Below are 125,206 nucleotides of genomic sequence, written 5' to 3'. Positions count from 1 at the left end.
TAAAAAAGACTCAAAACTCCTTATTCAGCTTACATGCAAGTTGAAAGATATTAACAATACAAAAGGTGGAAAGGATGAATCCACACGAAGGGAAACAGATTGATGGGATCTCTTTAAGGATAAGATCTGTGTCTTGACTCTTGTCAGTTTGAAGACATCAAGTATTCATTTCATGCAAACTCACAAATGTCCAAAGTGTTGGAATGACAGACTGAGAGCGATCTGACACAATCCCCCTGGCTTCAGAGCCTCCAGCGCTCTGAAGCCTCGGGCAGTTTCTCTTTTGATACATAACCAGCCAGAGGGTTTTTGATTTTGCTGCCGGAGTAGTAAGTAGTAAGTAGTAAGTAGTAGTTTCACGTACAAATCTGAGAGGGTTTATCTGGATGTTACTCTGGGTCTTCATCGGAATCTATGATCGCTGCTGAGCTCCAGCAAACAGGCGACAAAGACACCTTTCAAATCCACTCAAAGACATATTTCCACTGAAGTATTTCTTTACACACACACACACAGACAGACACACACAGACAGACACAGATGAATTGTTTCCTGATCCTCATGTTTTCTTTTTTTTTCTGAGAAGAGAAGAACTTTAATCAATATCACACTGTGGAGCAGAATCCCCTGAAATCAAGACTGACGCCACGATAGCCACAGAGCTCCTCTCCTCTCCGCTCCCCCCCCCCAACCCAACCCAACCCAATCACTCCCAGCCTCCCTCCTCTCCTCCTTCAGATGTGGTCCGGGTAAGAAACAGAAGGAGGAAAACATCCTTGTCGTTTGTTCTCCTTTCCACTCGTCATCACACAGCCCTGTTGTGTCTTGTTCTTTTCACAGGGATAACCACATTCACGCAGGAGTTGATCTTCAATTAATCTAACGGGGGGGAGGGGGGGGGGGGAAGCAAGTGACTTTAAAAATCAAGAATGTTGCTGTTTTTTTTTTCACAAGCAGTTTGCAGAGTGAGAGGAAACCGGGGGAAAAGTCCCGACTCGAGACGTGGAAAACTGTGACCTTGCACTTTGGGATCCTGCAACATATTGACGAGATTAAACAAGACGAGAAACTGAGGAGAGAGGGGAAACAGAAAGAGGGAGATGGTAGATGGTAGGAGTCGAAATACCAAAACAGGCTGATTAAGCCGGGGGGGGGGGGGGCAGAATGGATTTCTGCAGATGAAAGAAAGAAGGAGAGGGAGGAACAGTTTGAAGCTTGTTTCTGTTTCACATATCAAACACAAAGAGAAGTGAGTCAGTCTCAGCTGTCAGACTTTTCAATTAAATAGAATTAAACTCAGATGAGAACTATGCACGTCCCGTTCAATAACGTGAGTTAGAGAGACACTGATTGCTTTCGCTTCTGGGGAGCTGTCATGTCGTCAATCTTCAGAAAAAGTCCACGGTTGTTCCTCTGACTTTTACTCTTAGCGCCACCATGAGGTAGACATTTGTGTATTTGTGTGAAATATCAAGCAACGATCAGAGGGAGAACAACAAAATATTTCTACAGACATGTTGTGTTCTTTTCTGGATGCATTGTTTGTCGTCATGTTGAACATGTTTTAAAAGTAAACAGTTTACTTTACAAGTTTCTGCATGTAAGTGTAATTGTCTTTATGTCACGGCATTAGCATTCACGTCAAACTGCTTTACTGCTGTAAACCATTTGTCTGTTTGTTTTGTTCGTACATAACTTTTCAACCAGAGTTCGTGGTTTTCGAAAGTTTATTTCACATCTGACGTTTTGCCTCGCACCGACTCAGCAGGAGTGGCTCTGTGTTCGGAGATAAAACCGACGAATGGAAAGCAGCACATCTTCCCACCAGGGTGAAGAAAAGGTCTGAAGGGAAAACACTCACTTTCTGATTTCCATAAAAAACCTACATGCAAGTGCGTTAAAGCGTTTCCATGAATCATACCTGAAACCAACAAATGATGATTTAACTCTGTGAGTGTGACTTTCCCTTCATTTTATCAAGATATGAGGATACCTACGAATAAACATTGTCTAGTAACTAAGAAAAGTGTCAAAGATCTTTTCTCACATCGGCAGTGGCTGAGTTTCTGTGTTAAGTAGAAAAAAAAACTTTCTGGAAACTTTCTTTTCCTCTTTTCTTTTCTACAGATTCCTCAGCTTCATCCTGCTGATCTCCTGCTCGACCACATCCCAAAGAAGTTCAACTGGGTTCAGACCTGCTGCCTGGGGAAGCCTCTGAACTTCCTCATGAAACCAGTTTGAAAACACCATTAGACCATGGTTAACTGTGGTTGTAAACACACAATCAAATGGTGGTTTATTGATATTAAGGTCCTGATATGGGCCAGAAGAAACATTTCCAACACCATCACACCACCAGCAGCACCAGCATCAAAGCAGGTTGGTTCCACAGATTGATTATAAAGTCGACTGTGAAGGCTCCCAAAGAAGAAGCCAAAACCATCTGTATTGCCCCCTGGTGGCTGGCTGCGGTATATTTCATACACCCTGCATGTTAGCAGATGGGACATGGACCAGAACACATCAAATATTTTTTTCTCAAAGATGATTTCTATCGTTGTAGGTAGTTCTTATCACACTGATGTATGTTCCACTGTGCATGTGTAAGTTTGGTTTTAATTCGTTTTTTGATGCTGTTAAACACGGTGGAATGTCATGATTGACGGCTGGGACTGACTCGTGATTGGTCAAGAGCATGTTTCTGCAAGTCAACTGGTTCTGACTCAAAATAACTTCTAAACCACAGTGCAGTTCCATGGATCTGAACTCTCTGAGCCATACATCTGAAGCCTGAGCAGAAAATCTGACTCATCAAACAATTCTCTGATTCCCAGTAGTTTAGCTTCCAGTTTTCTCTTTCTGTTGTGACCCATCCACCTGAACCCTTGACGTGTGCTTCATTCCGAGCTGTTTTACTGCTCAGCACACTTGTACAGAGTTGTTATCTGAGTTTCTGTCGCCTTCTGCCGACTCCCACAGGTTCCCCTCCAACCTCTCTCATCACGAAGCTGCTGCTCACTGGAGGTTCTTCTGAGTGAAAACTCCAGAGGCTGATCAGCAGTTTCAGAAACACTCACAACACAGTGATTGCACTTGATGTGAATCTGAGTTTCTGAAGTGTGTCTGCATGATTCTGTACGTCGCACTGCTGCCGCATGATTGGCTACGACTGCTGATAGACATCGTGAGATTTGAGATCTCTTGAAAAAGCTGGTCTGGAAACTTGTGTCAGTGAATTGAAAGTTTTCTCGGTGCGTTTTTCTCAACTTGTGCTGCTCTATAGTCTTTAACATCTTTGTTAAACTTAATGACTCTTCCATTGGCCTGAATTAAATCATAGTCTAGTTGAGGTATTTGTGTATTTCCTCAAATGTAATACTAGACCGACTTTTGCTTGAGGGATGGACGCAGACATGCAGCACAGACAAACTGCTCCTTATTAGAGAGGAGACATTCCTCAGATGGTTGATGGATCTGGCAACCTGGCCACTTGGCAAGACTGCCTCCTGTGTGTGTGTGTGTGTGTGTGTGTGTGTGTGTGTGTGTGTGTGTGTGTGTGTAGCTGGCAGCACTACACTCACTCTGATGTTACGCTCTTATTCAACATCTGCCCACTTGGAGAAGGACCCAACATGTCTCCACACAGAGGAACTCAGAGCCTGCTGCTTTCCAGGAAGGAGAATCTACTGCTCCACTCGTTAACTCAAAACATATCCAATGAGACCTATTATTCTGACACAGGAAAATCCTTGTGCAGATAAAGGAAATAAAGGATTAATTACAGGATACTGGACACAAGACAACACTGTGCAGACGCTTCCGAGAGAGTTTTACTGTCATTTTCTATAGCAACAAACCTGCAGCTATATCATAATTCATGGATAATAATTAAAGTTCTCAGACCACTTTATTTTTCACAAAACAATGTTGTGTAGGTTTTTTCGGCCTTGGTGGAGATAAAGATAAAAAAGATAAAGATAAAGTAGCTTTATTGTCAATTTCTTAACATGTTCAAGACATATAAGGAATCGATGCGACGTTTCCCACTCTCCCACAGTGAAACATACAAAGTGCACAGGCAGATAACACAAGACATTTCCTAATACTAAGTAAACATACAGATTTTTTAGTACAGCAGCATAAGGTTTTCTAAAGTGTAAACGTAGTGATTAAAGTGATAAAAGTGCAAAAGTACAAAAGTTTGTTGCAGAGTGCTTAGTGTTTATTGTTTTCACCTGCAAGTAAATTATAAAAGAAGTTTAAAAAGATCAAAACTATTTCTCCAAACACCCACAAAATTCATTTTCTTTAAAATATTAATTCAAAGTTGAAGGAAAAAGTCAGATTCTGTATAAAGTGTGTTACACAACCACGTGGAGATTCCTCCTGTTTGACCCCGCCCACAATGAGCGCTCAAACCGGCTATTGGTTGACCCGCCGGGAGGTCCCGCCCACTGGAGGAGTTTAAAGAAAAGAAAGTCACCGACTCGGACACAGAGAGTTTACCCGGAGGAGGAGAGAGGAGAGCCGGCCACGACCTGCGACTGCACCGGGGTCATGTTGTGAGCTGGAGGAACTGCTTCCTGGAGCTTTGAACTCTTCCTCACCGTCTCCACAATGCGGACTCACACCGGCTCATCCAACCCGCTCACCGGCCCCTCGGCCCCGGGTCCCCGCGCTACTGCCGCCGCGGTCACCTGTCTGCTGGCGGCCGGGATGCTCGTCGTCGCCGTCGGGAACGTGAGCAGCGGAGAGCCGGGGGGTCCTCCGGCTGCTGCTGCTACTGCTGGAGCGGGGAACGGGAGGGCTTTCTCGGCGTATTTCAGTAAACTCACCCGGGAGAGGAGAGCGATAAGCGGGCCCCGGAAAAGGAGCGTGACCCCCGGGCCCGTGGAGCCTCTGACCCCCGCTGACCTCTTCATAGCGGTGAAGACAACCGGGAGGTATCACCGGCAGAGACTGGACCTGCTGCTGGAGACCTGGATCTCCACACACATGCACCAGGTGGGTCTGCACACCTGAAGCTCCATGCTTCTATTCCCACAAGAAAAACAAAGAAAGTTAGTTTAAATAAGAGGAAAAACAATCTCAACTTCATAATAAATAAACAAAAACAAGATAAAACTTGACTTTTGTTGCTGCATGATTTATTTAATGCTACAAACCAAATCTGCTTTAATCTTTATTCATGTTATAATGTGCAGAAATAAGGAAAATCAACAGGCTCTCAGATCATTTCCATGAGATGTTGTGTTAATGTGATTTATCAGCATCACATGAAGGTAAATGTGTCACTAATCATCATTTATTAGACAATTTCCCCTCAGATCTCAGCAGCACATCATCCAGCCTGATGCAGAGTGTTATTCTGTGTCACCGGCTCCTCTGCACAGGGGAAGTAGCATCTTCTAAATGTTGTAAACCCCCCAGTGAGGTGGCCGGCTCCTCGGGCTCTTTGATCAGCCGGTGAGTCGTAAAACAAGAGGCGGAGGACTTTGTAATGCATGAGAAGGAGATCTGAGATCTGAGGGTTGACAGGCCGACCACACTAATGCTGCCTCATGCGTAGATGCAATGCACGACATGGGGCGTGAGGGGGAAAGACTCAGAGGGATGAATGGACCCTGGATCTCCGGTGGATTGATTTGCTTCCAGACCACAAGTCATTCGTAGTTTGGCATCACGGTGCAGACTCGCTCGAAGCTTTGAACTCAGAGGAAGTTGGATTTCAAAGTGTTTTTGTGGTCTGTGCAAGAGGTGAAAGTGGAGCTGTGTGTCTTTCCATTTGCTGCAACTTTTCTCCATTTTATCTTTGACACCACTGGAGTTATTTAAAAAACGTGAGTTTCTTTGCAGATGATGTCATATTTCATACATCAGTCTTATCAAGGTGTCACAAGTCTTCAGAAAAGAGGGTGATGTCTTTAAATATCGATTTTCATCTGGGTAACAACCAAAAACACAAATATGAATGGTCGATCACAGATGAGGAAGAAAACAAAAGGATGATCACATTCAAAAGATAAAAACTATGATTTTTGCTTTGGAAAATTAATGCTGCTGGTTCATTTCAGCCTGAATTATTCTTCCCCAACTGATCATGTCAGTAATTCCCCAGGTCAGGGATTGAAACCTGCGTCATGGGATGCTGGATGAGTTATTACATGACTGCTGCAGTGGAAAGGGAGACGCTGGTGGAGTCACAGATTAATATTTGAGATCAAACGAGATGAAGAGACGGCTTGTTGGTCTGGGAATCCATTGCCGTGGAACACATGGCACTGTGGTGCACTGTGGTGAGCTGTGGTGAACTGCACCCAGTGACGGGATTCCCACTTCGCCCTCAGAGGCACGAGTCTTAGTCGCATCTCACACAGTGTGCATGCATGTGTGTGTGCGTATGGAAAATCAGCTGGTGTGAGTTTGTGTGACACATTCCTGAATCGGCTCTCACGGTCAGGTGTCTGTAACTCTACCTGTTTCCCAGACACACCTCTATACTATAAGACTGCTGAGTAATGGGAATACAACAGACACACACACAAACACACACTTTCTCACAGTGCCACCTTCACAGACACTGGTGCCCTGGGAACTCAGCAGATTTCTCATGGGAAGTGGAAATGTGTCTGATCACAAGAGTAAAGACACACACACACACACTTACATCTAAGTACACACACCACTTTCTCCTGCCTCAGTGGTCGTGGTTGTTGTTGCCGCCATTTCCTGTGTTGTAAAGCTTGAATCCTGCCCCCCCCCCTTCTCAAAACCACATTTTCCCTCCTTGTCCTCCCCCCCACCCCCAGCTCAGCACACACCACTATCACAGACACACACAGTCAAACACTCGTACAGACGCAGGAGCCGAGAGTCTCGAGGGGCTTAAGAGGCTCAGCGTGAAAAAAAAAAAGACTGACAAAAACACACAGCTGGCTGGACTCTCTCTCTCTCTCTCTCTCTCTCTCGTTCTCCCCCTCGCTCTCTCTCTCTATCTCTCTCAACCACAGGCAGCGATCTCTGTTTGCACCAAATATTTATTGTTGAGTTTGTGTTGCATGGAAAGCGAGGTGAAGAGTGGAATCTGTCTCATACTGGTCTGTTCGGTCAGTGCAGTTCATACTGGGAAGTCTGAGAGTGTTTGTTGTGTCTGGTTTGCTGGATTTGAAATGGAACAAAGACTTGTGGTGTTTTTAAATTGGATGAAGTCAGTAGTACATCGTTATAGAAGTAGTCCCCTTATGAAACCATCTTGGATCCACTAGATTCTCATATTTATTTGGATGTGCACCGAATGATCAGCCCCCCTGTTGAAGAAATGAAACTGGGTCTTTCCTGGCCCAGGTCCCAACCTTCCACCAAGTTCCCTGGAAGTTCATTCATAAGATCTTGAGTCATCCTGTTGAAAAACAAATGAAGTTTTAACAGGTCCCGAAACTGGTTTATGACTAAATACTTGCATTGACACGACATCTCCATCAGCCTCGGGTTTGGTTAGAGTTCCAAATCAAGAATATTTTATGCTAAACATCAGCATGTTGTGGTTTTTATGCCAAAGTTTAGGATTTAGCTCAAAGCACCACTGAGCACCCTGTGTTTTTGCATAGTTGTTCTGTAAAATAAAAGTTTTCATATCTGCAAACTCACAGATTTGTCTACAACAGGCTCATTTTCCAGCCAACCAGTAAATCTGTTGAGCTGTGCAGGCCATGTGCACCCAGTGTGTGTGTGTGTGTGTTTACATCCTGTGGAAAGCTACGGGGGCTACATGGCTTCCTGAGTGCGCAGCGACCCTCGACCTCCTCACTCATCACATTAGTACTGTGCACACGCAGCCACAGGCCTGTGACCAGCTGCTGTGCTGCAGATACACCAGCGTGTTACCTTTTTGTCCTGGCCTTCACCCAAAACCATCACGGCCTGCCGCTGCCGTGTGTCGTGCACCCCCGAGGGAACGGGTGGAGTCTCACCTGAGATCATAAACACAGTCACCCATAAACAATGATGTCGGAGCAGCGGGAGCGTCTGTGTGATGGTGTTTTTGTTTCTCTGCTGCTTTCGTGAAACGTGCCCAGAATAACATGAACCCTGCGTGTGTTGTTTTTCCACAGACGTACGTGTTCACTGACGGAGAGGACGAGGAGCTGAGGAAGAGACTGGGTCAGTACACACACACACACACACACACACACACACACACAGACACAGCAGTTCTGCTGAGTATCAGCAACAGTGTTATCTGCAGTGCGAGAGGCAGGAAAGCAGAAACCAGAACGCTGACTGAGCAACATTATGTTTCCATGAGGTGCAGGAAGTCACTTCGGTTTGATCAACAGGGCTTTTCCTCATCTTACTTATAGAGAAGCTTCACTTTCAATAAAGTATTCTCCTCATTATCAGACACGTTGTATAGAAGAGGATTAGTGTCGTGCAGAGGAAACTCAACAAGGGGAGGAATTTGTTTTTCTCTTTACGTCGAGAATAAAGTCAAACTTTATCAGAGGAGATAATTCGTTTTTTGCTTCTGAAGAAGTCGACGTCTGTGTGAGCAGCCAGTGTTTCATCTTTTCAGGCTTCAATCATGTTTTTGTGATTTATCTTCAAGTTCAAAGATCTTTTGAAGACATTTACAGATTTATCTACACATTTGCAAATCTCAATACACACATATAACACATTTACTGATTTCTGACTTCCTTTTCTAAAATCAAAATCAGAGAAATATACATTTTTATCTATTACCATCATAATGTTTCTATAATTAGTTTATGAATTAATACTTGTCAATACATAACTAATGACATTCCCATCGACCCTAGCTGCACCTTCTGTTTAGTTCAAATTAGAACCAACCATTTTCTCAAAGTGCTTCTTTTCTTGTGTACTTCTCACACTCGCTGTGTCATGACTGTTTTTTCCTCTTGTTGTTGATCAACAGGTTCTCACCTGATCAACACCAACTGCTCAGCCGCCCACAGTCGTCAGGCTCTCTCCTGTAAAATGGCTCAGGAGTACGACACTTTCATTCACTCTGGAAAAAAGTAAGACACAATCCACACAGAAACCCACGTGCTGTATTACCCAATGAGGGTTTTATTAACTCAGAGCCTCGCGTGTTGCAGGTGGTTCTGTCACGTCGATGACGACAACTACGTGAACGTCGGCTCCCTCCTGAGACTCTTGTCGCAGTTCGGTCACACGGAGGACGTGTACATCGGCCGGCCGAGCCTGGAACGACCCATAGAGGCCACAGAGAAGCTGGGCACGGCTGAGATGGTAATTCAACGTGATTCTCCCTTTAGCCACCCAGGCTGCTTCGTGCTGTACATTCAGAGAGAGCAGGGATCACATTCACAGCCTCTCGTCTTCTTGCATAATGGAAAATAAGCTACGTGTGTAGAAAACCTAAGTCGTGATTAAAGGAACATCAGCGAGCTCTTGAACCGTCCTTCACCGAGAGCACTGGTGCCAAAGCTAATGCCAAGATACACTTTAATTGATGGTGTGTATGTGTGTGTTTGCAGAAGCAGGTGAGTTTCTGGTTCGCCACAGGGGGAGCCGGGTTCTGTCTGAGTCGCGGCCTCGCTCTCAAGATGAAACCCTGGGCAAGGTAAATACTTGGCTTTTCAAATGCATAATCAAACTTCCTCTTTCTTCTCCCTGTCTCTCTCGGCAAGGATTTACTATAACTTATCAACATCAGTGCTGCAAATGAAGCTGATTTATTGTTATCATTATATTTTTGTAGTGATGGCACTTTCATGTCGACTGCCGAGCACATTCGCCTCCCAGACGACTGCACTGTTGGTTACATCGTGGAAGCGCTGCTCGGCGTGAGCCTCGTCCGCTCAGCGCTGTTCCACTCCCACCTGGAGAACCTGGGAATGGTGTCAGACATACACAAACAGGTACACACACACGCGCACACACACACACACACACACACACAGACAGCCCTTCCCCGCATTTATAATCTCTGCCTCTACAAACCATTTGAGTCATGCTGATTGTTGTTCTCTCATCAGGTGACTCTCAGCTACGGCACAGTGGAAAACAACAGAAACACTGTGAATGTGAAAGGAGCTTTTTCAGTTAGGGAAGACCCGACAAGGTAAATTGAGTGTGGGTGTGGGTGAGTGTGTGTATGTGCATGTGCGTTCCTGTACTTCTATCTTTGTGAGGACCAGTTTAGGTATAGGAGGACATTTTTGGAAAGTGAGGACATTTTGACTGGTCCTCACTTTTTCCATGGGCTGTTTGAGGGTTAAGATTTGGTTTTAGGTTTACTGATGATTCATTTTAGAGACCCTGTTGTGGTTTCATTCAACCACCAGCTGTGTAGTTTTGTTGCAAAGATTTAAAAAGTTGTATTTTATTCGACATATTCATTTCAGTTTCACAGTGACAGATTTCTGTTTGTCCTCCTGTATGGTCTTCAGTTTTCATTTTTGACTCTTTCTAATGTTTGATGTTGATGCTCGCAGACCCAGAGGCCTCGGTTCTCTTAGAAAAGAGTCCGTCTGTGACGCTGTGACGCTGAGTCAAACACAAAAGGTCAACTTCATGTGAACAGTAGAACGACCATGAAACATCTCTGAGAGCGAATACGTTCCCGCTGACATTACAGGAAAACAAAACAATACAGGGGATAAAACACAAACCAATCTTATCCGAGGTCTTCCTGACATTAAGCAGACTTTTTTTTTTATTTGTCCCCCTTCTCTTCCCTTCTTTCTTCCTCGTGTCATTGTGTATTGAATTGTGATAATTGAGCTGATGGCAGCGTCCCCCCGAGGGTGGAAGGTTGGCAGAGGATAATGAAATGAGCTTCAGAGCTGTGGTGGATTGTTTCATGAAGAAAAAAATACATAAAATAACAAAGAGTTTGTTGTATTGTTTAATGTTTACAGTCGTACGGCTGCTCAGCATAATGTGTGTCAGGAAGAGCTTTAGATTTAAAGCGTGTACGACAGTTCGCCTTTATGTAAGCACTTCTGATTGTGTATGTTTTTACTACTATGACATGCTTCCTGGCTTTGTTCATTGTGTGCATGTGTGTCAGTGTGTGCGTGTACATGTGACTGTGTGCACGTCTAATTGTACTCCCCAGTTTTATTTTGAAATTCCCAGTATGCGGCTTCCAGGCATTGTGACCCTCATTTCCCTCTCTCTCTCAGATTCAGGTCTGTCCATTGTCTGTTGTACCCAGACACTCCTTGGTGCCCCGGCCCCTGGCGACTCCCACAGCCGCCGTCCAGAGATGGAGGGATGGACTGACGGGGGGGGGGAGAAGAAGTAAAGTCTGGGAACAAAAAGATAAAAGAGAAGAGAGGTCCCTGTGCTCCTCTGACTCAGAAGAATCTCATGTCCCGCAGAGTGCTGAAGTAGTTTGACCCGTGGACTTCGACCCTGTGAATTGCGACCTGGTGTTTCCTGACTCTAAAGTGTTTATCGTCTGAACGATGCTCAACTCGGCTCCAGACGTGGATCTGAACCTGCCACCTCCTCTTTCTCTTTAATGGCCACATTCAGCTTCAGTTCTTTTCAGGCTCAGCTCTCGTTTGTCACCTTCAGCTGAACTCGTCTCAGTTGTGCATTGAGCGTAAAGCGGAAGTGATCAGGTGATAGTGAGGCCAAAGCCTCGTTCTCAGCGTTGGATACGCTAACGGACGGGTACCACAGGAAATCAAGAAATATCAACAATACTGGAACTTTTTAGGAGACACTTTAAGAGCTGTTAAGAGACGACAGGCATCAGGGGTTATGATGTTACTTCGATTGTGCAAATGGACAAACTGCTGCTTTTTGCCACTTTCAAATTTTAACAACCACAACCAATGTAAAGTACATGGGCAGTGACAGTTGCGTTGCTTAAAACTTACGTGAAGTTCTTTTATCAGGTATGATCAAAGGATCACGGCTACAACACAATCCGATGGGGCAAACGACACGAGCACAAATATTTTTCTTTTTTAATAGAAACTAAACAACTAAGATGTAATTGGATGTGTGATTCTGGAGCCACAGACATCATCCTCTCTGGAGTCGAGAGGAAAGATCTCGTACCTTCTGGCCTCAATTTCATTCTCCACCATGGCTCCTCTCAAAGATCTGTTTAGCCTCACACCCCCGAACATTCCCAGCGTCCCCTCTCCACCTCCTCCGCCATAACAGATCGTTTTTTTGTCTTGATAAGACGGAGTCACTACATGTGATTAGATGCACTGGAGCGATCGAACACAGAAGAACGGATGAATCTTTCATCACTTCAGCACAATGAGGCAAAGGAAAACTCATTTTGATGATTTTTCTAGGATCCAGACTCCTTCATGTGAAGTTTTATCTCCTCAGTATTATCTCTGTATGAATAATGTTATCACGACTGAGCACTTTGCTTTTTTAAATCTGCTGCTTGCAATTCGTCATTTGATAAAAGGAACATTCCAAGGAACGGTTTGACATTTTCAGAAATGATGCTCATCTGCTTTCTTGCAAGACAATGAAGGTTAATGAAGATGGATGAGGTGTCTCCATCTCATCGCACTCTACATAAGTACAAAGACTTTGAATTAATTTCCCCTTTCAGTGGAAATTAATTCTGCTTCATGTAAGGAAGATATAAGATGTTTATTAGTCAGATTCTTCTTATCTCACAGCATGAAAGACCATTTGCACACTTTTCAAAAAAAGTCAAACTATTCCTTTAACAACTGTGTATTATTAAGGCCTCTCTTGTGAACTATTCTTCAAAAAAAGATGGATACCACCGTTCTTTATCCATTTGAACAGATGGAGTGTGATAGTTAATGTTGTTAAACTGCTTTTAAAGCTCGCAGCAGTGTGACGGATATTTCCCCTCTGAGCTCCTTCAGAGAAATGACTCATGTTGGGTCGTCGTCTGTATTTTTGTGCAGTGAAAGCAACTGAATGAAGTTGATCAAAAATTGAAATTCTGTCCCCAGTGAAATGAATGTATACGATGAACTGTTGCTTGTGAAGCGTACGCGCTCTCTCCAGTATCTGGACTGTCTGTGGACGTCACGACACAAGTTAATAAAAACTGTCGATGGTCAAATACTTGAATGTTTAGTGTTTATGTTCTTGTTTTTGTTACCTTTTTAAGACCCTTTCTAGTATATCACTTATGAGGACCCGTGTACATAATGGGGACCGGGTAAGAATTTGGCGATTTGTCATTTCTGAGTTCCTGGTTAAGGTTAGTTGTTATAGATAAAGTTTTGGTTAGGCAATGTTCTAACAAGGGTAGACATGCAAACTGTGTGTGCGCTGCCTGAACACTGGAGGATTGTAAACTGGGGTCATAAGGGACACAGCTTCGACCTTTCATCTCTAACCTTGTTTATGAGCTGCTGTGTGGGGACCCCCGTCCGTCCCTCCCTCCCTCCCATTCCCCTTTGAACCCATTCCCCCACTAAATTCCACCAACAATCACACCCAACCACACACACACTGAAACAACAGCAGCCCTTTTATCTGATGGAGCCATACACACGGTCCTGCCTAGATAAAGGCACAATCAAAAGATTAGCAGACCGCATGCCACCGTCTGAGTGTGAGTGTGTGTCTATGAGTGTGTCTGACATTTATTCTGAGGTCGTACCTTCTGCTGCTCAGTGGACAGTGACACCTGCTGGCTGCATGTTTACATGCGACAAGTGAAAGCTATAATCAAAGATACTGTGCACTCGGTTCTCTGCTAGTGGAGCTGCTTGTTTACTGTGTGTGTCACAGATTAATGCTTTAAATAGAGAGAAAGTAGCTCCACAAACAGCCATCTCAGGAATATTTGATGTTTGTGAATTATGCTGCAACGCCTTCCCACAGACGAGGACATTTGAATGGGTTCCTATCCTGCTTTTGTTTTTATAAAACGTAATGAAACACATGTGAAACACCAAGATGATATGACTGGAACTAGGACAAAATAAAACCTGAAGTTGTTACCTTATTATAAAATATATACTTTAGTTTGCTTTTCACATCCATCATCTGCGTTAAAACAAATGGTCTATAACGAGGTTAAAATATCGCATCAGGAGTCATGATTGATGGATGCATTTACTTACTTTCATCATCATCAATCTTCAGTTCCTTTGACCCTTCTCTTGTTATAATTTAATGCACTTTATTGATTGGCATTAGGAAGGAGGCGATGATGGAAGCTGAAACTGTGAGGGAGGAAACTGGGTCACGACGAGGCCGGGAAATAATAGAAGCCATGACAGCTTCACTCCACAGCGTTACAGAGAACGTTTCAGGGATTGTGTTCAAACTCTCAGAAGAAAAAACACTTAAATTAACAGTTTCTGAGTAAAGACACAATTTATCAATTATCATCCGACCAGTTCTGTGTCCCGTCCCAAAACATGATCCACAGTCTTCATCAATACGTTAAATTTGCTTTAATTTCATTTTTTTAAACATTTATTCCAGGCTGAATGATATCATTACCACAGTTTTGACATGTACATCATTAATATCTTAGTTAAACCATCAGAAAATAAAAACAGCCATAGAAAACATTGTCCGTCACATCTGGACAGAGGTGTGTTTGAAGTCCGGTAAACTCCACACATACACACGTTTTGTCCCCCCCCTCGATTCGAGCTGTACCAGGTTAATCCCACAAATCATCGCACAGGAATTCAAACACAACTGTGATCCAGGTGTGCAGGGAACACTGGAATAGTTTTATTAAAACATTGCAAGACAGAGTCATTCACCATTAATAAGAGAGGAAAAACGCTGCTCTTGCCTTTATTCTCCTACAAAACAGCTAGCTATTGTTTTATCTTTAAACTTCGAGTTTTTTTTACAGTACAGAGAGAAATAAAAAACATGTCGTGATATGAAGTGTTGTAAGAGTTTAAAAACATTATGAAAGGCCATTAATCAGTGACTAGTCCCACAGATCTTAACATCGTTTGCATCGATGGTGCAACAAAACAAAAAAGAAAAAGAAAAACACACTGTAAAATACTAGACCATAGGTAGCATTGTTACCATAACATGGACATTTTCTTTCTAGTAAAATCACACTTGTAAGATTGTCTCGCTAATACGAGAAGTGGTCATTGATTAATCGTAAAATATTAAAATGCTGTACAGGAATGGTGGTTGAGAGGGGGTGGGGCTCCGCTCGCTCGGCTAACTATGGGGGTTTCTCGGAAATGCAGCTACTACCTACTACATCACCCATAATGCAAATGGTCATCGGTGTGATGTCACAGCGGTGGGAGGGTGTGCGGTTACTAAACTGGGCAAAAGCAGGGAAAGATGGGTCTTTATACGATACTGCAGTGTGTGTAATGTGTGTGTGTGTGTCTGCACGGCATGTTTATATGTGTGTGTGTGAGTGTGAGTGTGTGTGTGTGTGTGTGTAGGGGCATGTGCAGCGTCCCTATAGAAATGACTCAGGCTAAGATAGACTGACCCTCACGCTTGCGGCCAGTCACATACACTGATCACTGTATTTACACAAGGTAACACTGAGATAGAGCAACAGCCAATCACGCTGCAGTGATGTCACACACACATGGTTTCACGATTACAGTTTTGTTTTCGTACACAGAGTTTCAAAGTCGGAGGAAAAACCACTGGCAGTGTTTTTACTTCTCCCTCTCATGATGTCACCTTGAAGAGAATTTGTGCTTGTGGGTAAAAAATTTTTTAAAACAAACAAAATAAAATCTCACTTCTGGTGGCTGAATATCACAAGTCACCGCTTAACAAAATAAAAGCACAGGAATTAAGAAACATAGAATACTACAGTTGGTCACAGTATTACAACCCAAATGTCAGATTATGAATGAACATAAAAAAAAAACACCCACTGTCTTTAATTCTGAAACACTTAGGTAATGTTATAAATCAGGGACGTGTTTTATCAGGGTTCAGGGCACAACTTCCTATTGGTGATGATGTAAAGTTTTTTTGTTTTTTTTCATCTTTGATGTGTTTTCCTGATCACATCCCTGATTGGAAAGAAAAAAAACACTGTAGTAAGAAAAACTTTTCCATCCCTTCCTCAGTGCTGATCGTCCTCTGGCTTATTTAGCACCTGGCAAACGTGTGGTAACAATCATCTGTCCATCGCTTCCCATTTCAAGTGTCTCTCTTCTTCCCTTTTATTTACAGTCACAGAGGAAACGTTCCAGATAGAGTCTGTTTCATCTGGAGGCAGCAGGAGAAGTGGACAGCATCAGGCGTCCCTCATATTTATGATATAGTTTTTGGCACAGGTTGAGCCTCCTTCATGTCCTATTTGTCTCTCCCTCCATTTCCCAAGAGCTTCAAAGCGTTTAGTCCTCGACAGGATTCCTGGCTCGTGTTCAAAAGATGCATTAACTGACGTGCACGCAAACACGGGAGAGAGACACACACTTCAGAAGCTCAAAATTCAAGTCTTCGTTATTAGACACCAATGTTAAGTTAAAGAGAGAACGTGGATGTGGTGCGGGTTTCTACCTAAACATGGCTTTCTGATTCACTGGAATCCTATTTATACAATGTGTGTGTGTGCGTGTGTGTGTGTGTATGTGTGTGTGTGTTGTGTGTATAGGAGAGATACAGAGAAACTTTTCCATGATAAACACACAGCACACCACATTACCAGTTATGATTCATCAGTCTACGTTTCATGGAATCAGGATAAAGCACATGTTTACTATTTACAGCTCTGTACAGTGCGAGTATGTGTTGAAGTGGTGTAGCTTTTCTCCACTAGAGGGCAGTGTACAGATCCTAGTGGAGGAGGGGATATCTGGAGAGGCAGAAGAAGAAACAGAGAGAAAGGAGAAGGAGCCAGAGCTTTCGCTGCAGTGGATGTGGGTATTGCAGGCTGACCAGCAGTGGTGGACTGAGCAACGTGAGATACACATTCACGAAGAAGAAGAAGAGTAGCAGAGATATTGATCTTGTAGGAAGAAGAAGATTGATTGGTTTAGATTTTTTTTTAATACTTGTTGACCTCGTGCGGTCCTTTCCTGGGACGTGTGGTTGGTGAGTTCTGACTCGCTGTGTTGTTTCTGGTGAACCGGTGATGAAGTGAGATTCAGTGGACATTTACAAACTGGGGTCCTGTTGGTGCTTGAGGCGCTCGGCTCTGGTTGAACTCTGCGGTGTTGGGTTCTTGTTGGCGGTGAGAACTGGATTCAGGCAGTACTGATGTGGACTGGGATCTAGTGGACTGACGACTGGGGTCGGGCGGCGGGGTGAGGCCGGGTAGCCGGGTCCAGTTGGTCGTTGGGAACGGAGCGTCGGTTCTGGTCCGGTCGGTTGGTGGCCAGGTACTTCGCTCTCATACTAGAGGTGTACTGAAGAGATTGGAAGACGGTGAGGAGAAAAATAACAAAATAGGGGAGAGAGAGAAAGAAAGAGAGAGAGAGAGAGAGAGGGAGGATGTGAAAGGTGGTGTCGGGGAAAGCGTGGAGAGACGTGGTGACAGAAACAGGAAAGAGAGACGAACGTGTTGGGAAAGGAAACGACCAGAGGGAGAAATCGAGATAAGAGCAATGAGAAACAATGAGAAGCGAGAGAGGAAGAGAGGGACAAGGTGGAGGAGGACAAAAAAAGACAAGAGAAGGAAAAAATTTGTGGATTACGATCAAGTCGTATTTACACTGAAGAATAAAAAGAAATACTATAGAAAACTTTTTTTAAATAACAGACAGATAGATAGATAGATAGATAGATATTTGATGTAAACACACACAGGTAGAGCAGAAGTTCTTTGACCAGTCATTTGGACAGCCAGGGATGTTTGATTACAACAGTCATTCTTCATTTCAGAGCTGATTAATTTTGGATGGTGTTAATGTAAAAATTAGCAGATGTCATTTATTTTTGGTCAGTGGGTTGTAGTTAGTGCTCTAGTTCTGATGTAGTAGGTTAGCCTGGTATGAGTTAGTGGTCTCTAGTGGGCGGCTGGCTAGTTCCAGCTGGACGTCTCTGGTTTCCAGGTCGCTGCAGGAGAGCGGGAGCGACGGCACCCGGTCGACAAGGCGCTGGTGAATCGCTGCCGCCGCTACAGTTTTTGACAGTGGAGGTGGGAAACATGTGCTCCTGTGGCTGTTCAATGGTGAAGGGTGAGGAGGGGGGGGCACAGAAACAGAGGACACACACACCTCGACCAGAGAATGCACACATAATAGACACAGTGTGGGAACAGGGGAAGGGGGGGGAGGAGGATCTTTTAGAGGTTTGGGCTCGACTTTACTCTGGGGGGGGGGGGGGTGATCTGTCAAGAAGACTTTCAGATTCATTGCAGATCGTGAGGAGGTGGCAGGAGATAAATCCTACGAGCCGTGCAGAAGTTGTAAATAATGGTAAGACTGGTTAATTACGGTGATTGGTCGGTCCACAGTATTTTACAGCCTCAGTTGATGCACAACATCTTCCACTACAGGCCCAGCAGCACCTTGTCCCGACCAGAATAATCAACGTGTTTAAAGTTAAAAAACAAGGTGCAGTTTGAATATTTTTCGAAGTGTGTGTTGAGGTTCTCTCAACCCCCCGACCGACAATCTGTTGTTTGCGTGATCTGCAAGCCCTCTCACACTTCACTGACGGCCACAGTGAAACCAACCAGACTTTGTACATCAGAAGTAGAGAACAACTTTGTATTGACCCCGACAAATGACACTTATCAAAAGAGTCAAGCTTCTCTTTTGATGCAAGTGCACATCCAACTATCAACAGTAGTCTTTTTGTTTTAAATGCTCCAGATAATCCCAGGCTGCCAAAATGACCTTCATGACGGCGGTCCATGATCCCGCTCTAGTTTGAGCACAGAGGACACTTGCTGTGGTGTAGGGATGGGGGGGGGACTACCTTCCAATATCCACACTTCGCTACACATCACAAATATTTATCATCACTCAGGTTCCTTCATCGTCTTAAAGAATGATATATTACCCTCTCTGTGGGTTGATTGTTTTGTTTTCCAGCAGCAATGTGGGTATTGGAAGATAGTGGAGGGAGAGTGTGTTCTAGAAAGTGTGCACTTACAGAGGGTGGAGGGGACTCCCTGCCAATCAGGGGGGTGTTCTCACACCGAGGGTTCTGAAAGTTTGCGTTCTGGCTCCTGCATTATAGAATAAGAGGTTACTGCATGTGGTCACCCTGCCACTGGTGCTCAGTTCTTTCTATGATCTGCTCTTCAGAAAAACTTCATGACCCTCTGACTAATAACTCTCTGACTAATGTCCTCGGTCATAATTACAAGACCGAGGCTAAAGCTTGGTCCCAGACGGCCAGAGGGTAAGTAGACAGGGTTAAACTCCTCGGCCACAGTCCAGCATAGTTAACATTCTTTCTTAATGCACAGGAGAAAAAGCATTTAGTCTTCGTGGGACACACGCTCACTAAGATCCTACTTTTACTTTGTGGGGCATAAAATAGATAAAATATATGAATATATTCAGCTTCAAATGTCCCTTGTAAGCACAATTTAAAATAAAACTGAATAACTGCCACATCCCTGATTGATTGATTGATGTTTGGTGTCATCACACTGTCACATTAACAGTAAGATTTTTAGGTGATGCTTTGAATGTCTGAGATAATATAGTTTGTAAATACAAACTTCTAATACAAAAATTAGTAGCTCAGATAGTCCAGTTCTTTCTAAGCTATCAGTGTATTCTTACTATTCTAACTTCATGTAAACAAACACAAGTCAACACACATTCATTACTGTTCGAGCTGTTTTTGCATAGCAATCATCTTTACTTAGGGACAAATACGTGTTTTTGTATTATTTGGTTCATTAAGAGTGTTTTTATAGCTATTTTCCATGGAATATGATTTCCTAAGATTACTGAATTTGGACCACTGACAGCTACTGACAGCAGAGTCTGACTGAAGCTACATGGAAAAGAATAAATCCCTCGACAACCCTTCAGTTGTATGCTTTAGAACAAAGTCAGTTCTGTTATACATATATCTATCTGCCTAACACATGAAAAACATCATCCTTTGATGGTCTCAAAAGCTTAAAATCTGATCTGAATACAGATCTAAACTGTCAGTTCAAACACCACGGTGTGCTTGTATAGCACACAGCTGGAACAGAAGCAAGCAGTGGCAGACTATCCTAACTATGTGTATGCTTATTTCTCTTCTGTGTGGTTGTGTCGACTCAGAGCAGGCACTTGCAGTCCTGTGGTAACACGTAGCAAGCAAAGTGAAATGATTAACTTGTGCAAATCTGAATTTACTTCTTTAAAATCAGCGTTTTGCCAACATGGTGGACTGACACAGTTCAGCTGGCAGACACAGCAAGCATCTAATGTTCTATTAGCATCAAAGGGAGATCTAGTGAAGGGTTGTGACGCACTGAGTGTCGGGAACATGAATTGCTGACAGTGTGTGACAAAGGACATGCGACCCATACAGTACAGAAACACTAGCTATCCTAACTTGTCTTATCTCAGGCAGTGGGCGTTGCTTTGCTGCTACTCTGGGTCACAGGGGGGGGCAAGCATCAGCTACCTACTGCAGGCAGTGTATTGATCCTGCTAGCCTCTAGCTAGCGGTGGGTGCTAACTCACATGTATTCAGTGACGGGGGCATTGCTGACAGTGTGGGCTGTAGCGGGCAGGCTAGCTTCGCTACCGTAGCTGGAGCCACAGCTGTAGAGACTGGGCATGTGAACGCGGTACAGGTTATCGTGCACGCCGCCACGTGAGGCGGCCGACTCGTCCTCTCCATCTTCCTCATCCGTCCTTCAATTGGTCGGGGTAAGGGCAGGGCACAAGAGGGCACGATGAACAGGAGGGGGAGGGGGGGGGGGGGGGAGATAGAGGGGAGGGAGATCCGAGAGAGACAACAGAGTGTAAACAAGTGGTTGAAGAGGAGGTTAGGAGAGGGGGAGGTGTTCTTGTACAATGAAGGAGTCTCCTGATGTAAAAGACTGGTTAGGACCATGCCTTCAGCCCCAAAGCAACTGAACAAGAAGAGAAGGGACATGGGCAGCATTCATCTACAACACAGGTCCACAACAAGTACACAAGTGTCTCTAATGTCACGACACAGCTCAGAGCAGCGTTGTTTTTATTGCTTTGTTCGGTCACATTGCATTAAACTGTAAGAGGACAATAGACTCTTAGATATTCTCAAAGTTCTCTCAGGAACATGCAGTCATTTTCTTCATGCAGTCATCGATAACGCTCCTGGCATTAACTGTCCATTTCAAATGGTCCAGACAGAGTCAAATTTCAAGAATCCATTATTTTATAACTCATGCATCTCTGAGTGCTCCATGGAAGTCAAAGCAACAAAAAAGAAAAGAAAAAAACGCCAGGAAAAAAATAGGAGATAATGTGGCTGGTTTGGGAAAAACCATTTCAGACATAAAATGGTCAAAAATGTAAAACGGCCAGCGATGTAACAGAATGAGGCATCAAATAAGGTATGTGCTGATTTGGAAGTTTGATCTCTGGCTACAGAAATGCACCGGCTTAGACAATCTCTGATCAACCACAGAACTCATGAGCACACGTGGATCTTTACCTCCACCGAGGATTTTAGATTTCTGTCTGTATTTGTCTGTTTATCAGAAGGAATACGCAAAAACTACTTAACCAATTTCTAGTACATTTAGTGGAGGAGCGGAGCCAAGGAAGAACTAATTAAATTTGGTGCAGATCCAGGAATTGTTTTGTGGATTTCGCAGAGAATAATAATCCATGCAAATCAAATACAAATCTCTAGTGAATTTAAATGTGGTTTCCTGAGGGGACTGTTGGGCCGTGACGGAGGTTTGTGCTCTACTGCTGACATTTCAGTTAGGACTGTAATTTCTATGACAGTTTATTCCAACTGTTCAAGTTATAAGATGGAAATGATTCAAACAAGTGACGTGAGCTCTATGAATTATAGTTTAGCAGGGCCCTCCCTGTGTTAACAGAGACACAAAGGCGGAGGTGTTACTACCCTGAGTGGCCACCAGATGGGGGGGGTGTTTCACTCTTTCAAAATGGAGTTACACCGCAAAGCCCATCACAAAGACTCAGCAGCTGCAGCACACTCAGACTCAGCTGAAATATGTCTTAACTCAGGGAAATGTGGATTAATGTTTGATACCTGCCGAACGGGAGCATTGCTGGTAACTCACACCCACCAACACACAACCAAACAGCACTATTATGGCACAGCTGTGTTTCATAATTCATCCGTCATGTATCGTGTGATGAACAATCTAGAGCTCTTTGCGCTGTTTTTAACCGCAGGGTTATTTGGTTATTATTTGGCTCTTTGAGAGGTCCATTTATTTAACTATGTGGGTCAATCGGTTTCCTCAAATTCCAAACATCATTCGCTGAAGCCCAAAAGATTTCCAAATCAGGACAGGGAGAGAGGAGGCAGGGAGGGAACAGAAGGAGGAAGTGGGGGGCATAGAAAGAAAAAAATAGGTAGTGATACACAATCTAACGAAAGAGTGGCGCTCCAAGAAAACGAGAGAGATGTACAAACATAGAGACAGGTGATGAGCTGGTCTGGCGGCGCTAACGGCAAACAATAAAATAAACAAAACTTGCAGACAAGAGTGGATGGATGCAAAGACAGGCAGGAAGAGGGACGCACTAGCTCAGGAGGCAACACACACTTAGAGGACATGCATGGGCACCAAGTCGATTCTTTGTGGGCCATCAGTTGAGTTCGGTAAGACAATTAGAACATTACACGTTAGCTGTTAGTGCGCAGGTTATCTAGAGGGGCTAATTTAGGGGTGTAAATGTGTGCGAGAGAGAGAGAGAGAGAGAGGGAGAGAGACATTGTGTGTGTGTGTTACCTCTTGCCGGGCCAGGTATGTGGCACACTGCACACGATGGAGGAGAACATCAGAGCGGTGACGAAGGAGAAGAGAACCAGGTAGATGACACCCTCCACTCCGTCATAACACAGGCCTGTTAATGCCTGAACGTAGTCCTGGAGGAGGGGGGAGGAGTCGGCTGTTATCGAGGATCTGAGGGTTGAGTTCTCTCTTTTAGTAACACAACAAACAGGGTGACTCACCATGTGGAGGCTGCGACAGTCGACCAGAGCCGTCAGCTGGTGAAGGCCGACCTCCGTGGAATTCAGAACAGACTGGATTTGCTCGAGATTCCCCTGCACACACACACACACAAACACACACAAAAAGACAACAAAATTTACAAATGCACGATGCCTTCGTGTTTCTCAGCACACGTCAGATAAACACGCGTGTGCTGGCACTTTTGTAAATGCCAGTTTCATCACGCTACCACTAATGCGACGCCACTCATGCGTGGAAATAAAGACCCACAGATCATTGCACACACAAGCACACGCACCTTAGTGTTGGCATAATCACGTGTTGCTGATCTCAGTAGCTCTGCCACATCATCCTGCATCTCCACCAATGCTTTGTGACTCCCTGACAGCCTCTACAAAACACACAGAGACACACACAGACACACAAGTTTATTTTTGGCTCATTATGAAACAACAACGACACCAATATATTCTGTATTCTTACAACAACACTTACCTGCTGGAAGGGATTAATTTGGCCAGGACTGCACCTCAGGTAATACTGCAGGATATCTGGGAATACACCAATAAATACACATCAACTGACAAATAAAACATAACAGTTTTTATATAGCGGTAAGACACACAGGCATAATTGGGTGTGTTCTGATGTGTGCTACAGAGGCAACATCTGTGCTGTACAGCCGGCAGATAGAGCGGAAACAACCGACAGACAATAGCACTCATTAGGTGAGTGCAGAGAGGGAATTGAAGGAGGGAGAGGAAGAAAGGAAGCAATTGAGAAGCAAAGAGGGATATAAAAGGATGAAGATGGAGGACAAATCAGATAATGAGCTAAAGTGAAAAAGCAAGACTGTGCTCTGATTCTTTTTTTTTGCATTTGGGACGAGCAGGAGGAAGAGCGAGTGGAGGAAGAGGAGTGTGCAGGGCTGCAGATGCACTGCAGTCAGCAGAGAGAGAGAGAGAGAGAGATAGAGGGAGAGAGAGAGCTTCTATATTCCAGGATGTCAATCAAACACAATCCCCTCGGACACACTCATACACACAAACACACTTGTTTCTTAAAATAGAAACATCTCCGGGTGAGATTCGACTGTCAGTGTGGAAGCTGTGGAGTCTATTCTGTATATATCTGCTTATTTGTCAGCAACTGTACATGAGCAGTCCATTGACCAGTCTCACCAGTATCACTTGAATTCCAAGTACTATTCATGTTTTCAAGATAAAAAGGAAATAAACACACATCGTTTTTTACGCATTAAATAATGATCGTTTTATATCTACAGACAATTCAAATAAAAAATTGAAGGGGAGAAAATTCAAATTTGGCTGCTGCGCACAACAAAAACAGAGATTTATTGTTTATTTTTGTGTTTTATATTATTTTATTACTGCATACCTTGGTTGATGACAGCGTTTTCCTTGGTGACCCTGGTGATGTAGGTATCCGGGGAGGCGCAGAAGTCGCTGGCTGACTGTTGGGAGGTTAAGCACACATGACACATCAGGCTACAGTAACGTCCTCCTGGAACAACACACTCACTCGAGCCGTGGGCAGAGAGATTACATCACTGCAGAGAGGCAGCGAGCTCAGCCATGTTGCCATCGTTACACTTACAGCAGCAACAGCCAGTTCCATGCCGAGAGACGCCCAGCTGATGATCAGAGTCAGAACCCCCAGCAGACACACGCTGAAGGTAAACACAAATACGGATTTTTAAGGTCAAGATTTGGCTTTACAATGTGTCGTCATCACGCAACAGGATTCACCTCCATTTGAGGTAAGACGTGAGGTGAACGTACCCGATGAGAGTTCCTCTGGAGTTACGGATCAAGCCGAAGAGCACCAGGAGACAGATGAGTACATCGAACAGCAGCAGGCCCAGGTATCCCATCCACCTGGACATAACAACACAAAGACCACAGTGTCTCAACAGGTCAGGTCAGGCTGATCGTTGTGGTAATGGCGGATCCTGTGTCACGTTGGCATCATATAATCGTGGTGGACCATGACCAAGGCGGCGGCTGATGATGGATCCTAATAAGCAGCGGTGGACAATGACTCTGGACTATAGTGGATCCGATCTGGATGGTTGATCATGATCCTGCTGGCTGCTGACCATAGACTATGATTGCAGCAGGACTTCTTGAAATACCGTGTTGAAGTTATCCTTCAATATGTTTACCCTCATCAATAATGCTAAAAACTTTAATCTTGATGATGTTTTCCTGCACGTGGCATCTATGACACTTCTGTCTGTCCTGGGAGAGGGATCCTAACATGTGGCTCTCTCTGAGGTTTCTAAAGGGTTTTTAGTAGTTTTTCCTTACTCTTGCTGAGGGTTAAGGACAGAGGATGTCACACCATGTTAAAGCCCCATGAGACGAATTGTGATTTGTGAATATGGGCTATACAAATCAAATTTGATTGATTGATTGATGTTCCAGGGTCACAGTCGGGTCACTAGTTTCATCGCTGTTAAATGTTTTGGTCTCCAAATCACAAGATTATAAAGCCAACGTTTTTTCCATTAGTTAAATTCCCTGGGACTTCTACTGTTTCAGCTTTTAAAACCAGGGTTGTTGACAGCTTAAAAGTTGTGTGGTTCTTTTTAATGGTTTAAACATGCACTCTGAAGCCAAGCTGAAAGAATCTCTCAAGGCTGCTGAGATCCTTCGAAACACGAACCATTACTTGTAAGTACTAACCTGTAAAAGTCAAAAGCCTCAGTCTTGCGGGCCAAGTCCTCCAGTGACACGTCGGTATTGGACCAGAAGGGAACGTCCACCATCAGCCTCACCAGCTCATCCAGCTGGCCCTGCAGCTTCTGGACGATGGACACGTAGTCTGTCTGGTCCTGGAAGGCCGTCTCCAACTGGACCAGGTTCTCCTCCACGGTCTGGTTTAAGGCTAGGGCGCTGTCAGACACCTGGACTCAGACAAACACCAACAGAAGATGCCATCAGTCCTGTTGTTTTATTCCATTTTTGTTATCTGTATGTGAGGATTTTTTAGAAGTGAAACAACACAGTGGATAACTCACCAGTTTCTCCACCCCAGAGACGGTGCGGTTGGCATGACGGAGGGAGTACGCCAAACGATTGGCTCCATCGCTCGACTCTCCATTCCCGTAGAAGCCCACGGCGATGCCAGCGCTGGGAGGCAGAGAACAGGGAGGGTTAGCACAATGACTTATTAAAGCATCCGATGGCCTAAAAAAAAAAAAATCACCACTATGGGAGAATAATGTCTCAGAAACACGTAATAAACTGCAGCAAAGACAGTTTGGTAATCGAGTGCAGTCCTTATGCTAACCAGCAACAGGCAGCACTGAGCTCGTCATATGTTGATTTGGTGTCACCACTGGGCCTCAGGCAAGCATGGGACTCCCAGGGATGATTTTGTTCTCTCCCTCGCTCTCTCCAATGACCCCCCCCCTCCCACCACACACACACACAGTCAACACCATAATTGGGTCACCAGACCGAACATAATATGGTCCTTCTGTGGCTCTGCCCCGACGTACACACGGCACATGCTACAGTATGTTAGTTAGGTGGCCCCAATTTCCTTTCTTCCTTGTTCTCCTTCACCATGTTCTTCCTGCGTGTTACCCCTCCACCGACCCGACACCACCAACTCCACCGCTGCAGAAATCTTTTTTTTTACACTCTTTTGTCTCATCTCAGCCTTTATTTCCCTGCATTCCCCTCCCCACTGTGTTTTTATTTTCTCACTCACCCTGTAAAGCTCCCTGTAGCCCCCTCCCTTCCCTTTGTGTACTGTATGTGTGTGTGTGGGGTTGTGTGTGTGTGTGTGTGTGTGTGTGTGTGTCCACTTTGCATTTATGATGTCCGTCCACAGACAAACACAAGACAGTAGTGCAGCGGGACGTTTATGGCCATTGTTAGAGCAATTCATTGTAGCCCATTAGATCTTGAGTAGCCCTGCTTTGAGTGGGCCCATGTTACACACAATAGCCTGTGTGGGTGTGTGTAAACATACATTGTTTAGTGTGTTTGAGTGCAGTTTGATGGACTATGTGCATACATCTTACATAAGACAACAACAAGAGAGAAAACGGCTTGACGAGAGAAAGAGAATACATTGGAATATAATCGTAAAGACGCAGCTTTGTACGTTGATCTAAACATATTTTCCAACCATCCCTGTCTCCAACCATTTTCCAGTTTACTCATCATCGTCTTCTCTTCAACCACCTCCTCCCTCTTCCACCACTGTCACCTCCTCTTCCCTGTATCCCTCCTCTCTCCACGAGTTTTATCTCACTGATTTAATGCTGCTCCAATCCAGGGATTTCATGACTTTGATCACCAACAGCTTAGAGTGTGAGGAATAAACCAGGGAGTGCAGAGCAAGGCAAAGGTTCAGAAGTCAATAGATAATGACCAGCTTGAGACTGATAGGACAAATCCCCCCCCCCCCCCCCCAGGGAAAATATGACATTATTTTGCTTTTTGAGAGACAGTGACCTTTTCAGATTGATGTTAACTCTGATAGAGAGCCTCTGCTTCAGTCCATCTTTAACTCAAACGGACAAACAACATGAACCTTAATGGTCAAACCAAAACGCACTCAGCTAGAGCTCAATTGATGGGATGGTGAAATGTTCTATTCAGTCAAAATTGGGTTCATGATGAGTTCAAATCCAACAGATTCACCTGTATTTGAGGGACTAGGAGAGAGGACACACATCATGTCTAACCATGTTTAAGAAAATCCAATGAAAATCCGTTCATAAGCTTTTTGAGTAATCCTGCTGACAGAGGCAGACAACGATGAAAACATCACCTCCTTGGCAGAGGTGCAGCCAACTGACATTCCTTATGCAATATCAATAGTGCCAACCTGCTCATCCATGTAAACATGAGACAGCGCACAGACACTTGATCCTACTTGACTGTTAATTAACTGACTATTAGGGTCCCCAGAGAGTGCTAACCTCGATCCAAGGCCAACTCCCAATCTCGTCACCCACAATCTTCCTTAAATCAGTATTTGGTTGATGAATTGTTGGCTTTTATTTTGAGTAATGTTACAATCTGTTTTGATTGTCAGAAAGAGTTCCTTCTGCTTATCAAATGTTTAGAAAATAGAGAAGAAATGACTCAAACAAACAAGTGATTATTCCTTTCAGCACAAAACTACTACAGCAGTAAACAATCCTCAATACAGAGAAACAGCTTCTATCCAGACACACTGCACCTGCAACCTAATGGAGGAAGGCCACATGTAGCTGGTGCTGTGCCAAAAATAAAACATGATGTCATATTAAATTGTGGACAAAGAGCACGCAGGCAGGCACACACAGATGGATGGGCCTGCATACTCAGATCCATATCAAATATTCAAAAAGAAATATTATAGCTCACCATGAAATATTAAAACCTACAAAAAACCCTCTTTGGCACAGAGTCACGCGAACACACATACACACACACACACAGACAGACACGCACACACCAGCAGACACAGCTCCCCCTGACTGTATAATTCATTTCTCGTCTCTGCATCAAATCTGCTTCTGTCTCCATGGCAACCTTTCTAGGCCAGGAAGACGGCCGGAGACAGAGAGAAATAATATGGTAAAAAAAATGGAGGTGAAGAAAAGGGGAAGCTAGCGAGGGGAAAAGACAGAGGAAGAGAGGAAGCGGGAAAAAGAGGTGAGAGAGTAAGTGAAAGAGGAATGTGTAGTTTGTTTGCGTGTGCAGTTTTGAGTGAAGAGGAGCAGAGTCCACAACAGCTCACAGCCTGTGGTCAGAATACACTCCACTCGACTGGGTCAGCGGGGGTCACAGACCTCAAACTGTACACACACACACACACACACACACACAACCTCCAGAGTCGGATAAACACTAACAGTTCAACCACCTGGCTGGATCCCAGTTACACCACGTGGGTTTTTCAGGCTGTAACAACAGAGTGGACGGGATTGGTGCAATCTACACATGGCTGCTGGGGAGAGTGGGAAACTTTTTTTCCATTATCTATACCACTTGTCCTCTGAGGGTTGCAGGGGGGGAGGGCCAGAGCCAATCACAGCTGACATTTGGCCAGAGGCGGGGTTCACCCTGGACAGGCCGCAGGGACAAATGTGCATCTGCAAAATGTCAAACTTTGCATGAGGAGAGAATTGTTTCGTGTTCGATTGGAAACACGGTTTTTGTTTTGCAATAAAAGGGTTTATGGATTTTAAAATATTTAATATATCATAACCCTGCCCTCTGCCTAGCTCTCTTTGTTCTCGAGGTTCAATTTCTGCAAAATGAAAATGTGAGTGTGTGACAAGATATATCAAGATAAATATATTATGTATCATAAAATCTTCATGAATCAATCTTTTAATCAGTGGTGACATGGGGGGGGGGGGGGGCTGACACACTGACAGTGGCTCCTTTCTTTAGCCTGTCTGTTTACCTGGGACATATTGAGCTACATGTAGATCCCTGAACTCTCTGCTGTTTTTGATTTCTCTGGTTTGCTGGTGGAGTGGAAACATTGAATCGTGGTACAGTAAAACGAATGCTTTATATGCGGTAGAGGAAGCAGACGCAGGCACTGTAGCGTGACATCAAAGCTGCTTCCATCAGCCTTTATCTCTGTCTCTCTCTTTTTGACATGACATCCTTTCAACCTCAGCCAGCTGTAAAAAGTTATTGCTTTCATACCAACATTTATTTTGCATTTCTGGCCTTTCCTCAATTTTTTTTTCATGTGTGCAAATTAAAAATGTCCATAAAACCAGTGGAATGAAACGTAACTTTGCATTCAAGGCCAGTTAGAGCAGCATGAGTGCACGTTGTGTTAGTCTGGGTAACTTGTGACTCAGACTTAGTGAGATGTACAGCTGTTCACCAACAGGCTGTGGTATGCAGAGCTTTAGCACCTGGCACTAACATGCGTCCTGTGTGATCTGATCCCAAGTGGACGGCACCAAGTAAGGCGTTTCACTCATGGCATTAGGATGCTTCAGGGGGGACCACTTGTCATCTGATCTCAGGTTACATCCACAATGTGTGTTAGTTGTAAAACAAATGACTTTCAAGCTCCGAAAACAAAGAGTTTAGCAAATGCTGCCAGGTCTGTTTTCGTTTGTATCTCCAGGGTTGTGTTTTAGCTACGTTCACAATTATATGTTTTCATTATTAAATGGCATTTAAAAAAAATACTGTTTAAGCTCTGTATCAGAAGTAATCTCTGTCCATACTAACCCAACTAAAAGCACATATCACATAAACATTCACACACATTGTTAACAGGAAGTAGATTGACTATTTGCAGTTAGCTGCTTAGTAGCAGAAAATACTAAGAACCAGCAATAAAGAAAATGCAGGGATGTATTTTCTTGGACCTACAACAAGGTGGAAGTGTGACTGACAGTAAGTGTTAGCCATCCTTAGTATTTTCCACTAGTCTAGTTGAGATTCTGCGTCATCATTTAAAAAAATTTCATTTCATTTTAGGGGCTCATAACCTCCTGAGATATGTGGATTCCATGTTTAAACTTAGCCAACATGAAGTATAATAAAACTAAAACCTATTAGTTGTGGATGAAGGCTGTGGTTGGACATGCTGCGACTTTTGGAAATGATGATGCAGACTTGTAAGATGCACTGATAAGCCTGGGACATTCAGGAAGTGAACGTGGGTGTCCAGGTCTTATCAGTCATGATTCATCCTTTCCCCCGGATCATCAGGCACTTATCACATGACCAATTTTTAAACTGTAAAAGTGTTTTTCTCGTGGGACCTCTCACCTGCAGACAAGTGTGGCGATGATGACGCACCAGGCCGTGCAGCAGCAGTCAGCGCTCGGCTGCTGCGAGTGGGAATGGGAGTGAGAGGAGTCGTCACTCTTGCGTCTCCGGCAGCAGAGCCAGAAAGAGTAGAAAAGGAGAAAGAGGAGGTCCAGGCCCAAACACAGCAAGGCCACAGAACCGAGCAGCAAGACAGACTAAGGAGAAGAGGAAGGAAGAGAAGATCAATTAGTGGCCATAAAAAATTCATGATTTCATACAAATATGTCAACATCGGTGCTGTATCATGTTGGTTAGCTGCTCGTATCACGCGAGAAGGGAGCAATTTCGGGGGGAAATGGGTTAGAGACACAGGAAGCAAATTAACTGATATGAGCAGAAACCAGATCCATTCGAGACTCCACATGATCTGGTTTGTCCTGTGAAGACAGACGCACCCTGATAAACAAACTGCGCCGCTCACTGCAGCTATTTGAGGATAAAAACCAGTGGCTCTTAAAGGGGCGTTTGATGGATACCATGAAACAGACATTTGCATACCATCAAGCGCACACACACCTCCACAGAGTGAGCGGAAGCGATGTTGACGGGGAGCTGTGTGCGCGAGAGACCCGCCACACAGATCACATACCCCTCGGAAGGCTTTGAAGTGCAATAGGAGGAAGGGGTGGTGGAAACAGATAGATGGAGCAGGGAGGGGGGGGGGGTGTAAATTTGGAACAAAAACAGAGATTGAATAGAGAGACAGAAAAGAAAGAAGATGACTGGAGCCGGGGAGGAAATGGATAAAGACAGAGATGAGGGATGTTACAGAGATTTTCTCAGGAACTGATGAGATCTTTTTTCTTTTTAATCACATAAACTGCGATGTTGGTTTTTCCTTTCCCCTCTGGAGTTGTCTGGAGAAGTCATTGTGCTGCAGGACCATGCAGAGACAAAGGAGCACTGAGTCTCTGCCCGCTCGACCACTTCAGACAAAAGAATCCCGCTGTAGTTCTGCTTGTTCAGAAACAACAACATTGTGATTCTTCTGTGGATTGATCACACGGTCTGAATCCACCGCAGATCCAACAAGATCCTCACACACACACTTCCTGGATTCCCAGACTTTCTAAACTGCTGATGTTTCTGCTGACCTCATTCTTTCCTCACTGCCAGCCAGAAATGTCTTCACCCTACAGCCATGTATGCACCTCTACTGTATATATAGACATGTATTGTAGGAGTATATAAACACTCATATTGTTTAATATGTGTGCCAAAGCTTCAACTGTTGCCAAAGACGGACTCTTGTACAGAAAGCACAAAAACATGAGTCCAGTCACGGCATTAACCAGCCCCGAGGCATAAAGAACTGAGCTGGACTGGTCCTAACCTGCAGCCCAAGCTCTGTTAAGTAGACATTTATTACAGTTTGATTGGTTTACAAGCCAGAGCAGTTGGAAACCCCTGGCTGGGGATTTAGAGTATTTCCCTGCGTCCCTGTTTTCTCTCCAGGTTCCTCCCACAGTCCACAGACATGCAGATTAGAGAGAGATTGATTAGAGACGTGAAATTGACCACAGGTGTGAGTGTCTCTGCATGTCAGCCCTGTCATACGCTGGCCTCTCGCCCTATATCAGCTGGGACTGGTGCCAGATCCCCCCCCCCCCCCCCCCCCACACACACAACCATCAAAGGACAAGCGGTATAGATAAAGTACTGACCATCTTTATTTAGGCTGTTAACATTCTAACTGTGGCAAATTACACCAGGGTCTCACCACAACAGCCAGAGACAAACCATTCACTCCTCAGCATTTAAACTGGTTTTATTTTCCAACTCAACAAACATTAATCTTAATGCCTTAAGTTCCAGCAGTTTTCTCTACTAAACTCCTTCATCTCAACACCATACAAATTTCAATTTTACATCAAACTCATTATTTGCTGACATGTGACTACGTGGAAACTGCCTGTCTTGCAATGTTGAGGAAGGTGATTAAAAAGCGATTTGCTCCTGAATCCACATTAAGTTTGATGGGTTCTTCCTCCCCTGGCCCTTGTCCAGCACTTGTTTGTGTAATCCTGGTGATAAAACAAACAAAACAACAGAGCCGGCTGAAAAGATAATCTGCCTGGCCGAGGTAACAATGCCGCCTAATAAGGTCAACATTAAGTGTGTCAGATGAATAACCAGGCCAACAAAGGCTAATGTATCAAAGCTGGAGGGCTTCATCCAATCCAGTAAAGCCAGTGGGTTAGTAAACTAGACCAGTACAGCAGATATGATACAAAAATAGGATGTGAACTGCAGTGGTGTAAAATTACAACTGAAGGGTGAGAATAGCGTTAATTTAAGACTCCAAAGCACAAGCCTCAGACCAAACTCAAACCATCAAAACCATATCTACCGAGGTTTCTACGAGCCTACAGCTGGGAGATATGAATTATTATATTCTACTTAAAATAATTACAATGTTAGTTTGATTATTACAAACTTAATTATGGCCCTGGACCACGACAACTAAGTCAAGTGATTCTGTTATTTACACATGATTACTTTCTTGTGGGAGAGCAGTTGGTATAAGCTCGGGCTGAGCCAGAGGAAATCACTTGATTGCTTTTTCCCCTGACTGCTTTTTCTTCAACAGGTTAAAGAAGACGAGTTAAGGAGTGGAGGATGGGAGGAGTGGAGGAGTGGAGGAGTGGAGGAGTGGATCCTGGTGGCAGAGGAGGGGGAGATAAGTCCTGCAGATTCCTCCCCTCTGGTATTATCCTCCTCTATTATTATCTATAAAGCTTAGCGTGTGACAGGGACGTTATTCTGAGGTAGCGTACCACTGTGCTCCTCTAATGCATTGTCTGATCCCTGGTGACTTTACACCATATAGAACAAAATGCATTAGGCTTTGCAGAATGAGAAAGAAAAGCTCATGGTACTGGATATAAGGATGAATGTTCTCATGGCATCCATTAAAAAGCACGCGACAGGAATGACAATGGGATCAAACCCACATAGTGAGATATAGAGGAAGTAGAGGAGTAAAACAAAGTGTTGTGTTTTTATTTTGAATTTAAACTATAGAGCTGATAAAATAATCAATCACCAAAACATAAATTGGCAATTATTTAAAAACTGATTAAGCCACTCAACCGTGTGGATTTGTTATTTTCTTTTTGTGATAATCACTTTACAAAAATAAACAATCTGAATACATAATCTAGGGATGTAATAAAATCGGTTATTTCCCGAAATCAGAAACAATTACAATTATTTTTAGTTGTAAACCTAATGAAAATGTTTGAGTCAATTAAACGAAAACCTTTTGCTTTTAATCACTTGTTTAACAAAATGTAAATTTCAAAATGTCAAAAATCCCCAAGTGAAGCCTTAAAATTGCTTGTTTTTTAAAAATCTGATTTCTAGTGCAAAACCCAGAAGTACTCAGTTTGTAATCATCTAAATCAAAGAGAAGCAGTGAAAAGCAGAACTTTTTAATGAAGAAGTCATGAGCACTAAAAAGAAAAAGAGTTCCCATGGGGCATGTTTAATTGACTGAAAGGCCATCCAGCCAATCACAGCCAAGGTCACTCACATGATAACTGATATGAAACAGCTCACTAACTATTTGTAAAAATGCCATAATGTAATAAAATGAAAATAATAATAGTACATGTTTCCTATAGCTTCTCATGCTTACTGTGTTCTGCTTGTTTCTGCTATGAAGAGGAAAATGTTAAATATTTACATTATAGAACAACAATATACTGTAAATACCCTCTTGCCATTTATCATGGATGAAATTTCAAAACAAGAGAATTTAAGGTTCTTAAAGGTCTGTTGCTTATACTATGGTATGCAAGTGCTGGTATGTTTACAATGTAAATATTTAACTCTATCATTTGAACACAGTGGTGAAGATCATTCAGTCTCAGTGTGTTTAGGAGACTGAAATGAGGCCGAGCACAGGGGGCTGCTCATGTTCCACCTCAGATCCCCCACACGCTTCAACCCGCGGCTCTGACCCTGACGATGGCCGCAAGATTAACTGTCAGGCCGACAAACCATCAGAGCAGATTAAGTGTGGATCAATTAGCTACTAATAAGCATGGTGAGCTTGCCTGTGCACGTGTGTGTGTGTGTGTGTGTGTGTCTGTACTTAGCTGTAAGTCTGTGTGTGTGTGTTGCGTGCGCACACATCTACGCTACTAGAGATCAGCTTGCAGGCAGGAGGAAGGGCTAAACATTAAACACCCAGGCACAGTGATCTACTTTCCATTTGTCCGTGTTAGTGTGTGTATGTGAACGCCTGTGACTGTGTGTGTGTGTGTGTGTGTGTGTGTGTGTGTGTTTGTGTATGACTGAGCTGACAGGATCAATCACTTCCACTTCACTAAGTTGTCCTTGCACTCTCCCTGCCTGTGTGTTACACTCTGGTTGAGCCTCGTATACGATCATCTCCACATCTCTCCAGAGGCGCCGCCTGACCCCGAGTTCATTCTGCCTCATATCCATCTCACCTGTACCACCGGTGCAACCAGAGTGAAGCCAAAACACCACCGGCAAAATCTGTGTTCAGACAAAGACCTGATGGTATGTCTTTAAGAGTCTAACCATAAAAAAAGGATTTGAGTGTCTCTTTAATCTGTTTGTCATTGAGTCTCACTGATCTTTTTCAATATGCGATGACATAATGTCTTCCAGTGTGCAAAATGTAGTTCACTGTTTAAAAAATACCAATTATACTTACTTACTTTCCACAGCTGTGGATATATGCGTGTGTGTGTGTTATTACAGGTCACATGACTCCTCTGTAATGTTCTGCAGCTGTTTAACTGTGGTAGCTGACTGTGCGATTCTACCATAATACAAACAGATGAACGCACACACACATGCACACACACACACACACGCTCATGGTTCGGCACACATGCTATTTCAATGCCTTGCGGAACCTCAGGATATGAGCTCCTATTTCAGCTCTTCAGGAAAAGAAAGAAGAAAAACGTTTTCTTGCAAAAAAGCCACAGAGTCAGCAGCGTCCCCAATAAAGACATCAGAGACGTCCAACTGTTCCACTGTAGGAACAATGAGTGAGAGAGTGACTGAGTGAGAGAGTGAGCAAGCGAGTGAGTGAGCGAGTGAACATCCATCTGATTTTGTTTTAGTTTGAAACCGTATCTAAAAGAAAATTATCTCTCTCCACAAGAGCGTTTTGACTTCACATCAGCTTTAATCGCCTTCCATACTAACGAGTCTTAAGATGCTCATCATGTGACCACTCACGGACACTGGGAATGGGCGTGCCGGTGTAAACAGGAAGTATTTTGGTTGTTAATTGCAGACAGAGCTTCTCTGTAATTGAGGAGCAGCAGTTGCAAAAAAGTAAAAAATGCTAAATTTAAATGTAGCTGTTTTCAGAGATGAACTCTTGAATAGTGGGTGTGGACCTTTTCCAGAGTTTGTTTTTCAGATGAAAGGAACAAAGAAGGAGATTATGTGGAACAAACTGGCGAGGGGCGGAGCCTGGGTGAAGACTGCAGGGGGGAGAGACATTGTGTATAGATTCTGGAAATCACGTTTTTTATTTACAGCACATCAACGACGGCACCCGCCATTAAGGACAAAAGGTCTCGAAGCTATTTCGGTTTCTTTACTTCTTTAATCTGAGTTATTTTAATCCCTCTGGTTTTAAGAATGCTGCATTTTAAAGCCGTCATAAAGATGCCGACTCACTGCTGAGAATTTCCAGAGAGATTTTCCTTCTGTATTCTCACATGGACTCACTCGGACACTTCAGTGGGGGGGCAGGCAGGAAAAGTTCCAGAAAATGTCCAGGGCAACGGACACGGCCCCTCCGGATAATTTCAGGAAAGTGTCCGAAGTTGAGTCTGTGAGCAGCTTGTGTGAGAAGAAACTTCTGAGGAGCTTCGGAGCTGAATACAAATGAACCTGAGCCAAATCACATCAGAAAGAACACAACCATACACACACACACACACACAGAAGAATCTCTCTCTATTGTGTGAGTGTGTGTGTGTGTGTGTGTGTGTTGTGGCATGGTGACGGACTCTGTGCACTGAAGGACACTGTGTGGGACCTTGTTTATGTGTGTGTGTGTGTGTGTGTGTGTGTGTGTGTGTGTGTGTGTGTGTGTGTGTGTGTGTGTTTCTCAGCTGGATGAGTGGATGCATAAAAGCCTCTGAGACAGATATAGTGAGCCAATCTAAAGACGGGCTTCAGTGAAAGAGTGAAAGAAAGAAAGAAAGCTCTCTTTCTTTCTTTCTCAACGGACTACAGCCCTCCCCTTCCCACTCTTTCCCCCCTTCCCTCCTTCCCTCCCCTCCCTCTCACTCCCTCCCTCCCCCAGCCAACTCAATTCAACCTCCTTCTTCTTCCTCGTCTTCTTCTTCTTCTCACCCTCTACCTCTCCCTCCCCCCGTCCAGCCAGAATTAATGATTTCACCCTGAATAGAAGCCCTATATTCACACACTCTCACACACACACACACACACACACACACACAGAGCCCCTTAGGGAGATCTGTGACCTCACCTCGACGTACGACACTGAGCGCTGAATACGCTCTGACACAGAAGAAGAAGATACAGTTTTGGACACAGTGTAATCACAGGGTATAAACCACAGTACATATGAATAACGTGCAAACAAACATACAGAATGATCAGCAACATAGAAACTAGCTCCCTCTGCTAAATTATGCCAGGATGTAATTAGCCTAAAAAGGGGGTCCTTAAAATTCCAGTGGTCACACACATTGACACACACACTGACACAAACACACACACACACACACACACACAAAGACCTTCAGTTAAACATTGAATAGCCTGCAGGAAGTGTTTTTTTGGAAATTTAGAAGCACCTCCCGTGGCTCATGGAGCCTTTTCTCTCTCCTCTCGCCTCCAATCAGTCTCTTTTTATCTTTGTCACTCCTCCTCCTCATCCTCCTCTCCCTGTCTCACTCCCTCTCTCCACTTCTCCTCTCCCTGTCTCACTCCCTCTCTCCACTTCTCCTCTCCCTTCCTGGTCCATGGCCGGGGATGCCTTCCCACGCTCGGCTCTTGAACTTGAACACCTTCCCTCTACACTCCCCCCCCCTCCATACATGTCAGCGAACTATACTGGGGGTTGACTGCGGTGCGTGAAATGAGCGACCCCAAACAACGTGCCTGGGCTTCACGTGAGCTGCTGAGACTGTGCTTCCTGCTGCAGGGACCTGGAAGTCACCTTGTTTGAGGATTCAAATGAAATGCAGCAAAAACTGGGCCAAAGCCCCTCTAGGATGGAGCTGCTCTGGAAGGCAGCACCGCGACTCAGACTGTATTTTATCACAGACAGACTCAAATTAGTTTTATGCTTTTCAGCTTGTGCCAATGAATGTATTTCCTTTACCATTATTGTTTCAGTTAAGTACAATAATTGCTTATCTAATCAAATGTTATAGATGTTTAAAAGAATAGTGATTAATGCAAATTACAAGTGTCCAAAGGCCAAGATGATGTCCTCAAATTGAACAAGGGTAGATTTTCCATAGATTTTCAATTAACAATACTATTAAATCAGAATATGCTCCCAGGCAAGAAACTGGAACTGGACAATGTTATACATATTCATAGATAATTTCAATTGTTAATCGATCATCGGAAACTTAATATCAAACATGTAAGATAAATATTGCAACCTCTAACAGCCCTGATCCGCAGATTGGAAATCACCTGACTAATCGATAAATAACAATGATGGAGCAGGTAGAGGGGGGGGGGGGGGGGGGGGGGGGTCAGTGGGTCGACCAAGGACATTCCTCTGCTTTGTGTCTGTCTCTCTCTCTCTCACACACACAGACACACACACACACACACACACACACATCATTGATCGATGCAGGGAGGGATCCCACAACTCAGTGGACAGCCTCAGCCACCTCTTGCCCCTCTGCTGTAAATTTGCCGTGTTGGTAAGAGGCAGGAGGCTGGATGATTAAGTGATGCTACACGATTTGAAGGGGATGATGAATTCCAAGTGGGAGGTAATTATTCCCCCCCCCCCCCCCCCTGTAACCCTCTTACCTTTTGATACTCGGAGTCTTCGGGCCTGAAGTCACTGCTCACCGTCTGGAACTCGATGTTGAAATGTGGCAGCCGGTGAAGCAGATTCACCCACCACGGTGGAGAGTAGTTCACCACCGCCGCCATCCTGACGCAGCTACCTGCAGGCTGTCACTTCACTGTATTACACGATGCCTCACGCAGCCACTGTGAAAGAAGAAGAAGAGATTCACGGACATTGTGAGTTAACAGAGGAAGGAAATGACTTCATGTGCAGCTGGCACGACTGCGGCAGAGAGATGAGAAACGTCTGTTCCACTGAAGCAGGATGAAGGTGCAGCAGCCACAGACACACAACTCACACTGTTTATCACCACAGCATCAAAACCCTGCTTCCATCCACGACAACAACAATAATCACCGTAATGATATCTGATGCGTTATGACTAATCAAATCAAAACAGGGGATCGGAACAAGCGTGACAGTCAATACGAAGAAAAAAACAAAAACATTACACTACCACCCCCCCCCCCCCTCTTGTCATTAGTTATTAAACATTACTGTTTTATAAATATCCACTGTCCTGTAAATTTTACATGATGACTCGCTTTTTATTTTAGGTGTGCAGCAACTGAAACACATGAGGGCATCCCTCCTCCGCTGTGTGCATGTCCTTACCTATCCTACCTGTGTGTGTGTGAGTGTGTGTGTGTGTATGTGAGTGTGTGTGTGTGTGTGTGTGTGTGTGTGTGTGTGTGTGTGTGTGTGTGTTTAAAGGGGCTATAACACTGCAATATGACAAATTACATCATTTCAGTTGCATCTGTTTCTTTTCATGATAAATTGAAAGTGGACGTGATCATATCGACATTTATTAAGAGGTGGTTTTCCCCTTCACGTCCCCTGGTGCATTGTGGGTTGTTGCATGTTATGAGCATGTATTTTCAATGTGGGCTACATGTTAGTATCATGTGTGCCATCCCCCCTCTGTGATCTTCACGAGACCTTTAAAATGACAGAAAACAAACAGAGGGTGTTTTTTAAAACAGGTATTAACGCCTCTGGGAGGGGGGGGGGGTACATTCGGTCCACGGGGGTCCCGCCGTGTGGAGACTCTCCCCCCCCCCCCCCCCCCCTGCACATGATGAATGACAGGACAGCAGATACCTCCACTCACCCAGGCATCGAACGCCCATGCTGCAGAGCACAGGCTGGGGGGAGACACACGCGCTGTGGGCGGTGAAATGGCGGAGGATGTTATAACAAAACAAAACAAAAAATCTAAATTACACGACCGCTGTTCTCGTCTATTCACTGTGAATTCAACTGTACCCGAGAACACCCCCCCCCAGTGTGGCTCACCCGCTGCGCCTGGTACATCGCTAGCTCTCTAACCCCCGGGATTAGCGGTAGCTTCATCCCGCTTTGTCCGTTAGAAGTGCCGCAGTCTCACCGAGTCGGTCGGAGGACACAAGGGGGGGGGGGGGGGGACAAGGAAAGAAAAGAACAGCCTACCTGGTGGTCGCAAGCCGCTGGTTCTCGGTCCGGGCCCCCGGTTGGTTTTTACACCTTTTGTCCTCCCAGATCCAAGCGGTGGCGGATTCGAACCCCGCAGATGCTGCATCAACGCGGCCGCGCCGAGTTCGCTGCAAGCCCGGAGTCCGCCGCGGCCACAACCGCATGGAACACGACGGAACGAGGGTCACACGCCGGCTCCGCTCGCATCTCACACCGGGGAACTGTCACCGTGGCGTCACCCGTCAGCGGCAGCAGCGCTCCGGGGGGTTGAGGGGTTAATTGACCCGCAGCTCCTAACTGGACTCTCTCTCTCTCTTTATCTCTCTCTACCTCTTTTTAAACACAATTAAAAATGTCCTCGTTGTCTGTCTCCGGAGCTGAGGCGGGTCGTTGTCCCCGCGGTGTCCGTTGGTTCGACGCGTCCGGCGCTGCGGTGCCTCGGCTGGACGATGTTGTTGTTGGAGCGTGAAGCGAGCACGGTTTAAAAAGCCCCGAGGACGAGGCTCTGCTGCAGATCTGAGTGTGTGTGTGCGTGTGCGTGAGTGTGTATAAGAAAAAGAGAGAGACAGAGAGAGAGAGAGAGAGAGAGACCAAATACGTAAAGTACGCCCCCTGATGTTGAGATTGTGGAAGCACATGTTGCAGAAGTTACAATAATAAACAAAAAAAGTCAGAAATGACACAAAGCACAAACAAATGAAAAGACACAACGTTTTCCCACTCCCAAAGCACAACATTTAAGAAGATGTCAAATTCAAATCCAAGACAGAAAATATAAATAAATCAAAATCACAGTATTACAACCATAGAGAAAGATAAAAGGTGAAATCTTTCAGTGAAACAACTCATAAACAAGACAAAAAGATGTGCAGGAAACCCCAAGTACAACTTTTTAAGAAACTGTTCATACCGTTTAAATCTAAAGATCTAAAAGTACCTCAAACTGTATAACACTGGAGCAAACATCCTTAAATATCCAACAAGAACCACATGAGACCACAGAATTTCCTGTTGTTTTTAAAAAGCATTTTATTGAATGTGTCAGAAAATGAGGTTACATACATCATGTAGAAACTGCCCCCCCCCCACCCCCTCCTGCTCTCTCTCTCTGCTGACATGTTATCAGAGCATTATACAAACTCCCTGTGTATCCTCCCTCCACTGTGTGTTTAGTATTGCAGCAGGCTGATCTATAATTTATTCACAGTTTTGCTCAATAGTGCATCAGTTGGTCGATCATCCCTCGATCATACCTCAGAATCAGCCACAGTTTCATTAGCATGTGAGACAGATTAGTGTGAGGACATTGGTTTGGTGACACGTGGGATCCGTTAGTTATTGAACGTGTGAGTTACCGGCGATGTGGTTCACCCGGACCGGTCGGTCAGGATCACAGACATGAATCCAGGTACCACTCAGATCTGAATTTGAACGTTCATGCAGTAGGCACTTTGGCAAAAACAAACTACCACTAAGAATATCTGGCCCTAATGAGAGCCTGTGACCCAAACACCTCATTGCCAGCGACTTTGTTGAGCACAATAAAGTCTTGGATCTTAAATCTTGATAAATCACAACAATGACAGATCTAAACTGGAACGGTGTTCAGCAGTGAGTGTACCTCCGCCCAGGAGAAGACTGCCCTGACTCCCCCGTCTCCTGCTCATCTGCAGGTTCAGAATATTTAGGCTCTGAGAAGTGCCAACACACACTCGCTCTCTCTCTCTCTTTCTCACACACACACACAGACTCTCTCGCTCTCTCTCACACACACACACACACACAGATTCTCTCGCTCTCTCACACACACACACACACACACACACACACACATACTTTATAACATTAAGACTTCTCTGCTTCTCAGAGGTCGTGACGGAGACACTATGATGTCATCAGAATCGTCCGAGTCGACTGCGGCGGCTCCTCCAGACTCGGCTGTGAAATGGAGCTCTGTTTGGAGACACAGCCGATAAACAGGTAAACTTGTGATTTACCACCTTAAAAAGAAATACATTCAACCTAATTAGCCTTAAAAAACTGAATACAGAAGTATTGTGCGATTTAAAAAAAAGGATATTTCTACATGACCACGTATCTCATTCCAGCATTTTTCCCTCCAGCAAACATTTAATTACAGTGTTAGAAAATCCAATAAGCTTTAAATATTCACGCAGACACATCAGCCCATACAAAGCAGGAGGTGACCTAAAGTCTTTATGTGCTTTCAACAGACACAACACAGTGAAACATGAACTGCCTCTGACCTGTGGTGGGCGTCGTCCCGGAGGCGTGAATGTAAGAGACGAGCGGCGAGTCCTCTTCATCACCCGGCTTCGCTTCATCGTCGTGGCGGGACGCGGCACCTTAACATATCAAAACAACACATGCAGCCATTACGGCTCAATTCAAACACGTACTGAAAATATCTGAGTGGATGACGCACTTGGTGATCTATTTTTACATGAAGCTTCTTTCAGATCTGCACTGAAGTCCAACAACATTAATCCTGAATATTTATTTGAAGAGCTGTCAGTGAGATTTCAAATGTCAGAGTCAACTGCTCCAGACATTTTCAGGAACATAAGCCCGTGTGAGAATACAGCAGGAACATTTCCAGGAAGTTCACAGTCAGTGAGTGGGCATGTGGATAACTTTATTAAACACACAATGGACAAGAAACTGGGCGAATACAAATGTCTCAGTATAACAAAAATGTGCCAGAAGACACAAACGAAGATGTCAAGACAGAAAGACAACGATATTTGAGAGCTTTTAACGATAAGAAACTGAAAACTCCTGTTGTTGTGAATGTGTGTGAAAAAGATACTCTCCTGATGGGTTCTTCATATGTGAAAGGTACAGTCCAGGAAATGTCTGAACTCGATTTTCAGAACATTTTCCAGAGTTCATATATGAAAACCGGGGATGCTGAAGTCTCACAGTGGAGCCCAGAGCACATCAAGTGGAGAGCCAGTATGTAAACATGCAGAGAAACTGCTGACATTGCTGCTCTGCTCTCTGCACTCATCTGCCATGTGAGAGGTTCAGGGGCATTGAAGCCTAGCAGGGTAAATTAAACCAGACTGAAGCCCTGGCATAGCCCTTGAGCAGCGGAGGCTTTAGATTTTGCAGGGGTCATGTGAGGAAGCGACAGAGCAGCTGAGCGCCCTCATCCCTCTTTGACAGGAAGCTTTCAGAGCAACCGGCTGGTGAACAGGAGACAGACACCCTGGAATTAGATCAGTGTGCCAGCAAAGTCTGAAACCACTCATAAATACATCTGGGAAGAACTGATGAGCAACGCTGGGGAGGAGAGGAGGAGAGGAGGAGAGGAGGAGAGGAGGGCGATGCTATGTTGTTCCTGATCGACACTCCGGACTGATTTGTGGTTTCTATACTTTCAATGTTAAATAAATGGGGAGCAGAAACGTTTTTGTGGGCAAAGCTGTGTAATGTGTACGTTTGTTTTTGATTTGTTCATAAAATATAAAATGAATACGTGATCACAGACTTAAACGACCACCTTGTGCTTGTAAACATCCGCTTACCAGTCAAATTGAACAAAATATCACATCCTCCCTTTCTGTTGCAGAGTTATGTCATTAATTACTGACCAGAAAACATAATTATGTGAAAGTGAAGTTGACCTTTAACCTGTAAGACTTTCGTGTTAAATCTAGTGATAACTAGCATATGAACGTTTTTTGTGAGGTCTCAGTGACTTTGTAACCTTTGACTAACAAGTTACAGTTTAATCAGGTCATCATTGAGTCTAAGGTCAAGTTTGTGCCAGATATAATTCCCTCCTCTCCTCTCCTCTCAAAATCGAATTAGTTCATTCTTTAAACCAAATGAATGAGAAAAAAACAATCCAAAACAATGCTTTATGAAATATTTCTGACCTTTGACCACCAAAATCGAATCGGCTCATTCTTGAGTACAAGTGAACGTTTCCGCCATATTTGAAGGGAATTTCTCATGGTGTTCCCACCAGAGAACCTTTGAGGAGGTTCCCTCACAGTATTCCTGAGATGTCTCGCTCATAAGAGGGTACCAGACATCCTGAGAACACGATGCCTCAGTCTTAAGCTGCTGCCGACTCAGAGACATAGAAAGTACTTTATGTCTGAACCTTACCTGTTCTGCCAGGTATTGATCGAGGTCTTCTCGGGACAAGTGTGGGCAACCGGTTTCCCACTGGAGAAGGCACAGAGAACCCTGAGCTAAGAGATAAACACACGTACACAACACTGCATTATGTTCTGCTTGTGTGGATTGATTTACTTTCTTCATTTCTTGGATGTAAATGAGTCACCTCTCTGCTGCGAGACTACAGCGAGTCAGGTGACCCCTGAACGCAGACTGCAGCACCGTCAAGGCAACCACGTCCATGTCTCCACCCACAGGGGAAGCTGCATCGCTGCGGCTCGCTGCATCCACAGTCTGAAAAAGACGAGATGAGTAAAAGATAAAGGAGAAGAGCGAAACACAAGAGAGAAGAGAGGTTGAGTGGGTGAGATAGAGAGGGAAAATCATGCGAGTAGATTTCAGCAGGCTCACAGGGAATGGTTTCAAGAGCCCTCTGCTGGCTAGAAACAATGTTTTATTGCACTGCTTTATTGCTGTACAGTGAGTGTGTGTGTGTGTGTGTGTGTGTCTGTGTGTCTGTATAACCTTGTCCTGTATTTCTTTCAGCAGGTTCTTGAGCTGTGACTCTCTGACAAGATGAGCTCTTAATGCAGACTGCAGCATCACAGTGTCCTGCAGACAGAATGTGGACAGATGGAGACAGAAAGAAGAATCTGAGACAAAGTGCCTGGACTTTTCTTAAATAGTCTTTCTCTAACACATCGATCATTTTATTTTTACATAACCCTGGTGTGTTTCATACCCTATTACTGTGCTCCCTCAAGTTTGTCGGGGTGATGCTTGCTGCCGTTTCTCTTTCTTCCCTTTTCGTCTCTTCACCTCCACCACCGTCCATCTCTCTAACTCGGGCGTCCATCTCTTCTCCCTCCTCCAGACCTGATCTGCCCGTATCGTCATCATGGTCGACTGCCGTTGTGGCGCAGGGAGAGGAAAGCTCGGCTAGGGCAGACTCCAGAGTTTGGATCCTCACCAACAACTCCTCCAGCTCCTGTCTGAGAGACACACACATAAACAATAAACACACATATAACACAACTAGCAGCCACAGTAGTTGTCCTCTAACAGTTAATAGGTTTTCAAAATGTATGACACTGGTTTGGAACTAAATATACAGGTTTTGGACAGGGAACCTATAATGGGATGAGATGCAGTTGCATATCAACATAATGTGGATCTGGTTATTTTTCCAGTTGACTTGAGTTGAGTTGTCTTTTGAGCCTGTATGTAAAACTCTTCTTTATGATCTAATGTATCTATGGCACTGATTATGACATCACTCACACTGCCAGGTCTCCTTCAGTCACATCAGTTTATGGCCTGGATGTTATATAATGAACCATAATTTACATAACTCTCAGGTGGACAACAGCAACTGTGTATCTGGGACATTTATGATGTGACTACAAAGTCTCTAAAGGACTGAAGCATCAGCTGTGATCTCTACAATCGGAACAAGAACAATTCTCTATTTAAGCTACTGTTTCAAATGCAAATCATTTGAATATCAATATTTTGAGAAAGGTTTTGATGAAAACAGCAACATAACAGCAGAATATTAAGAATATAAAGATGTCGCACGGAGCCTCCCTGAGGAGGAGAGATATAAAAGTCAAACGTACTGATGCTGCTGTCTCTCTTTGTCACGTTCATGTGTTTGTTCCTCCTTCCATCGCTCTGTTTCTTTCTCCAGTTCTTCTCTTTCTGTCTTCAGCTGTGTCAGTTCATCACTGAAATAACACAGAAACACAAATACAGTTTACAGTCCAAACTTAAGTCAGTAGCTTTAATAATCATAACCTCAGTGACTCATGTTAAACCTGTTCTTTCACTAGTATGTTCTGTGAATCTGGATTCTTCAGTGTTTTGACTGGAGGTTAACGTTCACTCACTCTTTACTTGTCAGACTCTCATGAAGCTCAAACTTCTCCTTCTCCAATTGGCCGAGGTTTTCTCTCAGATCTGAAAACTCCTCCTCCTCCTCTTCAGTCATCGTTCCCACGGAGACCACTGCCTCTGTTGCCATGGTAAACCCCGGAATATCAGCAGGCGTGGCCTGGACCTCCTGATCCAATCGGATGCTGCTGTTGGCTGGCTGGGTGTGGCCTCTGGTGTCCTGCAGCCTCTGATAGGAGGAGAGAGGAGTTTGTACGTGATGATGCTGGAAACTTTAAAGCTTCAGTCAGAAACAAATGAGGTCGAGTGTTTACATGAGAACAACAGTTTCAAATCACCTTCTCCAGCTCCAGCAGCCTCCGCAGCAGCCTCTGCTTACTCCACTCACTGTAACCTGGGAAACACAACCACACAAACACACACATTCAACACAATACACATTGTTCTATTGTTGTCTGTAATTAATGATATATTCTTGTTCTAAAGTAAAAAAAGAAGTAGATGTGTTTCAGTACAACAAATTAAAGATGAGATGAAACCATTGCACAAATTGCACTATTGTTGTTTTATTTTCTCTTCAGCTGTTTATATATATATATACTTTATTTTCTATCTTAAATCTTGATATTCTATTTTATACTATTTCTATTTTATTTTTTAGGTCGTAATTACTTGAGCATTGCTAGAAGAGAGCCTGTGACCCAAGCATTTCACTGCCAGCGACTGCTTAATGTTATTGTTGTGCATTTGATAATAAAAAAATCTTGAATCTTGAAAGCTTAAACTATTAACTAAAGTATCAATGTGTGAAATTCATTTGATTATATTCCTCTGAATAAAATAATGCATATATAAATAAAATAATGCATATATAAATCTCAAAATATTAAAATGTCCTTTTCCTGTTTGTGAAATGCATTTTTCTAAACTTTATAAATTGACTCCAGCTTTCAGAACAGTTTTCACATAACAACTTGTACAGCTATAACACATTTAAGTTAACACAACGTTATCCAGACTTTACTCTTTTGGATCAATGCATCTCACATTCTGCCACACAGCAGAACATGGAAGCGGAGGTGAATTAAGTAAAGAGGTGTCACATTCAGAGGAGGTCCTGTGAGGGTCAAACTAGAAACTGACGAAGGGAGTGGATGTAAAGTAAAACTCTTCTTGGTCAGTTTGGTTTTGTGTGTGAGAAACAGACCTTTGACTCCTCCAGCAGGACTGTCAGTGTTGAGCTCCTCCCTGAGAGTCGAGTTCTCCTGTTGGAGCTGCTTCAGGTTCTCGGACAGACGATGAACCGTGGAGGTTAAAGTCTTCTGCTGCCTCTGGGAACATTTACTCTCCGCCCGACTGCTGCAGATGGAGAGAGACAGAGAGAGATGAAGATGTCCTGAGAGACACAATTAATAAATCAGCAGATTACAGTATTTTTAAACGTGTCACAAATCCTGAGATCAATTGCCTCTTATAAACAAAATATCAAGTGTGCATTGTTTTTGTTGCAGATTGTATAAAGTGCTGAGGTGTTATTTTATATCACCTTTTCTTATTAGATAGCCTTGAATAATTTAACGTACATTCACTCAAAACAATAACAAAGTCACAACCAGAGCAACTGACTCAGTTATTTGCATCCGGCTCACCTCCAGATAATTTCAGGAAAATGTCAGGATTTAAGAGTTCCTGTCTCAGGCTGAGAGTGGCACCACTTTTATAACTTCTTGTGATTCCAAAAAGTCCACTCAGAAAGAACTGAAATGATACTTAAGCATGTTGCTGGTGTCTTTGTTGACGTATACCTTTTCTCTGCAGCTCCTAAAAGCGTCCGGAGTCTCTGGATCTGAAAGACGAGGCCAACATTAAGCACATTAGGTGAGAAATCCATTTCCACAGCTTAGCTCACACACTGTAACCAAAGTAAATTAAGGATAACATAGAGCAGTGGCTGAGTCACTCTTTGAACATTAAAATCTATTTTCAACATGGTTTTCTTTCTCTGGTGGTTGTTTCAGGTGTTCTGCTTTTTGAAGTCTATACACGGTAACATTCCAGAAGATCTTTTTACTTTTATATTCAGATGGGAGAAATAATGAAAAAGTTGAAATGTGCCTAGATGCATTGATGTTACCTCTTCAAAGTAGGTTTCTACTGTGATCTTCAGCTCCTCCAGGTTGGTGGTCCTCAGGTCACTTTGCAGTTTACTGCGGAATAAGAGAGAATAAAATAAATGTGCTGCTTCACACATCCACCGAATGGACTGATGAAAAGATTGGAAGACATTTTTACCTCAGGGCATTTTCCTTCTCTCTGCACTGCTGCTCCAGCTTCAGAATTCTCTGCTTCAGACCGTTCAGAACCTTTACAGACAGAATCACTTTCATTAACCTGTTTAAGTTAAATCCTATAAGTAATCTCTGGTTCTTTCAGTCTGGACCCACTCACCACACTGCCCTCTCTTTTCTTATCCACCAAACTGCGAGTATACTCTGATCCCTGTGGAGAGAGATCGTTTGTTAATGTGTTTATGAATTTTAAAGTTTTTGTGACAAAAATGAGAAGCAGTTTAAATATCATACTTTAGTGGGATCCAGCAGTTCTTCTATCTGCTTCTCTCTTTTGGCGTTATCTTCCTCCAGGCGGCGTAGTTTTGCTTTCATTTGCTGATTGTCAGACTTCTGGGCCTGGAGACTCTGCAGACGTTACAAGGGATTAAAGAAGAAGCAAAAAGGTTAAAGTCAACATTTAGAAAGTGGGATTATGGGTAAGATCCACCATTCAGTTGTGTTTCAGTTCAGTGAGTGGGGCACAGGTTGATGGGATTTTTTGTTTTCTACATGAAACAGCAGAATCATTCATTATGAGTGGCTGCAGAGGGCGCTGTTGCTTCTAACCCCCTTTCCCTTTTGCAGAGTAACAAAGGTCAGAGTCAGGTACAGAATCTCACACTGGACCTGGCCGGTAGTCAGTGACCTGCTTATCAATCATACCTTCTTGAGACGGATAATCTCATCGTACATGTCCTCCTTCTCTCTGTGTTCACCTGGGCTGACGGTAAAGCCTGCAACACATACGGGCAAAAAACGAGGAGACAGTTAAACACGGATCGCACTTCAGTTACATTTTCACTCTGCAGTGAATGAAACAGCTGATGAGGATGAGGCTGCGTCAATTTCTGCTTCTGTCTCCCGCCCCTCAGCTAGCTGCACTTTCACCCTGGCCACTGTTACTCCTACACATTCTCTCACCGACGGATGCGGAGTGGAGATGTTTGTGTTTCCTGGAGCTCAAGGTCTGTTTGAGCAGCTCTGGTGTGACGTCGCACACGGATCTTAGCGTAGGAGACAGATCTAAAAAAGAGCGAGATGGAGGGATTCAATGGTTTAACGGGTCTGTGCAGTTTCATTACTGTGTGTAGCAGAGACTGTAGATAAAACTAGAGATTAAAGAAACTCTCCACTTCCATCCGTATAGGAGTCTTTCCATGTCCATCTACTATCAACTATCAATCATGATGTTTAATCCCATTTTACAGCATCAAATGACTAATTAAAACCAAATTTACTGAAAAATTAGCACCTGTATTATTCATCAGTGGGATAAGAAACTACCTAACATGACAGAAACCTGCCACCAGGGTGCAGTCAAGATGTTTAGTTTTCCTTTGAGGTAGCTGTCATGTCCTCCATGCATTCTTCGATCAGTCCTAACCACTTTATAAGAAGATAATATGTTAGGGTCAATGTCCAGAGGGATCAATCCAAAAGGGATATTTCTTATTAAACCTGCGGAGCTGCTTATCATCAGTCCTGAGCAGGACACCAGTTATCAGCTGAACAAACACTCAGTTCTATCAATCTCTCCTCCAGCCATCCCTCCTGAGGACAGACAGGGTTTAAGCTGCCCTTTTTTTTACGGTGCTTACCGTGACCGTTGCTGAGGGACGTGAGAAGAGCCGAGCCACTATCCCCAGCAGCCTCCCCTCTGGTGTCTCCCAGGGACGCCCTGGGTAGTCTCCAGGCTGCCACGGCCGCTCTCCTGGGGTTCACATTCAGGCTGGAGAGGTATGGTGACCCTACACGTATATTAACAATCATGAAGTTTAGAAAGTGTAAAAGTCAAAGTGTCTGTTTATAGTCTCAGGCTCAGCAGGTCTTACTCGGGGAAGGAGGCTTCCTAGAAGATCTTTTCTTGCTTGTTATCTGGAAGAGGAGAAAACCGAGGGATTGAAGCAGAGGGAAAGGTGCAATAAACTAAATCTCTATGAACATAGATATCAACAGAGAAACAAAACATACAGAGACATCATCAACAATCGGAGTGGATCAGGTTACCTTTTCCAAAATATCAGCCGAGAATGAAAAGCCATCCTGGAGAGAGGAGAGAGGAGAGAGGAGGAGGAGAGAGAGAGAGAGAGAGAGGAGAGAGGAGAGAGGAGAGAGGAGGGAGGAGAGAGGAGGAGGGAGAGAGGAGAGAAGAGAGAGGACAGATGACAGAGGAGAGAGGAGAGAGGAGAGTCAGGTTTATTATCCTATCAGAGGGAAATGGGATCACAGCAGCGTGTTAAACGATCATATAAACAATCATAAATGCAACATTAAAGTGTCATTAAAACCACAGCCTTGACTCTGGAGGAGAAAATCATTTTTTAAAGTTAAAAATAAATAATAACCTGATAGTTATCGTGATAATTAGCAATTATCAATATTTAAAAAAAGAAGGATTTGACTGAACTGTTCTCGTGACCACTTCAAGCTCATCAATGTTTAAACTCAATCTTCAACTTAAGAAGGAAACAGTCAGGGAACAACAAGATACAGAGTCAGCTGACAGCTACCATCAGTTACCATCAATAACCATAAGTTCCCATCACTTAACATCTGTAACTATCAGTTAGCATCACTTTCCATTAGTCACCATTCGTTATCGGCCGCTTCCATCAATAATCGTTAGTTAATATCAGGAATCATTAGTTACCATCAGTTAGTACTAGTTACCATCAGTTACTATTAGTACCCACAAGTTCCCATTAGTTACCACCAGTATCCATTAGATAATATCAGTCTCCATTAGTTACCATCAGTAAACACCAGTATCCACCAGTCACCACCAGTACCCACCAGTAGCTGAAGACTCACCAGCTCGTCGCAGTCCTCATCAGTCTGGACATCACTCGCCTCCACAGACATTTTACCAGCTTCACTAAACATCGTCACGTTAAGTCTGAAAACTTGTGTTTCTCTGCGTGTGATCCTCTCATCGTCTCTTCCGGAGACACACACACAAACAAACACACACACACTCACACAGACACACACACTCACTCACACCTCTCGCTAACAGCAGTAGTAAAAACACGGGGCAACAAAAGAGACGCTACGACAGCCACACTTCGCATCCACAGCTCTGCGCAGTCTCCGCGTAGCGAGGCGGGGACACGGAGGACAGACACCGGTAACCATCGCGTCCGGGACCCGGTGGAACCTCCGTGTTTTCACCTCGGCGCTGGAGACGAGTCTGTAGCAACCATGAAGGCGAGCAGCTGCTGAAGAGACGCGGCAAGCTGGCGAGAGCACAGCGAGCGGAACAGGAAACGGACCGACGCTTCTTTCATCGTAAAGCAGCAAACACTCAAGAAGATGGCTAACTCGTATCAAATTACGTTAAGTTTAATAAATGTGTTTTTTATACATTATTGTAGATGATTATATTCAAGAAAATTTGAATATATATATAGTGTTATGTCCACTCGTTTTACACTAGAAGTTTTATTTTGAAATGTCTAACCAGTGGCTTCGTTTAGCTTGACTGTGTTGTTAACCGAACCGCAGCCCAGGGGTGAGTCTTAATACTCCTTCCGCCCTCTCTTCAATTCAGACTTGCTTTTTCACGTCGCTCATTGGTGGAGAGCTACAAGTAGGCGGGGTCGTGTCTCGTCTTCTCCAATAGCGTGAGAGGAGGAGACGAGGAACAGGGAAAGTGAAGGAGACACCTGAGACCAATCCTGTGCTTTGTGTACAGCGCTTATTAGTTAAAAAACTAAACATGTAAAGATTACTGCACACAAAAACACACACACACACACATATATATATATATATATATATATATATATATACACAATTAAATATGATACAATGTTTCAAATGTCTTTACTTTGGAACTTAAATCGTCCTGCTCCTATTTTCCTTATTTGGTTTTCCATACTTTTTTGCATGAACAATACATTTGCATAAACATATATTACATCTGACTTGTAACATATTGTAATTGTATTTATAGTTTATATTAAAACGTAGGTGTGCAACTACATTTGCAGCAGCATCCTGTCTCTTATTCTTCTTGCTTGAGGTTCCTATACCTCTCATGTCTTGCTCCTCATTATCCACTACTTCCTGTAGTAATCATTTGTTCTCCTCTTTGATTAAACCTCTGCCATCATCCTTTCCATTCCCACTCTTCTTTTGGGCCCCTGGAAAGATACGAGGCAGCAGCTGATGAGAGAGGTTCAATGAATACTTGGTTAATATATGGTTAATGCCCATAAACTGTCTTTATCAGCAGATATATCAACATATAACTCAGGTCTGATCTGCCTTGCTTATGGGCATGAGCAGAATATACAGATGATGAGGAAACACTCTCTGCCCATCTCTCCATCTACATTGTTCCTCACATTATCCTCCACCCTGCAAACTGTGGGGAGAACGCAGTGACCTCCGCTTACTGGATCGTATTCTGTTTATTCAGGTGGTGGACCCCCTCAGCCGCGCCGCCAGGCAGACCAGCATACTTTGGTTCAGGCCAAATAAACTCATTGCAGATCTCATCTCGTGCAGTTGTCAGTTTTCATACAGATGAGATAAAATCCAGTAAAACAGATCAGATCACATTTTTTATCTTGGGCCAAAGTGCTACAGCAGCTGCAGGACATTACATTGCACAAAACCCCCCCAAAAAAGTACACAAAGACATGTCGTGTAAGATCCAGAATAATAATGCAGAATAAAAGTGAGATATCCCCCCCCCCCCCCCCCACACACACACACACACACACTTAGATCACATAGCATTTCAAATTAAAATAACTTTTTTTTATTATGCCTCCCATAGTTGTTTTCTCACATATTGTCTCAAAAGTAGAACTCAAACAACACATTTATTATTGATGTTTTAACAGGATCTGAAAGACAGTAACGTTTTGCTTGGATCAGAACAAACATCAAGAATGATGAAATGATTCAAGCAGGGCTATTTTTCTAAGGTTGGACTTAAACTTAATACATTTTTCTGTTTGTGTTCAGTGGATTATGTTTAGAATGAGGCTGATTTAAAGTTCCTGATTCGGTCAGACAGCATCTGGAGCAGGAGCAGGGTCCCTGCTGTTGTTCTCTGAATATCCAGATGGGGGCGATGAGGTCTGATCTGAGTTGCATGGTTGCATCCTGCATCAGTCCAGGTTTTATAAAGTGTCTATGGTCCAGGCCCTGGCCTCCAGATTGTCTGTTGAATCCCAGAACAAGCAGAGGTCAAGTCCCACTCCCAGTCCCAGCACTGGTTCACAGCCCTGACAGTTTCACTTGTGTCCACACTCACTGTTCCCCTGTATGTTTGACTCACACAATTCTCTTTTTCATTTAATTCTCTATTTTCAGTTTTCATCACTTACAAATTACAAGATGTTTCATATCATATCTCGTCTATACAGTTATCCACCAATACAGCTTCACATTTCACACAACCACTGAATTCAGGGTTTAACACAACTGTTCTGATCTGTTACTTACAGAGGGTCCGGCCAACCTATGTAATACACTTAGATTTCACTTTACACTACAGTTTTACTGACAGCAATAAGAGAAATGTCTTTAAGATATTGTAGAAAATAAGACAAATGAGAAGTTAAAGAGGCAAGAGAATGAACAAAAGTTTAATTTCCTCCGGACACAGAAATTCAGCAGGTTATCGATTCATAACTTTATCAATTAAACAGAAAAAAACAAAAAAATACTCACTCAAGCTCAAACCAAAGCGAAAAGTTAGTATTGCTTTGCCGATAGCTGACATTAAAATAAAAACAAACAAACAGAAAACCTCAGTATTCAGGAAGCTATCACCAGACATTTTTTATTTGTTACATTACAACTAATAAGTAATCCCAACTGTCCCACCTGTAACTTCCCTTGGATTGACACAAAACATGCATATCAGCACACAAAGCCTCACACAACCTACAGGATATGAAGGTCAGTTGTTCCCATGACTATTGACACAATGTTGATGCACATGCAAACTTATGCAAATTCACCAGCAGTGACCTTTCCCGTCTTTCTGGATTCAGTAAAGTTTTTCCTCTCACAAAAAAAAACAGGGAGAAGACAGTTTGTGTGTTTTCAAGTTACAACCAACCGTCCTCGTTTTTTTAACGGTTTTTACAAAATCAAGGAATGTTTGGAGGGAACAGAACTCAACAGTTTGTCTGAAGCAGATAAAGCTTGTTGGACAAAACACTAAAAACACAAAAACTCACATAAAATTTAAAAAATACTTAATTTGTATCGCACTTTTCAATTCAAGTAACAAAGTGCTCTACAACAAATAATATGAAACTCACAACCATCTGAATAAAATTACTAATAATAAAGATACAGATAATAAAAGCAATAAACATCACATGAAAAAAGATCTTTCATAAAGATGTGTCTTAAGAAGATAAGCTCTCACAGCCTCTATATCATATATCATTTACACAATTCCTGTTTAGACGGCTGCAGGAGGAGAAACAAAGCAGCTGAAATATGGACGTGAACGGATAAAGTGGCTTCTCACAGGGTTTTCATTGCCCTGCTGGTGTTATGATATTACAGGCGTGAGGAAAAGATAAGCACACACGCCCGTCAACGTTCTCTCCAGGATAAATAAAGGTGGAGGAGGCCTGACGGAGCCCGGGGGGAGGAGGACGGAAGAGGGCAGACCAGAGCAGCAGAGTGGAAAAGGAAGAGAGGGAGGTCAGCAGGAAACAAGTGAGGCTGAAAACAGAAATCCACACTTTGAGTTCGGACAGTTTGATTTCCATTTTCAAACACAGCAGCACCTCCAGCAGAGTTTGATCACTTGGTGTCGTGCACGTGTTGCATCACACTGTGAGGAGGTCATGTGTGAGAGAAAGAGAGACAACACAGGGTCGGGGGGGGGGGGGGGGGGGGACATCATCAGCAGACATGACCTCTCACCCTACAGCACTCATGACAAGATGTCACCAGGGGCAAGTGAAGGCAGCGGGGGGGAGAGAGGAGCAGTCAAGAGGCTTGCTGTCTGCAGCAGGGAGGGTGACATACAGTTGTATTTCTGTATTTTCCCATTCATCCAGGCCTTTCGAGTTCCTCTGCACCAAACTGGGTCTTTGTGGACGAAGACGTTGTCGTCTTGAAACTGAAAAGGACCGAAACTGTTTGTACAAAAGGTTAAAGCAACAACTTTTACTGTGTCCATGTAATATGGTTTTTTGTGTGTTGAGCTCTTGAAGCTTGAAGGGATCATGGATATTACCCATGATCCCCGGCTTCCTGAGCCAGAAGAGAACCCGCTGTAACAAATCCACCAAACTAACTAAGTTTTCTTATCGAATATTGGAGGTAAACACTGGTTTTTAATGACTTCCAGATCTTTTTAACTGATCTGGTCAGCATTACTTTTAAACTATGCCTCCCAAAGGAGATCTAAAGATACATAAGCTTCTTCTGGACATGAACTCTAAAAAATGTGCAGAAAGCCATGCAGCTGAAGGTCAGATGAGTTCACGACAACAGGAAAATGTCCAGAGCATCCAGACGAGGCTTGGGTATAGGAAGCAGGACATGACATATAAATACCGCTGCGGAAATCATCTGTTTTTGTTTACAGCACATCAACACCTGTGTCAGCCCTTGTCACCGCTCTTGAATCTCTTTGTCTTTCCAAGTTGACGTCTTTAGCTGTTTTTCAAGACATGTCCTGTGGAGAATCTCCGGAGAATTGGGTCCGGACTTTCTCCCCCTGCTAGCTCACGGTGAGGATCTCCTGCTCTGTTCTCAAATCGACTTCTGGACTTTTCTCCGGAGTCTCTCACTCGGACATTTGCGTTCATACACCTCCTCCAGAGGAACTTCCGGAGAATCTCCAGAGTTGAATCCATGTCTGAAAGCAGCTTTTACATCTTCTCTTCTCTTTTTGATTCTGTTATAATTACATTCTTACACTTCCTCGTCCGACTTGTTTTAGAAGCGTAATCAAAGCAGCCACAATATCCGGAGCAACTGACTCGGCCATTTGCTCTCTCACATATGAAACTATTCTGGAAAATATCTGGAGTTGTGTGCATGTCTGAAAGCATGGACCGATATATTCTACCTTGGACCAGATAGATGTACCTTCCCATCTGTGTTTCATAAGCAGCTCCAGCACACGCAGGGCCCTGCAGACAAGCAGTGGTCTGTCAGATGGTGAATGGCTCTATCCATGTGGAAGTGAGGCTGAGCACAATTAGGGGGACGGAAAGTTTTGGGGGAAATTAGTGACGAATCATAGTTTGGATCAGTGTGGTTTAGATGAGTGTGGGTTTATGATGGGGTTTGCAGGGTAATTTGAGCAAATTGCAGTAATCTCCCTGCAGCTCCTCTCCCTGCTGGTATATGGGGTGTGTGTGCTGGGAGGCAGTGTGTGTTTCAGTCAGGGGACACACTCATCATCAGTCAGCACAGCCCTCTGTCTCCCCCCCCCCCCCCCCCCCCCTTCTCTCTCTGTCCCTCCCACAGACGCCCCCCTCGTCCATCCACTCTCTCCGTCCTCCTCCTCCAGCGCAGCATCTTCTCCTCTTTCCTCCTGCTCGCACCATCATGTCGGACGGGGACGTGCTGCGGATCCCTCTGGGGCTCGTCAACTGCGGCGGCAAGTACCTGACGGCGGAGACCTTCGGCTTCAAGATCAACGCGTCGGCCGGCAGCCTGAAGAAGAAGCAGACGTGGACCCTGGAGCAGACCGGGGAGGACGGCAGCGCGGTGTTCCTCCTCTCCCACCTGGGCCGCTACCTCGCCACGGACAAAGACGGCAACGTCACCGCGGACAGCGAGACGCGCGGCCGGGACTGCCGCTTCGTGGTGACCGCGCACGAGGACGGGCGCTGGTCGCTGCAGTCCGAGCCGCACGGCCGCTTCCTCGGCGGCAGCGAGGACCGCATCTCGTGCTTCGCGCAGACGGCGTCGCCGGCGGAGAGATGGAGCGTGCACCTGGCCGTGCACCCGCAGGTCAACCTGTACAGCCTGGCGCGCAAGCGCTTCGCCCACCTGAGCGCACAGGGGCAGGAGGTGTCCATCAACCGGGACGTGCCTTGGGGGGTGGACTCCCTGGTGACCCTGGTGTACCGGGACCAGCGCTACCACCTGGAGACCTCCGACAACCGCTTCCTGCGCAATGACGGCACCCTGGCCACCAAGACGGACAAGGACACCGGCTACGTGCTGGAGTTCCGCTCCGGGAAAGTGGCGTTCCGCGACTGCAACGGCCGCTACCTGGCCCCCGGGGGCCCCACCGGCACGATGAAGTCCGGGAAGAGCGGCCGCGTCGGGAAGGATGAGCTGTTCGGCCTGGAGCGCAGCCACGCGCAGGTCGTGCTCACTGCAGGCAACGAGAGGAACGTGTCCACGAGGCAAGGTGAGGCCGTGCGCGCGAACACACACACACACAGACACACACACACACACTTACACACACTAACACAACCAAATGTCTTAAATGAGGCCAAAATGTCCCCATACAAACTACATGTCCTCACAATGATGGTGTTCAATATACAATATTGGCCCTCATAGCTATAGAGAGATACACAAACACACACAGACACGTACACTGTCTCTCTCTCACACAGACACACACACATACACATGAGGACAGAAATCATATTTCACCATTTAACCATGCTGATGAAGTCACTGCATAACTGGGCCCACACCACAAGCAGCTGTTGCATGGCTTTTGGTGTGTGTGCATGTGTGTGTGTGTATGTGTGTGTGTGTGGAATCAGAGGCTTCTTCATTTCCCCCCACACACCATGTGTTTTTCATTACCATGCTCTCACTCGCTCCCTCCCTCCTCTCGGCCCATGCAGCCTGTGCCTTGCCTCACATTTTTTCTTCTCCTGCAGTAATTCTACCCCTGCATTGTGGCTGCTGGTTCAGGGTCAGCTCCCAGTCTGCAGTTATCCATCATTCTTTACCTCAGAATAGACTTGGGAAGGACAGGGAACGAGGAGGGATTTGTTGAGGAACAGAACAGAACGGGGACACAGTGGAGGAGAGGAAAAGAAGAGAAAGCAGGCCACAGAGAGGGAGGTGTGACTCAGGCAGTCCTGCGGAATGTGGGTCCTTTCGTGCCACATGCAACCTCTTTGTCTTAACGCTGCTCGCTCTCATTCGGTGCTGCCACTGATCATTGGCAGTATTTTGTTCATGCAATCAAAATGCTTTCATTTGTGTGCGCTCAAAGTATTACTCACATTGTGGGGACCTAACAAAGTCACATTATGGGGACTTGTCCTCCTCATAGGGACGAAAAAGCAAGTCCCAATGTCGTGGAAGTGGATCATTACATTTTAAGGTGAAGACGTGCTTTTAGGATTAAGTTAACTTTAGGTTTAGGTTGAGGGAGTGAGTCTCCAGAAAAAAGATCGAAAGTAATGTCCTGTGAAGTGTGTGTGTTTGCGTGGTGTGTGCGTGTGTGTGTGTGTGTGTGTGTGTGTGCATTCCACGAGGGATGGACTGTGGAAGAAGGGAGATAGTCTGTCAGTGTCCGGGGGCAGTGACCCCATGACCTGCTCCTTTATTGAACTTATACCCGTGATGGTAATAAACGTGTTACAGGCTGTAGAGAGAGAGTAAAACCATCACAATTTTTCTCTCCTTCCAAAAGACAAACTGTGGTTTCCATGATTTTCATCCTGCAAAAAACAAACAGGACAGAAAGATCCCTCTGGTCATGCACAAGCATTTTCATGGCAAAATTGGATTTTGGTGTCAAACGTGGCCAACGCCCATTCTCTATTAAAGAGCAAGATCATTATTTCTAAAGTCTGTGGTGACGGAATTCACAGATTTACGACTAATTGTTATGAACAGAAAACAAAAATTGGGGACACAAATCTTCTGGTTTCCATTTCTAGTTTGACCAATCACGTTCGAGCAGGCTTTGGTTACCTGCAGGTAAACACAAAGAGCAAACGAGGCAGAGCACATTGAACGAAATGTGGAGAAACGTTCGAATTGTGTGATAAAAGAAAATATTCGGAAAGTGGATGGTGAAGAGAGGACATACACTTGGCTAGGTTGTCTGCTTTCTATGCCAAAATAATGGCCGTTATTTGTGTGAGATTCCAGGTCCAGATGTGAGAGTTCCAGAGTTTACTTTCAATTCACATATTAATATAACTATCATCATCTTTAACAATAATTCAAGCTCATGGTGAATTATCCCCTCAGCTCCACTGCAGACTTTTGGGTCTTTTAGCTCTTTTGGGGTTTTGTAGTCAACAAAGCCATCTTTCGTTTCACTGCTCTCATCAACTTATTGTCCTGCATCAGCATCAGCTGCTGTCAGCAAAAATAAATGCTTCATAATAAACCCACTTTACAGTAGCAGCTTCCTGGTGAGGAGAGATTTGGAGATAGAGTCATTACAGGGACAGAATGAATGCTAATGTTCACTGGATGAGTAAATTATTATATCTTTATTTAAGAATATGTCAGTGAAGTGTTTCCAGCTTACTGCTCACATCATTGATACCAGGTGGCTGATTGTAGGCAGCTCAGGTGGTAAAGTGGGTCGTTTATTAACCCGATGGTCGGTGGTTCGATCCCCGCTCCTCCAGTCCGCAAGACACACAATCCTTCACACTCCTCACACGCTGTTAGTGGTGCGTGTATGTTTAGTATAAAGACGCTGTATGAATATGAATGTGAATCCATGAATGTGGCTTGTGGTGTAAAGTTCTTTGAGTGGTCGACCTGATAGTTGTATAAAGTCCATTAAACATTTATAAGGTGTAATGATTCAGTATTTAAGATGCAGAACTATCCTGTAATTCGTTATTTATGTTCTACATTTCTACCTATAAATCAAGATTTAAGACTTTAAAGTCCTTAATTTGGAATTTACAGTCTGTTGAAATGCAATCCAATGAAAAGTCTCAAGTGTGACGCTTTGGGAATTCAGCACAGAAGAAGCAGAAATATGAAATTCTCCACCGTGTCCTCATTAGACCAGAATGCACTGCAGCGTTCTGCTCAGCGTTTTGGACTAATCAATGCAACACACATGTTTTCACACTCAGACTCAGTATCGACACTTCCCCTGTGTGGGCGCCATCATACAACATATCAGTGAACCCGACTTTAACAGCTGGTCAGAAGCCCTGTCCCTTTAAGAGTCCACCAGAGGGACTCCAGGAGTTAAAGGGTTGGAGCGTTTCAGACAAGGACGACGACCTCCAGAGACAAATGAGAGCTGACAGCAGATTGTCCCACTTTCCTAGGCATGGACCTGTCAGCCAATCAGGACGAGGAAGGGGACCAGGAAGTCTTCCAGCTGGAGATGAGCCGTGAGGACAGGAAGTGCGCCTTCAGATCCGCTTCTGGGAAATACTGGACACTGACGGCTGCAGGAGGACTGCAGTGCACCGCCTCCACCAAGTAAACACACAAACACGTGTTGTACAGTGCATCACACACTCTAGTTCACACAGAGCCATCCCTCATTGAGGCCGTTTATGTTTGTGTCATAGATCAGCCAACAGCTTCTTTGAACTGGAGTGGCGTGATGGTCGCGTGTGTGTGCGTGCGGCTAACGGGAAATACGTGATCGCCAAGAGGAACGGGCAGCTGTCTGCTACCATCGACCACGCAGGTCAGTGACACTTCCTCAGAGGAAAGAAACTAATCACAAATGTCTTGCTTGTCTTCGGCCTTTTGTGGAAACGTGAAGTTTAACACGTCTCAGTCTGTCTCTTCAGGTGAAGCCGAACAGTTCCTGATGAAACTGATCAACCGGCCAATCATCGTCCTCCGTGGGGAGCACGGTTTCATCGGGGCCCGTAAAGCCGGAATGGCGACGCTGGACTCCAACCGAGCCTCTTATGATGTTTTCCAGCTGGAGTTCCACAACGGAGCGTACTCCCTCAAAGGTGGGTGGAGCTGACGTGGTATTCACATGTCTGCATGAGTTAACAAAATAATTTTTCATTTCGAAGAGCAGATTGTTTCTCTCAAGTGACTGCAATACGCTTCCATACCTCAGTGTTGTCTCAGATCCTTTAAATTGGGCCAAATAGAGGAATCTTCTTCTGATCCTACACATTCGGAAATAATCGAAAGTGTATTGAAACCAACATTTATAACCTCTCACCATCTTAATCTTGCTTATGTCAGTTATTTCAGGTAAATAGTTCAACCAGCACTTGAACAGTGAATCACTATAATCTAAAAAGGGGCTGTAGGTAAGTTTTTGCAATATTTGCATTATCAACCGTTTAGGTTAAATCCTGAGGGAACGTTACGAGTCCTGCATCTTTCCTTTAATCACAGAGACTGAATGAAGAGTTGCTTTCATTTCTATCACTTAATTGCTTCTACTTAAATGTTTTGATAATGAGACACTAGCATCCTTGCATTAAAGATGTAGCTCAGGTTTTTCCATCACCAACAACCCACTCCTGGGTTGAAACCACATTCAGCAGCACAGCAAACGGTCGTTCATACAGCAAATATATTTAAATGAAAATTCCATCTGAGTTTTAACGGCTGATTATGCAGACATCACGCAACACTGTGTGAGTCAGGCTTCTCTAAGTGTGTGTTGTTTCTCCAGACTCTCAGGGGAAGTACTGGTGCGTTGGAGACGACACGGCGGTGGCCTGCAGCAGCTCCACACCCGTCCAGTTCCTGTTTGAGTTCTGTGACCTCAACAAGATGGCCATCCGCGTGCTGGGGGGGAAGTACCTGAAAGGAGACCACGCTGGGGGGCTGAAGGCCAGCGTGGACTCCCTGGACAGCGCCACCCTCTGGGAGTACTGAGAAAGCACAGCCCAGACTTCCACCATCTCACACGACAATGCTTCAAATTGATCGATACTGTAGGTAGCTGTTTTTTTTTGTGTTTTTTTTGTATGGGTGTAATTGTGAATTGGTCTGGATGAACGTGTGGTTGAAACTGGAGCTGATAAACTGGAAGTCGTTGCCTATTTTTGATTTTTTCTCTTTCCTAAACGATTGGTCTCTTCTTACCGGGCTTTTCACCAGAGATTTGGATTGAATATTTCTCGATGTTCTGACGTGTTTGATAAACGATTCACGGTGCGGTCGCACATTAATTGTCTCAATTCCAGTCAAATAGACACAACAACTGTAACCTGATGAATTTCACTACGATAACTGTCATTATTTGTGCCTATCTGTGGTAACTACTGGTGGAGAATGCTATAACTCATATTTCACAATATCTAAGCTTCTGGTGTTAAATGTGCTGCTGGCTGTTTTACGCTGCTTCCATCTCCTGTTCTCTTTTAAACTGCAATGCATAACGCACATCAGATAGAAGGAGGTCACTGGTGACAGTGCTGCTGCTGTATATAATGCTTTCTTTGTCGCTAGATGCTTCAAAAACATAGTAACCATGAAAAGTGTCTTGAGTCTGTGAGAAGAGAAATGGCAGGTGGATCTAAAATGGTTTCCGCATGTGCACGATCCAGCTTTCCTCCCTCCGTTTTCAAAGCACATGTGTTTAAAAAGCTTCAGGTCAGAGGTTTTTCCTTTGAGACCAGATCTAATCAGGTCTTCCTGGTTCCTCATATGACTCTTTGCTTTTTACTTATGTGTCTGGAGGAAAGAAATGAAATGAGAGGACGAGTTAGAGGATCTTTGAAACATATTTAGCTACGATGGGAGGAACAAAATGAAAAGGAGGTGTTGGATAGGCCCTCGTTACTGCACACTTCAAAAGCACCAAAATACAGTCGCCTGACTCAAGGTCTGCACAATACTGTCCTGTCCGTTTGAAAGAAGTTAAAAGCACATGTCTGGTGTGGTTGTCTGCCTTAGATTGGATGCTGCTGCTGGTCTGTAAACACAATGGCACTCAGTGGTGTCTCTGGCTGTGATTGTGTCCGTGCCTTCCATTGAGCATTTCAGTCTTTTCTTTTCCATGTTCTTACAAAACCCCAATAAAGTTTTACCTCTTAACAGTGGAGCCTTCTCTTTTTTGTCAACATATATGTACATATATATAAATATGGATATTAACTCGCTGGATACACAACATTCTGAAATCTTACAGTTTTCTGTAACAGCAGCTTCTGTTTCTAGTTATGTCATATTTCAAAGCTGTGGGCAACACAAACACAAGTTCATTAACCTCTGTGTACTGGAGCGCACAAAACTATTATCTTTAAACTTTCCTCAGTGAAAGAAACCAAATATCTCAACAACGGAAAGACTGAAAAACTAAAATGGTCCCTTTCAGTAAAGGACAAGGCAAAGTGACCGTGCTGATCCCATGACCTGTAGTAGCTTGGTTGATCCCTTAACGTTTCATCTAGCGCCATCATCAGGTCAAAGTGTTTAATGGTCCAAAAATTGACCTGCAAAGCTTATGATATTTCTATCAGTCTCTGTAGTAATAGCCCACATAATTATAGTTGTTTAAAGGCTCAAACTTATAGGTTCTTTTTTTAAATTCTCTTTTTATTGAATTATATCAAGGACCATTTAAACAATCTCATAGAACTTAAAGTAGCGGTATTTTGTTGTTGGATAAAATGGTGATACTGAATTAAATAGTGCAAATAACAGATACAATAACAAAATTAATAGAAATGCAATAAATGAAAATAATATTTAAGACAGTAAATGGAGGTATAAAAGTATATATTTATTATTGCCAGTTAACCCCGTGAAAGTGCCACAGTCAACAAGGAAGTTATCCTTATCATTCAGTCAGTGTATCCAAAGTCTGATATACAATCATTCCAATGTGGCAACCATCTTGTGCTGATGATAAAAAAGGAAAAATCCATTGTGACTATTTCTGCTGCTGTGTGTGGGAGAAGGACGAGAGCGCCTGAACCGCGTCCCCTTGAGATTCCGAGGGAAAGGAAGGCGATGGAAGAGGGAGGGAACCTACATCCTGCTGCGGAGGGAACTCAACCCTCAGTCACTCTCATGATCAACCTAACATACGTTGTTCTGATACCAGCACAGACATGAACAGAGCAACTGACATCCTCCGCTGTGAGAGCTCTGCACGTTGCCATGGTAACAGGTGATGGGAGGGATGGGAGGATGAGACTTTGGAGATGAAACAGACCAGAGACTGATTATAAAGATGAACGACTTGATTTCTCTAGAAAATGTGAAGCCAGAGCGTCTCGACCACCTCCTGGTGGCTGGCTGGAGTATAGGTCATAAACCCCACCTCCTCCATGTTAGTAGTTGGGACATCTAGTTGGGCGGTGTGGCCTAGGGGATAGAGTAGTCGTTCTTCAACAAGAAGGTTGCCGGTTTAAACCCCACTCTTCCCCATCTGCATGCCGAAGTGTCCTTGGCAAGATACTTAACCCCAAAATGGCCCCTCATAAATGTTGAGTGTACTAATTGTAAGTCGCTTTGGACAAAAGCGTCTGCTAAATGACATGTAATGTAATGTAATGTAATCTACCAAAGTAAAAAGATGCTTTTCTGCTTTTTCTAGTAAATTTGGTTTTAATTAGTTCGGTGCTATATATACCGACTGAAAGTCTTGATTGATAACTAAGACTGACTCATGATTGGTCGAGCACATGTATTGGATGTCACTACCACGGCTCCACCCCCGATCACTACGGCCCAGACTCTAGCTTCATATACGCAATGATGGTGTTTCTATCTGGGATATTGCATTGGAAAGTGGAGACGTGTGGTCTACTTGATATTCAGTCTAAGCACCAGACACACATGGATCGATAATATAGATAAATATTAAATAATGTAATACTCAAAGTCAGAACAGCCACATGACTGAAGATGCTACAAAGTGAGAGAAGGAAGGTTTAATAGATAAAAAGCTCAGGATAACACAGACATGTGATACTCCCTAATCAGATTGAAGCTTCTACTGTGCTCACGCTAATACAATAATACTTCAACTCACATTATTTTTGTTATCCTGTTTGTGCAACATCATCCATAAGAGAAAACACATGACGGACTCTTTGCCTGCCAGAAACAAGCTAATATTGCATCTGAGAAAGATGAGAAGAGAAGTTGTGTAGTAGAAAATTAAGGTTTTTTGTTGACCTGGAGAAAAAAGAGTAGGGTGTCTTTTGTGTTGATGCATCTGAGAGGAGAGATATGGGTTATGATTCAGTGAGGAGAACGTCCAGTTTCAAGGAAGAAATAAGAAGGGAACATGAGATCTAAAATCAAGAATAGTAACACAAACTTTAAGAGAAGCAAGAATCCAAAAAAAAAAGAGATTACAATGAGACAACGATCAAATATGAAGAAAGCAAACACAAACTGTTGCATGATAAGTCGTTACTCTGATAAAATGCTGCTATTGGAGGGTATTTGCATCTAAAGAAAGTGCTGGTGCAGCAGTGGTGAGTTTATCGGTGGGGTCGTGGTACTGACCTTCTTCAAGGGTAGAGATACGAGTCAGAACCAACGAATGAAAGCACACAAAGGCACAAACACATTGACAAATTATCACGTTATCTGTTTGTCCACCGATAGCCACGTCCAGCCAGACAGTGTGAGTCAGCAACAAGGGGAGAATGGCTTATTATGTTATGTAAATGTGACTGGGATTATTTATGTGTATGCACCACGTGTCACCCATCGGTAATCCCCTATCCCCCCCATCCTATCCCCTTACCAGAAGTAAGGGGATAGGATTTCCTGTGACGAGCGTGGAACCGACTTATTCATAACTTCAGGTTTCAGAATCAGGCCCTAGGAGTTCAAATGCTGAACTATAGATAAGTGGAATAGACTTAGGAGTCGTTAAAAAACTGTGTTTATCTCCAATATTCAGCAGGAACCTTTTAAAATATTAAGAATTCTAAACAGAGCTTAGTGGATTTGTGACAGCGGCCGCTCTTCTGATTCAGGAAGCCGGGGATCATGGGTAATATCCACCGTTCTTTTTCAGTGTTTTTATTATTTTGTCCAGCGCCATTTTTTTGTTGTTGACATTAACCATGTTTGGCAGAACAGGGGTGGAGCCTCACTGAGAGCTGGAATACATGCACATCTAACCTTTACCCATTGTACGGTACTAACTGTCAATCACTTGGTATCCACATCTTCTTACATTGTTAAACAGTTTATGAATGTACAGTTTGCACTTGGTTTATAATTTTTGAGATAAAAGAGTCATTTGAAGGCTGGAAGGACACTGGTCCCTTTTGCCTGAGGCCTCCAGGTCCCTTGAAAAGCTCACGAGTGCTATCAGCCCGTTTGACTTTGCCACTGCACTAAGTTCAGAAACCCCCTGTGGGTGTGGTCCACTCAAATAAGTATTAACCCTGTTCACATTATACAAACCATTAAATCCACTCATGCATGATTAGAAAACAAGCTGACCAAAACCAAAACTGCCCCGATCCTCCAAACACCATTCCAGTGTTTTTAATAACAGGATGTGTGCGACACATGTTCATGCAGGCAACACAATGTGTGTGTGTGTGTTTGTGGCAAACAGCATGTGGAGGATGAGAGAGAGAGACCTTCCATGACTCATACCTGGAGTAAATATGAGTGCACTGGTCTGGGTATTGGCTGTGTGTGCATGCGTGTGTGTGTCTGTGTGCGTGCATGTGTGTGTGCATGAATGACCATAGCTTAATGACTGGCAGACTTCCGGCTAGGAGTTCCTTGGAAGGAACACAATAATAAAACCACGTGGGGATCGTGTAAAATATCTTCCACGGTTTAATTTCAGCGGTGGTGAACTGTCACCAAGTATTTTTTACTAAAGTACTATATCTAAGTATAACTGTGAGGGTAAGAGTACTTTTTAATCCATTACAGTATTTTATCGTGTCGTGAATTAAGTTTTCATCTGTTGATTTTAATGTGGCTTTCCATCGCAATGATATCTTTAATGTAGAGCACTTTTATTTGCCTTATTAAACGTGCAACACTGATAAACTCACCTGGCTGGTCAGATAATTAAAATAAGTACTAATATAAAACAGGAGCTGTACTGCTATCTATACTAAGTGTTACTTAATTCAATAATGTTGCTGATAATAATTCTATAGCCTTTCAATTTGAATCTAAGTAGCTTCATTCCCTGTTGTTCACGGAGTAGGTTAAATCCTGTGTTGACCCAGTGGCCTGTTGAATATGCACTTACTAATAGTTCATTTGTGGAATATGACTGTTTGCTTGTTCCTCTAATTTCCCAGTTTCTATAGAGGCTGCAGTTCCATGGCTCGTTTGTGGCTGAGGACAGAGTGACTCCCTCGGTTATATGACTATATGACTATATGGCTGTTGACATACCAGTGAAAAGGCGTGAGATTCATGCATGTTTCCACGCTGCAGTGTCAGTGCGCCCTGCAGGTGTTTGTTGACTGGCTGTTGTCGACCTGTCCGGGTGTGTGTCTTGAATCATGCTTCCCCCCAGTACGAAAGATAAGGATGTTATTGGTGGAGGGCGTGCGCGCTCCGCCTATAAATACGCACGGATAATCTGAGCAGAGCAGGAGTCTGCAGTGGCTGCAGCGGAGAGCACAGGGTCCAGTTCGCCGCCAGCAGGTATTTTATTCTCGGGGGAGTCAGCTGTTCGCTCTGGGACACTCGGACTGGCATGTCTACGTCAGGACGTCCCAACAAGGTGCGGCTGGTGCTCCTCGGAGCAGCGGGGGTCGGCAAGAGCGCGCTCATCCGCCGCTTCCTCCACAACCGCTTCGAGCACGAGTACCTGCGCACGGTGGAGGAGCTGCACGTGCTGGAGTACGACACCGCGGACTCCGCTACGACGCGGCTGGAGATCCTGGACACCAGCGGCAGCTACTCCTTCCCGGCCATGCGGGAGCTCTGCATCCGACACAGCGACGCCTTCGCCCTGGTTTACGCGGTGGACGACCCGGGCTCCTTCCAGGAGGTGCGCCGGCTCCGCGACGAGATCCTGGAGCTGCGGGGCGGCAAAAGCGCGCCCATCACCGTGGTGGGCAACAAGTCCGACCTCACCGAGGCCGAGGGGCGAGCGCTGCTGGCGGCCGACGTCATGTCCACAGTGGAGGGCGAGTGGGACGCGAACTTCGTGGAGGCGTCCGCGCGCACAGGTGGGAACGCGATGGGGGTGTTCCGCGCGCTGTTGCAGCAGGTGGATGTTCCGCACCGGCTGAGCCCCGCGCTGAACCGGCGAAGAGACTTGCTGCCCCGGCCCGTGGTGAAGAAGAGGCCCCCGCTGAGGAAGAGCAACAGCTGCGTGCTGTCGTAGAACCGATGGAGGACTCTGCAGCTGGTCTGCTCGTGTCCAGATGTTGCTGCTGCTCATCACCTCCACGCTGGAGTCAACGTGAACTCATGAGACTCTCCAGAGTCTGGACAGTTATGGTCGCGTGCGCACTTGTCATGCACTTTACGTGTTTTGTGTATATAATTACATTACGTTATGTCAATAAAAACTGCTTTTGTGATTTCTGTCTGCTGTCTCCAACACTTTCAGTTGAAAGAGTAAAAGTCTCTAAATGCCACAAAGAAGAAATTAAACTAATCTATAGCAAATAGCAGCAAAATATAGGCTACTTATATAAAGTAAATATATGAGACCTCTGCATGTGCAGTATTTGAAATGAAGTCAGCTTTCACCACAGTTATAATGTTTATATTTAGGTCAATCAGTAGCTTATACACTTATACACCTTACGACATACATACATAATCACATATACATAGGGAGAACATATAACAGATACAGGAATGGGTCTGACCCTATCGTACAGAATGCAAAGATTGTGTCAGTGTCCAGTAGGAAAGTGTTATTGTGCTGCTGGAGTGGATAGTACAATATATATATATATATATAAAAGCAAAGAAAAACAAAAACAGAAACAGAAACAGAAAAAATATATATTTCTAAGTATATGTATATAAGAATATGTAATTGGTAAAGTCTGTGCATTGGGCTATAGCCAGTGAAGGGATGGACAGCGGGTTGGTATATAATGAAAACTGAAGAGTAGAGAAGGGGAGGGCAGACTGAGGTAGAATCATCCCCCCCTCTCCCCTTCTGCGTGGCATTATGAAGCTGATACAGATATAAATTTAGTCAAGTGGAAGTATGAAGTAACACAACTTCTCCAGTCTTTTAAAGGCCTGGTGTGAAATGCTTCACAGTTCTGCCACTCAACCAATAATGCAGTATAAGTACCTTCTGTATCATACACACATACACTCACTGTCCACACAGCATCTAGAGGCAGCTTGGGTTTCAGTAACTTTCTCAAGGACATTGAATAGTGGAGACTAGGATTGAACCGCTGACCTTCTGGTTAGTGGACGACCCGCTCTCTCCTGAGCCCAAAAAAGTACAAGTACACGAATGAGGTATCTTCTTCCATCAGCAGTGTAATGATGTTGTCCCTTTTCTACTAAACTCTGTAACACCAACCCTGCTCAGTATAAGTCTACAACCTCATAACCTTAGTCTTTGAATGTTTACCTTTTATCGAAGATCGTGATGTCTAATCTATTTCCTCATCTCTCCATATTATGGATAGAGAAAAACCTTTTCTGTCACTGTCTGTTTCATTAGTAATAGGATTTTGGGTCATCCTACAGAGATTTAGCTTGAATTTACAATGCACATTTCAAACCTGTCCCAGCTGGTCAGTGCATCAATTCAGACATGAGATTATTTCATCATTTAAATCACCTTCTATTTTTAGTCGTGCATGTCAGTCAGTGTTTCATAAAGATCGCTGCTCCTTGCATAAAGCCATGTCGTGCTGCTTTGGATGGTAAACACAATAACACACACACACACATACACACACACTCACACACTGTCAAGAGCAACAAAGCGGATATACAAACCTAATCATACCCTAGTCTTTTCATTCACAGTCCTCTTCTCAAGCACTTGTTCTCCTCTTATCCTCCACCACTCGTCTCTATGTCACTTAAATAATCTGCTGCTGAAAACGGATGTAACTGTAACACAATAACAGAGAGGAAGAGAGGGAGGAAGAGGAGGAGGAGTTGTGCTTCAGAGGACCAAAATAAAACAGATGAAAGCCTATTTGTGATAACTGAAATAGGGTTTTGATGTGACATGGATGTTACATTCACAAAATTGCATAATGTACATTGAAAATATAACAAATTATTCAATATAACTGTGAGACTGTGAAACTGTTGACATTTTCAAAACCAAGCTTTGTTCCAGTGGCATAAAATAACTAAAGCAGAATTACAAACCAAACAAACCCCCAAAGCACAGTTAATTAGTTTCTATCCAGAAAATGGATTAATCTTGAGTTTGTGAAAAGATTTTTCACGACTGAAACAGACGGCTTCTCTATCTTTTGTCTTCATGTCAAATTCTACTTTAAGGACCTTGATTGGTTTAGTTTACATTGTTCATTTTGTTTCCTTTGTGACAAGGAATTAACACATGTAAAAACAGGACCTGTCGTGTAACTCTATCATAGGAGAACTATACGGCTGCAGCCAACAATCAGGCTATCTTCAAAACATCTATTAAGTCTATAAAAAATAGAAAAGTAGATAATGTTCAAATTTGAGAAGCTGGCACCAATGAATCTTTTACTTAAGACAAATTGAATAGAGTGGAAGCTTCAAGTCTCCTGATTCTATTTGTGGAAAACATTATAGGATCCAGATTTCACTGTGATATCTGTGGACAAAGAGCTGCTTCAGTGGTTATGTCTCCAAAGTGTTTTCCCACTCAACACATCTATCTAAAGACCTTGTATATCCTTTTTTATCACAAAAACGTTTCTTCAGCATCTCTTCTCTTCATTCGGGATTTTTAAAGAATGCTGTTAGATGTGTCACTTGATTGTAATCATTAAGGGTGAGGCCTTTTCTGTTGCTTATTTCATTTTCCGGCTTGTTTACAAAATTGGATTATGTAACTTCATAGATTAGCTGAATAAACAAAAGAAAGCTATGATCTGTTGCATCCTTTGCATCCACAATTTGAACTGCAGGTGTTTTAAACAGAAATATTGAACTGTATTTAACTGATTGAAGTCCGAGCTCTTTGGATTTATTATTTTTAATTGTAATATATATAGCTGTTTATCTGTGGAGCCAAAGACAACTTTCTATATCATGGACAATAAATTCTTATTTAAACAAACCTATCTGGCAGAATTTGTACCATTTATAAGGCAACTATTCAGATAATCATTTCAGTTTATAGTCTGTCATTGATAACCAATGGGCCGGAAGCTCATAAATCTTCATTTACTTCAGTGGTTTAAAACTTTTATTGACTGAAATGTTAAAAGGGATTTGGGAGAAGCTTATTATTTAGTTTTTCTGATTTCAAAAACATTCCCTCACAGTAGAAATAAATAAAATAGTGATTATACATACACATATACGTATATCACATATCGCCATTTATATATCATACATGCATACATAAACACATACAAATTTAAAAAGAAAAAAGAAAAATCAACAAATGTCACATTTACAGTCACGATCCAACAAGAAGGCTTTTACTGAAATAGAAATTGAAAGTAAAAAAGATTAAATGGCCCCAACATCGACTTTGATCCTGTTTGTGCTGATTAAAACCCAGTAGAACTACATTTCCCGTCAGGAACCCGTGACGCCACCAGCGACTGACGCTCGGCCAATCAAACCGCGGACTTCTCCAATCTCGGCCCCTGATTGGCCAGTTTCGCACTGAACTTCCCACGATGCTTTGCTGCGCCGCTTCAGAATTCAAATCTCGCGGACCAATCAGAGGGCGCAGCAACGAGCGAGGCAGCATTTTAAACTTGTCTCGGAGCCTGTTGTCAAAAGACGGGACGAGGAGACGCCGCAGCCACCGAGGGAAGAGCCCCGCGACCACTTCCACCTCCAATCTCAGGTTTTTAAACTAATATTCGCCACATGTTCGATGCCGAGGCTGCAATTTGAGTAACGTCCGCGTTTGCAGCCGGTTGACCGGAGGTTTTGATTTGAATTTAGCGGTGCACGGGAGCTAACTAGCTTCCTGGACTGAGCCGACACCGATTCGAGCGGTTATCGACATTTAAACCGCTGCACAGTTTTAATCTAGCTTCTTTTTTTTTTACTTTTAAATACGCGGAAGAGAAGTTTAGTCCAAAATGAGCGCAGGTGTAGCGAAGCCGGCGAACCCGTCGGCCCACGTCGACCCTAAATCGGCTCCTCTCAAGGAGATCCCCGATGTGCTGGTGGACCCTCGCACCATGAAGCGGTACACGCGGGGCCGCTTCCTCGGCAAAGGGGGCTTCGCCAAGTGCTACGAAATCACGGACATGGAGACCAAGGAGGTCTTCGCCGGGAAGATCGTGCCCAAGTCCCTGATCCTGAAGCAGCACCAGCGGGAGAAGATGACCTCGGAGATCGCCATTCACAAGAGCCTCGACCACTCGAACATCGTGGGCTTCCAGGGCTTCTTCGAGAACGAGGACTTCGTGTTCGTGGTGCTGGAGATCTGCAGGAGACGGGTGAGTGGTCTGTGGAGGGGCGAGGGGACTCGAACTGTCGGCGGTGCACACCCTGCTCCAACCGTTGTCACACGGGTTGTCTTCCGTTGTCCACCCTGCTCCAGTGGAGGCAGCGGAAGTCATGGGGAAAGGCAACGAAAAAATGAATCTGGGGTGTTTTTAAATCATGCATGTGCCTTTTTTAAGTTGACTTTTAGAGACAATCCTTTATTATTATCAACCTTTTTCATACTGACCCAATCATCTGTTTGAATTTATTGTCCAGGCCTTTCACCATAATGCTTTTAAATCCGAGTATTTCACCATAAATATTCCTTTTATAGGGATAGTTCACCCCAAAATGAATATCTACTCACCACTAGGTCGATTGAGCTGTGGGTGAAATGTCCACTAAAGACTCCCGGAGTCTCAGGGGTTAATAGTGTGGCAGCCAAATTCAGAACTATTGAAGTCGATGGTGACTACTTTTACAAACAAGCCCTGACATTCAAATTCCACTCAAACTAAGTCATGCACCATGTTTTTTTTAGCATTAATGTGGCTGATCCTAGTGGGAAACGGCTCCGGAGTTGGATGACTGGTCATTTAGGTTAAAAACACGGTGTAAAGGACTTAGTTTCGAACTAATTTGAATGTCGGGGCTTACGTACACTTTACCCACCCCTCCATTGACATAACAGTGAGTGGATATTGAGTGAATCTAACTTTTTGGGTGAACTATCCCTTTAAAATCAGTCTTAGAGTGTTTCTTCACCCCCCTCCATTGCCTTGATGATATGCCTGCTAATCCTAATTTCCCTTCCCCACATCAGTCCCTGTTGGAGCTGCACAAGCGCCGTAAGGCCGTGACCGAGCCGGAGGTTCGCTACTACATGACGCAGATGCTCAAAGGCGTCCATTACCTGCACGACAACCGAGTGATCCACAGAGACCTGAAACTGGGCAACATCTTCCTCAACGATGAAATGGAGGTCAAGATAGGTACGTTCAGCTGTTTGGTTTGCCCACCGTCAAACTTGGCTGCTTCTGGGACTAATAAGAGGGTACGGTGATAAATACCAGAGACAACACATACCCAGGAACATACCTGAGTTGAGTAATAAACAATAGGACACACCCATCCTTCACAATCGACATTTACTACTTCCTTGATGAGTAGTTTCCACAGTCTGCTGGGGAAATGTATTAAACGCTCACATGTCAGTGGGGGAAAAAAAACAACACAAGTGTTTCCTGGAAACACAGAAACTAAACCAGTGCTTCTTTCCTTCCTCTCCAGGGGACTTCGGCCTGGCCACTAAGATCGAGTTCGATGGCGAGAGGAAGAAGACGTTGTGCGGAACGCCCAACTACATCGCACCAGAAGTGCTTTGTAAGAAGGGCCACAGCTATGAAGTGGACATCTGGTCGCTTGGATGTATATTGTAAGTTTGAATATAAAATCTCCCCCCCCACCCCCCCCCCCCCAGCACATCTCCACGTGATTCAGTCCATTCAACCTCCCCCTGTGTGTTTTCTCTCAGGTACACTTTGTTGGTGGGTAAACCCCCATTCGAGACGTCCTGTCTGAAGGAGACCTACAACCGCATCAAGAAGAACAACTACACCATCCCCTGGGTAAGCTGCACTGATGAATGCAGTCTGTTTTCACAGTTTTATCAAATATACTGTTTGTGTTAAACCTGAATCCTCTCTGCAGCACATCAACCCGGCCGCAGCTGCCCTCATCAAGCGGATGCTGCACGCCGATCCCGCCCAGAGGCCGAACATCGCCGAGGTGGAAGCCGACGAGTTCTTCACGTCCGGCTACGTTCCCACACGCCTGCCCACGACCTGCCTCACTGTCCCCCCCCGCTTCTCCATCGCCCCCTCCACCGCGACGGAGCTCAGCCAGAGACGCCCCCTGACGGCCATTAACAACATGGGTAATGGTCCCAACAGCACACAGTCGATTATGAATCCCCAAAGTAGCCCCCAGATTAAATATGTTGTACGAGTAAAGGAGGTTGAATCTCCTGAATAATGTGTTTAACTAGTTTTTTCTCTCTTCAGCTGGATCAGAGAAGATGGAACCCAAAGACGAGCCCATGCACAGGTGAGAGATGTTTCTACAACAGATGAATTATGAGTATTATTCAATCTGGGAACTATTTAAATTATTTACTAGTTCTCTCGAGCTGTGGGAGGTTTGGACAGTCACTTGAACTCAGAGCCAAACTATCCACTTCCTCCTCGTTCAAGAATTGGATTTGTTTAGTTTCTGTCACATTGTGTCATGGTAGTTGTTTTCGATTCACCACCACACGTTTGGACCTGCTGTTTATGTAGATGATGAACGTTTGTCTTTGTGTGCAGGGAGGCTGAGACGACACCAGAGTCCCACCTGAAGGACCTGCTGGTGCAGCTCAACACCATCATCGCTGCCAAACCCTCCGAGAAGGCAATCATACGCCAAGGTGAGCAGCCGCTTCACTCTCATGTGTAAACACTTGTTTCCATGTTGCATCGTATTGGTTTGTGTGATCTGTTGTTTTGCCCGTGTCAACAAGGATTTGTTCTATTTATGTGTTTGACAGATGAGGCGGAGGATCCGGCCTGTATCCCCATCTTCTGGATCAGCAAGTGGGTCGACTACTCGGACAAATACGGATTAGGTGAGAATTGGTCTGACTTCAAAGCCGTCTGCCACATAGATTCAAAATTATAACGTTTTACTTTTCATTCTTCAAGTTGAGGTGTTTTGGTTATTCACTTTATTTTCAGAGCACATTTTGAGCTTAAATTACAACACCAGGATTAAACTGTTTAAATCAGCCATCAGATAAAAACACGTGAGGGAAAAAAAGGATCAGATCTAATAAATAAAACTATATCAAGACATCAGGATAAGATGAGATGAAACCAACTAGGCCTGGTCCCACTGTGTCACTAACCCTGATCTAAGATGAACCAGCGGGTTTGCTGAGCTTCTGTGCAGAAAAGAATAAAAATCCAACTTAATCTTAACGATATCCGAGCGACCGTGAACAATCTTAAAACTACAGACTGAAACATTTTGTCCTTGACCCAGAAATCTGTAGCTGCAACAGTTCCTTCTGCAAATTCACCACATCCCTGATCTGGACTGTGTGATCTGGATACATGAACCGACCTGGATTCACATGAGCATGTCTCACTGTTTGTTGTAAAGATTTGCAGGTTGGACTAAAATACATACTGCAGGAACAAATTTATTATTCTCCTGTATTTTAAATTTGAATATCACACTCACTACAAACCTCCGGTACAAATTTAAATGTCTCTTGACCAAGTCAAACATTTTTAATTCTACGATAAGAGATGATTGGCTTATAACTCTAGTGTTTCGAAACTTGAAAATCACTTGCCAGCAGCAAAACATGTTCTGCACCGACTGGCCCTCAACAGAATTGAATACATTCACGTTAGTTTGCACAATCGTCCTCTTCTAGGCTGAAGTATTAATCTGTTATTTGTATATATGTGTGTGTTTCAGGCTACCAGCTCTGTGACAACAGCGTGGGCGTGCTGTTCAACGACTACACTCGTCTGATCATGTACACGGACGGGGACAGTCTGCAGTACATCGACAAGACGGCGACCGAGTCCTACCTCAGCGTGCGCTCGTACCCGACTGCTCTCAACAAGAAGGTCAGGAGCCGCCAAGGACGATTTCAATAAATTTTCTTTCAGCTTTTTATTTTAATGAGACAATAGAGCTGATTCTGCAAATCACTTCACCTGTCACTCATTTATTTACTCACTCTTCTTGTAGATCACTTTGCTGAAATACTTCCGCAACTACATGAGCGAGCACCTGTTGAAGGCCGGAGCCAACATGGCGCGGCGGGAAGGGGACGAGCTGGCCCGGCTGCCGTATCTGTCCCTCTGGTTCCGAACCAAGAGCGCCATCGTCCTGCACCTGTCCAACGGCACCGTTCAGATCAACTTCTTCCAGGTGAGTGACGCACCTCCTCCTCTTCCTCCTCTTCCTCCTCCTCTTATCACTTATAGAAGTTTTAGTATTCTTCCATCCACATTCTCTCCACGATGAAAACCACATTGATTCCGACACCTCATCCATCTCATATTAGCTGTTGGATGCAGTTCTTGTCCCCCCTCCCTCATCTCATGATGTTTCCATTGTCCCTCCTCTACCAGGACCACACCAAGCTGATCCTGTGTCCGCTCATGGGGGCGGTGACGTACATCGACGAGAAGCGAGAGTTCCACACCTTCAAGCTGTCTCTGCTGGAGGAGTTCGGCTGCTGCAAGGAGCTGGCGAGCCGCATCCGCTACGCCAAGCTCATGGTGGAGAAACTGGCGGAGAGCAAACCCCCCATCGCCGCTCATTAAAACCCCAGATGTCTTCGATCACCGACCACTTCTCCCAGTCTGGCGGCCGCGTGCCGGACGGGACAGACTTAAATCCTCCTGTATTTTATCCGTGGGTTGCAGTGTAATGATTTTGTCGTCCTTGACGCCCCCTGTCGATTAATCCCCCAGGTGTTTTGTACATGAAGAATTTATTCCAGTCTCTCAGCCACTGATTGTTCTATTTTTTTGGTTTCCTTTTCTATTGTTAATAGAAAGTCACTTGTACTCATGATATCTTAACTCTCTTGATGAAGCTCACTCCTGACAAACACATTCCCACTGATGTAATCTGAGGGAGCCGGATCACTGACACATCACAGGATCTGACTCATTTTAAATGAGTCCATTAGGGAAAAGTTCAACGTTCAGTTTCGCCCACTGTTCAAATTCATGTGTACGTTGAAATGGTCGACAGCCTTCTCCACTCTTCTTCTGGTTCGTTTGTGTATCTGTGACCCGACTGGACCGGTGTCTTCTGGGACTGAGACTCCGAGTGTGTGTGTGTGTGTGTGTGGATGAAAAAGCTTCTGTGCTTTCGTCTGTTTTATCTGTGTTGTATGTTGAGAAATGGACCACGTCGAGTCTTCATCATGTACATCCTGTAGTTTTACTCCTTTTTTAAAAGTATCTATTTTAGATGTATTCTTCTACGAGATGTACATACTGCTGAATCTGCATACATGTTGTAAAGATGGTTTAATTTTACCCAAGTTTAAATAAAGATGTTTTTTGAACAAGGTAAAAATACTGTTCATGTTTACTGTTTGCTGTTTTAATCTGCACAAGGGATTTTGTAAAGGCCAAACTAACATTAGTAGTTTGAAATACTGAAGTTTTACTTTAATCTTGACTTCGAGTTGGATTTAGTTCATCTGGAGAAATGTCAGTTTCCTCCAGTGGAAAGTTTAGGTGGACAAATGATGCAGTTTATTCTTGAGCAAACGTCTGGACATTTTGTTTTTAGTGTCTAAAATTATATTGCCTTGCTTTTGCATGTTCCCACCATGTTTTGCAAAGATGAACCATCTCTATCACTGAGTGGTTAACAGCATTGTGATGTTAGAGTGGAAGATGGCTGCTCAGTGAACCAGGTCCAAGTTATTCTGCCAATCCGAGGTAAATGGGTCAAGTGGAAACTAAAGTTGAGTTAAAACTGAAAGTTCTCAAGCGTCAAAGCTCTGAATCCTGTCGCGTAAATAAGGCTGTTAGTGTCTCCTAGTGGACACAACGACCCATTACAACCTGATTTATAGTATTCAGTTGGACGCACCTTCACCAGTCAGACACCAGGTTTGTCGGGAACTGCCACCGTGTATCACACACTGATAAATAAAATGGTTCTAGATTATATAAAATGATATTGAATCCAACATGATTATTTATGATTTCGACAGTAAAGGAAAAGCATTGCCTAACCATCAACCAAAATAAAATGTGAAATAACTGACAGTTTATAAAACCTAGTGGAGAAAATAAATAAATATAGAGTTCACAGAAGTTTAATGTAAATTTTATATAAAAAAAACTTTGGGAACATTTTTTTCTTTAAATATAACAAACAACATAGTTACAGTGACGTAAAAAGTGAACACACACACACACACACACACACACACACACACACACACACACACACACACACACACACACACACACACACACACACACACACACACACACACACAGTGAAGAGACATCCAATACTGGTGTTTCAAAAACAATATTTCCACAGGCTAGATGAAAACAATCACTGCGTCTTCAGAGCTTCACTAACTGGCCACTGACTTATGGGATGTATTCAGTTTACAGTGCGTGAATCCTCATATCGTAGAGCTGTGGCCCAAAGACTTTATAGTAACCGAATTGCTTGAACTTTGCCAAACTGAAATGTCTGTAAATGAAACCACAGAAAAACTTTGCATTAAACTCAGGATTGAATAGAATGAACACACGTGTGTCTCTAAACCGACACCATGTTAAAACCTATGACAACATTCAAACGGTGACATAAAGACTTCAGCGTTTGATAAAAGCCACTGCACGAGTCTATGTTTTGCTGTAGCAGTGTACAGTGACATCTCCTTTGTGATGGCCGGTCACCAGCATGTCTGGCCCCCCCCAACGGGCCAGCTGCCAGCCCTCGCTCTCGGGGGCCCACACCATCCTCGAGGCCCCCGGACGCCCGAGCTCCCACACGCACACACAGCCGCTCTGACTCAGGCCGACCACGCTGGAGCGGTTGACATCGGCTTCACACAGTCTGCAGGACACACAGATGGGGGAGTGTGAGGTTCATGAATGTGTGCGAGTGCACAAACACACCACAGTTCCTGGACTCACCTGCCGGACCAGGCTTTGGGGGGGAACAGTCGAGTAGCCAGCGTTGATTTGCCCGTCAGAGGGTTAACAGCGACCAATGAGAACAAGGCCGTCTTCTTCCTGTCCTCTTCAGAAAACAGCTCGTCTTTTGCTTTGGCCTCCATTCCTCCTTCCTCCGGGGAGCTGAGCAGCTGATGCTGTAGCAGGACAAACAACACTCCCTGTGCACAATAAATACACATTAACATACAGGAGTGAGACAATCTGAGCAGTGAGGTAGTTGCTTTAATAATCGGACATGCAAAGTGGACACACTCACACAGTGGGAGTATCCCCGGAGACAGGCTGTGTGCGACAAACCGTCTCCGAGGACGATGCTACGCAGCAGCTGGCCGCTCTTCAGATTCCTGAAACAAACAAACCACAGAAAAACAACTGTAAACAGCAGCAGAGTGTGTGTTTCACAGCAGGAATGTGATCTCTAGCATTAGTTTATTAGTTACAGGTTTCTATCACCATCTCTTACTGCACATCCGAGTCCTACTTACCAGACAAAGACACGCCCACCCTCATCTGTGCCAATCAGAGCATCCGAGAGTCCGTCCACTGGAGCGAGGGCCCCGACGCACACACCGGGAGACTCCAGAGGCTGAGAGCTCCACACGCTGAGAGAGGAAATCAGATACTGAGATCACACACGTCTGTAAATGGGAAAGTTGCTGGTAGAGAATAAACACAGCAGCTCTGCGTTACCTGTTGTCGTCTGAGACGTTAAACACCCGCAGGGTTGAACCCGTCGCTGAGTGGGAGGAGGTAACCACTCTGGACCCGGACACGCCTACAACGACCTGGACCACCCCCTCACACAGCAGCACCTGGGTGAGGCTGGAGCAGGAGAGCACCCTGTGCACACGGACAACACACACACACACACAGATGAGCTTCATTACGGAAGCTCTGACAACTGATTGATCCCATGACTCGTCCTTCTAAAGAATAGCCTATTGCTTTTATCTTCATTCTTAATAATTATTTTCAAGGGTTCTAGAATTCCAGGTACCCGCCTTCTTATTCACAGTGTCTCGTAGGCTTCTCTATAACTCACCAATTCCCAAGATAAAACAGGTTTCACATTAAGCTTCTATAAATCATATACATTCCTCTTGACTCTAGAGGAATCTAAGTGGAAGTCCACTGAAGCTTGTGTCTAGAGTCTGATTGGTTGTACTCACCTCACTTCTCTGATTTCCAGCTGACCCAAAGTCACAAACATCAGCCCAGAGGCATCGGGGACAGGAACCACATTGATCACCCGCTGTAAACAAACACAACAACAACTGATATGAATGACCCTTACATTAGACCTGGTGTAAAGCTACCCAGCACTGTTTTGTTTCAAGTTATCATTCACTTCCATTTACTGTTTTGTTATTGAAAAAACACACATTTTGTATCGTTGAGTTGGTTGTAAAAAATAAACCTTTTTAGATCCGAATTGTTTGGAGGAAACATTATTTACATCCTTGTTTATTTGTCATTAAATGGTGGTCAGGACTCGACCAAGTGTTTTCTCAGTAAACACTCACGTAGTTGAAGGTCCAGGTGTGTGTTAAGCTCCAGTCAGATGCTGGGGTCTGACTCCACAGACACACAGCCCACTTTCCTGCTGCCGCTACACACAACCCCCCCGAGGGTCCCGGCAGACAGCACGTGTCCACCAGACAGCCGCCTGCTGGGGCCTGAAGACACACACACACACACACACACAAAATACATGTTTACTTTAATCTAAAGTCGCACACTGAAGCCAAACCATACATTCTTAGTTACAAATAGAGAAACTTTGTACCTTCAGAGTGTGTGTTATCACATGTTGCTCTGCAGTCTCCTCCATTCTCTCTCCCTCCTGCCCGGCTCTGCCTCGGGCCTGGAAGCTGGATGCTGTGGCAAGGGTTGCTGGCTCAACGCTGGGATGACGATCGGCTGCCACTTGTGATGAAGCCCTGTCCTGACTGGAGCGGGAGACTAGAGGCCGGCTGGGAGGGAGGGACGTTATGGACGGACAGGGACACAGAGCCGGAGGAGAGAGAGGGTGGGTTGCTGGGCTGTGAGGAGGAGGTAGGGTGAGAGGCGGGGCAGAGGGAGAGGAGGTCAGGGGGAGGCCGGCGGAAACAGGGCAGGGGGTGAGTCCTAGGGAGGGCAGCGTGGGGCTGGAGAGGAGGGCTGAGGAGGGCAGGTGAGGGGGTGCGAAGGGGCAGCTGGCTGAGGTCAGCGGAGGACTCAACAGCAACTGGGAGTGGACTCTGGGGTGTGGTGAAGACTTCTGACTGGTTCTTATCCCTGATCTGTCTCTGGGAGGACGAGTGGGGGGTTCGGAGGATTCCTCTGATGTCCGATGCTTCACAGGAGAGTCGGAGTCATCACGTGTCTGTGCAGCAGGGCGGCTGTCAGACGCCTCCTCAGCTGATTCCTCCGGTGGACACTCGAAGCACAGAGTCTTGATGACAGCTCCGTCTTCTCTTCGGTGGTTTGTGGACGTCTGATCCTCCTCAGAACAAACTTCACCAGAACAATACGCGTCTGTTTCTGATGCAGGCTGTTTTATTTTCAGTTCATTTGACGGCTCAGCTACACAACCATCCACTTTGCCTGCAGGACCGTCTGCACAGTTCATGTAAGGCTGAGGTTTGACACTGTCGTCTATAGATCTGTGTGTGTTGCTCCGGCTGTGGGTATCCACAGTATCCTGCTTTTTACTGTCATCTTCACAGACGGCAGGACTTTCTTGAGCCACTGACACAGTTTCTGTCGAGCTGGTGTGAGTCTTTGCATCGTGTTTTTCAGTCTGTTGTTCTCCAGGGGGTTCTGTTTTATCTGGGTTGGATGAATCTTCAGCTAAGGACTCGTCTACAAGCTTGGAATCTGTCGGCAGGTTTTGGACGTCCACACACGCCGGGGTTTCTTCCATTGAAACTGTCGGGGTGAGGCTGAGTGGGAGAGAAAGTGGCACCACTGGCTCACTGGTGCTGTAGCAAGGGTAAGAGCGAGGGAGGCGGCTGCGAGTGTTATAAGAGGGGGAGGTGAAAAGTTCAACTCCTGATTCAACAGCGACCTGCCGGAGCTTGTGTAGCTTCAGAGACGCAAACTGATCGTCAGGGAGATGAAAGTCTTGGTGCATGTCGAAAGTCATGAGGCTGTTGAACAGTGAACCGGTGGATGGAGACGGGAGAGGAAAGAGGGACGTCTGGGAGAGTGGAGAGGAAGGCAAGAGGAGAGATCGCCAGCTGGATGCACCTACGGGACAGGAGGTGGAGAAAACAGATATTAAATGATGCAGAAAGGTAAATAAGTGAATATGACTGAGACCAGGGTTGATGAGGCATTTTAATCAACCATTCCAATAAGGTAGTAAAACCAACACTGAAATGATCCAGTACCATCTGTGCCTCAGCCTAATATTACGCTTTTATTTATGCTTTGTAACATCACATTACTTTATTTGTCAAACACCAAAGAAATAACACAATGGATGAAATAATTCATTCTAGGGATCATGTCTAGTATAATTTACTGAGACACAACTCCAAGTGATTGGCGCTTTATTCTGATGAGCACAATCATGTTTCCACCGCTGTCTTTTAGTTTGAAAATCCAGAGAAAATCCACATCTTGTGTACAGACACTTGCTGGGTAAGACATCAGTGACTTTGTGATTCTATGTTCTAATCTGATACCACATCTTTATCAGGGGTGCCAACAATTTGAAATTTCGTTGAGGTCAGTATCATCATGTGCTGTGGATACAGAGGGATGGCACTGGGTTGTAGATAAATTGGAATAAAGTAGGGTAGAGTTGATAATCAAGATAACACCGCCCTTTATCTTGATGTAATAACACATTTAAAATAAATTTAATTAATATATTCATATTAGCAAGATAGACCTGAAAACCTTATTTTAATTTTTTATCTCCAACGTTCTCACACACACACACACACACACACACACACACACACACACACACACACACACACACACACACACACACACACACACACACACACACACACACACACACACACACACACACACACACACACACAGAGAGTCACCACATGAGACTTACCTCTACTCTGTGAGGGCGTGTTGTTCATCAGGAACATGGGATAGATCCTGTGCAGGTGTCTGGAAGCAGGACTACACTGAGCTCCGTTAACCCCGGGGGGGGGCTGGGTCCCCGCGTGGCAGGTGGACACAGGCCTGTCGTCATCTGACAGAAGGACAGGTTCCTGGGGAGGGAGACGAGGCTTCAGTCCATCAGGGGCACGGGGCGATGGGGGGGAGGAGGAGAGCGGGGTGAGGGTGGGTAGAGGATCCTCTGAGGTTTCCATCTGAACGATGTCTAAACACTTAATAGATCTTGGAGTTTGACTTCTCCCTCTGCCCCGGCCTCTTCTCCTGCCCCTCCTCCTCCTCCCGGCTCCTGGATGCGTCGCGCTGACTGCAGGTGAGTAAGACGCATCCACGCCGTTCTGACTTTTACCTGAAATCTCACTGGACCTCTGGCTGTTAGCAGAAAGCTCAGCAGATGCATCAACAGTACACACATGTGAAATCTCAGGAGGATCTGTAGATGCATTTGTCAGAGAGGAGAAATCTTCCTGTGAGTTTAGATCTGAGCACTCCCTGGTGTGTGTGTGTCTGTTCGATCCTCTGCCCCGTCCCCGTCCCCGGCGTGGTCGTCCCGCGCTCAGCTGGGACAGGAGGACGGCCTGCATGTCAGGTTGACTCTGCGAGGACGACATACGCCTTGTGGTCCGGACGTAGTACTCCACTGGGAAAAGTAGTCCTTCCACTAGAGTGCAGGAGTCCAAGAGATTCTTTTCTTCTTTTATTTCCATAATGTCATCGTGCATTTTTTCAGTTTCTATTTTCCCAGTTGTTGTTTCTTCCATGTTTTTATGATGGTTCACTACAGAACGTGTTGTTTCTCTCTGTCCTCTACTATTCTCACCACTGACTGCCTCCTCTCTTTCTCCATTTAGTGTTCGATCTCGTCCCTTTTCTTCACTTTGTACAGCAGAGTTCTGACATTGAAGCAGCAAAGAAGTCGACTCTGATTCTTTTGTTCCATCAGTAGTCGCCTCGTCCTCTTTTTCCCTTTGTTCATCATCTTCTCTTATCTCCTTTCCCTCTGTCTCCCCCGTTTCAGTGTGTGCATGTGTTTTCCAGTGTGTTAGCAGCAGAGAAGGAGAATCGGATTCTGAAGAAGAAAATAACTCTTCACTTTCATTCACCACCTCGGACTCTTCGGACTTGATTTTCACTGCCTCTTCAGAATGGATTTTTTCCTCCCCTGCTATTGTTCCGACCCTCTCCAGCTGGTCACTCTGCTCCTGCACCTCCTCCCTGTCGTCAGTGATCCTGCAAACCTCCGCGCTCCTCCTCTCCCAGAGCAGACGGCTGCGGCGAGACCTGAGGCGCAGGGCAGGACTGGATCTGTGACCTCTGACTGCATCGTGGATGGGATCGGGCGTTTGTGGGCAATCAGCATCAGAGGGAAGCAGGAACCTGATCACCTGGCTCCTCCTCAAGTTTTCAGAGTCTGATGGACCTGGAAACACATGAAGAAATCTTTGAATGTTTGATTTGCACTGTTATCATTGGCAAAACATTGTCTGCTTCCCGGAGAAATGACACCGTAACCTCAAACAAATTACAAGATATTTTCTGTTTTGGGATAGACATGCAATCAATGCATTAAAACTGCAGCATGTACACACACATATATGTACACCATGAATCTGTCCTTTGCAGATGATTGGGACGGACTCACCTTCAGATTGTCCCGGGCACTGAACTTTATCTGGGGTCGTTGCATCGGCGCCGTTCAGTCTCCCTGGACTGAGACTCTGTTTAGACGTCTCCTCTGGGTCCCTCTGGTCCTGGAGGTTCTCCTGTGAGATTCTGCTCCTCACATGTCGGCGCACTCCTTCCAGACGCTCTGCACGCTGTGAACAGATCCAGAGTCTCAATGAGGACGAAGACTTTCTACAAGTGACTCGTGAAAAAGTAAAAGGTAAAAGAGTCTGACCTGTAGTCGCTGGGCTGTTCTGAGATATTCCCTTTTTAACAGGGCCAACTTCCTACGGAGCTGAGAGGAGAAATGTTCATGTTAACTTTATACAGTGTGAATGATGCAGGAATGATGTAAATGTATGTTTATATTTAACATTTTAAAAGTTTACTTTCTCAACTCAAGGTCTATACGATATATTTAGGTATCATTGACTTTTCTTATTATTATAATAATAGATGGATATACTGTTAGGGTTTTCTTTGTCATAAGGAATCATCGCCTGTCTTTTCATATAAATTGGTATCTGAAAGGTGTAACTTCCTAATGACGTTATCGACCCAAGACAATCTATACTGATCAGGCTTTTACACACATATTGTACATATTTCATATTTGATTTGATATATTTTTAAAAACTTATAAGCTTATATTTGTAATCTTGCATGGAGCTATTGGAAAAACAAACACAATTCCCACCCTGGGATCAATAAAGTATTTCTGATTCAGATTGTTTACCAATAACATAATATCATATGCTGAAATGAGCCACTCTGCATAATTAAACTTTTAGCTTCATAACAGTAAAACTTTTGACTTTATAAGCACAAGTTTGACTTCAGATGATGTGAGTGTTGTGTATCTTCTGCTCCAACAAACAGTGATGGTGAGTTACCTTCTCTTTATCATCACAGTGCAGTGTGGTCCTCAGCTGCTCCTCCACATCACGACTCTCCATCCTGCTCACACGACCCGGACACAAACACACACACAAAGTTACACACACAAAGTTACACACACACGTAGCTAGCATCAGTTAGCATTATGGATCTAAATGACCGATCTCCTGTTGTTATAAGAGGAGTTAGCTCATCTGAACCACAGAGCTAACAGGTCCAACACAACTTTAAAGTACAGGACCAGCTAAGTTAAGGCTGAAGATCGAGAGTTAACAATTACACACACACTCCCGCTGCTTTGTGGAAGTAACACTAACGTTAATACACACACTGATGCTGTTGTTGTTTAGTGTTGAAGTCGCTCTTACTCTCAATGCGCTGTTTCCTCCATGAGTGTGTTTTCATGTTCGATCATCCCGGCTATCGATTAACCTCTGATTTCCCGCGACCCCGGCGCTAGACCGGAGCAGTGGAGCGCAGAGACATCGATGAGCCGCAGGAAGAAGGTAAATTAAAATCACTTAAACTCTTTAAAATGTCGTTAAAACATCTTAAATCACTCCCAGGTTGCTCCACCTGTTGAAGACACTCGGTGCAGACACAGTGAAATGTGATAAATGTGTTTTAGAAATGGTCATATTTGAGTATTTATTTGTCTTATGCTTACACCTGTAGCACAACCCAAAACAAGCTAACTTTAGCTAGTCACAATACAGAAGATTAAACAGTAACAGTTTAATAAAGCAAAAACCTTTGTTGCCAAATATTTCAACAACTCAAATAATAATTAAACGCATTTTGTAATCATCGTTCATTCATTCATTATTTTTATTTATACCGAACATGAAGTACAATCAAGAGAAATTATACAAACAAGTAAAAGAAAACAACAGAAGTATTTTTTTATAAGTTTTGCTAACATCTAGGTCAAACTTCTAGATCCTCGTTCACTAGTTTTTCTTAAATGCTTGTGTAAAAAAATATCTATCAATTCCTGTTTTTTTCTTTCGCCCATATTCACAAATCACAGTTTGCCAAATAGAGCTTAACGCTCAACATGTGAATGGAAAAACTACAACAACTTTTAACTGGGGGAAATGAGTGCCTGAGTGGGGATCCCTCTCCCAGTACGGACAGAAGTGCAGTAGATTCTGATAAGCCCTAAAAAATCTAATATAAGTCAGACTATAATGTGGAAACACTGTAAAGTAAGAGTCGACAGAAAGAAACAGAAACACAACACATTTTCTGAAAGCTCTCAGAAGCTCTAACACAACTCTTGGATGGTATAAATGACACATTTTATTGCCAAATAAAGTGTGTTCCAATTCACTGACAGTATTTCAAAAGTAGCTCAATAGATGCAGTTACATAGGCTACAATGAAACAAATTGAAGCTGAGTTTAGAACAGTTTGAAATGTGAAGTTATCTGAGACTGATTTGGATAAAATAATGAAACCAGGGAACAGTATGTTGTATCATAAGTGCAAATATGTATTTTGGCACTCTGGGTAGCTTAGAATAGATTTTTAAACTGTTATACTATTTGAACTAAATTGGACTTAGGTTTGATATCGCTTAAGTTTTATACATACACAAGAACACAGATAGGACTATCCATTACAATACATATTACATATATACAGCACAAAGTGTATCATTCTTTCTTTGTGACTATTTAACTTCTGCTACATGACTTTAAACAGATACTCAGTAAGAGTTACACACATTTTTCGTGATCCCCTGACAGTCAAGGATGAGGTAGAATGCTGTCTCCACTCTTGTCTAAAAACTCATTGTGTTTGTATCATAGACCGTAAGTAAAGATGGACGGCGCGTCTCCACTTCCTCTTGTTATACAAATAAGTCAACGCCATTTGTCGCTATTCAGAGCTGGAGTCTGTGGAGTAGGGATCGTGACGTGGAGCCTTGGTCCTGCCTGTACACATGCTCAGCCAATCACGAGTCAGTCTCAGATTTGAATTATGACTTTTATCCCATATTTATTGCATCACATGACTAATTACAACCAAACTTATCAGAACAAACCCCAGTGTCATAAGAACTGCCTGAAATAACAGTAGCATATTTTAATGTGCCCTTGTCTCATCCACTTACATTGAAGAAACAGGGTTTATGACTTAGGCTGCAGCTAGCCACTGGGGGGCGATGAAGATTATTTGACGTCACTTTTTGCTGAGCTGTCATGTCGTCCATCTTTATATTCAGTCGATGGTTTGTATTATTCACAGTCAAGCTTCTAGTTTGGTGAGATGGTTCTGCTCCTCAGACATCCGCAGGTGAGGTACTTCATTGCCGTCATGCTGACGTGCATGAGAGTGCCCATGTTGAAGAGCATGTGGTAGAAGGCATGGACAGACAGACCTCCGGTTTCATCAGCGTATTTCAGCGCCACGATGGGGGTGTACATCGGGTTGGTCAGGTTACGGAAACGCGGGCTACTCGCCTCGATCAATTTCTTGGTGCACTGTGGACAAAGAAAGGGATTTGCAGTCAGACTAACAGGATTAATCACAGCCGCAGACAAACAGATAAAAGCCCAGTGAGGCTGAGTCACTTGAGAACTTACTCTGGCGACGTCATCGGGCGTTTGTCCCAGTAACTCAAAGATGTCGATGGACGAAGGAAGGTAGACGTTCTTGAAGTAATGCACCGTGTCAGCATCAGCTCCAGGACACTCCCTCTCTTTCACCTCCTGAATCATCTTCGCCTCAAACTCTGTGTGAACGGGACCCGGCTCAATCAACGACAGTCTGAGGGAGGAGACGTTGGAGTTATTAACTTTTAAATCTGGACAGGCCGACATTTGAAAATGATGCTGACACCAGAATCCACTTTCTGATTGTGTCCTATAAGCCACAACTCCACTACCAGCGTCGGATGCAAAACCTTGTTTACACTTCCTGTCAAACCAGCTGCAAATAGACAATTCTGTGATAAATCCTCTGAAGAGTGCCGTCCTTAAGAAGTCAAAGAACTCAGAAAACGATTGATCGTCCATTTTGCTGATGGACAAAGCATTAGTGGGACTCACGTGACTTTAAACTTCAGGAGCTGCACAGCCAAGCTCTCACAGAATCCCTCCATGGCGAACTTGGAAGCTGCATACACGTCATTAAACACCACACCTGCAGAGGCACAATACACGTTTGTATAGACAACATGGATGAAGAGCTACTGTGGTACTCCATTAGTCATTCTTCACCTCCGCCCACTCCTCCATCCGTCCATCATCCACTGAAGCAGACACACAGGTTATTTCTCCCTGTACCCTGTAACGCCCCACTCCTCCTCCTCTCCCTCCCCTCATCCCATCCTTCACCTCCGTTTCAGTTCACCTTGCAGCCCCATCACGCTGCTGACCACGATGATGTGTCCTCCTCTTCTTCTCTTCATGTCGGGCATCACCTCCTTTATCATGCGGATCACTCCGAAGACGTTGGTCTCAAACACTTTCTTCATCTCTTCGATGGGGATGCTCTCGATGGGACCCACCAGGCCGATACCTGCATTATTGACTGGGGGAAGGGAGAAGAAGAAGGGCAGGGAATAAAAGAAGATGAAGAGCGGGTGTAATCAGTATCGACAGTCCTTGGTACAGCCTGATGGCCTTCACTTGTACTTACTCAGGACATCCACGTGTCGATCTTTGATCCCATTAATACACTGTTTGACCGACTCGTCGCTGCAGACGTCCAGAACAGCCAGAGAGAGAGTTTTCCCGTACGCATCCCCGGCAGCTTCCAGCAGCTTATCGTTACGTTTCAAATCACGCATCGTGGCGATGACTGCGGGAGGACAAGGGGAGAAACACACTGAGTAGCTGAAGAGTTTGACAGGGATAATTTTATATGTACTTGCTCTGGCAACTCTTGATCTGTTTCTGTCAGGCCTGTAACAACAAGCTCATGTGAGCTGAAAGACAAATGGAGGATAAAATAATATTTATTAATCTGCCGTGGGTAAAGGTTAATGAACTGAAGTCCCACAGTGTTTTCATTTAAGTTTTTTCAAAAAGGACTTCTTCTAAAAAGCCCCAAACTATTTTTGTGTAACCTAAATGAGTATATAATGTAGTGGCCGGTAACATTTTAACACCTCGTCAGACTAAGATAAAATAATGATGTCAATTGTTTTAGGATGCTGAGTGGTTCATTTTATATTATTTTATTAATAAACTGATTCCCATTTGGCTGATCAAAAGTTGTTACCTGATGTTTTCACTGCCGTTTGTTTGTCTTATCATAAGGAAGATTATTAAAAAACCGGCAAATAGCAAAGAAAACAAAACAACAAAAGTATGAATTAAAAAGAAAGTAGAAGAAGGATAGAATCTAAACAATAAAAGCTGTTTGCCAATAGTCGTGAGTATTGTGTTTCCATGGGCAGCTTCCAAGTGTGAGTTTGTGAATGGATGTAAAACACCAGCCCTTTGCCTTCAGGCTGCTGCTGCTGCTTTAAATAGACATGTAATTAGACGTCATGCCAACATATCTGAAGTCAATAAAGACAATATCTGCTGTGTCAAACCTTGCTCACGGCCCTCGGCTGCATGGGGGCTAATGTACACACATATTGTGTTGTGTTCCTCGATTCCGTGTCATGAAATGTGTGTATTGCTATAGACACATATATATTTATACTGTAAAATAATTTTTTGAATTTTAATGCATCATCATGACGTTTTTGAAGTTTTTAGGTTAAATGTTCCACCCTGAGTGATAGCTTTGTGTGTAATCAGTGTGTAATTCTTGTCATAGGAATGAACAGAGTGAAAGAAGCAAAGGAGATTGAGAACTGCGAGGGAGGTGGGACAACAGTATTGTCTACCAGGTAAAGAATGGCTGGAGAAAACAGAGTGTAAAGTTCTCAGGTCACAAATTGCTGAAAGAACACAAATGTATATTTTTTGGGGCCGATACCGTGAACGATATTAGGTAGTAAAAGATTTCAGACATTTAAGCTGATACATACGTTACTGTATATTTTGAAACAATGAAAATCATTCCTAATATATTGAATGTAGTTGAGGCAATGATGCTTGTAAAAACCAAGTATCTAGAAATTGAATTAAGAAAATAAACATATTTTTAAGTACAATGTAAACACAAGTACGCATCTCTTCTATATTGTTCATTCTGTAAAATAAAAGTTGTTATATCAGCAACAATGTCTGTATAAGGCTAACATCGGCTGATATGTAAGTGTGGCTCTAGAGCTAAAGATAGTTATTCTAATAAAGACAAGTTTAGGTTAAGACGCCTTAATATAGACTGTGTTTAAAACAGTCCTGTTACAGAAACCAGTTTACATCAGCCTTAACGTCTTGTCACCTGTCTGCTCCAGGAATAGCCCAGGACTAGGCCACGATAAGCCGAACCAGGGCTGTGCTGTCTCTCTGGCTATTGTCTGGTGTCTTAGAGGGGCATAAGGTTAAGTCAGGGTCATATATGTGTTTACGTGCTTGAGAAGTTCACTTCAGACCTCAGTGACTCTACAACACCCAGGAATCCAGAAGAGTTTATTGATATCTCATAGGGGAAATTCAATTTGATGATTTCTGTTATATATGTGCATTATGTGCATAGCTGCCATTTTGACAGTGATAACCAACATGCCCTCCACTCATATCTGTAGAGATTTGTCAACCTTGTTTTTGCTAATTTAAGATCCTTAAATAAATATTATGTCCTTTTGTGAATGTATGTTGTAGAGCTAGATTCTTTTAAATGTACCTTTCTGAATGATAGAGGCAGCTTCCTATTAGTTTAGAGGAGGAAAGTCAGTGAGAAGACAATTGAGATTATGCAAAGTAATGTAGGCAGACCACCGGCCTACTGGGAAAACTGGGTAAAGAATAAAAAAGAAAGTAAAATCTAGTAAATGTAAACAAAGCCATATTTACAGAACAGGGCCCCTGCTGTTATTGTTGTTATTTATTTCATGTTGGGATGCATAAACATATGTTGTTGCCCCGAATACATTTCATATGAATTGTGGTTTTGTCTTTTTATATTAAAGATAAATCTACTTTAAAAAGGACTTTAAGTAACAGATGCAAAGTCTCTGCGGTTACACTTTGCAAACGGTCTTTTGATATTAAGTCTATTTGTGAGTGATGAAAGCTGCTTCCTGCCTCCAAGGCACATGTTTCTCATGAAGTTTCTCTCATTAGAAAATCTGTTTTCCAGATCTTAGATATTGTTGTATGACACAATCTGAGAGCTTAATTGACTGCAGGTGTCTAGAGTTGTGTAACTGTATTAGCGCATTGGCAAATTCTGCTAAACTCGAAGTTACAGACTCAAACAGATAAAGTTATGAGGCAGTTTGATTGGTTATGAGGCTGTGAAGATTCCACATGTCAATCAGATGTCCACACATATTTGTTCTTTTAAGTTTTTGACGAAAAACAATCGTAAAGCCCAAAAAGTTCAAGTTATCACTCATTTCATGATACGAAGCATAATTCGCCCTAAGTACTTGAAAGTGGTGTGAGATTTCCTGTGAGGTCAGTCAGTCATTTTTGCACCTTGACCCCTCTGAAGAGATAAGAGCGACCTCCCTGTACAAAGAGGAAATGTCTGGAGCTCCCTCTTCAGTTGTCAGTCGAGAACGGAACCTTCCATTTGCTCCAGAGTCTCCATTAATAATTTAATTCCAGTTCATTTCCTCTGTTCTGTCCTAACTTCTAACATGTTTCTGATTTTAAATATGTATGCTACTGTAATTCAGTCATAAATTGTAGGAAACAGTGGCTTTAACGTGCATAATCATGCAGACTATGTAATACTCTTATGCAAGCTAATCCCCAGTTATATATTTATATTCTCTGCGTACCTTTGCAAGATACGTGTAACACACAGACACACACACACACACACACACACACACATTGTACCCACCGTGATAACGCTTCTGTTCGTCCTTTGCCAGCATCACAGCCATCCTCAGGCCGATGCCGGAGGAGCAGCCGGTGATCAGCACCACTTTCTGTCCGGGGCTCGCCATGGCTCCGCTGCCTCTCTCCGCTCTGCTCTGGCCTCACTGAACTTCAGGCTGACGAGCTGCAGCTCTGCAGGATGAGCCACTATAAGAGGTGAGAGTCAGTGTAAGAGGATCAGGGAGGCAGAGACAGAGAGGGTCACATGGACAGGGCGCACAGCCACAGCCCAGAGGAGATTATCTAACAGGTCCCGTGGCTGTCAACTCATCTGCTACGTCATTTCTTTGTTATGTGACCCAAAAATATCATTCAGTTATAACTACAGAACCTGACAAACCTTTTTGATTGTCTTTTGTTTTGTTTTTCTATCAACACTAAACTACAAAGTGTGAAGAACAAATAAATATGAAGCAAAGTCAGCCTATGTAAGCCCCTGAACAGAAGTTCAGCGCCACCCAGTGGTCGACAGGATTACTTCTTCAAATGAGCCCCCTTGACGTACTGTACAACTGGGTTTCCTTCCTCGGCTGTTCCAAGCCAACACACATCTGGCTTCATTACACGCATGACGATGCATGAGGATGTTTTTTTTCTTCCTCAGAGTCGTAAAGTTATAATTATGACTCAGGGAACAGATGAAAGAAACGCTACAGTCTTGACAACACATGATTACAACATCTCTCAGTCTTTCAGTCTTTTACACATGCATGCACACACACACACACACACACACACACACAAACGCATGTACACACTTGAAAGCAGCAGTGCAGCTGACAGTCATAAGTTACATGAACCTGGAGGTACCATCACTGGAAATATGTCTGGAATCCATTTTCCTCACGTTCTTAAACACAGAGTCAGTACCTACCTTGATGCAATTAACTCCTGTTTCTCTACTGTCACCGAAATGTAAACTCCTGCTAACAACTGCACAACACATTTATAAGCATCTTAAAGCATATGATCTACATTTTTCCCACCTCAGCGAACGTTAGACCGAGTCTCTCCTCGTCTAGAGTCTGGTATCAAACTGAAGAACATTATTCTTTTCCTAATACTCATTGTTTAAACCTGCACTTAAATCCCCCCCCCCCCCCCCCCCTTTATATACACATCTCATAGTTTCTGGGTTATCAATAAAAAATCAAATGAGCCGGAAACTGTCGTTAAACTAAGTTTAACTATTGTTTTAATTTTTCAGCCTAAATTGCTGATGTAAGTGCATTTTAGGGTTTAAACATTGCTCTGGTTCTATTGGTATTTGATTAGATTTAGTCCTGGGAGTCACCAGCTGCTTATCTTTTCAGTCTGGGTCATGATTGAGATCTAGATGTCAACACAGACTAATGTAAATGGAAGCTGAAGCTGAAGCAGTTGAGTCTCGAGGCTCATACAGGCATTCAAGTGGATGCATACATGTGTGTGCATGTACCGAGCTCAAGTTCCCTCTGCCTCTTCAGCCATTAACATCTGCCGAAAGGCTTGTTGATGGCTTCTTTTTGACTTTTACACATTAGAGATAAAGACTGATAAAGCCTTTACACATGAAGCAGAAGGCAGAGAGTGCACGCTGGTGTTTTTTATTGTGCCTATAGGACAAATATGGTGTGTGTGTGTTTGAGGAGACTGTGGGATGGGCAAAGACCGACAGGCACTGGAATTTGGAATCTGCAGCAGCATATTTTTATTAGTCGGGCAGCAACGTTCTCCTGTCCTAGCATGCTTTGTGTGTGTCTCTCCCTCTGTGTGTGTGTGTGTGTGTGTGTGTGTGTGTGTGTGTGTGTGTGTGTGTGTGTGTGTATACTTGTTTTTACCCTTCCAGGATAAACTGAGCTGAGCTGATTAAATTAAAGTTTAAGTTATGCATGAATTGATAGTGGTTAATGTTTGGGATAAGGTTTTTTCCGCAATGAATGGAAGTCAATGCAAAGTCCTATTAAGAATAGCTGAACAAATCTGTGTGTATGCAGTTGTACAGATATCTTTGTGAGGACCAGTTTGAGGCTAGACCTTATGGACTGAGGACATTTTTGGAAAGTGGGGAGATTTTCCGCAGGTTCTTAATTTCTCACCTATTTTAAAAAGTGTGTGTGTGTGTGTGTGTGTGTGAGAGAGAGAGAGAGAGAGAGAGAGAGAGAGAGAGAGAGAGAGAGGGGTAAATGAAATGAAGCATGCGCCTTCATTGTGTATGTCTGATGTTTTGTAACCCTATCAACCTACACACACGCGCACAGGTATATGCGCACATATGTATGCGCGTGACAGTGTGATGGTCCTTACCTACTCGTACAAGCGTGCGTGCATATGTGTGTCCGTGCGCGCCAGAGAGAGGCAGTGACATCTCACAGTTCCTTAAATCACTCAGTCAATAATGATGCAAACAGTGACACGCGCAGTAATTACGCGCCCGCACGGCCCCGCGCGCCTCGGGAGACTCCAGGGAGGGAGGGGTCACCCCGGGGAGGAGGAGAGGGGGAGGCAAGGAGGGAGGAGAGGAGAGAAAGTGAGGAAAGTTTTCTGCGGGTGAAGGAGAAAACACCTTCTGAGACTAAGGGACTTTTTTTCCCCTTCCTCCCCGGTTCTCTTCCTCTTCTTTATCCGTCCATCCCGAAGAAGAAGAAGGAGAAGAAGAAGGAAACAGCAGAGACGGACCCTCTATCATCAATTAAATCCACATACGCGCGCGCTTAATTGGCAGCTGGCGGTGCGCACGTGAAGACGCGCAGACACGCGCACACACCGTGAAGTGTTGAGCAGAGCCGGAGCTCCTCCGGGTGCAGGTGTCCACGAGGGAGTAAGTGACCGCCGCACCTTCACATGCACCGGGATGGATCCATGGAGTCCAGTGCGTGAGAAATGGCTGCTGCTGGTGCTGCTGCTTGTCGCGGTGCTTCACACATCAACAGCAGGTAGGAGGATTCATTTTGTACATTCAGAATTTTACTTATTGTGGCATAAATGATGTTGAGTCGCTGTTACGTGGTAGGTTGAATCAGTCCATGGTTTCCCTTCTTTCTTTCTTTCTCATACTTGGGTCTCCACCTGCCCTCAGGTCCTCACAGGCTCATGGAAGCCAAGTTGAAAAGTCCATAACCATAACCATTTTATTTCATTATATCTAAAATACTCACTGTTGGGTCATTTGTGTATTTACCCAAAGTTTGTGTGTTGGTTTGAAAATGAATTGGTCAAGCACAGATCAATTCCCACAGATCCCATCCCCCTCCTCCCAAAAACGAGTCATTTTCCTCTTAACTCCCAGAAAAGAACTGGCCCCAGTCTGTACTTTGAAAGATGATTTTTGTCGTGCCAGGTCATGCAGGCCTGAAGCTTATTGAACTGAGCTGATCGTTCCTCGAGCCCACTCACTGCACATTCGCTAGACAGTGAAAAAGGCATAGGCCTATATGTTCAGACTTGTTCTGCCATACCTGCCGCATGGGTCTCTGCTCTCTTACAGCTGCATGCAGGGATATTTTGGGGAGCAGAAGTGAGGTGTGATGGAGTGTACTGGGACGTTCACTTACAGTTTCCCCCTGAAGCTGCACCTGAATCCTATGAGGAGGCTTTATGGGCTTTTAGAGCCGGGTGTCGTTGATTTCCATCAAGATAAAGACGTGTTCATCAGTTTTTTTCTGCAGTAAAGTCTCATTTTTATAGTTTTGTGATGTACAGTATATCCCACAGTATTTCATTGTGGCTTTACTAACTTAATTCCGCTCCATTACGTAATCACAATGAAGTATCTAGAAGTATCATGATGTAATCTGCCTGCACCAGGTCTGAAGCGTCAGGGCAGATCAAATTAGTTGGCATATTCTTTAGTAGTAATTCGATATTCAAATAGTTTTTCGTGACCTTTTGTTACTCAATGGTTTTTAACGACAAGTTCATATTTGGCATATCATACCCAACACACTGTTGAGCCTCAAAGATCATTTTTCACCTTAGGAACAGCATTGACACTTCAGGGACCATTAAGTAGCTGCTCTAGAGCTTTCAATCATATTTCAGGATCTTCATCAGCAGATGCAGTTTGTTGGTTTTTCCTTTTCTCTTGGCGCTCGAAGAACTTCTGGTCCATGTTGCAGGGATAGCCAAGTAGGTTAAGTTAGCATGAAGACTGACAATAGAGGGACTAAGCTTGACTCTGAACAAAGAGAAGAACATCCACCCTGCAGATCCTCTAAAGATCACTATTAACATGTTGTATCTTGAATGTTCCATCAAAAACATGTAAAAAAAACGACACTTTCATGGGAGGCCATGCACCACAATACTTCTTGGCCTGTCATATAAATTCCTCGAGTCTTGCCAACATGAGGTTGCAACAGGGAATTAGTGATGACTCACTCTTGGCAAGAAAGAGATTAAGTGTATTTACCAAAATGTGGAACTATCCTTTTAAAAATTAAACCTCAAAGTTGAAAACAACAGTTGACAGATATATGTTAATTCATCTGCAGAGGTTGATCATTTAATAAGATCGAAAGCTCTTGAACGACTAATAAATGTTCCCGAGACTCAAGGTCACTTATAAGCTTTAAAGAAAATCATTCCCGAACCACATATAAATCACCTTAACTTTATTTGTTGTAATTTAATGGCCGCAAGTCAACATCCACCGGCTGTAGGCAGAACTACACCGGTGTTTCATTGTGAAAGAGCCAACGAGCAGGTGACTTGGCAGAGACTCCACCATGTTGCTTCCACCTGCTGAAAAGATGCTGAGAAAGACAAAAAGTATTTGTGTTATGTCCCAATAATCTCGAAGCAGTTATTAACCAGCTCCCTTTGTACTGAGGATTAAGAAAAACCTGCCTGGCAGCTATTGGTTACAGTTATGAGTCATTAGTTTTAAAAATAGTTTCCAAGGTTGTTAACCTCGTCATCTGGTATTATTCCAAAAATAAATCAAGTAATAACACACACACATTCTGGGACAAACCCCAGTGTCTGTGAAGGTCATTACTGAAGTGACTAATGTGACCTCTGGACCTGCAATGTCATCTGGGGTCCACCTAGGTCAGGTTGTGAACCCTGTAGCATCTCACACCTGGTGGTCAGAGAACACATTCTCGTAAATGAGATTTATTTGTAAATAACCCTCCTGGTGAAGAGAAAGACAGATCCTGTTCCTCTTGAGCACCTGGACAAACACTTTCACGACACCTGGCATTAAGCTGTCTTCAGTCACACTTCCCTCTTTGTTTTTAGGGCTGTCAGCAGGTTGTCAGTAGTTGGGTGGGAAGTATGATCTAAGACCCCATTCAGACCTGGTGTTAACACCTGCCCTGAGTGATCCGATCACAAGTGGGCGGCGCTAAATGCTGGTTTGAACGCACCCAGGACACCTTTTAGGAAACATTTGAGATTCAATCACTCAGACCATTCGGTGGTGGCCTGAGACGCATGTGACCACATTCTTTAAGATGTGACATTGAATGATCGCCTACTCAGCTGTATCCTAAATCCAGTTTCAAAATCAGCCAATAGTATTTAAACTTTTCTTTGGGTTACCCATATATTGATTTACAGTATTTACACTGACTGAGTCTTATTGATTTTCAAACACAGTTACAACGGACACATCTTTCAACTCTGGCTAAAAACTATAACATTACATTTCCACTTCGTGAACAGAATTAAAACGTACGTGTTTGCATGCATATAGAACAGGGAAGTGAGATCTGATCACAAGTGGCCACAGGAAACACATTCAGGATGCTTCCAGGTGTGAACCAACTTGTGATCGGATCTCTCCGGCTGGATGTGGATACCAGGTCTGAACAGGGCCCGAAACATCTGAGCAATGTGGTGAAGTTACGGTCAACGCTGTCATCTTTTGGCCCGAGGTGTTTCACTCACTCACCCGCCTCTACCGTCTGTACATGATATGTGCGCTCAGCTGTCCTGAACAATCTTTAGCTTTTGAAATATTGAGAGTATTCTGTGCTAGAAAAACTGCATCTAAAATCATGTAGTTGTCGATGTAAAGCAGCTAAACCCAAATTGGTTTCGTTTAAAAACAAATCTGCAGTTGTCAAGATGAAATCAGAAGCCCTCTCCCCAATGTGATTAAACCAGATTTTTGTATTGTGCAATATGTTAGTGCAGAAAATGGTTTGATGTTCAGATGGCAGAATAAAAACGTTTACCTTAGCACAACTCAAAAAGACCAGTGTTCAGAAACCATTTCTGCGTGTGTCTACATTCTATGAAAAAATATTCGTCTTCTGGCCACACCCCAGTCAGTGATGTCACAGCAGGTGGTTTTTATTTGACCGATGATGGGAGAAACCTGCTGTGACATCACAGACTGGGATCTGGCCAAAGGTGCAACATGGATTCAATTCTCTGCCCAGTAGTAGCTTTCTATCAGGGGATTTAGTGTGTAAATCAAATTTACCAGATATCTGCAGTCATACAAGCAGCTGAGCTCGGGGGGGGGGGGGGGGGGGGGGGGGGGGGGGGGCAGTGTTGCTGTGTCCAGTCCACGTACTTTTTTGTGTTTACTGCTAATTAACCAATATAAGAATCTTAACACACTAAACACACGGCCCTCTTTTCTGTCTTTTTCAATAGCCAATGCTCCTTTACTGTCTTTTGACTCACTACTCCACTCTCAACCTGGGAAGGCGGAAGAATCGGCTGCTGATTGGCTGGCTGCAGTGTAGGTCATACATCCTGCATCCTCCAGGTTAGCAGATGGGACATATGCCAAACCAAAAAGTCAAAGAACATATTTCTGTCACTTTAGTTTGTTCTTATCACACTGATCTAAGTGTTTAATTAGACATTAGATCAGAATCTGGCTCCACATGATGTCAAAGGTGCAATCAGGATATTTGGGCTTAACAGTGGGAAGTGGAGAGAGCTCGTCCATGATCCCAACTTTTCCCCCTGCTATCAAATAATGTGCTATTAATGTTTTCATGAGTCATCACATACGAATCCTGATCCATCAGCATGAACCGCTCTTGCAAATGAACCTATCCCTTAATGGCTTCCCACACACAAACATGTTAATAAGTGGACCCCACAGTCAGGCCCTGGGGAGTCTTTTTGTTGAATCGAACCACTCGACCACCTTGAACCACTCAAAACGTATCCCCAGTCCTTTGCACTGGTGGGGGTCAAACACATCTGCTTCCTTTAAGGATGATACATATTTGTGAAATATTCATGTCTATGAGTGAAATATTGTATTTTATGGGCAAAATAATGAGTTTATGGTGAATGTTTTAAAAGAGTTGGTCCTTTAACTTTTTTCTTTCAACAAGCCACCAGAGCTAAAGCCAAACCACAGCCGTCTTAAGTTCCTGTTAAATCCCAGTCAAGACATGTTGGGTTCTTCAAACAACTACAGGTTCACAATGAGAGAAGAATCTGAAATGGAGATTCTGTTTTTTAAGGTGAAACCATACATGAAAAATACCAAACGTCCAAAGTTGGATACTTTGAATGAATGAATAATTTATCAGTTCATGTTTGAGTGGGTGAAGAAATGCATTCTTGTCTAGAAGCACTGAGATGAGTCTGTGTTTTGGAAGGACCACTCAAAGCCAGATGTTAATGTTTGAATTCTTTATAGGTTGCCCTGGTTCACTGGAGACTGGGAGGATTACGCTTCTGTCTACTCACCTAAACAGTGTCTCAGACAACAGACATTTATAAAAGAACTGACCAACCATCAGTGAAATCAATACATTCGAGCTTAACATCCTTCTAATGACTTGTTTCAGCTATGATAGGATTAGAGCAGCAACTACCAATTATTTTCTATCTAATTATCTGTCATTTGTTTTGATCCAATCATAAATCATTTGTGTTGATCCAAAATTAAGATTATCCATCACAATTTCCCTCAAGTTGACATCTTCAAATCTTCAAGAAACCCATAGAAACCAAAACACCGAAATATGATATAATATTCAACATGTTCAGAGTATAATCACCTGAAAGTTACCTCAGAAAAATAACTTTATATCTCCATAGGGATGAGGGTCCTCAGCACCTTGCAGCACCACCATGTTTCTGAAATCGCCTAAAATGGACAAAACAAACTCTGGCTGTGGAGAAAGTCTCTCTCGTTTTTCTCCGTCACTGATTCTCCTACATTTAAATGGAGGAGTCAGGTGATGGTGGTGCAATCTCACGACTGGATATCACTAAATTTGTTTCCATGATTTTTGGCATTTAGTGAAAGGTTGCATGACATTTGGTGAACATGTTCTCGCCCCCTGTACGATAAACTGGAATAGCTTTGTTTATGCCTTAACTTTTTATCTAGTGCCACTATGAGGTCAAAGGTTTATATTTGTGCAATACTTCCAATACTTCCAATACATCACAGCCTCAGCTGCACTGGGCTCAGTGCTCTTTAGCAAATGTTGGCATGCTAACATTAATAGCGTAGCATCTGCTGACATGGAGGAAGACCCAGACTTGTTTTGATGAAGTAGTTAGAACCATTTATCAAAGCATTTCTTTCTATATTGTGCCCCGTTCAAATTGAAGACAGATTTGTCCTAGTTTACTGCAAATGCAGCTGACTGGTGTGTAATGTCTGAGTCCAGCCTCTCCAAGTCCCAGTCAGAAGAGGCGTCTCTATTCGTTCGGTGCAAAAACAAGACCCACCAGCGAGAACACAATGATTAGAGCCAGGTTTAAATAGCAGACAAAACTGAATTGAATACATGCAAAACCTGTTAATTCACAACAGGATTAGTTGACTAATTGTTCGTGAAATATTTCCTAGTCAGTCAGACGTGTTTGGGTTGTTTGGTTTGTTAATGTTGTTTATAACATGTCTCCTTCAGATCTCTAGAAAGCTCAACGAAGCACATACATCTAATCTGGACGATTATCGTTGACTGCGTTTTATCATATCCTACACACTCTGGCATAACAACGTCTGCATGCTATTAAATTTTCCCTTGCGTTCAAAAATAGTTGCTCTCTTTGTTCTCCAAAATCAAAGTCTCTGTGTGATGCAACATCCAACAATAATAGAGCACAGAGCCACATAAAGCAACGTGTAGCTGTCGGAGAGAAGGGCCGGAGTCCTGCGACCGACAAATATTGACGCAGGCTTTCATCTGTGTTTAGGAGGAAGAGGGACGGGGGGGGTGAATGTATGTGGAACACGTTGCTGCTTATTTTGGGTCGAGAGGAGAACGGTGTCACAAGTGCCACAGGTTCCTAGAAGAAGATAAGACGCACATGTCAGTCGGTCTGCAGGGATTCTATTCCTTTATATGACTGCTCATCTAAGTAATTGCATGTGTGTGTGTGTGTGTGTACTGTATGCACAACAGACAGACGGACAGACAGACAGCAGGAGCGCCTATCCAGTATGGTTCTTTGATCAGAGCCAGCTGAACTAAGAGGAAAGAAAACACATGGTCCCACCGTCCTATTCCTCCCTCTGTCTCTGCGTTCCTTGTCTCTTCTCCTCTCTGGTTTTCATCTCCTTCTTTTTATCCTTCATCTGGTTTTGTCTCGGGAGGAGAGCTGTGTCAGATGTCGGAGAGGGACGCAGCAGAAACAGAGTGAGGGGATTTGAACCCCTGTGTGTTGTCTAGTTTTTGTTAGTTTAGTTTTTGGTTGTGTAGGAGGCTCGACTAAGCATTTGTTTTTGCAAATGTCATGTTATTGCGTTCTTCGCCATTACCAAGATAATGATAGACTAATCACAAACACACACGTACAAACACACATAGACAAAAAACAAAGCCCTTAACTAGTCATCAGTCATACACGTGCACAAAAACACACACACATCTGGTTGCCAGAAAATCCATTGTCTTTCCAATATGGCGCCCACTAAGTTGTCTGTGTGTGTGTGTGTGTGTGTGTGTGTGTGTGTGTGTGTGTGTGTGTGTGTGTGTGTGTGTGTGTGTGTGCGTGTCAGTGTGTTGTTTGTGGTCGGGAATCAACTACAGTGCTTCACTTAATAAAAACTGGATCTTTAATGAAAGACGGTGGCCTCCACTTGGACTTAAACCCTGTTTGTCAGATAGCATTTTGTAATAGATCTGTTCAGTTTGCCTTGTCCAGCAATTCGTCCATAGTTTAAGATGCAGACAATATTTAGTGTGTTTTTGGTGCTCTCCTTTTTTATAAAGTGATCTCAGTGATCTGGTTTTAGATGTGGAAGGAGAAATGGAATCTAACATGAGGTAACTGACTCAGCACTGGTTGAGATAAAATCTGCCCTTGTCCTTGGGCAGGGCACTAAAACGATCAATCGCCAAAACATATCATCTAACATACAGTATATTGGAGGAGGTATAATATATAATCAAGCAACCTAAGAAGTGTTTTACTCTCTATCTTTCTTTGTCCATCAATAAGAGCTTAAACCACAACCTTCACTATGGAGCAAGGAGTCTTTGAACTTAAAATTAATAATAATGTGTTAATTATTTATATCAACTTTTAATTTGTTATCTTGATATCATTTTTGGCCTTATCGCACAGCCCCACTTTGTGCACGCCTCTGTCTTCACTGGACAAATGAACATAAACGTACCTGTCCCCAATCCCTGCTCTTTTGTACGTCAGTCATCTATGTTTGTTTGTTGTTTCAAGGGATTTTGTTGTTCTGCTGGTGAGAGACATGATCAGTTGGATCGAGATCAGTTGACTGACTTGCACAGGGCACAATATCTGGACGGGACATTCCCAGGTTACCTTATCGGTATGATTAGGAAGTTTGAATGTTAACACCCTCGTAAAACCTGAAAGCTTTTAGATTTATCACAGGTTGAATTCCTGTGTGCAGGTTTTAATGATAAACATGGGTAACCAAAGCAATTGCTGAGATTTCAAAACATGGTGACATGGCACCAACAAAAGTCGGACTGGGTCTGACCATGTTCGAGGCTTGATTCCTCCTGCAGTGGCCACAGGTTCGATTCTTACGTGGCTCTTTTGTTCTTTTGTCTTTCTCAGGCTTTCTCCCTCTTTAATGCTTAACTCTGTCCCATCAAATGAAGGCTTAAGGCCCACTATAAAGAAAAGTATGACTGGTAAAGAAACACAAACAATCAGTCAAGTGAACAGCCTATTATCTTATATATTGTAGGGGTACATAGGTGAGTTCAAACTAAAGTTGCTGTAACCTGATATTTCTGTTATTCTCAACCATGCCTGGAAGCAAAGTGTGATGGAGGTTCACTGTGGACAACTTGTGTCACAAGTTCACTATCAACCTCATTTTGTCTCTGAAAACCTTCCTGGTCAATTCCACTGAGTTCCTGTTTTCATCAGGAAAGTTCAAATCCCCCCAAAACTCTCTTATCCTGTGTGTATGAGTGTCATAGTTGAGTTGTTCATGCAGAGGATTACTGACATACTCTACATGTGTGTGCATGTTGATGATGTTGCTCCCCACACAAGTGTAGAGCAGCAGAGTTGATGGAGACCAGAGCTTTCAATGTGAGTGTGTGCATTTGTGTGTGTGTGTGTATGTGTGTGCATGCAGTCATTATCACAATATTTAGATGATGTGGTTTTGCTTGAACATACAAAGGCATCTGCAGAATAGCGAAACATTACCTGATGTGTTTAAGTGCAGAGATTCCATGTCTCGTCTTGTCCGGGGCTCGATTCAGGTGTCAGTGCTGCCGATCAGTTCTTGTTCCACATGAATGAAAACTCTTTTTGTGAACAGGTCTGTTCCCTAAAGTCCAACTGTCTGCAGAGAGCCACAGAGTTCTACAGCCAGAAAACTATTTAAAATCAATTCCAATTCAATCTCATTCCCGAAATGTCAAACCTATTAAAGTAATAAAAAACCTTTATTCTGAATCCTGATGCTTATTCAGAATTCAGTATTTTATCACCACCTGGTTGGTCAAGTTTTGTGAGCTAACATAAAAACAAAACTTTCCCTGTGAACAATCTAGTTGTGTTGCATAGCCATTGTGTTGCATTACTTAACATTGTACATGTGTTTCTAATTTTGATGTAAGTCTGATAACAAAATTGTTTCGTGCAAGTCACTGAGAACAATTATTAAATATATAGTTTTACAAACGTTTCTCAGTCCATAAAGCAACGTATACTGGCATCTATGAGCTGGAGCATGCCAAGATTTAATAACACTGCTGTAGCTGCATCAGTAAATCATATGATGGCAGGTTCATGAAAGACAGAATTACATGCAGAGACAGTGCCAGCAGGCTGGCAGACGGACACAAGGACAAACTGATGGACAAACAGAAAGAATGGGCAACAAACACATCTGGTGCTCAGATTCAGGCGTGATGCCAACCGCTTGTGTGCATGCACGTGTCTGTGTGTGTGTGTGTGTGTGTGTGTGTGTCTGTGTGTGTGTAACAGCGTTGGTGTGGTGAAAGGTGCGAGGCAGATGGAGGGTTTACGTAAGCCTCAGAAATACGTGTGAAAAGGAGCCACACCAGTAGAGGCTTGCCCTCCTCTCCCCTACCATCTACGATTTCTGCTATTTTCCCTCTTTACCCCCTTCGCTCCCTTTTTTTAGCTTTCAGTACATTGTGTTGCACATTCCTCCCCTATCGTCACCTTCAGTTTCATCTTTTACATCATTTTCTGCTTGCAGTGAGATTTGTGTGTATGTGTGTGTGTGTGTTTAAGTAAGAGGTCACATATGTGCAGTGCATATGTTCAGCATTTTTGCCCTAAACTGTTGTAGAATTCCAAAAGTCTCTTTTTCTTTTTTAATTCCTTGAGTGTGGGTGTGTGTGTGTGTGTGTGTGTGTGTGTGTGTGTGTGTGTGTGTGTGTGTGTGTGTGTGTGTGTGTGTGTGTGTGTGTGTGTGTGTGTGTGCACGTGCACGCTCTGTTGGGCCGCAACATGATTAGGACACATGCATCTTTTATTATTGCTCTCTTGGAATGAGTGTTTGTTGTGTGATGCAGTCTGTGTTTCTTGTGTCAGGGATGAAGTCTATGTTATTATCATGCGATTACACTGAGCTGCTGCAACGAGTGTCACAGAAAGACAAAGAGAGACACGGAGACCACAGGGTCTATTTCATCAGTCTGTTTACAAGGTCGTCTAATGACAGAACAAATGTCAGCCACATGTTTCAAATGCAGCAACATAAAATAACAAACATTGTGCATTTACAACTGTCGCTCAGGAAAATACCTTATTTTGACACTCATCAGCTCAGCAATTACACCGTTTGCCTTCAGGTGCTGTGGAGGAAGTGTGTGTGGAAATGTTGGGTGGGTTCTTTAGAGCTTGTTTTCTGAAAATGGCTGCCTGTTTCCCCCTTCAAATGGTTGACATGGAAAGGTTTTGACTCAGAATGAAACAAAAAGAATCTCTAGGAAGTGTGTGATCCATTGTGAAAATAGATTTGTGCAGCTTTGAGAGAAAACACCTGATTGACCATTAATTTCCAGTGGAGATATGAACCATATCCTGTGGTAAGAAGCTGAGGTGCCCTGAGATACAGAAAACATGGCTGTTAAATAAGGTTTAACCTAATTCCATCAGATTGCTTCGTAGGAAGTACAACAAAGATACAAGTGTCTACACAGAGACGTTTATATGTGGTTTAAATTATGCTTTAGTTTCCCCTCTTATTATATAACATTCGAGCAAACTCTGATCCTTATTGACGATTGTTACTACAAAGGTCACTGGGCCTCTGATCCTATCCAAGCCTTTGTATTCTCTCTACTGTATATTCCCAAACTGACATCTTCCACAATGTGTAACCCTCAGTCCGTCAAAGAAAAAGTCGTAAATGAAAATCATATAAAAAAAGCTTCGGTTGTTGCCGAGCCAAAAGTGATGAATCCTCCCCGATCCTTCCCTGCTTAACTGTGTCTTGTGTGAGTCGTGTTTGAGGTTTGACAGTGAAAATCATCAGTGACTGATTATTGGAAACTGGAAACCACAATCCCTCATGACAAAGGCTTGTGGTTTCCAGTGCTTTGCAGAGGCAGCCCTCTTATTGTGATGTTTCAGCAGAAAATAGTGGACGTGTGTGATTTCGACCAGGCCTGCTTTTGTCTTTCATTTACTTTAATCTACTTTAATACTTTAAGTTGGTGGGTTGACGATATAGTATATTTAGCCTAGCTAATAGTGTTTGTTCTGTATGTTTCTCCTTGTCTGAACTATCTTTGATGGTTTTCAGCAGGTCCTTAAATCTTAAGGAACTACACATTCCCAAATTTAGGCAGAAGGCCCTGTTGTGTGATGTCATAATGGCTCTAGTCTTGGGGTCCCACCCCCCCAATAAAAGGCTTAACCTTGCAGAGGCAAGGGAGATTTTCACAATTTGGCTGTTTGATGTCCCCGAGTCTCTAGAGCTCGTCCTGACCTGTGAAACTTCTGTGTATTAAATTATGTTATGCTGTAAGTTCTGGGTCTGCGTCTCCTCTCTTCAAACACAGACTTCAAAAAGACACTGCTGCTTGAAAGATACGACAACGAACAGCCTCAGATCGTCTCATCCTCAAACCCAACCATCTTCTCAGTCTTAGCGTTTTTCTTGTCTGTTCGCAGCCGCTCCCATCGATGTCCTGAAGGTCCTGGAGCTGTCGGAGGACATGGACGGAGTGTCGCTGGAGGCCGGTCTGTGCACCAGCAGGACGGGCCGAGAAGAAACTGACCTCTCCTTTAAAATCGATAAGAAGATCCAACTGAGCGCTCCCACCAAGCAACTCTTCCCCGGTACATTTCAATACAGAGGCTTTGTTTAATGCCGTTAATTTGAATTTGTGCCAATGAGAGCCTGCGTCTAAATATGTGTGTGTGTGTGTGTTCCCACCAGATTCTCCGTTCCCTATGAATTTCTCCGTGATGACGACAGTTAAAGCTGTGAAAGGCTCACAGGTCTTTCTCCTTTCCCTGTACGACTCGCAGGTAAGCGTCACATACACACACACACACAAACACACACAAACACACACACACGACACCGGGATGAGGAAACCAAACTGTCTCTCAGCTTACAACATGTTGAATCTTTTCTTTATCCACTCTGCGTTCTGTCTCTCAACATCTTTGTACTGTGTCCACAATAAATGAAAAGGGAAACTCCTCCTTTAATCCGATAATTCTGCAACATTATCTGTTGTTCTAATTTGAGCCTTGAGCCAAAGAAACTGATTCCCTGCCAACCATTACCTCTGCAGGATTCCTACTGGGATCAGCTTCGCAGGTTGTCCTCAATGTAGGAATATGCTTTTGCTAAATGTGTTAAAGATGTGGCCAAAGTCAAGGAACCTGTTTACACAAACTAAAAAATGACTGGTTCCTCTTCTTATCATAGTTTTGTCCCCTCACACCTCCTCTTCCCTCTGTGTCTCCTCCTCTCTCAGGGCACTCAGCAGCTGGGGGTGGAGGTCGGTCGGTCTCCTGTCTTCCTCTATGAGGACCACGAGGGTCAGCCACCTCCCGAACTTTACCCCACCTTCAGGAAGATCAACCTGGCTGATGGCAAGTGGGTAACTGCACACACACACACACACACACACACACACACACACACACACACACACACAAACAGGCACCCAAACACCCTCTTTTGTGTTACCTTTGCGTTAAAGTTTTGAATCATGTAACACACGCTACAAAAGTTCCCTTAAAAGGCCTCTGCAAACACTTTTTCTATAAATATAGAAATAGAAATGAGCTGGTTCTCCTCTGTTTCCCACCAGGTGGCACAGAGTAGCCTACAGTGTGGAGGGCCAGTCTGTGACCCTCTACCTGGACTGTGTCAAGCTGGACACCCTGGACCTGCTCAGAGGTCACGACCCCCACGTCAGCACCGAGGGAGTCACCGTGTTCGGAACTCGGCTGCTGGACGAAGACGTGTTTGAAGTGAGAATGTCACAGTCGTTGTGGGGGTGCTATGTAAATCGACAAAGCCTTCACTCTGTTGCACATGTTAAAAAAGGCGATCGAATAACTTGCCGGGTTCGGTGAAAACTCTTTTGCCTTCGGGGGAGAAGAAACTTGGCAGATGCAAAAAAAAAAAAAAAAAAAAGCCACAATAAGTTCCTTGTGTGTGGTGAGGAAGTGTCTCTGCTTGCTGCTGCTTGTTTGCATTTATCCATCAAATTGTGACGAAACGATCAACACAAAGGATTTCCCTCTACACTGCCCTCCAGTGGGTTTACAGCTGTACTGCACTTACCACTGCATAGTTTTTATATGCATGTTCAAGTAAAAAAATTATAATTAAGTAGCTCAATTTGCATATACATATTTGACCAGTAAATATAGGAAGGAAGGAATTCATATAAATCTAAATGAGCATTGCCCTGTTCAAACTTACAACCTCCTGCAGTTTTTTCACAATAAGCTTTTGGAAAAATCTTTCCCAGATCTGTGGCTGTGTCAAATCTTTCTAGACTTTCATGAGTTCTGTTTCTGACGTGTCCTCAGCGCAGTGAGGTCATTCTGACAGATTTCAAATGTGATCTTCGACCTCTGTCTTTGGCGCAGTGTCAGGTGGTCCATCTGTTTAACTGAGCAACTCCGGGCCCGGGTTTGCCTTGGACTCGTGTGTGTGTGTGTGTGTCTGTCTTTGTGTGTGTGTCTGTCGACTTCATATGCCGCGGCAACTCCAGACTGAATCTCTGGTTACTGATCAGCTGCAAAGCAACAATAAAAAGTCAAGTTATGTCACTTTGATGATCGTCTAAATGATCACACGCAGCCAACGATACAGACATGGGAGACACATGTCATTCGTGTAATTAATGACACGCTGCTCATGGAGGATCAGTGATGACATCATTAACTGACGCCTGTGTGGTTTCCACTAATCTCTCAGCAGACTCAGCCTTGTTTGTGTTTGTTGTGGTGACGCAGGGGGACATCCAGCAGCTGCTCATCGTGGACGACCCCCGAGCAGCGGAGACGTACTGTCAGGACTACATCCCCGACTGTGACGCAGCTCTGCCCTACGACAGCATTCTGACGGAGGCTGAGGAGGTAAGCCCCCCCCCCCCTCATGGCTCTAGAGAGACTCGAACCACATGTCAGCCTCGAGACGTGAACAGGGTCAGAAATCAGATCAGCCACGTGGGAAACAGTCGTCCTGTGGATCATTCTTTAGATAACACACACTTGGAGGCACTTCAGGTGTCGAGGCTGTAAATCCAGAGCTGTCGTTTAAAAAGTGAAGAAGCCCCTGAGGTTTCATTTTTGAGAGGAGAACTATTACAGGTATGTATGAACAGTTCATAGGGCAGAGGAGACAAACGTAGATCAATGATTCATATGTTCACACAAAGAAACCTTCTTTAGCGCAAAACTATTTCAGGGTTTTCGCAGGGTCAAGTCTTCAACATGTTAAAATATGATATACTAGGTCTTACAGACTTTTAGGTCGGTCTAAGATATGTTCACGTTCATTTAACGCTCTTTTAGGATAAGTGTTTGCTGGTTTGGGCAGTTTGTAATATGTCTGTTAGCAATGACACAGATATTAGCACGCTGTAATAAAACAACAAAAACAAACACCCAGTATTTAGAATTGATCTCAGTCCACTCGGCTGTGGGATAGACTCAGGATACCTAATGTTTGGTTATTCTCTTCCCGGCTACTTCATCTTATCCTTAATTATGGGGAAGTGTAAATAGTTCTGTGACTTTGATATTCCGTCATATCTTTTGAACTTGACATGGATCTTAAAATTCATGCAATATGGTCTTAAAACACCTGCAGATTTGATCTATATGTGTTTTATTCTAGTTGATTAGATTTTCCCTTAAATAAGTGTCTTATTTCTTTCTCTAGAAATAAGACATTAAACCTGAAAAGCTACGAAGGCCCACTGAGCCCTCAACCTCTCTCTCCCTCTCCCTCTCTCTCTCTTTCACTCTCTCTGTCTCTCTCTCTCTCTCTCTGTTGGCATCCCTCTGTCTTGTAAAATTCGCTCCGTGGTTTTGTGATCCGGTCTCCTCTGCCAGGTTCTGTGTGCCAGTGCTTCACACCACTGGCAAGAGTTTCAAACCCTTCCCCTGCCGATGCTGTTTGATTTATCGCCTGGCACACGGCTCACAACACTGGATTCCTGGTTCCCTGATTTATTTTGTCCGAGATATTTCAAGCCTGATGATAGAAAAAGAGAAGATCGTGAGACCGACGGAGCTGTCATGATGTAATATGCGGGTCTGAAGAAGCCAACATACAAATATTGAGTGGAGGCCAGCTGGAGCCGCTCTTCCTATTTCATTTCTTCTTCGTGTGGCAGATGCCTCACAGACAGCCGGCAGAGGAAATGGTTCACATCTCAATACACCTCCTTTCTCCACTATCTCAACACTACCTGACTGTTTCCATCTCAATGCTCTATGTCCATCTAAAGAAAACATTACATGTTCTGACGTCATGCATCACCTGTGGCTTGGTGCCTCTGCCATCCTCTGACTCTTTTATGGTTTTCAGGTGGAGAGAGCGCCGAAGAAACATGTGGTGGAGGCGTTTGAGGAGTTCGACTACAGCGACCTCTACGATGACGTCTCCGGCTCCACAGTGACCGCCGGCCCGAATGTCACAGAGTACGAGGTGAGTTCCTCTCTCTCTCTCTCTCTCTCTCTCTCTCTCTCTCTCTCTCTCTCTCTCTCTCTCTCTCTCCTGCATCTTTCTCACCATCTGTTTGTCGGGACAGATCGTGGAGTACGAGGACTACGACAACTCGACAGATTACTACCAAGTGAACGAGTACGAGGAAGAATACGACGAGGGTTATGGACCGGCTGAGAGAGAGCGGGAGTATTCTGTCAACACACAGGTCACCATCCAAACCTCCACATAACAATATTTTATCCAGTTTTACTATGTCAGGTATTCTGTGTGTTGAGATTCGTCTGCATTAACGCTTAGTGTGTGTCTGTCCGTCTTCCTCTCCTCAGAATTTACCAGAAAAAGGACAGAAAGGAGAACCAGGCATTTTGGGACAGGTGAGAAAAAATATACAGTTTTATTAAACAACTCACACAACATGACCACACAACGGAGGGATGTTAAACCTTCAAAGATGAATGATTGTTATATGAGATGGTAATTTTTGAATAAAATGTTCATTTAACGGAATGAATATGTTGTGATATTTGTTGGGGGTCTGTACCAAAGAATCATATTTCTTTAAATCTCTAGTATATGATTTGTTGGCCGACTCATAATCTCTTTGTCCTCACGATGCTTCTTTTATTATTTATGTTCTGACACATTTGACCTTTATCCAATACCTGCAGCTCCTGTGATTTGAATTTTGCACCTTGCCATCTTGTGATTTTAATATTTTGATTAATACCTTAGATTAACTGTTCAGATTTGTCCTGATCCAAAACAGGATTATCAAGAAAATAAAACAATAATTGCTTCTGTAAAGGTCTTCCACAGAAGCTTGTTTTTTAGGACAGCACTGCACTGGGATGTGATTCATACTTTTTAATCGGAAAAATTCAGATTTAACTGAATATTTGTTATAATTTCTCAACAAACTTGACAAAACTTGAAGCTAAAGTCCAATAAATACAGATGAATCCACTTACAGATGTTATTGGCTGATATAAGCTTGTGACAGAGATTGCACATGTATAAATAATTGGTGTATGTATATGTCAGCTGGTGACAAACCTCAGTGGAGAAGTGTCAAATATATGTGTGAGGTAAAAATAGAAACAGTGACATGTACTGTTTCACAGAGTACTGACAGGTACAGGGGGGTGATATGAAAATACATATACACCATTAACAAATATCATATATACACATGTATGAATATACATATTTCCTGTATTGCCTATACCTATTGACTAGTTTATAGCTCAACTGTTAAATATCCCATTCTGAACATATTGGATCTAATTCTAACCAAATTACATGTTTCCTTATGAAAAATATTGGTTTATGTTATGTTTATGTACAAAATGTACTTCAGAAATCAACAACAATCAACCCCTGTATTTGTCTGATATTAATAGTGCACATGTATCAGAGTGTTTAAATAAAACTCAACCTAAAAACCTTGTGACAATTCTGCAGGGCACGCAGGTCACAGGAGCCTACGGGCCTCCAGGACCTCAGGTTAGTGACACGGCTGATTTTACCTTCACCTCCAGTTTTGCATGTGGGGAAGTTTTGCATAAATGTAGCTGCAGTGATTTTTGATATGTAAATGAAGCTGGATAGAAAAACGTTTCCATCTCTCACAACTGACTGTGTTGGTTGTTTGTTGGCAGGGAGAGCCGGGGTCTTCTGGCATCACAGGACCAGTGGGACCTCGAGGAGACCCCGGGGAGCTGGTAAGGACCCTCCTCTGTTCAACATGTGAGTGACTGACTCCTCCACACGTTGACGTCTCCTTATAACCTCCTGTGTCTCCCCTCAGGGGCCTCCAGGGCGGCCGGGTCTGGACGGAGCTGATGGGATCCCAGGTCCCCCAGGCAACATCATGCTCATACCGGTAACTTGAAGATCCCTGTGTGTTGCCCTTGGCCTTGCAGGCTGCAGTCTTAGTGCTGTGGCAGTTATTTGCTCCTGGTAACCTTTTAGCGGCGCCTCGGGGTAAATGGCAACGTGTGAATGATGTACAGGGAAACGTGGCCGGCTCTAGATTGTAACATAAATGAACCATTTGTTTGTCTTTTATTTTTTGTCTTTATCCTCCAGAAACCACATAAAACATTTACTTTATTTTATTACAGCAAATTCTTCTACAAAATATATTTTATCAGCCACATTGATGTATTAACACAATGCTTTGTTGACTAATGTCCTTACATGGGCGTTGACTTGGGTTGAGCTCTGTTGAATGTGACAAACCCAGCTTATGATTAAAGTCATTTTCATACATTACGTCAAATATCCTTATCTACATTTGTGAAGTTTTTCCGATCGTCTATTTGGATTTTTTATTTTATTTTATTTATTTTTATTTCACCCGTACTCAACTTTTTATTTAAGAGTTGAATAGCAGTGCTAGACATTGACCACTAGGTGGGGTATTGAGTTTGACTTGACTGCATTGTGTTTGTGTCTGTGTGTGTGTGTGTGTGTGTGTTTGTGTGTCTGTGTGTGTGTGTGCGTGTGCAGTTCCAGTCAGGTGGCGGTCCAAAGACAGGTGCTGTGGTTTCTGCACAGGAGGCGCAGGCCCAGGCCATCCTGCAACAGACCAAGGTTCACAAACTTTTAATAACTTATCATATCTAAAACACAACAGCTTAAATAGACATTCTGCAGTTTGCATGTCGCTGACTTGACTTCTTCTTCCTTCTCCTCCTCCTCCTCCTCCTCCTCCTCCTCCTCCTCCTCCTCCTTCTCCCTCCTCCTCTTCCAGCTGGCGATGAAGGGACCTCAAGGACCACTTGGTCTCAGGGGACGACCCGGACCACTGGTGTGTGAGATCGCATCATGTTGACATTTTGGTGTATATATTTATTCTACTTTATTTTCCGAAGAAGTGGCGGTTTAGGTGAAGGGTGAATCAAATATCCTTATTTATTAATTGTAGTGTTTTGAATAACCTGCTACATTCATATATCCTGAGTAGGAACGCCAACACAAAATCCGACAGAGGATTCCATAGCCGACTTGTTTAGGACTCAATATTTTTAAACTTTTTCCCCAGGGTTCCCCCGGTTCCTCTGGGCTGAAGGGGGCCAATGGAGACACAGGGCCACCGGTGAGTGAGCTGCTCATCTCGTTAACACACTCGTATAATAACACTGGAGCTCATCTAGGAACCAGCCTGACTGTCACCTGCTATCTCTTTCCACCTCTTCACCCCAGGGTCCTTCAGGAATGCCAGGTATCCCGGGTCAGAACGGACGACTTGGGAAAAGGGTGAGACTATTTACTGGATTAATTTTTTTCTCGATAAATATAAACATCTGGTTCCTCAGAAGAACCCAAGGGGAAAAACAGCATCTTTTCTCAAAAGCTGTAACTGGTGTGTCTTCGTCAGGGTCGCTCAGGTACAGATGGAGGCCGTGGTGCAATAGGAGAATCTGGAGCGAAGGTAAAAAATAAAGTGACATCAACATTGTCCCCTCACTGTCTCCTCTGTCTCTTACAATACGAACCCCGCTGTGTATTCATCCAAATCTCAGGGTGATCGGGGGTTCGATGGCCTGCCTGGTCTTCCGGGAAACAAAGGACATAAAGTAGGTTTAGCCGACTGAATTGAAGAGCAGTGTTGAGCTGATGATTCATGAAACTAACAGCCAACTCCCGGGTGTTTATTCTCTCAAGGGGGACAGAGGGAAACCAGGTCTGTTAGGTCCTCCAGGAGAATCAGGGGAAAAGGTGAGAGCTCGTGGTGCTTGTAGGTTTATGTTTATATTTGAGTCTGTGCCTGTGTATCCAGGTAGTAACACTTGAGTTCCTCACAGGGCTCTGACGGGCCGGTCGGGCCAAGAGGACAGCCAGGTGATGCTGTGAGTGTTTACACACACAAACACACAAATATTAAAAAACATCACACCATGATTTAACATATGAGGATAAGTTAAAGTGTGAGGAAATTCCCCCGATGAGGTTCTCAAGAGGCTATCAAGTTGCATTATGGGAAATGGGAGGTCCAGTTTTTGGGGATTTGATCTATACTAGAGACTCATTCCTCTGCACTTGCTGCATCTCTCATTGTGTAATAGACAAATACACTATACCTGTAAACAAAACTATCATCAATGCATCTTTCAGAGGCTTCACAAAATGATTATATATAAGTCTTGAGCCTCAGACAACACATTACAAAAAAACACAGACACACACACACACGCACACACATGTCATCATATTTCATTGTATGTTAACTGTGTTTCAGGGCTCCAGAGGTCTGAATGGCCCCAGAGGTCGTGCTGGTCCCTCAGGCCAACCTGTGAGTGTGAACCTTACACCTTTTTATACATACCTCACACACACACACACACACACACACACACACACACACACACACATACACACAGTCACCCCCGTTAATCATCACACTTGGCAGCAGTAGAAGATATTGGAAATTATCCCTCTACTTCACCTTTGTGTTCGTTCATGCGGTGAAACCGAGGCTCTTCTCTCCAATCCGAATCAATCGAGCTGCGGTGTCGGGATCAGATAATTCCATACGATAATGTTATCCACAACTTTATAGCAGTTGTCGGTTTGTTAAACACGCTGTTATGTAATTCTTATCTGCAACTGAGATTGTGACTCAGAGTCTCTCTCTGCCAAACACAACATTGCATTTCCCAACACCTGAAGCGGATTCTTTCGACTGTGCACAATTTACGTTTGCACCGATGGCGGCACGAGTTCGAACTTGTCGCCGTTGGATGACACATTGAGGAGCTGTTTTTTCTTTAAATTACATATTTACCTGCTTCCATATACATGTTGTCGGTTAATTAAGCGTCACACCTCAAAGAAGGAGGTGATGTCACCTAATCAGTGGGGTGGGGCAGATTTTTGGTTTTTATGTAGTTGTCTAGTAAACGCACGTAACAAGCCTCAGGGACATTTCTGTCTCCCTCCTCATGCCTTTAGTAGGACAGAAAGAAAAAAAAGATAGAGCCAGAAAATGAATTCCATATAGGGAGATTGACATGTGCAGTATAGACTTGGCAGTGTCACAATCTCCCTTTAAAACCCATACATCCTCTTCCAGGGTGCTATTTTCTCTGTAATGAAAAGCTCCTGTGATTTCTCAACGTGTCAATGCGGAGGCCACACAAGTGCACTCGAGGACACAGGAACAAAAAGAAGAAGAGTGGCTTCCATTAACTGCCTCCCTTTCTCTCCCACCCCCCCCCGCAGGGCATTCGAGGAATTGATGGCGTTCAAGGCTCGAAGGGAAACATAGTGAGTAAACTAAAGACAGGAGCCGGTGGAGCCTGATGACAAACTAGGCCCCACGACGTAATCATTTCCCTGTTTGTGACAGGGATCCCCGGGAGACACCGGAGCACCGGGACAACAAGGCAACCCTGGAATAGTGGTATGAGCTCAGATCCTAACAACTAATCACATTCATTAATACACAGAAGCACTAATGTTACACCTCCACTACAGGGCTTCCCTGGTCCTCAGGGGTTAGTCGGGTTGCCCGGCGAAAAGGTACGACTCTTTAAGTTTGAATGACATCTTTAGAAGTTTGAAAAGTGCAGGAGACGTGATAATTGATTGGTCTGTTTTCGTCTGGTAGGGGCCTCAGGGGAAGAAAGGGTTGCAGGGCTTACCTGGAAACGATGGGCCCTCAGTAAGTATATGTTTTCTCTTTTTTTTTACACTATCTTTTCTCTTCTCTTAAAGACACAATGCATTCTGTCGCACACCTAATCCTGACTTTAGAATCACAACTACGTTCCTGACTGCAGCTTTGGCTTCTTTTCAACAGGGTCATCCAGGACGAGAAGGCACCCCAGGTGAAAAAGGCCTGCCGGTAAGTCTGTTGTTTGTCTGTTGTTCTGCTGCTGTTCAGGTTGACAAAGGAGGTGTCAGTCAAATTAATCTGTTTATGTTTTCATCTGTAGGGTCCTTCGGGGGTGCAGGGGCCTGTTGGGTATCCTGGACAACGAGGGGTTAAGGTACAAAAATGCCAATCAGAGTTGTAGTAGTTGTTTCTTTAACTTTTCTTTATGAGTTATATCATGCATAGTTAGGTGACTGAGATCTATGAGTGTGTGGTTATTGGTGCATCTTGTTTGAGTTTATAGGGACTGTTGGTCCTTGGCGGAGGTCTTTCCTCATTGAAACATTATTTGAATATGGCAATATTGTAGTTATTGATCAAAGGTACCCAGTTAAAAACCTGAATGCAGCGAAGTATTTCAAGCTATGAGTACTTGCTCCTGATGGAGAAAGCAGTAGATCAACATTTTGTTTGTTGTGGTTGTAACCTCATGCTAATGTCATATACAGCCAGTAATATTATATCATGTGTTTTGTGTTGATTCCAGTTTTGTCGTGTCTCTTCCTGTTTAACAGGGAGCAGAAGGAATCCGCGGATTAATGGGAAGCAAAGGGGAGAAGGTAAGAGTCTGTGTTTTAACAGTGAAGGTAACAAAACATATTGATGCTGCACAGAGTGCCAGCTTTTAGTTTTCTTCCTTTGTGATTTTTTTTTATCTGTTAAACTGGATTGACTTTCGGTCCCGCTGTGTCCTCCTCACCCTCCGCTCTGTCCACAGGGAGAGGACGGTTTCTCCGGGGCCAAGGGGGAGATGGGAGGGAAGGGCGACACTGGAGACAATGGAGTTCCAGGTGGGAGAGGAGAGGATGGACCAGAGGGACCCAAAGGCCAGACGGGTCCTCTAGGAGAAGGCGGCTCATCTGGTATTTCTGGAGAGAAGGTATAAAGCTACGTTAGCATGTTTAATGCTAATAGCAATTTATAAAAATGTTCTCTAGTCATGTTGTACAAGAAAAGTCACACAGTCTTTTTATTTTTAAGGGAAAACTGGGAGTTCCAGGGCTGCCAGGGTATCCAGGACGTCAGGGGCCAAAGGTAAAATGAAGGAAATAATAGACAATTGGTTGAATTCACGTTGACAATTAGAGATGTGATGGATGAATGGATTTCTCCTCCATAGGGTTCTGATGGTTTCCCTGGTACACTGGGAACTGCAGGAGAGAAAGGGAAAAAGGTGAGTGGAGAGTTTAAAATCATAATCATGAAGATGTCTGGAAGTGAGACCTTTTTAATTCACATCCTGTCTTCTGTGCTTTCACCCAGGGTCCTGCAGGACAACCAGGAGGCGGGGGCCAGAGGGGTCCAAATGTGAGTGCTGTGTTTTAAAATATGCACCAGTTCAGTAGGTAATGGAGCAAATTTCCTTAGAAGATGATTAACCACCAGCTGAGGCAAGCAACATCCCCAAAGTCCTGGTCCCTCTCTGTGTTTTTCTCTAGTCCATTAGCTTTTGTAAATCAGGAGTCATCTCGCAGAACACACTGTAACTGGAACTATTTTCCTTTCAAGAGTCATTGCACGACTTGCAAAGACAACAATTCCTCCCGCGTATCAAACCCTGCAGTGATCTCACGCACAGAAATTACTTGTTGGATGTTTTTTCCCATGTCGCTGTGTTAATTAAACCAGTAACTGAACCAGTGTCTGACCTTTCGCTGTGCAGACATAGAGACTCACTGAGCACTGAACTGGGGATTGATTTGAACTACACCTTCCGTTTTAGGTTAGTAAAAGTTCAGGCCCATCCTCCATTTGGTCTCACTCCTGTTTCCTCCCTGACAGGGTGCACGAGGTGGTAGAGGAGCACGAGGGCCGACGGGGAAATCAGGAGAGAAGGTCAGCTGATTCTCCTCCAGCCAATAGTAACAACCCGTCACTCGTTACTGAAGGATGAATACATTTAATACTATTATTTCCCTCCATCTTCTCCTTGATACTTGTGTTATTATAGGGCACCTCAGGAAATGATGGACCCCAAGGATCTAATGGAGAGAGGGTAAGAAAAATGCTTTAAATAAAACACATCAATTGTGTGACTGATTGATCATCTATTAAATGTGCCTCATTTCCTTCAAGGGACCTCAAGGACCCGTAGGAAGGAACGGAGAGCCAGGACCTAAAGGATCAAGCGTGAGTAGCAAAACACTCCAATTTATACTTGATTCATAAGTTATTACATTAGTTTTGAGCTGGAAAGGACTTTTAAGTTTTTATTTTGTAACTGGCTGCATGTAACCAGTCATTATCTGATCAGAACTGTGAACCACACCAGAAAGAAATCCTCAGCTTAAATTTTTAGTAATGTCCAGTGACCTGTAGGGGACAGCTCCTACATTTCTGTATTTGACAGACTTAAAGCAACACTATGTGACTTTTACTGAGCAACAGCGCCCTCTGTAGACACACGTGGTGACTAACTGTGGGACTGTGTTTCTGGATGATTAAGCTGTTTTCATATTGATAAAAAACAAAACCTACCAATCTCTTCCTGTGTTATCCCCCTCACTTAACTGAAACACAACCAGAAGAGCTGCCATGTAACAAATCCACCAAACTCTATTTGAGATTCTTCATATTTTTAAAGTTCAGCATTACACTTGAACTTTCTGGACCTGTACCATCTTTAACTTTGATTAACTGCCATTGATGTCTCACCTTGACCTTGGCGTATTGGTTTGTGTGTGTAGGGTCCAGGTGGGAAGGATGGACTTCCAGGTCACCCAGGTCAAAGAGGAGAAGCAGTGAGTAATTTACTATTTGACTTATGGCCTTCGACTCACTACAACTCTCTCACAGACTCACAAGAACATGTTTAACACACATCATCTCTGTGACTGCAGGGATTCCAAGGGAAGACGGGACCTCCCGGACCTTCCGGTGTTGTGGGGCCACAGGTGAGCTCAACAATGAGAAGCACTGAGGTTATGTAATATTTCTCCAACCTACTGGTTCATGTCTGTAATGGTGTAATTGACCCAGCCACTTGTGTGCGTCTCAGGGCAAATCAGGAGAGTCTGGCCCAACTGGGGACCGCGGTCACCCAGGGGCACCAGGGGTCCCTGGAGAGCATGGTTTACCAGGGGCTGCTGGGAAGGAAGGTGGAAAGGTGGGTTCATGCAGATGTATCACACAGATTTCATACTACAGAGACATTATTGGTGTATAAATAGTTCTACTTCTATTCCCATAGGGTGACCCAGGTTTGTCCGGGACATCTGGGAAGAGCGGTCCTACGGGCCTGAAAGGATTCAGGGGGAGCCGAGGAGCGACTGGAATTATGGTAACACAGAAACACAGACCACACTCCAGAGACATCAACTGATTTCTTATTTCTCTTAATTAAACGAGTGATCTTTGCAGGGGCCTCCCGGTCTGAAAGGAGGATCAGGACCTAACGGACTCCAGGGAGCCCTCGTGAGTTAGAGTATATCTACTGATCCAAACCTTGCCTTTGCCATCTCATTACTTCTCTTCATCAGTGAGCGCTCACATGTACTCTGTGTCATTAGGGGGCCTCAGGCGAGAGGGGCCCTCCAGGAGTAGCTGGGGCCATCGGACAACCGGGTCGGGCCGGAACTATCGGAGGACCTGGACCAATGGGAGAGAAGGGGGAGCCTGTAAATATATGACTCTTTTCATGTTTTTAAAATTATTTCTCTCTATTGGATTTTGTATGGCTCTCAGTAATACTGTGTTTCATTGACACCCTTTTATTCTTGCAGCACATTCCTAAAGCTCTTATAAGGAATTTCATGCTAATACTGGGTTGAGTCTCTCTTTGTTCTCAAAAGTACTTTGTACCATGGATTCCATAAGCTGTGGGAGACATTCCTTTAAGTGTCTGCAGATATGACTGCATCACATGGTTTCTGGCCAAGCTCCTGTTCATCAAATCCTTACGTCTTTTTATTGATATCAGATCTGGAAGTACAGTGATCAAATTGTTTTGGTTCATTATCCTGGTGGAAGTTGTCTTTAGAGGACGAATGTGGCTATACAATGATTCACATTGTCGACACAAAAAACACAAAAAAGACATTCAAAGATGATTTGTTTTAAGGGGTATGTCAAGAAAATATTCCCCACATAAATACATCACCAGCTCCAGCCTGCTGTGGTTAGGTCCATGGACTCATTCACTTGACATCAGATTCAAACCATTTGTGTGCATCGATCTGTTTTTCTAGTCTCCAACTGTCCAGTTTTTGGCCTCTGACCACTGCAGCCAGAGATTTCTGTTATTGATTGACAGGAGTGGAACCTCAGTCATAGAGAGGTTACCTCAGTCCCTGTAGCCTTTAACCAGTCTGGCCAGTCACCTCTCGCCAACAACGCGTTTCCATCCACTCCTGCTTACTGGAAGGTTTTTTGAATGAACAAATAATCAGGTGTACAGGTGTCCCTAATAAAGTGCTTGGTGGTTTCAGTGACTCGTGGAAACATATAAAAGTTGTTTTGTCTTTGGGTGGATGTGTTGTTTTTTCCATGTGTTTGTGTTTATAGTTTATAACACGTTCAATGTTTGTATCTGTGCCTCAGGGAGACAAGGGACCAATTGGACCAGCAGGTCAGGACGGAGATCAGGGAACTGTAGGAATGCCTGGAGCTACTGGTCCTACTGGACCTCCAGGAGATGACGGAGATAAGGTAAATATGTTTCTCAGTGAGCAAAGTAAAAATTGTGTTTGTGTGCCGTGTGCGGTGGTAATGAAGTGTGTGTCTACTGTGTGTGTGTGTGTCCACAGGGGGAGCAAGGAGGCCCCGGGCAGAAGGGCAGCAAAGGAGACAAAGGAGAAGGAGTGAGTTTGCAGTCGGAGACATACATCTATGTGAATTGTATTTCATTATCAGAGCAGATGTCATTATCGCTGAATATCTCTCTCTCTCTCTCTCTCTCTCTCTCTCTCTCTCTCTCTCTCTCTCTCTCTCTCTCTCTCTCCAAAGGGCCCCCAAGGTCCCATTGGCACTCAAGGGCCTATCGGTCAGTCAGGACTCCCGGTGAGTCTGCTGCTCTTTTTGTTTTCTGTGTCTTGAAAATTTAAAAACCTCAAATCAGTTACAATAATCCCCTTACTCTTTGTCCTCCTGATTCTCCTGGTCTGTATCGTAGGGTATTGATGGACTGCTAGGTCCCCGGGGCCAGCAGGGCATGTACGGACCGAAAGGAGACGAAGGTCTACGCGGCTTTAAGGGCTCCAGAGGACCGATAGGATTACAGGTGAGAGTTGTTCACAGGTCCGAGTCCAGATCATCCAAGTGAAGAGGCCTCGGAGCTCGACACTAATCCTCTAATCCTGTGTTTTTCAAGGGCATGCCGGGCCTGCCAGGAGAGAAGGGTGAGAGTGGACATGGGGGACTGATGGTGAGATCATTATCCTGTTTCCTCCTTTATCTTCATCACATCTCCATTAATTTACACATTAATGAATCATTGTTTTTTTTCTGTGTTCAGGGTCCACCTGGGCAACAAGGCCCATCTGGTCCTCAAGGACCCGTTGGGGGTCAGGTAAGTCTCAGAAATATGTATGCATCCTCATTTAGTCGAGCACGAAATAAATATTTAAATGTGTGTGCTGTACAGGGTCCAACCGGGCGACTAGGAATGATAGGACAGCCTGGTGTTGGTGGAGAGAAGGTAAAAACTGATAACACATTGTTTACACATATTAAAAATGGTTCCCACATTATCTATGTCTGCATGTCTCACTCTCAATGTGTCTCTGTTTTAGGGGGAGGAGGGTGAGGCCGGTGACCCTGGATCCGTCGGTTTTTCAGGAAAGCTAGTGAGTGTGACAACATTCTCAAACTTGCTTCTTCCAACTTCAATGTTTGGGCTTCTTTTATTGTTCCTGTCTGCCTCACCTTTGTCTCTCTCTCTGCTCCTTCATTACTTTAGGGAGATAAAGGAGACTTTGGGGAGAAGGGAGATTCAGGCCCTCCAGGAGCAGCTGGGACTCCAGGAGCCAGGGGCCCTTCAGGCGATGATGGGCCTAAGGGCAATTCTGTGAGAAGCCATCAATACTCTGTTGTGGAACTAGACAATACAATGCATGAAAGACCACTGTACTACTGTGTGAACCTCTATACTATTTAAGTTAAAGCATAATTGACTGCACCGCACAAAATAGGACATTTTGACACATGTTTTATTAGATAACAATCAAGGTAAAAAATGTAGGTAAAACAAAAAACAGTGACTTAGTTGCAGACACTGAGCACAGAAGATATTTGTTTTAATCTGTTGAGGATTTGACTGTACTTTTTGTCATCAAAATAAAAGTTATTCAATGGAGCTGAAAGATGATATTTCCTTTGTAGATAATTGGTCCTCTTGTATTTCATGGAGATCCTCCTTAGGGAATAATCTGATATAGAAGCATTACATGAAAGCATCACTGCCTCTAAATCAGTTTCTATCAGTTACACAGGTTTTGCACTGAACTGTCTTTATTTTATAGTTTCCATAGTAGTAGCTCTCTCTTTGTACACCAGTACATGATTAAAAACACATTTATATCCTCCTCAATACTATTGCTCTCTCTCTCTCTCTCTCTCTCCCTCAGGGCTCTATAGGCCTCACAGGGGACCTTGGACAACAGGGAGAAGCTGGACCCAATGTGAGTAGCTGCTAAAATTCTTCCTTGCCATTTGTTTTTGTTATCACGTGAAAAATTCTCATTTCACCTTTAAGACTTTTTCATTTTCTGTTCAAATTTTTTAAAAGCTTTCCTTTGCTCTTTATTGTTTTCTCTCATCAGGGCGTGGATGGTCTGCCTGGCTCTAAAGGAGACACAGGGGATCCTGGGAAATCTGTGAGCTGCTCTCCTCTGCATAACGCACCACACACTGTGACATCCATGATTTCTTTAATTCATGAGCATTCGGTATGTTGTCATCAAACAACACCATGACCGGCCATGTAACCTGTTTCTGTAAACATCTCAGGGACCACCAGGAGCAGCAGGGGAACCGGGACCATCTGGACCTCCTGGACGAAGGGTGGGTGTTTTCGTCTTTGTGCGTTGCTGCATGTGTGTGTGTGTATTATTTTGATTAATGTTCAAATGTTTTAAACATTGTTCTTCAGGGCCACTTGGGGAAACAAGGGAAGGGTGGAAAGGCAGGCCTGAAAGGAGTGAAGGTG

General features: G+C 43.9%; 10 protein-coding genes across 12 annotated transcripts in view; 6 read left to right on the top strand and 4 right to left on the bottom strand.

Moving 5' to 3' along the window:
• Positions 1-4,513: 4,513 nt before the first annotated feature.
• Positions 4,514-13,077, top strand: LOC128436509 (beta-1,3-N-acetylglucosaminyltransferase lunatic fringe). Its single transcript, XM_053418237.1, has 8 exons — positions 4,514-5,004; positions 8,112-8,160; positions 8,939-9,041; positions 9,123-9,276; positions 9,525-9,610; positions 9,749-9,908; positions 10,026-10,111; positions 11,178-13,077. Exons 1-8 carry the CDS (start codon positions 4,618-4,620, stop codon positions 11,275-11,277), a joined length of 1,125 nt encoding a protein of 374 aa, XP_053274212.1. The 5' UTR covers positions 4,514-4,617; the 3' UTR covers positions 11,278-13,077.
• A 1,331-nt stretch (positions 13,078-14,408) lies between these two features.
• On the bottom strand, positions 14,409-40,538 carry ttyh3b (tweety family member 3b). 2 transcript variants are annotated; one of them, XM_053418235.1, is made up of 15 exons: positions 40,391-40,538; positions 38,896-39,081; positions 30,823-31,019; positions 26,085-26,196; positions 25,750-25,970; positions 24,844-24,939; positions 24,659-24,731; positions 24,440-24,515; positions 23,537-23,592; positions 23,340-23,432; positions 23,041-23,133; positions 22,817-22,953; positions 20,574-20,747; positions 19,030-19,105; positions 14,409-17,336 (listed from the first exon to the last, which is right to left on the bottom strand). In XM_053418235.1, the coding sequence occupies exons 2-15, from the start codon at positions 39,019-39,021 to the stop codon at positions 17,202-17,204; spliced, it is 1,665 nt and encodes a 554-aa protein (XP_053274210.1). In that variant the 5' UTR covers positions 39,022-39,081; positions 40,391-40,538; the 3' UTR covers positions 14,409-17,201. The 2 variants fall into 2 exon arrangements, with proteins under 2 accessions (XP_053274210.1, XP_053274211.1); XM_053418236.1 differs by lacking the exon at positions 20,574-20,747.
• A 967-nt stretch (positions 40,539-41,505) lies between these two features.
• On the bottom strand, positions 41,506-51,991 carry iqce (IQ motif containing E). 2 transcript variants are annotated; one of them, XM_053419422.1, is made up of 21 exons: positions 51,580-51,991; positions 50,776-50,811; positions 50,601-50,643; positions 50,367-50,516; positions 49,690-49,791; positions 49,432-49,502; positions 49,021-49,134; positions 48,887-48,937; positions 48,731-48,801; positions 48,573-48,645; positions 48,244-48,284; positions 47,646-47,797; positions 46,777-46,832; positions 46,435-46,667; positions 46,165-46,272; positions 45,288-45,537; positions 45,071-45,157; positions 44,712-44,839; positions 44,534-44,619; positions 42,661-42,759; positions 41,506-42,346 (listed from the first exon to the last, which is right to left on the bottom strand). In XM_053419422.1, the coding sequence occupies exons 1-21, from the start codon at positions 51,649-51,651 to the stop codon at positions 42,231-42,233; spliced, it is 2,139 nt and encodes a 712-aa protein (XP_053275397.1). In that variant the 5' UTR covers positions 51,652-51,991; the 3' UTR covers positions 41,506-42,230. The 2 variants fall into 2 exon arrangements, with proteins under 2 accessions (XP_053275397.1, XP_053275398.1); XM_053419423.1 differs by having other exon boundaries at positions 47,646-47,794.
• Positions 51,992-57,315: 5,324 nt separating this feature from the next.
• Positions 57,316-63,702, top strand: LOC128436703 (fascin). Its single transcript, XM_053418522.1, has 5 exons — positions 57,316-58,129; positions 61,002-61,158; positions 61,251-61,372; positions 61,479-61,649; positions 62,333-63,702. Exons 1-5 carry the CDS (start codon positions 57,316-57,318, stop codon positions 62,536-62,538), a joined length of 1,470 nt encoding a protein of 489 aa, XP_053274497.1. The 3' UTR covers positions 62,539-63,702.
• Positions 63,703-68,314: 4,612 nt separating this feature from the next.
• Positions 68,315-68,950, top strand: rasd3 (RASD family member 3). Its single transcript, XM_053419368.1, has one exon. The coding sequence runs from the start codon at positions 68,315-68,317 to the stop codon at positions 68,948-68,950; it is 636 nt and encodes a 211-aa protein (XP_053275343.1).
• Positions 68,951-72,457: 3,507 nt separating this feature from the next.
• Positions 72,458-78,327, top strand: plk1 (polo-like kinase 1 (Drosophila)). Its single transcript, XM_053418563.1, has 11 exons — positions 72,458-73,187; positions 74,000-74,168; positions 74,467-74,611; positions 74,711-74,804; positions 74,887-75,112; positions 75,240-75,282; positions 75,543-75,643; positions 75,764-75,841; positions 76,702-76,856; positions 76,981-77,163; positions 77,367-78,327. Exons 1-11 carry the CDS (start codon positions 72,825-72,827, stop codon positions 77,559-77,561), a joined length of 1,752 nt encoding a protein of 583 aa, XP_053274538.1. The 5' UTR covers positions 72,458-72,824; the 3' UTR covers positions 77,562-78,327.
• Positions 78,328-79,239: 912 nt separating this feature from the next.
• Positions 79,240-87,083, bottom strand: palb2 (partner and localizer of BRCA2). Its single transcript, XM_053418560.1, has 13 exons — positions 87,026-87,083; positions 86,654-86,717; positions 85,996-86,055; positions 85,738-85,912; positions 84,028-85,515; positions 81,751-83,195; positions 81,488-81,640; positions 81,134-81,216; positions 80,655-80,804; positions 80,450-80,566; positions 80,221-80,308; positions 79,923-80,122; positions 79,240-79,842 (listed from the first exon to the last, which is right to left on the bottom strand). The coding sequence occupies exons 2-13, from the start codon at positions 86,714-86,716 to the stop codon at positions 79,629-79,631; spliced, it is 4,236 nt and encodes a 1,411-aa protein (XP_053274535.1). The 5' UTR covers position 86,717; positions 87,026-87,083; the 3' UTR covers positions 79,240-79,628.
• A 630-nt stretch (positions 87,084-87,713) lies between these two features.
• LOC128437017 (retinol dehydrogenase 8) lies at positions 87,714-93,732 on the bottom strand. Its single transcript, XM_053418988.1, has 6 exons — positions 93,585-93,732; positions 90,306-90,467; positions 90,018-90,197; positions 89,714-89,807; positions 89,249-89,432; positions 87,714-89,146 (listed from the first exon to the last, which is right to left on the bottom strand). The coding sequence occupies exons 1-6, from the start codon at positions 93,688-93,690 to the stop codon at positions 88,919-88,921; spliced, it is 954 nt and encodes a 317-aa protein (XP_053274963.1). The 5' UTR covers positions 93,691-93,732; the 3' UTR covers positions 87,714-88,918.
• Positions 93,733-96,116: 2,384 nt separating this feature from the next.
• The window catches only part of LOC128429540 (collagen alpha-1(XI) chain), a 29,590-nt gene continuing 500 nt past the window's right edge, over positions 96,117-125,206 (top strand). Inside the window, exons 1-54 of the mRNA XM_053415520.1 lie at positions 96,117-96,537; positions 108,143-108,310; positions 108,411-108,502; positions 108,961-109,082; positions 109,300-109,462; positions 110,459-110,581; positions 112,041-112,160; positions 112,264-112,386; positions 112,508-112,555; positions 113,643-113,684; positions 113,840-113,902; positions 113,989-114,063; positions 114,693-114,776; positions 114,937-114,993; positions 115,228-115,281; positions 115,389-115,442; positions 115,564-115,617; positions 115,709-115,762; positions 115,851-115,904; positions 115,991-116,035; positions 116,425-116,478; positions 117,408-117,452; positions 117,535-117,588; positions 117,663-117,707; positions 117,796-117,849; positions 117,988-118,032; positions 118,124-118,177; positions 118,578-118,622; positions 118,781-118,942; positions 119,044-119,097; positions 119,183-119,236; positions 119,326-119,370; positions 119,845-119,898; positions 120,014-120,058; positions 120,139-120,192; positions 120,750-120,803; positions 120,903-120,956; positions 121,061-121,168; positions 121,253-121,342; positions 121,423-121,476; positions 121,572-121,679; positions 122,602-122,709; positions 122,808-122,861; positions 123,007-123,060; positions 123,173-123,280; positions 123,371-123,424; positions 123,515-123,568; positions 123,644-123,697; positions 123,792-123,845; positions 123,959-124,066; positions 124,626-124,679; positions 124,821-124,874; positions 125,008-125,061; positions 125,150-125,203. Of these exons, the coding sequence (XP_053271495.1) occupies positions 96,456-96,537; positions 108,143-108,310; positions 108,411-108,502; positions 108,961-109,082; positions 109,300-109,462; positions 110,459-110,581; positions 112,041-112,160; positions 112,264-112,386; positions 112,508-112,555; positions 113,643-113,684; positions 113,840-113,902; positions 113,989-114,063; positions 114,693-114,776; positions 114,937-114,993; positions 115,228-115,281; positions 115,389-115,442; positions 115,564-115,617; positions 115,709-115,762; positions 115,851-115,904; positions 115,991-116,035; positions 116,425-116,478; positions 117,408-117,452; positions 117,535-117,588; positions 117,663-117,707; positions 117,796-117,849; positions 117,988-118,032; positions 118,124-118,177; positions 118,578-118,622; positions 118,781-118,942; positions 119,044-119,097; positions 119,183-119,236; positions 119,326-119,370; positions 119,845-119,898; positions 120,014-120,058; positions 120,139-120,192; positions 120,750-120,803; positions 120,903-120,956; positions 121,061-121,168; positions 121,253-121,342; positions 121,423-121,476; positions 121,572-121,679; positions 122,602-122,709; positions 122,808-122,861; positions 123,007-123,060; positions 123,173-123,280; positions 123,371-123,424; positions 123,515-123,568; positions 123,644-123,697; positions 123,792-123,845; positions 123,959-124,066; positions 124,626-124,679; positions 124,821-124,874; positions 125,008-125,061; positions 125,150-125,203 (3,873 nt within the window). The 5' untranslated portion in view covers positions 96,117-96,455. The remainder of the gene's footprint in view (positions 96,538-108,142; positions 108,311-108,410; positions 108,503-108,960; positions 109,083-109,299; positions 109,463-110,458; positions 110,582-112,040; positions 112,161-112,263; positions 112,387-112,507; positions 112,556-113,642; positions 113,685-113,839; positions 113,903-113,988; positions 114,064-114,692; positions 114,777-114,936; positions 114,994-115,227; positions 115,282-115,388; positions 115,443-115,563; positions 115,618-115,708; positions 115,763-115,850; positions 115,905-115,990; positions 116,036-116,424; positions 116,479-117,407; positions 117,453-117,534; positions 117,589-117,662; positions 117,708-117,795; positions 117,850-117,987; positions 118,033-118,123; positions 118,178-118,577; positions 118,623-118,780; positions 118,943-119,043; positions 119,098-119,182; positions 119,237-119,325; positions 119,371-119,844; positions 119,899-120,013; positions 120,059-120,138; positions 120,193-120,749; positions 120,804-120,902; positions 120,957-121,060; positions 121,169-121,252; positions 121,343-121,422; positions 121,477-121,571; positions 121,680-122,601; positions 122,710-122,807; positions 122,862-123,006; positions 123,061-123,172; positions 123,281-123,370; positions 123,425-123,514; positions 123,569-123,643; positions 123,698-123,791; positions 123,846-123,958; positions 124,067-124,625; positions 124,680-124,820; positions 124,875-125,007; positions 125,062-125,149; positions 125,204-125,206) is intronic.
• LOC128437447 (noelin-2-like) overlaps positions 118,884-125,206 on the top strand; it is a 22,529-nt gene continuing 16,206 nt past the window's right edge. The window contains exon 1 of the mRNA XM_053419602.1: positions 118,884-118,913. The gene's annotated coding sequence lies outside the window, so the exon portion shown is untranslated. The remainder of the gene's footprint in view (positions 118,914-125,206) is intronic.

The sequence above is a fragment of the Pleuronectes platessa genome, chromosome 3 (assembly GCF_947347685.1).
Source record: "Pleuronectes platessa chromosome 3, fPlePla1.1, whole genome shotgun sequence".
In the NCBI taxonomy this organism is placed as follows: domain Eukaryota; kingdom Metazoa; phylum Chordata; class Actinopteri; order Pleuronectiformes; family Pleuronectidae; genus Pleuronectes; species Pleuronectes platessa.
Note: the sequence above shows the minus strand (reverse complement) of the source record. Positions and strands in the feature narration are given on the sequence as shown.

Coding starts and splice junctions, on each gene's coding strand:
- LOC128436509 (XM_053418237.1), top strand. CDS start 4,618: ATGCGGACTCACACCGGCTCATCCAACCCGCTCACCGGCCCCTCGGCC. Junction 8,161..8,938: donor GGAGCTGAGGAAGAGACTGG/GTCAGTACACAC, acceptor GTTGATCAACAG/GTTCTCACCTGATCAACACC. Junction 10,112..11,177: donor GTTAGGGAAGACCCGACAAG/GTAAATTGAGTG, acceptor TCTCTCTCTCAG/ATTCAGGTCTGTCCATTGTC.
- ttyh3b (XM_053418235.1), bottom strand. CDS start 39,021: ATGGCGGCGGTGGTGAACTACTCTCCACCGTGGTGGGTGAATCTGCTT. Junction 24,940..25,749: donor GAGGCTTTTGACTTTTACAG/GTTAGTACTTAC, acceptor TGTTATGTCCAG/GTGGATGGGATACCTGGGCC. Junction 19,106..20,573: donor GCCCCCGTCACTGAATACAT/GTGAGTTAGCAC, acceptor TCTATAATGCAG/GAGCCAGAACGCAAACTTTC.
- iqce (XM_053419422.1), bottom strand. CDS start 51,651: ATGTTTAGTGAAGCTGGTAAAATGTCTGTGGAGGCGAGTGATGTCCAG. Junction 46,668..46,776: donor GGCTGCTGGAGCTGGAGAAG/GTGATTTGAAAC, acceptor TCCTCCTATCAG/AGGCTGCAGGACACCAGAGG. Junction 44,620..44,711: donor TGTAGTCTCGCAGCAGAGAG/GTGACTCATTTA, acceptor TTTATCTCTTAG/CTCAGGGTTCTCTGTGCCTT.
- LOC128436703 (XM_053418522.1), top strand. CDS start 57,316: ATGTCGGACGGGGACGTGCTGCGGATCCCTCTGGGGCTCGTCAACTGC. Junction 58,130..61,001: donor GAACGTGTCCACGAGGCAAG/GTGAGGCCGTGC, acceptor CCACTTTCCTAG/GCATGGACCTGTCAGCCAAT. Junction 61,159..61,250: donor CAGTGCACCGCCTCCACCAA/GTAAACACACAA, acceptor TTTGTGTCATAG/ATCAGCCAACAGCTTCTTTG.
- rasd3 (XM_053419368.1), top strand. CDS start 68,315: ATGTCTACGTCAGGACGTCCCAACAAGGTGCGGCTGGTGCTCCTCGGA.
- plk1 (XM_053418563.1), top strand. CDS start 72,825: ATGAGCGCAGGTGTAGCGAAGCCGGCGAACCCGTCGGCCCACGTCGAC. Junction 74,805..74,886: donor ACAACTACACCATCCCCTGG/GTAAGCTGCACT, acceptor TCCTCTCTGCAG/CACATCAACCCGGCCGCAGC. Junction 77,164..77,366: donor TTCAGATCAACTTCTTCCAG/GTGAGTGACGCA, acceptor CTCCTCTACCAG/GACCACACCAAGCTGATCCT.
- palb2 (XM_053418560.1), bottom strand. CDS start 86,716: ATGGAGAGTCGTGATGTGGAGGAGCAGCTGAGGACCACACTGCACTGT. Junction 85,516..85,737: donor GTGCCCGGGACAATCTGAAG/GTGAGTCCGTCC, acceptor ATGTGTTTCCAG/GTCCATCAGACTCTGAAAAC. Junction 83,196..84,027: donor CACGCCCTCACAGAGTAGAG/GTAAGTCTCATG, acceptor CCTGTCCCGTAG/GTGCATCCAGCTGGCGATCT.
- LOC128437017 (XM_053418988.1), bottom strand. CDS start 93,690: ATGGCGAGCCCCGGACAGAAAGTGGTGCTGATCACCGGCTGCTCCTCC. Junction 90,468..93,584: donor CGAACAGAAGCGTTATCACG/GTGGGTACAATG, acceptor GTCCTCCCGCAG/TCATCGCCACGATGCGTGAT. Junction 90,198..90,305: donor TCGACACGTGGATGTCCTGA/GTAAGTACAAGT, acceptor CCCTTCCCCCAG/TCAATAATGCAGGTATCGGC.